Below are 144,179 nucleotides of genomic sequence, written 5' to 3'. Positions count from 1 at the left end.
GTGTGGGGAAGGTTACTGAAAATAGCGAGCTATCGGGCTTTTTAGGCGTTTGTAACCGCCTCGACGGAAGCAAGTGGCTGTGGCCTCCAGATGGGCTGCCGACTTTGGTCCGGCCCATCTGGCGGCCCAATACTCACACAAATACCAATCAACCAACAAAATCACTATCATCTTGATGCTAATTAACATCAAATCAAATCAAAACAACAGGAACTGCAGACGGGACACATCAAAATTAGGGATCGTGAAGTACCAGCACAAGTGGATGGACCAGAGCTCTTCGACAGGCTCGAATTCCGGGGAGATCGAAAAGGGGGAGAGTCCAACCCCGGTTGGGGGATCCAGGGCACAAACTTTTGAGAGGCGTGGCGCTGCGGGATCTGATGGGGAGAAGGTAGAAGAGATAGCAGAAGGGAATGAGGAAGTGGCGGCGTCGAGATACGAGGAGTTTCAACCCGCTATATATAATACATACAGAGAGAGAAGGGAGGGGGCGTACCGCGAGAGCTGGTGGCGTTTTCCGCCGGCGAGTGGAGGTGGAGGATGAGCACCAGGAGGAACACGGGATACGAACGACCGTACGCGTTATAAATAACAGCTGGGTTGGGCTAGAATGTAGCCTGTGGGTGGGCCGACTTTGCCCAGATTAAAATTTGGATCCAAATCAGGTTGTCTGATAAACTTTAATTGGGCCGTCAAAATGGTGCTGGGCCAAGATTGAGAGGTCTACCTACTAATAAAGAGGATATAATGTTGGATTAGTGGGAAGCACACTCATGAGTGGATTTTGGATTCTATTTAGCATTTAAGGGAAGATTTGGGCAGGATGGATGCAACGCAAGGGAATGACGCAGATGGAAGAGTGACGACGAATCGAATGGTTGTAGATGTGGTGAGGACTTGCCGGAGAAGAAGAAGAACAGAGTGGAGAAAGAGTCCTTCAGATGATTTGGTGTTGTGGTTTGTTTCCTGCAATTGGTGGCCACATTAACTGGGATGATGAAAATAGGAAGAGTAAGATATAGGGCCGCATGCAGTTCGGGTTGGATCGAGGATTGGTGCATTTGAAATCCAATGAATAAAAATCGAATCTAGACTGAATTGATTACCATTTGGATTTGATTAGATCGAGTTCAGGATTTATTTTAAGTTATTGGACCTTTCAAGTCAATTTGGGTCGGAAACATGTATGAACTTATCAATTAATTATATCGTAAACATATTATACAGCAATATTACAACTGAGCAGCGTACGGACATTGTTAATGGCCCATTTAACATGAGGTTTGATTGTCAAAGCAAGCAGTGATAACTTTTGATGATTAATCACATAAATATTTTTGACGAAAGCTTTTGTAGAGTTTTAAATTTAGGGATGTTTTTAAAATTTTTCAGAAGACTATGTTGCTCGTGTAATGGCCCTTAATATCCCCAAATATCAAGGTGAAGATTGTTTCATGGCTCAAAAATCAGGAGGCAATAAGCTGAAGATCAAAGATGTCGATGCAGAAATCGCCAAAATTTAAGTTGGATTTGGCGTCTCAAGGCTGCTCCTAGAGTTAAGGTGTCCTGGTGGAAGGTGTGTCTGGGGTCGTCTTCCACGCAAAGCCTTTCTTCACTCAAGAGGCATGACCATCGCCTTAATATCAAAGACATTGACATCGCCTTTAGAAGTGGGGAACTGAAGTAGCAACAGGCCACTACTTATAAGCTACGACAACTTAATATCGAAGACATTGACCATTGCCTTTAGAAGTGTGGAACTTAATGAAAGGGATATATCCATATATAGATTCTTCCATTCAGTTGTTTACAGGAGCTTATTGATATTTCCTCCAATCAGGTGGTCATTGATCATTGAACTTCTCTTCATCCACTGTTGGCTAATATTGTTCATTGCCCATCAACCTTAGAATGCTTCATTCTCTCTCTCTCTCTCTCTCACACACACACACACACCATAGTGTGTGTGTGTGTGTATATTAGTATATATACGTGCTTTATTTCCAAGTTAGCTGATCTGGTCCAAATTTGTCACCTGGAACTTTCAGCCAGAAGAAGACCCCGGTCGATCGGCTTACATGCAACAAAAAATTAGCTGCAGGGACGCAAATATATGAATTAGAATTACATTGAAGCCAAACTTCTGATTCCGTTCATCTTATCAAGCAGCATCTCCTGTGTCGTGAGATCACAGGTCTCTTTGAATATTACTATATAATTCTTACATCAAATACCATACTGAAAAAATCACTGGAAAAATTACTGCCCTCCGACATGAACCACTGAACCTTCTGGCGAACATATCTCGAAAAAATTTGACCTTGACAGAGACTGACAACAAGATGGAATTGCCAGGTACCAGCCTTTGCTTATCATCCTAGGCCCATGGAAGAAGCCTCCATGCCATGTAACTTTCAATGCCTCGTATAACTACTCTCTTCCAGTTATTTTTTATCTCCTGGAGCCATCTTTTTCTAACGAGAGACAAGACTTGCGTGAGAGAGGTGAACTGCATGCTGCTTGGTGGTGCGTTAAAAGGGACCACCTTCTTGGAGTGAGAATGAGGGAACTAACTACCAGCTGGCAACCGAGGTGCATGGGTTCCACCCAAGCTTCCAATCCACCAGCCAGCATTAAATAACCCTAACAGCTTCCCTCCAACCCCACTGGACCCTCTTTATGGCTAAAGAAAGCACAAAGAGGCATGGGAAATCTCCATGAAAAGGAGGTTAGCCCTCCCCATCACCACAACCATCCATCAACTCAACTAAACTTGCCTCATCCCTCACTGTGAAAGATGGCTTCCTCCACCAAGTTCTCCTACCAAAGGCTAAGAAAACTCCCCTCAGGGCTAGAAGAAGATGAAGCAGAAGAAGGGGTGGTGGTGGTAAGGAGGAGGGGGAGGAGGAGCTGGCTGAGGCTTGGCACCGGGGCAAGGCGGTGGCGGAGGCCGAGGGTCCGAGTGGCGGGGCTGAGGAGGCTGTTAAGGAGGAAAGCCAAGGTGGTGGGGGCTGCGGTGAGGAAGGTGCTGAAAAGATTGAAGGAAGGGAGGCCTTACGTTGGGGAGCTGTTTGCAGGGAACTATATGTTCATGCAAGTGAGCCCTTCACCAACTGTGGCCTATCTGGAGAAGCCTTACTCGGCTAGCCGCCACCACCATGCCATCATCCCACCACACTCCACCAGATTCAATATTCCAAGGGTTGTTTCCTAATTATCATGTACTCATCTCTCTTTGGCATTTAGAATCTTCTTCTTGTTCTTGTTGTTGTTCTGCTTGTGTGTTCAGATCTGGTACCAAAGATTGTGCTTAGAAGTTAGATCTAGCACCAAAAACTTAAGAAAAGAAGCAGCAGCAGCAGCAGCAAGAAGAGGAAAAGAGGGAGAATAATTGATGTGCAAAATGTGGGGTTTAGTCATCTGTATTACTGTTATGAGATGACTACATAGTTAACTGTCATTACTCCATGTTCAAAGCTCTTCCTCTCAATGAAATTATTCTAGTTTTTTTCGTTTTCTGTCTTTATAGCATTTTCCTCTGATTATTGTTTAAAGGACAAAGATAAAAGCTCAACTACTGTATTTTTTCCCCTTTCTCTATATCGAGCTTATATCATTGGCAAAATGAGTAGATCACTAATATGCTAAACATGAGATTTAATTTACATTATCGGTCATGTTTTCGAAAATATCTTGTGTTCAATTTAATCCTTGGTTCATATTTAAAGTTCTGCAACTCATAGTTCCCCTTTAATCGTTCTTTGGCGGAGGTATTTTGCGATTCTTTCCCTTTAAGGTCATGAGATCCTCCCTCCTACTTTTTAAGACTGGTGGATGCCAATTTCCTCATGAAAATATTCAAGAAGTATTGGTAGTTAGTGATGTGAGAGCTAACGTACAAACTTTGCAATTACTGGTATTGGTGCATTACATGTGATGTGCCATGAAGAATAGGGCACCACTAACATAATTTATCATGCCATGAATTCTAGTCCTAGTAAGGTGCTTCAGGATTTTTGAGTTAAATAAAAATGCAGTTTATGAACAAAAATATACTTCAATCTTGTTCTAATGCACCTCAAATTTGAATTATGAATAGATGATCCAAATTAATCATGATGTTTATGATTTTCAAACTATCATCCTATTGGATTTCTGATGCATATTGTTGCCGTAGTAGATATAATTATTTTTTGATCCACGCTCGCATACCGAAAGATATGAATAATCATATCCAACAAAGGAGCAGTAGGTTGTGTGAAGACTCCGATTACAGACTGCTGTCTGCCTTTGTCCTGGAAAATATGTTTTGCCACAGCACCACCATTAAACTTTATGCAAGAAAACTCCCACGTCTCAGGATGCCCTTTCAGGTCCATGGAGTTTACCCATGGGAGAGCATTGCTTGACCCGGAGCTTGCAGGGAAGGCAATTCAAACCATTCATAAACAAACTATCGTGCTTTTAAGGTTAACTTGTTTATAAATCGGACCATGAGTTCACAAATGAAAAGCTCATAGCCTTCATCAACAGTCTTCAAAAAACCTACCAATATCCTTTGATATTAACCAACCTTCAAAATTGAAACAATTCTTTCAAACATTCTTAGAGCAGGAAATGCGTCCAAGAAAAAATGAGCAACACCGGACAAAATCCGGAGGACACAAGTATCCAAAGTTCTGTTATAACTTCGAAACTTAGCCCCAATTGCGTAATGTTACATTAGATCACCCTTGACCATAGGTTGCATTGGAATTAAAAGCCAAAAAAAAAAAGCACACAAGAAAAGAAAATGGCCATCAGGTTTTCCAAAATGTTCACAAGAAATCTTCGTTCCAGGCATATGCTTCAACGTATCCTTCATTTTCTTACCTGAGATTTCCTGACGAATATAAGATGTCTAGCCATCAATAAGGTACAACATACTCTTTATCCGATGGTAAGTTTTTTGCTATAATCTTGCACCCAGTAAAATCCCTTGGTGATTGGTTTTAGACGCCTCTGTGAGCAAAATGCTGGGCAGAACATGGTGAAACTCATCATATTCAGAATTTACCAGTATCTTGGGGAAAGTCAGGTTCCTCAGTGTGCCATCCGACCGGCCTCAAGAGATGATGCTTAACTACAAGAGAACATTGCAACATAAACTAGTTCTAGCAAAACCAAGTGATTAAAGATTGGCTCCTACAATCCCGTAACTTCCAGCCACTTCCAATGCCTGGTAGATGTTGAATGCATGACCAGGGAAATGATTAAAATGATGAGATGTGTGCTAAATACCACAAAGTTTAAATTGGAAAATGGATATAACGTCTATGTGTGTTTTATAGTCCATCTATTTCAAGTGCACCACTTCACATAGCATGAAATAATGTAAAGAAACTATACTCAAACATATTTTACATAGGAATCTGCAAAGATGTGGCATTCTTCAAAGCATATGGCTAGCTCTCTACGGAGTTTCATATGCACAGATGTCTTAGGACTTTAAAATGCCAAAGGACAGGCGTAATCCAGATTTCACCTTTGCCAAATCAAAAGGAACTGATAAAAACTTTAAATTTGAGAACTTGAGTCTATAGTTTTCAAGATCTTGGACATGAAGAATCTTTTACAATTAAGAATTCAGTCTGGCCAGTCAAGCAGTCTAAGTTCAATCATCAATTAATACCTAACCTAAAAGTGTGAGCCTTCATCCACATCCATTCTTTAGATGCAGCATGCTGCTAATTTTAAAATTATTTCTTAAATGGAGTATATGGGAAGGAGATTGCTAGCTTTAAAATCATTGTACTGCCTAAACTGTTTTATCCGGTCATCAATCATGCAACTTCCTAAGACCTCCCGGCAACAAGCCAAGCTTTACCTACTCTATTGAAGTCTTTTAGTCCTTTATTGGTCCTCAAGAGGCCTGAGTCCATGAGCAAACCAAGAAAATTGCAATACTCATTACTTCTTTGAAAGAGCAATTGGGCTTCATTTAGGTTTTCCGGTTATCGGTTTTGCTGGCTCATTTAGCTTTTCTCAAGTCTTGAAAGACATGTTGCTTTTAAGTTTAAAAAAAAAAATAAACAAATTTTCTCTCCTGACATGTGTTGCACCTCATACTATCTGTACATGGTTTCATCTTATCTTCAACACCTTCTAGAATTCCTCTTATTTGTTCTCCCATCCTGAATGTTCCTCTATATGTCCCCTTTTAAATGCATGCACCCTCATAATTAACCCGTGCACAACCCCTCCACATGCAATACCTGTATGCACCCACTTAATTGGCCATTGATGAATTAATAACCTAAATTAGACGGCACAGCAAACCATGAAGATGCTTACATAGTTTCTTCAAATTATGTTGGTATACCAATAAGATCTGCATTTTAAAAATTCCTCATGTCAGTTTCATCGAAAGTCTGCAAATATTTCTTTTGTGTAGTGGATAAAGGATGAACACCCATCACTTAAGGCACCATGACCAATTAATTTTAAACGCAACCACATTTCCATGTAACCCTCTGAATGTATTATGGTATATTGTGCTTTGATTCCATGAGCTTCCAAACATGGACTAAGTACCATATGACCAGATTACGTCCACAAATAAACTAGATGTCCACGGTCAGCAGGCAGTCATGAGCAAGCATTACACTGAGGATTGTCGGTGATAAGGTTAAGCCAAGCACTAAATCGATGAATTAAGGAGTTGATAAACCAAGCATATAAACAGAAAGAAAATGATATTAAATAGCAGAAAACCAATAGGTAAAATATTTGCTCTTTAGACAAAAAATAACGGAGAGCAACGAAGCCATAAAAGGATTAAGCAAGAGCAAGAAATAGACCAAAGTTCCCAAAATAATGAACAACAGAAGTCAATAATTAAAGGATTCTCACGAAGAAGGCAGAAATGAAGACCCAAAAATCTAATTGAATCCTAAGGACCCAAATTTCATCAAACATAAATAATGATATGATAGTGAAAGAGAATAAACTAATGGAAAAAAAACACATAAGAAAATTATGACCAAAGTCAGATAAAGTGAATCAACAAATCTCAAAGGACAAAAATTTGATGATCTTGTAAAATATGTATAGATAGGGTTTAAAAAATGGATTTGGGATTCTACAGAAGGTTGGATCACCCAGCTGGTTGCAAGGGGGAAGGCCAGTTATCTCAAGCTACCAGAAATGAAGTTCACAACCTCCTGTAGAAACAATGGAATATCCAAAGAAAGATTCTAAAAGTACTGAGAGATTTTAGGAAAGGTGATTCTTGGAAGATTGTCATGTGGAAAAGTAAAACTTATCTGGTTACATTCTGTTGTGTAATTACCACGTGGAAGATTGCCACCTCACCATATGTTGGAATGATAGCTGTCCTGGATCTATATCCACAATATTCAACATGACCCCAATCATCATTCTATACACATCATTTTATCTCTACCCCAATTGGCACTATGCTTTGAAACTATATATTCCTAATTTGAATTGCAAAGAACATAATGAACAATTTTAAATTTCCAATAACAAGATCGCATTAATAACAATTTTCACTGCATCCTTAACATCTCCATTATCCCCATCCATATTTCCTAAGCCGCATCCAATATCATAAAAATGTGTTTCAGATTAAAACATCAAGATGGTCCTCCTATCATCCTCCAAGTACGGGAGTAAGACTAAAAGTTAACAAACCACTAAAGCCAACTGCTTGCATCATCTATGAAGCCACATCATGGCGGTCAGCCACTATGAGATCAAATTAACGCACAAAAGGGGGATAAGGAGTAACCAACGAACATTTGGCTAAAATGGACTGTAAAAGAGTAGATAGAACAAAAGAGTGAACATGTATATTAAGTGCCCCATGAAAGAGCAAAAGATAAACTCCAGATCCCAAAATACTCAAAAAAGGTGAAGCAGAAGAACAATGTTAAAAAATGTCCCAGAAACAACCTTCAAGGACCAAATTTAAGGAAATTCACACTAGCAAACAAAATCTCAAAAATACAACAGGAAATAACCAAGAAAAAGATTTTCTAATGTATACTCAAAAACCTAGAATAAGGTAAAAGAAAGTGAATAGTACCCCAAAAAAATCTAATTCAAACGTGGATAAGGTCTTGGCAAAAATAATAATACATAAAAGAAGCACCAAAACTTGATATAAGCAAAATTAGAAGATGAATGGATCAAGGCAAACATATCAAGTGTCCTTTGACATAACAATTGGACATCAATTTAATAGAAGAAACAATATTAGTTCAGCTTTAAAATGTCTGAGTTCAGACTTCTAGTGTGGAGGTGACCCATAGCTTGATGATCGCAATAAAATCTCAAAGGCCGAACGTCTTTCAAGTGTTCATAGGCTCAATGAATATTTTTCTCTCTTTTTTATGGCACAGGGGGTTGGGGGGAGGCGGGGGAGAAGTGTAGAAAATTTGATTTTAAGGTGTTATTCACCAAATATAAAGGGGAAGGTTCAAAGTTCAAACTAAGTCATCTAGTGTTGCATCAAAATTTGCCAATGAAGTCACAATCCCCATATTTACTTAGAATAAAATTGTAAGTTATGAATAGAGACCAATTAACTTTCCCAATAATAGCCATTGAGAATTACCAAAAACATTGATCTTTCGACAAAGCTGCCAAAAAAATTGGTGCAAAAGAGAAATCCTTCTTGGAGTGACCCACTGAAGCTATAGCTGAAAAAACCTAGGTTGGGCTCCAAAATCTGTCCCTAGGGACGGGCTTGGACTTCAAAGGTTGCTGATCAATGATTTTACCCTAGTCTACAGCTTGGGATTTTAAGGAAATTTAACTAGGGCTTAACAGGGTAAGTTTGGATCAGTTTCAGTCTGGTCCCAATCCAAGCTGTTTCAACTTTCAACCCGCTTGGTAAGAACTCAATCTGGTCTTCAGCAAATCTCAGCCTAAACCATGCCAACTGGGGCACTGACACCCCTATAGGCGATTCTTTAATATATATTACTTTGTAACTTTAAGTGCCTTCTGAATACTTAATTTATAAACTAATCTCTGAAGTTTTTTTTTATAAAAGAAAATATACATATATTTTCTGATGAAACTGAATAACAACTAAAACACAGACCAAGATCTGATTGGACCAGAGTTTCAGAACATGATCACTTTCAGTACGAGCAATTTGTGAGCAATAAGCCAGTTAGCATAACCTGAACTTTAATGGGACCAAAGATTCCAACCAATCCAAACATTTCAATTACTTATATGTAAATCACATACACCATTATTGCATATATATAAAAACAAGGTATGCCATCTCGGTACTGGCCCCATACTAGTGCGATCCTATCACTATGTCGGTACACCCGGTATGGGGCTGGTTCGGCATATCGAGCACCAAACCAGCATGGTATGGTATGCTCCATACCATCCGGTTCGGTATGGTATGGGATACCATGTATAAAAATATGCATATGTTGGTATATATTTACGTATTATATCAACTTTGCTATATATAACATACTTGCTCTTGGCATTATTATTACTTTAGAATAATCACAAACTATCTAAATGTAATCTTCAATCGTTCAACTTTTGTAGCCTAATGATTTTTTATAACATAATCTTTGAGCATTAGTCTCCACATGCATGACATGTACAATTTACTATTCATTGGTCATTCTAAATTGTGGCTCAGAATGCTGCAGATGACAATGCTTTAGTGACAGAAGAATGTCCAAATAGTCATGAAATCTTTAGGCACAAAGACATATTTATCATGATAAACCAATCACCAAAAATTTGTGCAGATTACCTGGAAGACCTCCATATGTAGTGATGTGTGAGATCATTGGAAATTAGAAGGCACCTTTGACTCTAAACAGCTGAACCCTGTGCTGAATAACCACTAAAAAGAAGGCATCTTAGAGATTTCTGCAGAGCAAAGATGTTGACGTCAGAACACGTACAACAATATACAAACTTCTATGGTCATGCTGAGGTCTAGAGGTGACTAACAAATACAGAAATTGCATATAAAAATCTCATAAAAGATGACAGCAACACTTATAGAAATTGCAAAATACCTGAATGGTCACTGCACATTGAAATATGCTCTCAACAGAAATAATACAATGGACAAAAGTACTTCACAAAATGTTTTGACTTTCAAAATTGCTGGTTAAGGACACTGCTTGAATAGGGACGCTGGACACCCATGGGTGTGGCAAGTGGCAACTCAACATCTTGTACTACTTTCACAGAGAAATAGCAACGGAAAGTGGGAAAAGAAACATGTATGAAAGAAAAAATTTGAAAACTACACCATGAGCTAACACAGCCTGAATGCTTTAAACATGGATACCACAAGGAACATTGCACGGTACAGAGATGTTTATCACAGGCATTTCCACAGTACTGGCCAGTAAACTGCACAAAGTAGAATATAAATTGTAATGGTTTTAATGAAAATTCCAGGCATGATTTTGACCATTCCATGACTTGCCCAAAATCATGCACACAACCAACCACTTTTGAGAGAATCAAATGAATTTAATTGCTGATGTCTAATAAAAAGTTCATGATACATAAATTACAAATATGCTGCAATAGAATACATCAATTGTAACAATTGTCAAGAATTTGAATTCTAGTAAAGAAGCCACCAGTTCCCACCTTCAGACAAGATGGGATGGAGCAAAGAGTAAAATGACCAATTTTCTTCCATCCATCTTGTACTGAATTCCTGATTTGCAGTCATAAAACTCTGAAACTGCAAGCAGCCAGATAATGTAGGAAATTTTGTTTCCTCGCAGGTAGCTTCCAGCATCAGTAAGGTTTGCGCTGCTTATTGTCTCTCTTAAGTTGTACTTTAAGCTTTTTACCACCTAACTGAGAACCATTCATTGCATTGATGGCAGCCTGAGCAGCTACAGGTGAGTCATAACTTACAAAACCTGCATATCAAAGCCAATTACTGAAATGTTCAAAAACAACTCAGACAGCATAAAGAGAAAAGCATATGTTGTTTACCGAAGCATTTACTAACACCAGTTTCCTTGTCAACAAAAACTTTAGCACTCAAAACCCTTCCAAATCCCTGAAAGGCATTTGAAAGCTCCTGGTCGCCAAATTCTTGGGGGATATGATATATAAATAAATTAGCTCCGGGAGGACCTGATCAGTAACAATTGAATAATCAGCTAGCAGGACAACAAACATAAGGAGTCCAACTTAAAGGACTAATAAGAATGCAGGGGCAAAAGGAAGTCCATTACCTTCTACCTGACCCCCCGAACTTGTACTGGCACTTGAAGATGATGCTGGATTACTATTCATGTTTACCTGTTGGACTGGGGCATGGGAATTGCCAAAAGGCCTGTGGCTCATCATACCACTTGGATAGGGTAGAGGGTATTGAACACCTGGCATGGCAGGATATGCCGACCCCATATAGCCGGCAGATTGCATTGTGGCAAAATTCCTGGGCACCGTGCCTGGGGAAAGATCTGGACTGATTCCACGTACCGTATTTCCTTGATTAGCAGGAGGAACCATGTTATTGAAGGCAGCTTGATTTTGCATTGACGCTAAAGGGTATTGCATGAATCCATAAGTTCCAGTTGGCTGCACCAGCAAGAGGGTAAAAAGGAAAGAAAAAGGGGGCATAAGCAGTCCAGCATTGCCATGATGTGAGAAGAAACTTATGTCGGAAAACAAAAGAGAGCATGCAATCAAATAGAAATTATAGAGATTCCAGATATCATTTCAGAGGTGGAAGTCAATAGATGTACCATAAAATAGTGGATATGTTTTTTGATGCTTCAATGACACTGTTTCAGAACCAAAAAGAACGACATAGCACTAAAGATAACTAAACCACATAATCGCAATACTCCAAGGAGTGCTGATCAAGTTGATATTTCACAACAATATAATAATTTATTTTGTGAAGCATAGTATGTTTAACCTCAAAATTTAGAAACTGTTTGATAAGAAACAAAGCAAGTGTCATGAACAAAAAATGTGTCATACTCTGTACCCACACATGTTGGTTTTAATGTTTCCTGAGGCAGTTAAGGTCAAATGCCAAAACCACATGGTGGTCGAAGTGAGCCTTTTCCCCCCATTACTGAAAACTAAAAAAGCCTACTCAGAAAATGAAGACTCCATCTAAAGGACTCATTAGAATAAAATTCATCTAAGAAGACCCTATTGATCATTGCATCATAAGTTATTAATCATAATTGTTAATAAGCTCATCCTCTACATAATATATATCATTGGATGTTTCTACTACAGCACAAAATGTTTCTAAAGATCATTTAAGTGTTTCTAAAGATCATTTAAGTTTTTGAAGTAAAATTTCGAGTGGATAATCCTAGAACACCTAAGCATGGAGTGCCTTGCTACTGTAGCATCAGTAGAGGTCTATGTGATGCCTAGGCATGTAAAATCTGAATCATCTCATTAACATATATTTATCTCTCTTGTGATGCCATCAGCATGGTTTCTTATCAGCCAGGGCCGGCCCGAGCCCTAGGCGACTGAGGCGGTCGCCTAAGGCCCCGGGCCAATGGAAGGCCTCCGGGAGCAGAAGCTGGCTACGAGTCTTCCCCCTTGATGGAAGGGAGGTGGAGGGTTTCCTGGCCTGCAGAGGGCAATCGGGGAAGTTGGGGACAGTAGTTTTGTTTTGGGTGGAGAGAGAGAGAGAGAGAGAGAGAGGAGGGATTTGGTTGGCTTCATACACACCTGAAGCCACTCTTATCTTTCATCCCTTCTCTTTTTTGGTTTTGGTCTTGGTTTTCCTTCCCTCACATTACTCCTGATCCAGCTGGGCCATCAGGAAGAAAGATAGGGGGATTGGAGATGGACTTCTTGGAGGGTGGAGATTCTTTTAATTTTCTCCTCTCGGTTTCTTCTCCCCTCTTGGGTGGTAGAGAGAGAAAAGGAGGGAGGGGGTTGAATGGCTGCTGTGCCGTGATGTTGCAGTTGCAGCTTCGGTGCTCACTTGAAGGAGAGATGGTCTTTAGCAAAAGAAAAGGAGGGTAGAGAAAGAGAAGGAGGGAGGGGGGGTTGAATGGCTGCTGTTCCGTGATGTTGCAGGGGCTGCTTGGGTACTCACTTGAAGGGAAGATGGTGGGATGGGACTTTTATTAATTAGATGGAGTGAATTTCCCATAATGACCCTACTTTCTCTTGGACAAATTTTTTGACCGTGAAGCGCCATGGGATGGCCTTTTTCCTATTCTGCTCTCGCTTCACATGGTAAACAGTATTGCCAAGAACAGTACCATGGCCCTTTTTTTTTAAGTATTTTTTTTTAATATTTTCATTCAAGAATTATATTAAACTGAAGAGGCTTTTTGTCGACCTTTATTAGATTCATGCATCTTTGTTGAAATAGTGTACTTGACAGCAATCTATTTCCATAACATTTTTTTAAGTATTTTATATTTATTAAAAAAAATTATTATTTAAAAAAAAGAGGCCCCATTTACTGAATTCGTCTTGGGCCCCCAGATGTATTGGGCCACCCCTGTTATCAGCCCAACAAGTCAGATGCTGAACCAGCCCAAGATCCTCTTCAAATCTCCAAGGGCTCACAATGCTTGAAGTCCCCATTACTATTGCAAAACACTCTGTGAAATCATTTAAATTTCTGTAAGTACAATATGAAATTAAGTAGCTAGGGAAACATATATATGCTTAAATCATTTGTGGCATCTTTGTCAATATTTATTGAATGGAGATACCATAGTAGGTAAGTAGTGTACTGGAATGGGAAATACTATTTCTAGTGTAGGTCTGCTGGTTCTGCATTGTGGCCAAACACCATTTGAGTTCACTCATTATTCCTATATGTGCTACTTTGCATGGGTTCAAATCCCCATGGGGCGTCCCTTGGGACATTGGGATGGGCTACCGTCCCAAGCATTGGGACAGGCTACCGTCCCAAGCATTGGGACAAGACTGTCTCACCATCATCCCAGTGTCCCATTTGGCACATCCCGGGACATGCCCGATCCCAAGTGTCAAGATAGGGTGGGAAAAAGGCATGTCCAGTTCCACAGAAAAATCAGAACAGCCTTATCTCACGGGATTTAAAGCCATGCCACCTTTCACCTCTCTCTTCTTCAATTTCCTATGATTCTTGAACTGAAAGATTGGTTTTATCAAATAAATTATTTTCTAATAAAATGAAGTATATATAAGCAAACCATCTAAGCTGTCTACAGGAATCTAAACTTTACTTAACACATCAAGCTCGACTAGTGGTAGTTCATAAATAAATAGGCCCATGACCTGAAAAATGTGCTGGAATCCAAAGACTAATATAGACCAGATGAATCTCAAAGGGTTCAAATGGGTTTTCCAGCAAATGTTGTTTAGATTTTTAACTGTCACCCCAATAGATCCATCTCTATAAAATAAACACAAAAAAGCAGTTACAAGAAGAAAAAAAAAAGAAAAACACACATAAAGCAGAAGCAAGACATAGATTACAAGAAATATTATCATGTGAAGCAAAAATATAAGCAACAATTGAATGAATCTCACCTGATAGCAAAAATCTAATTTATCAAAAGATACACTTTCAGAACTACTTTTTTGGAAATATCCATTCAAGAGATATCTTTTCAACTAATTGAATGAATCTCACCTGATAGCCAAATCCATTATATGGAGGAATGTATCCCATTGGTAAAGCTCCATATAATGAAGGGTGCTGTATTGAATTGGTATTTGGATGATTTGAGGCCTGAGATTGAGCTTTTTGTGCCCTCCGAGCTTGCCTTTCCTTCTCTGTATCAGCCCATTTAACAACCAAAGGCACGCTTGAACCCTGAATATATGTAGAATAGCTTTTGTAAGATATCGAAGAATTCATTTACAGTCATAATTGTGCAAGCATAAAGAATAAAATTGTTAACCAAACCCTAAGTGGAAAGTAATAAAACAAACAATTACTCCAAAAAACGAAGCAAAATGGTATAACAGGGATGCTGGACCTTGTGGCCAATTAACCTTAGCTGAAGCATCATAACCTGAAACACATTATCAAAGACTCCAGTAACCCAACTGTACCAGTTCATTGCATCTACTTTAAGAAACAATGGCTTACTCGACATCATCCAGATTTATCTTCCTCTCACAAATGCTCATTTTTCCAAAGCATATTCCTCAACAGATTGAGGATAGATTGTTTAAGTCCCCTTAGACCAAATCATCTCACAGTTATTAACCATCACAAACTACAATTTCTCGTACATAGTGATGTGCAAAGTCAATATTTGGATCATAGGTGGCTTGCTTGTTGAACAGTCATCCATTTCTTTTGCTGAAAAAAACAGAGAGATGGAACTTGGTTTTTCCTCCTTGCCAAGAGACACTACCTCTCTGCAATAGGATACGCTTAAATTCTTGTGTTTGCTAATATAAGCCTTTCGTAATAGAGTAACAAACTTGATAAAGGACCCAATCCTACCAGAAGTTATTCACACACTAGCAGGATATGTAATTACAAAATAAACATGATCCCTGCTTGACATCAGAAAATAAACAATCAAGTCAACACATCCCATATCTCATCGTATAATTTGTCTTTTAATTCCTTGGAAAACCGGACATGTTTCAAGTAAGTCATAAAATATGGTACCAAAGTGATCTTAATGGCATTGTACAAAAATCAAAAAAAAAAGGATACAATAGGAGGGACAGAAGCAGAGGCCCATCTTCTTTTATTGGGTGAAAGGTGGGAATTGAACCCAGGTCTCTTGTATTATCACCTAGAGACATCACCAACTTTGTCATTGGCACCTCCTAAACCTATCTAATATCTCAGCCACACTATTCCTCCAATTCTTTACAAAAACTCAACTTATTCACGTAAAGTTACTTTCTGAATATTTTTTTGTTGCAACTGAACCAAAAATCTAACTATTAATCATGAAATTCGCAGATAATTCATGAACTGATCATAAATTATACATTAATACTTCATAATTAATTCATGGTACTCAAATACAGACTTGAACATACTTTTTCAGATGAAGTTTCATATAGTAAAGAATTATTATATACATTTATGACACATACAGATTTATGTTCCTTTGAAGTGAGGAAGCTTTTATATGCATTTTCCTGACCCAGTTCTTTATCTCTTCCAAATGCCAAACTTGTGACTAAGCTTTTATTACATTCTATATTTAAGAATTTATGTCAGAAAGTTTTGGTTCTCTATTATTTTAATAAAAGCTATAGTAGTAAGTCGCTTCTTTATATGTTTTCTCCTATAGAGACATAGCACTATAGTATATTGCAGGACACTAGGACTAGTATTGGGCACACCAAACTGAGATTCTTTTTTGCATTATTTATTTAACCTGATACACACTCAACCTTATGCCTGGTATATTCCCTTACTGAAAGAAATTTAAAAATAAAACAAGGGCATGCTTATTGAAGATGTGCCTTGCTATAAATTGAGAGAGATGTGAAGAATGGAGAGAAGGGGCAGGGGACAGGCATCTCTAGTGTCATAAATATCTAGAAATGATAATGCTTTATTGCTTTGTTTCCCTAAAAGCTCCATGAAATAGCTGCAACCAACGGTTCCTTAGGAACTGGAAAGTGAAAAGTTGGCATTTTGGCCTCGCCCGGATATTGATCAAAAACCGCATTTACACCCTTCGAGGGCATGTTAATGGAAAAAATATAGCAACATTCATCTAGAAAAAATAGGCATGTCAGAGAAAATTCTTCATCTTCCTTGAATCCTTTACCATTTAAATTCAAACAAGGGATAAGAGCCATCTACATGGTTTCTTTTTTTGACAAACAAACTAAAATAAGAAGGAGAAGAAGTTATGTCCCTAGTCTCTCTTTTCTTGTTAAAATAAGAAAGAGAACAAATCGCCTCCACAAGAGAGGCATTAGATCTGCTGTCTCTTTTCCTGCTACAACATGAAAACCTTACAGTTGGGCCCCACAGGAAAGTCTTCTCATCCAACTTTGCATGGCTGGACATCGAGGCTTTGGCATAATGATGCTTGTATATTAATTGAATATTCATTTATATTGATATACCTCTATTACATAAGATGGGTTATGACCTTTGTTTATAGGATGTCTTGGGTTAAGGACCTACATTGTGGATGATTGCATACCAGCAACTTTCCAGCACTTGAAAATTCAAGCTACCTGGTCCTGGTGCTAACATTTCGGACCAAGCATTAGGTTCACTCGGTTGACTACAAGAATGCATCATGGAGTTGAAGTTCCAATTGAAACCACTCTATTTCAACTTCTGGATTAAGTTAAGCTGAAACTAGTCCAAATCCAGCCATTGTTTTATGGTTTTGGTAACTAGTCATTCTTTTTTTATCAGTTTCAAATTCAATAATTTCACTTAATTTTCTATTGGAATAAGGTGAGGCATTTTGGCACATAATGAGGCAAAGCATAAGCATAAAAGGCACAAAATATATGTCTCATGAATTTCCTTGAAGGAAAATAATGCCAAAAAAGCAAGGTAAAGGAAACGAGCACTGTTATAGACTTTGTTACAAGCAAGGGCAAATTCACAATCGCAATGCAAAATTTGCACGTAGAGATCAGTGCTTATTAACCCACCTTACCATACTAATTTGACCCTATATGCAGCAATATCATTTTTATGAAAATATATACAATAATGTCCTAAAGGAATTCAAAAGGTCGCTTCATTACGAACACAAACAAAACCTTATGCATATGCCTCATGTATAAGGCATAACCTGAGTTGCAAGGTGTGCACTTCAAATGAGCATCTCCATGCGAAGCATATACCTCACCATATATAGACTCTCTCATGAAGTTCATGGCATTTTAAGAGTCTCGCCTCAAGGCAACAATTGAAAAGCCCCCATGAGAAATATTTCTATTCTTTCTTGTTTCGATTAAAATTTATTTTCTTGTTAGAAATTTCATGAAGAATAAGAGGTTTTACACAAATGAAAGTCTCAGTTTTTTATTTGGAAATGGAAACAATGGATAAGTTTCAAACTCTGGCTGTCCTATTTATTTAATAGTTTTTTTTTTGAAAAAAAGATAATCTGAAAGCTCTTATCTTTTCTACTCCAAGATGTGCTCCTCCTAGGAGTTCTTCATTGATGCTCCCTCAAAAGAACTATTCATTGCATGTCCCATTTCATCTAGTTGCTGGTATTACTGCTAGCCATGATGTTCGTAAAAGCAGAATCTAGGAGCTCTAGTACTCCCTTAAATGAATTCTTCATTGCGTGTCGTGTTCTCAATTGTTAAGGTTGTCTTCCTACAAAATCATGCTCTATCCAGTAAATTCCTCTCCTTTCTTACAAACACCTGAGGTTATCATGACATATAAGCCTTAGATACGTCATAATTTGGTTCAACAACATGAGTAACAAACCACCATTGAGTAGAGGCTTTTGACCAAGGATTGAAGTATAAATGCAAAGTCCGTATCGGCCTTACCATATAATACCAATACCAGTTGTTTTGAGCAAAGTTCGCCATGTCGATTGGTACCGGTGTGTATCAACCATACCAGTACCAAACTGGTACACAGTACAGAAGGCGAACCAACACTCGGTACGCCAAACCGGGTACCATACTAAGCATACCGACACTATAATAGGATGGTATTGATACAGGATTTTGTACCGAGATAGAAAATCTTGATATTAAGCAAGATCTGTCGAACCGGTACCGCCCTGAACCGGTACCGGATCAGCGTGGAATCCGGTACTGGGAGCTTATCGTTGGACCGGTACGAGATCGATACAGGCCAGTGCGGGCCAGTATGGGACTGGTACGGGACCGGTATGCGGAACCCCAAAACTCGGCCATTCAATGGGACATGTACAGGCCGGTACAGAGCCAATATGGACCGGTACCGTATCGGTCCGGGCTGCCACCGGTACACCGACCGGTACTGGTACGGTGGACCTTGTATTAAATATCGATTTTGGTATTTGTACTAGTGCCCACCTAGTACACCGACACCAAGTGTCCGTATACTACATCCCTTCATACTCGCATGATATGGGGAGCATATCAAGTGTCAATTACTTACTAGTTGATACAATATGCCCAATACAAAACAAATGCAATCCAATATGTAGATCCTTGCTGCTACTTATACCCATTGATATCTATCCGTACCATTTGTTAGTTTGAAACTATACCAATTAAGGTACCAATATGGGCAGCAATCTAGTACTTCAAGCCTTACTTTCAAGTCTATAAATGGGGCATACTTAGGAGTTGTTCATCTTCTTATGATCCCATGACACTGATAAACTCAAGGTTCAAGTATTAGTCCATGTCATGCCTATTTAGGCACCTGTTTAGTCCATGTCATGCCTATTTAGGCACCTAGAATTAGGTTAATACTTAATAGTGCTTGGTACTGAGCCAAAAAGGTTAAAACATATTTTTGTTTTCACTATTTCATTGCCTTGAGAAGGAAGGGGGAGGACATTGCAGTAAGTAGACAATGACCCATCAGGCAGACAACAAAAAACAAATCTTATTTACATGAATATCCTTAAGCAAACAAAAATTGTATTACTTAAGATATCATATGTAAATGAGAAAACATTCCCATTCGAGTTCAATAAGTATAATAAAAAAAAATAAGTTCCATCAAAATAAGGTCAACTTTCCACCTCACCATAGTTTGGGAATGGATCGAAATAGAAACCCTTAAATGCTACTGAATTTCTCAAATCTTACGCTTTTTTTTCTCATCCAAGATTTTCTGAATGACTACTATATATTTTTGTTAAGGATGTCATTATGTCAATATAAAGGCATTATTATAAACTCAATATTAGCTTTAAAAGACACATTATGCAATGTATTGCAGCATACAAAAACCAATTTTTTAATGTTTGATACTAGTAGGAATTCTAAATATCCTTTAGTGCACGAAACGGTTATTATACAGACTGAAAGAATTTTAAAGCATCAAAATTAAAACAAACAAGGTATAAAACCCCATTCCCTTGAAAAATGTGTTCTAGTGCCATCCGTATCGTGTCCAAGGTATGCCAAGTTTTAGCTCAACATAACACAAGGCATGTTCCATGTAGCCATTAATCAACACACCCCATGCCACTTCACTTAAATCCTTGTCCAAAGCGGCAATTAGTATGAATGTTAAGCAATATCATGGCCTTATGCTTAGATGTCAACTATATTTGTCCATCCCTCGATTGTCATTATAGCAGACCATGCCTGGTCTCTAGTAAATAGCTACGAAGAATAATTTTTTCCATCAAGACCATAATGAGGTTGATGTACAACCCTGCCTTCTACTTACATGCTAGCGCATGTTGGCTCAATTACATTACGTATGAGCTAAAGATGGGCTTTGCAATATTAAATAAACCTAACTTAATTATGTCCCCTCCAAAGGCAACAGCATTCTGCTCAACGCCATTCATGGTAATGATGCTTCCATTATTAACTCATTGTTATAACATCTTCAACATTGGAGGCTTGGTAAGGGGTTGTTTTCTTATCTTCGTCCAACAACTCGGCAACAAACAAAACAAGAAAAAAAGTAAATTAAGTAAGAAAACAAACAAATTGAGATTTTTTTTTATAATTAATAATTGTTTCCGATTCACCAATTCTTAGCTGGAAACTCCACTGCAGAAATGAGGGGCCAGAGGGCGTTAAGATCCGGGGAATTATGATTAGGACGGTGCCATTTCCCTTCCCGAATAAGTACGCTGACGTTGCAGTTACCTCTCCAAAAAGAAAATCCAATCGAAGGCAGACGAGCTGATTAATAATTCCATGAGGGAACTTACTTATGTTTGTACTTTCATCTCGCTTGTCTAATTCCAACTCTCTCTAAGGAACTCGGCAAAATAGCCCCCGCCTACAGGGCTTATAAGGGCGGATCACGGTACGGAAACAGCCCGATTGCCTAATGAATTCGTTGACTGCAGCTATGGTGGGTACCACCCCTCCCCCTCAATGTCCGGGATTCCTGTGCATGCTCCCGAGGCAGGAGGGGCAATCAATAGGTCTGGGTCGTTCCCAAACCTCTAAGGGTGCATTGGTTGGCTCCTAAGCATACTTTTTCGGATCCAAACTTCTTTGTTCAATCAGACGCGAGCCCCTCCTCGGGCGGATTCCTCCTTGAATTTTCATTCATTCCCATAGGTGCCCATCATTGTAGAAAAGAATATAGCTGATTTAATCAATTTTGCCAATTTGATTATATGTGCAAGTTTAATCTTTAACAAAATAACTTATAAAATGATGGACTTCTATTTAGAGAAATGCAACATATTTGTCAATTTTTGAGTGACCTCAACTAAGTTATCATCAATTGGCTTGAAATTGCTCACGTAATAATTTCCCGACTACTATTAGTTTCTATGCAATTAGGCTGAGCAAGCAATCTTAATTAACTCTAGAGGGCATCTCATGCCCTATTCCTCTCATTTCCACCTTCAGGCTAGACTTTAAAACCTTGATTAATTCAATAAAACTCAGTCCACCTAGTCTACCCGCTCATGCTAACTTGGTTGAACCATTGCTTGCTAGGCATTGAGAGTCAGATTGATGCAAACAACATTTTTATGTGAAACCAATTCAAAATATTTTTAAATCATTGACCCAAGTGGTTTGACCATTCAAACCACTTATAATAAAATGTTCAAACATGCTTGCTTCAGTGGATAAGATGTCATATAAAAAGGCATTTCATAAATGTCTTCTAAAGCCCCAATATTATCATATTCTTAAGCCTAATGATCACTTTCCATCTTTCTCGACCAATTTTTTGGTCCCTCTCCTTTTCTCCCTTAACTTTTGACCAATGCCATCATGGGCTATGGTTGGCTCCAAGAGGCAGCAAATTACCTCCCTCTTCTATTCCTCAACCGTTATTCTTTATCCCCTTTTTCTTTGCTGCTGATAGGAATCCATTGACATTAAGCAAAGCGCCAAGAATTGGACATTCTTCCTTTCTATAATTAAAAGAGGAATTGGAGATTAGGTCTCAACAGCCGATGTCAAGAAAGAACATAGCCAACTGTTGCAGTTGCCAAGAATTGGAGCTTGATGATTTCTTACTTTCCCAATTCTCAGAGTCACAAAGTAGATTTTCTTTCTCTTTGGAAAAAGGCAGTAGGTTTTTGTGGATGAACTTTGTCATCACTGAACAATGGTCAACCTGCATGAAGCTGCTAATCCTTGACTCGGATGCCAAAATAGACTAGTGTCCAGGCTAGTCAGTGATTCTACCATTGGCAAACTACTACTTGTAAGTCTTCGAATGAGAATTTTTCATCTCCTTGGAAAACCAATAGCATAATATTCCCCACCTCAATGCCAAAGTTGAAAACATGTCGTGGCTATTAAAGCAAAAGTTATTCAATGACTATTTCTCCAACATGGTTTTTGGATATCTTATCAAATAATTGGCGATTTGGGTTTCCAAGAGCAAGTACATTAAGACCAATAGCCATATGAATTGTGCTCGTATATGTATGTAACACATAGCCTATCACAATAGCATGTACAAGGATATTAGCGCCATCAATGGATTGTACTGCATTTGAGCAACAAAGCCAACACTCTTATAGCTTCAAGAATAATATAACTGTCCAATGAGAAGAAACCTTGGTTTTCTAGAAATGCTGCTCTGTGTATCATATGCAGCAACTCATCCAATAAATAATACACCACTTATCCCAAAACATTGTCTGGTTGCCATACCTGCAAATACTAATCCAAGAATATGCACTATGACATGCTTCAAGAACGATATTGCTTTGTATTATCTCTCAGTCTAGTGCGAGAAAAGTAGTGTCTAGCATTAAACCATATGCAACTTGGGAAGATAGAACATATGAATGTCATTTAGTTGTCTTCTTCGCATCATTTCAAACAAAAGAGCATAAAGAGCTAAACAAAATAAATGGAAATCTGCAGGAGTCTCTTAGTTGAATAAACACAAACCTCCATTCTGTATTTCCCATTTAAGGCCTCGAGTGCCGCGAGAGCTTGATCTTTAGTTTCATACTTCAAAAAGGCACAGCCTGCTATTGTAAGTAAAAGAAAGATATAAGTGACTTTGCTCGAAGAAGAAAACCAAGGAAGCATGGACACATACAGGATGTGGATATGATATGGATACGCCCAAGGTTTGCCATCTCGGTACCGAATCCCATACCAGTGCCACAGTAGCACAATGTCAGTACAGTATGGCATGAAGTTTTTTTGGTTACCAAGTGTCGGTACGCCGCCGGTACCGGATACCGGTACCGAATCGGTACAATACGGTATGCCTCGTACCGTCCGGCTCGAGCCAGTACGGCGAACCATGGATACGCCAATACAATAAATCTTGAAAAAAAGAGAACACTACAGCGAGGATATGCCAACATGTATATGTACGTATGCATGTATGTACATTTTACATATATATGGAATAATGCACCCCCTCAATAACGTAATGCATACTTTATATATAAGAATCACCTCCATCAATTCATCATCTAGTTCATCATCCAAACCCATAGACAACAATTCACACTCCATACTTTAATAGCAACATTGCAAAACTAAAATTAACCATTTATCATTAAAGAGATAATTTTCATAGAGAAAAGAAAGAAACATCTTGGAGGTATCCTAGAAGTATCTTAAGTGTATCCAGAAAATATCGAAGCATTTTTGAAATATCGGATACATATGCTAGGAGTTTCCAACAAATATTTGTATCCAATACATATCTCATATGGAAACAGCATGTGATTTAAAGCATCCATGCTTTCTAGAAGAAAGAAAAGTAAGATACTTAAATACTGCAAATTTTAATCCAGAACTACAATCTGCTGAATAGAGAGGGAGTCATGTTAACTAATTAAAAATATGTCATGGAACAAATTGTACCTTTGCTGTTTGTTGGGGACCTCTTAATATTTGTAGGTCTGTTAATATTAACCATACTTTGAAACAAAGCAGAAACTCAGGCTTCAGATACGTTCTCGGAAGGCATACTGATGAATAGTTTGTGTTCTGGACATGTCAATAACAAGCAATATCAACACAATATCATATTTTCTAGGAAATGGTAAAATGGAAGGTTTTTGGTTTTGTACAATATGACGCACCTAGTTTTTAGTTCACGATCTGGCCATACTTCACTTGCAACGGAATAGAAGCCTGAATCAGAAGAGTAGAGCAACCATCAATACAGACTAGAGAAACAGCCTCTATAAAACCTGAGCTAGAGATATACACGTCTTCTGTTATTAAGCTCGAAGAAGAAACCACAAAAAATGATTAATTCAACATTTCAAGTTCATAGAGGAGGTCAAAAAATAATAGGACATTGATTACTGGATTTTTACTCGACACATTAAAATTCAGTATGGCCAACCAATATCTCCCAGAGAAATTACAATAGAAAGAAAAGTGTGGTATGAAAAGAATGACGTTAATTAACAGGAAGACGATTAGGTTGGGTGATGACATTTTGGTTAGAAAATTTTCTACATTCTATTACCCAAGTGTTCAACGAGAAGAAAAATTTTCTACATTTTGGGCCGGTACGGTGTACCATGATATCATATATCTGGCTCCATATTTACACCTGAGTATAGTATCAACATACTTAACCATTGTCTTTCTGTACTTAAGTTGCATGCATGGTCATTTTGAGCACTTGAGTGAACGTTTTCCTAATTTGGAGCAACTTAAACTTATTATATGTCAAATGACAATGCTTTGCACTTCGTAGCAAATTGATGTGGTTTCAAAAGCCCCTTGATGAAAATTGATCTCCAATCCAACTTCAGCACAAGTTAAACAGTAATTACCAATTAAAAGCAGACTTGGCCACAACTACAAAATGCAAATAGGTCCAAAAAAAAAATCAGACCTTTTTACGAATGACATGTGACTAAGCAAATTCAGATCAACTGAAGGAGCATTTATGTATGAGCTAATTGATTGCAACTTTTTATTTTCTCGGTTGAGAAGTAGTTCCTTTTTTCCCATTCCATGGCTACGAAAATCAACAAATGTCAGTTGTGAAATATACTTCCTGATCATGGAAAGAAAGTGTGGAATAATTTCAAAACTACGAGTTCATAATCAGAAAGAGCTATTGCCAAAAATTTACTACATGTGTTAACAACACATCTCAAATCAATTGGTAATGAAACTGGTCAGCTTGAACATGACATATGGCATCAACCAAACCCATAGAAAAAAGCAAACTAAATGGAGCAGTTGGATGAAATTTAGCCAAAGACAGAGCAATACATATCTCTATTTTTTCTTTTGCAATATTTACGTACCAATTAATAATATATTTCGACCACAGATCCCTCTGATTTAATGCTACATTATGCCACTTTGTGAAGATGTGATTCAATGCTGCATTATGTGAAAGATCTCATTTGACAAGTGTTTATCTGCAAATCTTCATATCAAGTTATGTTGTTTAGCTAGATGAAATGACTTGATTTTATAACACAAAGATTTGAAGTCTTTTGCAAATGTAAAACATGTTGTCAAGCTAATTCAAAGATGTTTTTGGCATTTTATGCCTTAGCGACATTGAACTAATGGATGACTTCTATTTGATAGGTACTTGACTTGGCCTAATAAATGGCCCAAAATTAGTGATAAAATAACTCTCAATTTTCCTATCCTAATTTCACATTCAATCTGTGTAAAAAATTATATGGTAAGTCTACCTTATTATATCAGTATAAGAAAAAAAACAGAATCGGTTGCTGAACAGAACCCAACTCTAAAAATCAGCACAACTGACATCAACTTTACATTTCCTTCTTACAGCATAAGAGAATCCAATCTATTGGAATTCAAATCTATCTCTGCCTCATGGTCTATCAACATGGCCATCACTGCCACTCAATTGAATCAAATTACACGTGAGAATGTCCAGATCATGCCTCAATTGCATTAACACACTAATCCTGATGGTTTTAATTATAGTTCTGTTGAACTGATAAATTACTTTTTACTGGTAAGGCCTTAATTGCATGCCAACTTTTTTAACCATCATGTTTTTTATCTTTCTTGGTGCAAACATGTAATTGGTTGTGACAGAGTGAAAGAAGTTCAGCCATTTCCAGGCTCAAACCCAGCTACAACACCTTTCCTTTGCAAACTTTGTGCTTGTTCAAATTTGCAGCTAAGCTAAAAATTCACACAACTAACATCAGCTTTCCATCAAATACTTTGAGCTTTTTCGATTGTCTTATTCGGTACACTCAATCATTCCTGCCGTTATGTTTAAAAACCACGCTCTGCCACCTATGCCATCAATGCTGCCACTGATACCCCTGCACCCGCATCAGATTCCCTGAGGATGCCCAGTAATTCGTCGGATCACATCACAACTGACACAATTCCAACAAAAGATCTGAAATAAAAAATTGAATTTTTGAAACACGGAGATCGCGATAACAACGCGGCGAAATCCAAAAATTGAATTTGCGAAATCTATGCCGACGAAACAAACCACTAAATGCAGATCAAATCCAATTCATTCCATAAAAAAATTCAAAACAGATCAAGAAAGCAAAGACAAGATCGGAAGAATTACATACGCCGGGGAGTGTGCGCTTGTTGTGGCAGACGCTGACCGCCTTGTCGGCCTCCTGCTCGACGGGCAGATCAAGAAGCAGCACCTGCGACCCAAAAGAAAAGCCCTCTTCGCCATCAACCCCCGACAAAACCAATCCCCACCGGCATTCCAAGATCCAACCGCATCAAAAGGAACAAGAGCTAAAGAGATCGAAGCACCAACCTCGGGAGGCCTTGCTTGCCTTGTCCTTGATAACGTTGACCTCGTCGACGAGCGCGACCTCCCTGAACATCTCCAGGAGCTGCGCCTCCGTCATGTGCTTCGGCACCTGCCCACGAAAAGCTCCACGCTTATTCTCACCTTGCCCCCTGCTCTCCCCTCCCCTCCCTCGCTCTTCTCCTGCCTTCCCGCCATTACTCTCTCCTCTCTCTCTCTCTCTTCGTCTCTCCTCGGTTCTCTTCGAGATTTCCTCTTTTCCTTTCTCGTTCTTGTTGGGATGATGGTGGAGTTTGATAATGAAAATTAATAATTATTAGGAGGGGACGAGGACAAATGGGTTGGATTTGTATTTTTATACGAAAAAACCCGTTTAATTATAATTATAAGATGAATAATTAATTAGTGAGCGGGCGGGGGGTAATTTAACGGAGTTACCGAAACTGCCCCACGCGAGCTTTATATGGGGCACGGAGCGGGGGGGCCTCCGATTCCGCCACGTCGGAAGGTTCCGGGAGGCGGTTTCTATTCCACGGTCGGGAAGTGGTGGGCGGCGGAATAAGTTGGTGAATACTGCGGGGGCGCCCGGGATAAGTTTCAAGTTTGTTCCGCGCGGGGATAAGTGGGACAGGTGGCGGTGATCGGGACCGTGGAATGGTGTGTGGAGGTTGGTTTAAACGGTTGGTGGGATATCGAGGATGGAAAGCCAACGGTTTTGGGTATTGGGAGTCGGCTGGGATTCCGCGGGGTAAGACAAGAGGAGGGCAGGGGCGTAATTATCTGCGCGTGTTTGGGCAGAGTGGTAGGGATGCCAGGCTGGACATTACGGATGCAGCGCTGGATGGTGGCACGTGAGATGAGGCGGAGAGTTGGGGGGGTGTGGTTTCACCTCATTCTTTTCCTTATTTCGGCGCCCGTCAAACTTCTTCGCCGGCAGTTTAAAGACCTTAAACCCTCCACTCACGTGATACGTACGGAACTGCAACTGGAGGGAGGGAAACTTCTCTTTACTTTTTTGAGCTTCCGCAAATCAATCCAACTCCATGGATTTCAAATTCTGAGGGAATCCTGACAGCGAAAACGTACCGTTGCGAATTCCTCAGCACCTCCGTTTCTCCAAACGGGAACGAGACACGGCGGGATCCAAAGGCAATGATGACACGAGCTTCCACAGATCAAGTGGCCCTCGCAAAAAGAACTACCCCGTTCGGGAAGCTGACAAGAATCTCCACGCTCTTTTTTACCGTTATTCATGGAGGCCAAAATGCTTCCCATCGAGGTAGGCCAAGCTGAGGTGCGGCGGAAGCATTCGAAAGTAATACTTTCACAATTACAGTTTTTATAAAAAATATTTACTATTTAGTACTATATTTTTAAAATAATATACTATTTTAACATATATTTAGTAAACAAACTAAAGAGTACTTTATATGACAAAATTACTATAAAGGACATTACATAGTATATACAATAGAGCATTATAAATATAGCATATATTAATACATAAATATATGATAATATAATGTAACATAATATTATTATAATATATATATAATATTGTATACTAAGCATAATAATTTAATATAATATAAATATAATATTAAATTATTTAACATAACATATCAATGTATTATGATATAATGTAATATAATATTATATTTATAGTAGAATACAATAAAAAGATACAAAATATTATAATTATTAGCGTACATTAATTTTTAATAATATAATATAATATTAAATTATTTAACATAACATATTAATGTATAATAATATAATGTAATATAATATTATAATTATAGTATAATATAATAATAGGAAACAGAATATATTTTTTTGCACAGAAGAGTCTCTGATTCACGACTAGGGTTCTTTGTTAGGGCTCCAGCGGGTTTTTAGGTTTATAAAGGGATAAAGTATGTAATTGTTATATTTTATTATTAATATTTTGGTCAAAAATAGCTTTTCGACAAAGCTCAAAACAGTTTTTTTGTGGAGCTTTTTCCAAAAAGCTGTTTTTAGCTTTCTAAGAAAGTTAAAACAGATTTTTGAATTTTACCAAACACCCTTTTTTATCCAAAAGTGCTTTTGGAGGGTCAGAAAGTACTTTTTCACCCTCCAAAAGCTCCTCCAAATAGGGCCTAATTCATGATGATCTATATTTAGTTTTATTTCGGTCCGATAAATTTTAAATATTTATATAGAGTTAATAAATTTAAATAATACCATAAAATATTAAATTATTATAAATAATATTAGAATGGATCTGACCTATGACCTATTTAGATTAGAGAATACTACAACACGGATTCATGAAAGCTGATTATGGAACTATTATGGTGCTTATAATTAGATTTAAATAGATTTAGATTCTTAGCGGACGAAACGTCAAAACTTAAATAAATAAAGTGTGAGAACCCATGTGGGCATTAGTTTAATCAACACCGACTATATATTAGGCAGATCTTAGATATTTATATAAACTAAATAAACTCAAATAATATTTTTCGGCTAGTTTTTTCTAAATAAAGCCTTAGGTTGTTAGAGAATACAACTTTTGAGACAATACAATCTTCTTAAAAAAAACAAATGATAATATTGAAATTTGAAGCACTAGTAACTTATTAGAGAAATAGTATAGATGATGTTATTTATGTTATAGGGGATCAAATATGATATTAAATAATGTATAGGAGTTGCTTTCTTTTTTTTGGGACAACCAAAGCTGCTTTCTTTCACATTGTTATATACAATTACATAATAAAGGTAGCCCTAGCACAAATATAATAGTTGTTATCCTTGTTGTAATGGCCTTGTTTTAGTTCTTGGGGCAAGGCTACGTTCCTAACTTGCATTCATCCTATAAATTCTTCAAGATTTTTGAAAAACAAATAGATAAAATTTATTGAAATCATTAAATTGGATGAAGTTGGTATGTTTCTCTTTTATTTTTCTCATATAATAAGAAAGGTCTTCTTGTTCCCATCCTTTTCATTTATTTAAGATAAGAAGGAGCTAATCCCAACTTTTGTTGTTCTATACCTACCTCACTTGATGAAATGACTACAACCAGAGTTGAACCTCTGCCATCCGAGAAAGTGCTTGATAGTTCCCATCAAATTTGTTAAAATAATAAAACTTAAAATAGGGAAGTTGGGACTTAAACCCTAGTTGTTGTTATGCAGGTGCCAATGACTTGATCAACCATGCTGAATCGCTGATTGGCAGCTACTAGAAAGATCGAACTTTGACTCTAGCCTCTTATATCAACACCCTGCAGCCTCCGAAGCGACGATGCCCCAAGATTTGTTATCAACTCAAAATTTTCAGGCAAGTACACTATATGATAGAGTTTCGATATAGAAATTGTGGATGATGAACGGTAGTTGTATAAAAGTTCGGGCGTACATGTATGATGTATCTGAATCAAGCCTAGTAATAGCTAGGTTCATGCATGGTTGAGATTGATCAATCAACTCTAGAAAACAAATCCAAGCACTCAACCTACATATGACTGGTCTAACATAGTTAAAGCATTCATGAAATCTTTAATTACCTCTTGACCATACAGATTAGGTCCTGCTCATACATACCTAATTCACTTTAGTTGCAAAGAAGGGCTTAACAAATTGACCTTGAATGTTGGTCAAATTAATGAAGTGGGAGACCCAGATATGGCTAAGGTTTTCTTAGGTCAATCCACTAATTTCTTTCAAACTGCAAGGTCTCAATTTTTTTGTGCATTCAGCCAAACCACTCCGCCGTGTTTGACCCGTAGTCACTTGACTCGTTCAACTATTGAATGGTGTAGTCAAAGAGTGCATCTATCTTGAGATGGTTAATTGCTACAAGCATGGATCCTATGCAATCTAACGTACAGGATTATAGAGCATTGTGCAACTTATAAATGGCTGCTATCAAAAGATGAACGACCATCAAACAAAATAGTTCACGAGCGTGTGGTGTCATACACAGTGCGCATTATTTGATGGTCGTTCATCTTTGATCGCAGCCATCAAAAGATGCATAGTACTCTACGATACACAGGTTCACTATAGAGGATCTCCGTTGAATTCCTATTAAGTAGTCACCCTCAATTCGGTCACGTCCTTGGGCCATGCTTTTGGTCTAACATTCCCAAAAGTCATACAATTTACATCCAAAATTTGCAAACTAATGCTCAAGTTTAAAGAAAAAAAATCTATAGAATTAAGTAATGATTAAATTTTTTTCTAGTTTTCAACAAGTTGAACAATTGATTTTTAAAATTAAAACAATCTTCGTTGTAGAAATGTAGTGGCGCACAAGTTGTAAAGTGTCAAGATGAGGTTCAAGAAACTTTCACTGCCAAGTCACAAGCAGTAAAACCGATCTACTTTCAATACCTCTTCCCATGTAAATATATCCCATACTTCATGAGCATTGCGTCAAATATTTTAAGTTCCGTTTTGTTTTCCTTTTCTAAGAAAAAGGAGAAAAGAGCTACCCTATGAGTCACACATCAAATAGTTTAACTTTTCTATCGAGTGCTTCCACTTCCCTAAATTACTATATCAAAAGGCTACCAATTCAAAACATACTGTGAAGGAAAACGCAACATCTCTGACTCATGCAAATCTTTTCCCCTCATCTTTTCTGAATCATCAAAACCTGCTAGAAATTTACTTTTTCCCCACTAATACAAATGCACCAGTGCACAAAAGACTCTTTTTTTTTTCTGTAAAGCATTGCATTTTTTTTATAAAGTATTGTTAACTTTTACCACAATGGCATCGCCATCAGCCTGCAACTTGAATATGTTTTTGTTTAATAAACCACTCAACCAAGTCCAGTAAACCAAGTAATTGGCAAACTTGAAGCAGTTAATCGTTCCATACTCTTCAATCCAAAATGGATGAAGTTGCGTAATCGAGTTGGTTAGCATCTCCAAGACCAATAAGATTGTAGCTGTATCAACTTAGGCCTTGGGCCCCTCAGATCCAACAAGTCACTAAGAAACCTTAATCTTAGACTCCTGGAACAATAGCAGCAGTATGGTGGACCATTAGCTGGTCAATTCTTGGCTCAACTTATTAGGAAGCTTGTAGAATCTATACTCGAAGATTAAAATATGCTCGAAGAAATACAGGTTTATAACCTAATCATGTTTTCTTCCACACTTTATTTTCTTCTTATTCCCTCCCACTTTATTTTGACCTATAGGTCTCTCTTGACTTCAATTTTGTTCACTTTTTTGAAGTTCTCAGCTTAAAGAATGAAGTTCAGATAGTGGTGGTTGGCTGTAGGTTTGTGTAAAATAAACTGACCTAAGTTTGATCAGATCTGACCCATTGCGATCCCTCAAATTGAAGACATTTCAAGGTTGCTGTCAAAATGTTAAAAAGGCTGTTAGGGTATGACATTCTCAAGTACATGGAAGCTAGTTTTAGCTCACTCAGAGTCTCAGCCCATGTAGGCTTGTACATGTGAGCACGTGTGTATATACTCAAACACATGTATGTACATGGGCATAGGCACAGGAACATGCATCCAAGAGCATGCACATGCACATACTCTCAAATGCAACAAATAAAATAATAAAAAAATCTCTGTAGTTTTGCATGGCTCCAAAGACTGCATTGCACAAGGTTGGAATCCTCCGAACTTCACAAAAATGAAGTTAGAACAAAGTCTATGCTAAGGGCTGTTAGAACAGCTAAGCAACCAATTGCTTGTCAATCAGTAGTGAAAGGAATCTTGTTATTTATTTATTTATTTTTCCCAAGGACTCTTCAATCGCTGGACAAATCCCAAGGAGCCCACCCACTTGATTTGATGGTTATCCCTTTCAACTTCCAGATAATAAAATTCTGGTGTTTGGATGGATATCCCAATCAAAGTCAAGAATTATTTTTAGCTTTGCAGTTAACTACAAGAAAAATGGGATACGTTGACTCTAACCTGCAGATGCCAAAAAAAATATCGATAATTTAGCTACCGTACTAAAATTTGCTGGAACTTTTTATTAGTATCTGAAGATTACGATGCTTTAAAAATGTTCATAATAAAGTACAAAATTTTTTCGACATTTTTTTGTAATTATTGTTGGAAGCCAAGAATACGCCGATGCACAAAAGCGTCGACAGTATTAAACGATGTGATTAAGCATGATCGAAATTCAAGAATAAAATGATGATTATAAGCGTCATTGGAAGCCCTCCAAAACCCAGCAACTCTAGTGAGCGGAGCCCCAAATTGACTAACAAGCCCTCCTCCTCCTCCTCCTCCTCCGGCCTCCTCCTCCAGAGATCCCTCCATCGGAGCATATCCGCATCCTTTTCCTCCTCCTCCCTGCTTGTAGGCACCGCCATTCCGTGGTCTTCTTCGAAACTCTGGCCGACCGTTCTCCTCTATCAACAAGAAAGAAAACCGGCCCATGGATCTCACGTAACCTACTCCAGTATAAATTAATCACGGCCACGTTTATGTCAATGCATGATTTTTCTCTCTAATGCCGGATTAATAATTTTTGTTTACCAAAATTGATTTTTGTTAATCATCCCCCACGGAACTTGATTTAATCTTGTCTTCTATTGACCCAAATTCCCCTCTAATGCTGGACATCAATGACATTATTTTTCTTGAAGAGAGTAACAAAAATTCAATAACCCTCTAAAAAAATAGAAAACCTGATTAATAATTTTGTTTACCAAGATTGAATGAATATGCCATTTAAGAAGAAGAATAAGATAATCTGGAGAAGAGACCTTTCTCAGATATATTATTGGAGAGTGTTGCTGGAAATTGGACCCGGGGGCCGCCGCGAAGCCGGGGAAGGAAGAGCTCCGCTGCGGGGAGGGCGGACGGCGGTGCGCCGGCCGGCGGCGTCCTCCTGGAGGCTGTGGAGAGTGGGGTGAGCGACGAAGAGGGTGTCCTGTCCTGTCCTGCAAAAAGAAGCCGGTGGCCGGGCTCCCCGGCGCCGGCCCTCCGATGCTTAAGTCAGAGGAGGCCAATATGTGGAGAGAGCAAGCAAGAGATATGTGGAGAAGATGAAGAGAATATTAAGCTCAATTGTGTCTGTGCTGTTTACTTGTGTTCCGGTCCTCATCCCGGCCCTTTCTTTCCTCCCAGGCTCCCTTTTATAGAGGGATTTTATGTTGCCCGGGAGGTGACAGGGAGTTTGTCCTCTTTTGTAATAATTGGACACGATTTGGCCCATTAATGGCGTAGTGGAATATGAGGCCGAATCAGACCGGAACCAGGGAGTTGTCACGGTCGATCGGACCTGTTGGAGTGGTTGAACCGCCGGCCGTGGTAGGCCCGGGGTCCATGGATGGTAAGTGCATTTATTACCGAGTGAACCGGCGGTCAGGGAGAGCCATACGCTTTGATGGTTCAGTGATCCGGAGATCGTCTTGAGCCGTGTTCATTAAATGACTGAGTGCATCGGAGACTTGAGGGGGTCTCATGCATTAATGGCAGGTCGTGCCAAATACCTGCGGAGATCTTATGCCTTGACGGCTTAGAGATAGCAGCAGGTTGTAGTGGAGTTGTCAAGTCCCTCAGGAGGTTAAGCAGGGGTTGAACATCTGGTCAAGGCAATCGGCTCGGCAGGGGTGCCGAGCCGAGCTGGTTCGCCCAATGGGGCGCCCTGTGGCGGGGTCGCTTCTAATGCTTCTGGTCGCGCCCTTTGGTCGAGCGCCTTCTAGCCGAGCGCCTTTATTTCGCGCTCTTTTCTCTCTGGTCAGCGCCCTCTAATCGAGCGCTTTTCTGGTCGGCGTCCTCTGGTCGGCTCTTTCTAGCCGAGCACCCCTCTGGTTGGTGCTCTCTGGTCGGCACCCCTTTGGCCGAGCGCCTTTCCGGCCGGCGGCTTTTGGTCGCGCGCCTCCGTGGCGGGTATGACTTAGGGTTTTTCCCCCAACACTACCCCCGACTTCCGAGTTCCAGTTGGCTACCAGCTGGAGCGCGGGAAGTAGCTTCAGTTGGGTCGTTACGAATTTCCGAAAATTTTAATTTATTGCGCATTTTGGATTATCGGACGCTTCGAGATGCCTTTAATAGGCGGCGTCTTTCTTTCCCGAAAAGCTTATTATTGGGACACCTTTTGCGAGGCGTCCTCGCGCCGTGGGCTCATGATGGGGCCGCACGATCCGATGGGGTGCTTCGGCGTTCGAAGCGTTAGCCCTAATTAAATGCGTCGTTCTGTCTTTTGGACCGACACGTGTGGTCATCTCAACGGGGTGCGGCTTTTCTTTTTGCCGATCGGGGCCGTTGGGAGGTTTATATAAACTCTCCCCTGGCCTTCTGTCCCATTCTTATCGCCTTCTTCCAGCTTTTCTTCCTTCAGCCTTTCACGGTCCGAAGTTCTATTCTCCGGCGTCTTCCCCAGGTCGTCCTTTTTTCTTAATCCCTTTCTTCCCTTACAATGGGTTCTCTCCCCAGTGAGGTCGAGTCTACCATGAGCGTCCTGGAGGTCGAAATGACCGAAGAGTGGTTTTTCCCTCTTCACCGGGTTCCGCTTGGAACCCGCCAGGCGTGGGGATCGGGTAACCGATCCTCCGGTAGGCCGGATTGGAGTGTACCTAGAGTCACTCTGGGCCGGTCTCCGATTTCCTCTTCACGGCTTCGTGAATGAGTTGCTGATGGTATGCCGGCCGGTTCCGGTGCAACTCGCTCCGAATGCCTGGAGGACAGTGATCGGTTTCCTGTCACTATGCTTACTGCACGGGATTCCGACCTCTGTCAACGTTTTCTGGCGGCTTTTTATTTTTAAGTTGAATCCGGGAGACGGTGAGTGGCTGTATATCGCCCTTCGGGCGGGTCGGCCACTTTTTCATGGTGCCCCCTCATCCATTCATGGCTGGAAGGAGAAATTCTTCTTCCTTGGTTCTGCACAGTCCTGGGGGTTTGACCCCAGGTGGGGATCGGCTCAGCTCAAGTCCATCAACAAACCCCCCAGACTTTCTCCACGTGAACAGGGGATCCTCGACGCCATCCGCAGCCTCGGGGACGGCATCTTACTGAACGGCCTCATATGTGAGGATGCTTTGGTGAACGTGGGCTTGAGCTCGGCACGTCCCCACGGTAGGGATAGTTACAGTGTCTCTTTTTATTTTCTTACTGTTCTAATGTTCTAATCCTGTTCGCCTTTGCAGATATCGCAAAGATGGTGACTAAAAGCGAAGTCCTCTATGCTCGCTTCCAGAAGAGGGCCGCCAAGCTCTCGGGCGAGCCCACCGAGCCGAGAAAGAAATAGAAGGTCTCGGCGACCCCAGTGACCCCGGCGACAGCAGTGGCCGAGGCGGGTCCTTCTCGCCCTGCGCACTCCGAGGTGGGGCCTTCTCGCCCCGCGCACCCCGATGCTGGTCAGAGGGAGGGTGCGGATTCCAGGGGCTCGGGCTCCCGGGGAGCTTCGGTGGTGCTCCCATGCCCGGTGCCCTTGGCACAAATCCCTGGTCGGCAGGATGCTTCAGTTGCCGACCAGGGGAGGAGTTCCGCGGGTCCCGCGCTTACGCGCCCCGCCTCAGTCGTGCGGCAGTCAGATCGGCCGCTTGTCCGACCCCAGCCCCCTAGCTCCGAGCCGGGGAGCAGTCACGGAGCCTCGGGGTCGGCTCTGCCTAGGCCAGCCGATGCTGGCCTTCCGGGCCCATCAGGCTCGGGGGAGCGAGCGCCTCTTGCACTCACCTGGTCGGTATTCGAGGGTGATTCAGCCAAAATTAGAAGCGACCCCGCCACAGGGCGCCCCATTGGGCGACCAGCTCGGCTCGGCACCCCTGCCGAGCCGATTGCCTTGACCAGATGTTCAACCCCTGCTTAACCTCCTGAGGGACTTGACAACTCCACTACAATCTGCCGCTATCTCCAAGCCGTCAAGGCATAAGATCTCCGCAGGTATTTGGCACGACCTGCCATTAATGCATGAGACCCCCTCAAGTCTCCGATGCACTCAGTCATTTAATGAACACGGCTCAAGACGATCTCCGGATCACTGAACCATCAAAGCGTATGGCTCTCCCTGACCGCCGGTTCACTCGGTAATAAATGCACTTACCATCCATGGACCCCGGGCCTACCATGGCCGGCGGTTCAACCACTCCAACAGGTCCGATCGACCGTGACAACTCCCTGGTTCCGGTCTGATTCGGCCTCATATTCCGCTACGCTATTAATAGGCCAAATCGTGCCCAATTATTACAAAAGAGGACAAACTTCCTGTCACCTCCCGAGCAACATAAAATCCCTCTATAAAAGGGAGCCTGGGAGGAAAGAAAGGGCCGGGACGAGGACCGGAACACAAGTAAACAGCACAGACACAATTGAGCTTAATATTCTCTTCATCTTCTCCACATATCTCTTGCTTGCTCTCTCCACATATTGGCCCCCTCTGACTTAAGCATCGGAGGGCCGGCGCCGGGGAGCCCGGCCACCGGCTTCTTTTTGCAGGACAGGACAGGACACCCTCTTCGTCGCTCACCCCACTCTCCACAGCCTCCAGGAGGACGCCGCCGGCCGGCGCACCGCCGTCCGCCCTCCCCGCAGCGGAGCTCCTCCTTCTCCGGCTTCGCGGCGGCCCCCAGGTCCAATTTCCAGCAACAGTTGGCGCTAGAGGAAGGGTCCGAGTTCGCTGCCATGAAGCTAAGAAGCAAAGGGGCTTCTAACGCCTCTCGACGTCCTCCATCCAGCCCTGAGCAGTCCGTCCGAAACTCACCACCTCCGGCTAAGTCAGTTCATCAAGTTCGGCCGGAGCAGTTTGATGCCCTGGTGCAACAGGTGCAGGCCCTGGCTACCGCTGTCCAAAGCCTGCCGCCCAGGGGCATCCCAACGGCACCGCCTCCAGTTCAACCGGAGCCCCCTACAAGCGGACTTCTCCTTCGAGGTCAGGACACCCAAGTCCAGGCCTCCCTCTGGAGAGAGCACCCAGCCAGGGGCCACGGAGGCTGGCCACAGCCTTCAGAAGCTGAGTCGGTTCCAGGGCAACCTGCGCTCGAACGAACCGCTGCAGCGATCTTCCAGAATGGCGAACTCGACAAGAAGGTCGAGAAGCTGGAGCGCCAAATCCAGGCACTCCACGGGAGGAAATCAGGACGTGACGGCGACTTCGAGTTCAGTACGAAGTCGCCCTTCTCCCCGGAGATTGAAGATGAACCGGTTCCACTACGGTTCAAGATGCCCCAGGTGGAGCCTTACAACGGCAAAGCTGATCCCCTTAACCACCTGGAGAGTTACCGGGTCTTAATGGCCCTACAAGGAGCCTCGGAGGCCATGATGTGCAAAGCTTTTCCGGCGACACTCCGAGGACCAGCCCGGCTGTGGTTTACCGGGCTGAAGCCGAGTACTGTCTCCTCCTTTGAGCAGCTCGGCAGACAGTTTGCCGGCAACTTTGCCGCCAGCCAGCCCCAGCGACGGACGTCCGACTCCCTCCTGGACATTAAGCAAAAGGAGGGAGAGTCCTTCAGGGAGTATTTGGACCGGTTTACCGCCGCAACATGGGAGGTCCGGGAGCTTGACCAGTCAATCGCCATGTCAGCGCTAAAGACTGGATCCCGGTCTTACAGGTTCCTCTTCTCAATCGAGAAGAGTTTCCCCTCGGACCTCACCGAAATGTTCGCTCGGGCGCGGAAGTACGCCAAGGCGGAAGAGGCCGTGGCAGTTAGGCGGGGCGGGACCGAGCAGAACCCCAAGAAGAGACGCCGCGAGGAGCGCGGCCAGCCCAGAAGCCCGTCTCCGCGACAAGCTAAGAATCCGCCCCGCCCGAAGAGTCCACCCCGACTGAGGGGACCGCCACAGCAGAGGTCACCACTCCACCTAAGGTTCCCACTACGGGCCCGTGCACCCGAGGAGAGGTATGAAAAATACACTCCCCTCAATGCTCCTCGGGCTGAAATCCTCATGGAGATTGAGAGTCGGAATTGCATCTGGCTCCCATCTCCGAAGCCAGACACCAGAATCCGGCGTGATCTCCGGAAGTATTGCCGTTTCCACCGGGATCACGGCCATGATACCGAGGAGTGTTACCAGCTCCGAAATGAGATCGAAGCACTCATCCGCCGAGGGGTGCTCAATCGGTTTGTGCAAGGCCGGCGTGAAGGGAAGAAGCCCGCTGAAGGAGCAGCACAGCCTGAAGGTTCAAATGCCAACAGGCCCATCGGCGGCGTCATCAACACTATCCGAGGCGGGACCTCGGCTGGGGAGGCCTCAGGGGAAGAAGCCTCCTCGAAGCGCCCGCGCACCTCTGAAGCCGTCTCCTTCTCAGATGATGATCTAGAGGGAGTCGAAACTCCCCATGATGATGCCGTGGTCATCTCCATGATCATAAATAAATTTGATGTAAAACGCATCCTGGTTGATAATGGAAGCTCGGCGAATGTTTTGTATTTTAGTGCTTATTGTAAAATGGGGATGACAAAAGAGCAACTACGGAGGATGAATGCCCCGTTAGTTGGATTCACTGGGAATTCAGTCCCAGTAGAGGGCGAGATCGACCTTCTGGTCACAGCCGGGCTCGCCCCTCGTGAAAGTACCGTGGGTATGAGCTTCTTTGTAATACGCCTGCCCTCGGTTTACAACGCCATCCTCGGAAGGCCAGGACTCAACGCCCTCCGAGCAGTGGTCTCGACTCACCACCTGCTGATGCGATTCCCCACCAGCCAGGGAATCGGTGAAGTTCGAGGGGACCAAATGGTGGCAAGGCGATGCTACCTAGCGACCCACGAGGCAAGACGACCAGCCGAGGTACCTGCCCTAACAACTGACCAGCCCTCAACTGAAGTTATGGAGGCACGGGTCAACCCCCAGAAAGAGCGGGTAGAGCCTGGTGAGTTGTTAATTCAAGTTCCCTTACGAGAGAACTTTCCCGAGCTAACCGTGCAGGTCGGCTCTGGCCCTGGCGAACACGAGAGGAGTCGCCTTGTCAACTTCCTACGGGACAATATGGATGTCTTCGCATGGTCGCCTGCAGACATGCCGGAGATAGATCCGGAGGTCATGGTCCACCGGCTTCAGGTGAAGTCGACCTGCAAGCCCGTGCGACAAAAGAAGCGAGGCGCCGCCCCTGAACGACAACGAGCAGCAGCCGAGGAGGTCGGCAAGCTCCTTGAAGCCGGCTTCATCCGGGAGATATCCTACCCGGAATGGCTCGCCAACGTGGTCCTCGTCAAGAAAGCCAGCGGAAAGTGGCGTATGTGCGTGGACTACACCGACCTGAATAAAGCCTGCCCGAAGGACAGCTTTCCACTCCCCAGCATCGACCAGCTCATGGACTCCACCTCGGGTCACGAGCTGCTGGCATTCATGGACGCCTTTTTCGGATACAACCAGATCCGCATGGCGCCAGAAGATGAGGAAAAGACAGCCTTCATCACCGACGGGGGAACCTACTGCTACAAAGTGATGCCGTTCGGTTTAAAAAATGCCGGGGTAACTTATCAAAGGCTGGTCAGCCGGATCTTCAAAGACCAAATAGGCCGAAACATGGAGGTCTACGTGGATGACATGCTGGTGAAAAGCAAGGTGGCGCAAGACCACATAGCCGACCTCAATGAAGCATTCTCCACACTCCGAAAGTACCAGATGAAGCTCAATCCAGCTAAATGTGCATTCGAGGTTACCTCCGGCAAATTCCTCGGCTTCATCATTACACAACGAGGAATTGAGGCCAATCCAGAGAAGATCCGAGCCCTCCAAGAGATGGTGCCTCCCAAGACGGTCAAGGAGGTACAACGGCTCACAGGCCGAGTCGCAGCCCTCGGGAGATTCATCTCCCGCTCGGCCGAGCGCTGCCTTCCATTCTTTGCAGCCCTCAAGAAGCCGAAGAACTTTTTGTGGTCGGACGAGTGCCAGCAATCTTTTGAGGAGCTCAAGCATCTACTGGCTTCCCCTCCCCTGCTCACAAAGCCTCAACAGGGAGAGCTTCTTTATCTATATCTAGCTGTCTCCCCTGTAGCAGTAAGCTCGGTCTTGGTCCGAGAGGAGGGTAAACTCCAAAAGCCAGTATATTACACCAGCCGGGTCTTGAGGGACGCCGAGACCCGATACTCCAAGCTGGAGAAGACTGTCTATGCTCTGGTCATCTCAGCTCGAAGGCTCCGACCCTACTTCCAAGCCCACACAGTGACCGTACTGACCGATCAGCCGGTCAAGCAGATCTTGCAGAGATCAGACCGTGCGGGCCGAATCACTAAATGGGCCATCGAGCTCGGGGAATTCGACCTCGAGTACCGATCCAGACCGGCGATCAAAGCACAAACGCTCGCAGACTTTATAGTCGAGTGCATCATACCGGACGAGGCCGAGCCCGAGCTTGAGCCACCAACGGAGCCGACTCCGAGTTTGACATGGACTCTGCATGTCGATGGCTCTTCAAACTCGGGGGTAGTGGAGCGGGACTTATCCTCACCAGCCCGGAGGGGGTGGTCGCCGAGCAAGCCTTGCGCCTCGAGTTTCCCGCTTCCAATAATATGGCGGAGTACGAAGCGCTTGTCGCCGGGCTCAAGCTAACCAAGGAGCTAGGAGTGAAGGACTTGAAGGCCTTCAGTGATTCTCAGCTCGTCGTCAACCAAATTGTGGGCGACTTTGAAGCCAGAGACCCGACCATGCAGAAGTATCTTCAGAAGGTACGGAATCTCGCCTCGATCCTGGATTCTTTTCACATTCAACATGTTACCAGGTCGGAGAATCTCAGGGCCGACCAGCTATCAAAGCTGGCGTCCTCTCGCATGAGCGAGCTTCCCAAAACGGTAGTACTGGAGTATCTCCAAAAGCCCAGTACAGACGAGCCTGAGCAGACCCTCTGCACTGAGTTCGAGCCAAGCTGGATGGATGAACTCACCAGCTACCTGCAAGACGAAGTCCTCCCCACCGATGAACGAGAGGCTCGCCGAATCAAGCGCTCCGCCACCCGATACATGTTATATGAGGGAAGGCTGTATCGGAGATCTTTCACATCTCCCCTCCTCAGATGCCTCCGCCCAACGGAGGCTAATTACGCCATGCGCGAAGTCCATGAAGGAATTTGTGAAAATCATCTGGGAGGGCGAGCATTGGCCCACAAAATTCTACGCCAAGGATACTATTGGCCGACACTCCAGAAGGATGCTATGGACTTCGTCCAAAGATGTGACCGGTGCCAAAGGAACGCCAATGTTCAGCGCCGGCCCTCGGCTCCTTTGACTTCTATCAGCTCCCCTTGGCCTTTTGCCCAGTGGGGAATTGACATCCTCGGGCCATTTCCACTGGCCACCGGGCAAAGGAAGTTCCTGGTCGTCTCCATCGACTACTTCACAAAGTGGGTAGAAGCCGAGCCCCTCGCCCGGGTCACCGAGCAGAAGATGCGGGATTTCGTCTGGAAGTCCATTATCTGCAGATTCGGGCTTCCCCGCATCCTTATCTCTGACAACGGTCGCCAGTTCGACAACATCCACTTCAGGGAGTTCTGCTCCGAGCTTGGCATTGACCATCGCTTTACCTCGGTCGCGCACCCTCAGACGAACGGAGAAACCGAGGTAACAAATCGTACTATTTTGCAGAGTCTCAAAGCCAGGCTCGACAAATCCAAAGGATAATGGGTCGAAGACCTATACAATATCCTGTGGGCTTACCGGACCACATTCCGCGTCCCCACCAGCGAGACTCCCTTCAACCTAACATATGGGACGGAGGCCGTCATTCCACTAGAGATTGGGCTTCCCTCTCCAAGAGTCGAGCACCACGACGCCAGCTCCAACTCTTCGCGGCTCAGAAGCAACCTCGACCTGATCGAGGAAACAAGGGAGGCCGCCCGAGTTCGTATGGCGAGGTACCAGCAAAGGACAGCTCAGTACTACAACGCCAGGGTCAAGGTCAAATCTTTCAGACCGGGGGACCTTGTCCTCAGAAGGGCTGAAGCCTCCCGACCAACTGAGCAAGGGAAGCTGGCCCCGAATTGGGAAGGACCATACCGAGTCACGCGCATCCGCCGACCCGGAACTTATCAATTGGAGTCTCTAGATGGGACTCCCATTCCGCGGAGCTGGAACTCTGAAAATCTCCGCGTGTACCATCAATAAAACCCCAAGGGGTCCCCCATTGTTCAACTATGAATTTCATTCTGTGAATTTCATTTTATGATGGTCTGCGTACTTATTTTGAGCTCACTGACACTCCTGATTATCTTATGGTGTCAGGTTTATTTCTCCTCCCCTGACCACGGTTGGGATGCCCCAATGCCTCGGGATGATGGAGTACCTGCGTGGACTCCTTGAAGATGTTCGTGAGTTCGTGGTGCGCTCTCCATCGACCAACGAGCTCGGCTCGTTCTCCTACCCTGACCACGGTCAGGATGCCCCGCCACAACGGGATGCCCCGATCCGTCGGGATGGCCTGCGGACGGCGGTGCGCCGGCCGGCTGCGTCCTCCTGTGCCCTCCTGGGGGGTGTGAGAGAGCGGAGAGGAGAGTGCGTTCTATCCTGTCCCGTCCTGCAAAAAAGCCGGTGGCCGGGCTCCCCGGCGCCGGCCCTCCGATGCTTAAGTCAGAGGGGGCAAATATGTGGAGAGAGCAAGCCAGAGAGTGAAGAAGATGAAGAGGATTTTGTGCTCAATTGTGTCTGTGCTGTTTACTTGTGTTCCCGTCCTAGTCCGGCCCTTTCTTTCCTCCCAAGCTCCCTTTTATAGAGGGATTTTATGTTGCCCGGGAGGTGACAGGGAGTTTGTCCTCTTTTGTAATAATTGGGCACGATTTGGCCCATTAATGGCGTAGTGGAATATGAGGCCGAATCAGACCGGAACCAGGGAGTTGTCACGGTCGATCGAACCTGTTGGAGTGGTTGAACCGCCGGCCGTGGTAGGCCCGGGGTCCATGGATGGTAAGTGCATTTATTACCGAGTGAACCGGCGGTCAGGGAGAGCCATACGCTTTGATGGTTCAGTGATCCGGAGATCGTCTTGAGCCGTGTTCATTAAATGACTGAGTGCATCGGAGACTTGAGGGGGTCTCATGCATTAATGGCAGGTCGTGCCAAATACCTGCGGAGATCTTATGCCTTGACGGCTTAGAGATAGCAGCAGGTTGTAGTGGAGTTGTCAAGTCCCTCAGGGGGTTAAGCAGGGGTTGAACATCTGGTCAAGGCAATCGGCTCGGCAGGGGTGCCGAGCCGAGCTGGTCGCCCAATGGGGCGCCCTGTGGCGGGGTCGCTTCTAATGCTTCTGGTCGGCGCCCTTTGATCGAGCGCCTTCTAGCCGAGCGCCTTTATTTCGCGCTCTTTCCTCTCTGGTCAGCGCCCTCTAATCGAGCGCTTTTCTGGTCGGCGTCCTCTGGTCGGCTCTTTCTAGCCGAGCACCCCTCTGGTTGGTGCTCTCTGGTCGGCACCCTTTGGCCGCGCGCCTCCGTGGCGGTATGACTTGGAATTTTTCCCCCAACAGAGAGGAATAAACCTGATTATCTCTGAAGTATTCTCAGCATGATTCCAAGTAGGCTGAGCTAAGGGTGAAACTTTTTGAGATGTTGAGTCCTTCACCTTCTCCCTTGGGCAATCACACCATAGATCCACCATTGAACAAGTCTTAGTCATGTATTGTAGGATCTGGTAATGCTTTTGCTGCCTTCATGTCTTACAAGACCAGTTGTTCATTTGGCACCATGTTTGTACTCTGTTACTCCACGCTCAGGAGTTGTTATATATATTGAATGCCACTGATGTAGATTATTGTCGGATCCATCACACGCGCATGCACTGGTTGTTAGCAAGCAGGGTCCAGCATAACATAACAAATGCCTTTGACGTGTGTATTTCTTAGCATGCATGCATGACAAAGTCTCTCACAAGTAAGTACACTGTTGGGAAGCAAATCAAATGGGCAGACTATCTATCTATCTCTCTAAAAATTACGATGGAATGGCATAATTGGGGATGCCAATAAACCAACCGGCAAACCCATAGTTATTGAAAGTATAAATCTATACTTAGGTAGTTATCAAGATGTTATTTTATGGTGTTAAATTTTCCACATGCTTACTGTAATTAAGTACTTCGGAGCAAACATACTGCAATCAAAGTTTATAAAGTGCATGTCAGTTGCTAAGTTCTTTTCCTTATAAATTTTATGAGATGTATATTAAATATTTAATTTTATTTATCTTTTGTAGATAAGTTGTAATTCAATCAGTATTCTAATAGAATGGACAAAAATTGGATAAATAAGTCGAGATCCAATAAAGAATATTTGGATGGAGTTCTGAATTTTATTAAATTTGCTTTTGAGAAATCTAATATGAACAAGAAGATTTTATGTCCATGTCGAAAATATGTAAATTGTTCTTTTCTCGCTCTAAAAACTATTAAAGAATATTTAGTTTGGAATGATTTTCTAAAAGATTATACTGAATGGGTATTTCATAGAGAGTCCATATTGTTATCTCCATATAACTAATCCTCTTATATAGAACACACATCTAGTTTTGGATCCAATAACATGGAAAAAAATCATGTAGGAAAAGATGATATAAGGGGCTTACTCAGAGATATACCCAAGATGCTAGACATACTAGTAGCACTGTAGAGGTTTGTAATCTGAAGGCAGCAATGGAGGAGATGAGACAGAGCCATCAGACAGAGATGGAGGGATGAGGCAACGCCATTAAACAGAGATACAATCTTTGAGGGCTCAGCTTGACAAGATTGTATCTTTGTTGCATAAGTTTGTCCCTCAGATAAATAACTACATCTATTTGAATATTTTATATAATTATCATATATTTTTGTATGAGCTTAATAATTTATAATATTTTGTGATTTTTGTATTTTGAACTTCTAAAGTTTCTATCTTTTTCTTATAGGTTTCTGATACTTCCAATACTCGTAGAGATGATGATGATGATGCCATCAACCCTTGATAGCTCTTAGACTATTTTTTAGGAGTTTTATATGCATATTTTTTATGTTTTTCGAAGCACATTGTAAATGTAAATAGACAATGTAAATATAATTATATTTGACAATATGAATATTTTCTATTTCTATTGATATTACATGTTATTACATGACTTCTGTTGTATATGTGTTTGGTGTCTATATTTGTATACAGAGGTTTAAAATTTTTTAAATAATTTTTTTTAAAAAATAACTCTTACGACTCTTTAAAGCGTCGTTGAATATATACATTGCAATGCTTATTTGTGTCGTTAATTAGAGATGCAAATAAGCGTCGGTAATATAAAACGCTTCATCACTGACGCTTTTAAAAAGCGTCGGCAATCAGCGACGCTTATAAGCGCCGACGTTTATTATAACTCACGATGCGAACTAAAAGCATCATCAAATTGGTGTTCGACGGTAGCATAATCCACGCTTTTGCGATGCTTTAAAAAACATCGAAAATAAAATTACCAATGTTTTTTTGTGTCGGTATATATATTAAAAAGCATCGGTGTCCGATTTTTCTATAGTGGTCAGACATCCACGAGCACATACCTTTATATGAGGGAAATGTTATGGGGCGCAACCGTCGCACCAGATATTTTAATAACCTGAAGTCAACATGCACCCCTCCTGCATGCTATGCTCTCCTAGTCTCATTTCTATCAATTATATGCAGTGACTTGCCACCATTTTGTATATATATATATATATATATATATATATATATATAGTTATAGGTGTATATGTGTGTATGTCTACGTGTGTTTGTATATGCCTGTCCTGAAATCACATAGCTGAACAAGGACTGTTTTAATTCCCTGCTGCACAACAACTGTATAATCCCTTTCCAATTGATATCACAGTCATCCATTCAAAACACCCAGTATCAAGGCCATCAATCCACAAGGTGAACTTTACATTACCAGGTTTGCATAGGCTATTAATTGCCATACGTAAAAACAAATATCATCACTCATCAAAAATTACCAAACCCTATAATTTGTACAATGTATCGACAGGGAAAATGTAGACTGTAAGTAGTTAGAGAAGCTTTGCAAGAACTATGGTACTGGTCACTGTTAGCTCAGAGTCCAATTCTGGCTCATTTGGAGTCAGTTTGGTTGGCATGCAGAAGTTGCAGCAGGGTGAGCAAATATTGGTTTGATATCCCTGCACCGCATGTATGTCAGGAATTGCCCAGGCAGCTCTTCCAAGAGTGATTGAACGATGGAGGTCTGTCTTCCTGTCACCAACAAACAGATTATCTCAGCAGGAGAACAGGAGATACCACATAGACGTAGGAAAAAATAAAAATAAAAGAGCTCTTTTTCGATTCCACTCTGTTTCTATTTTCTGCTTCAAAACACAGAAAAACAGTATCAGTATCAATAAAATGTCTGACCGCTGAATTTCGTCTGTTTCTAGAAACAGTTTCCAAAAAAAAAAGGTTTAGAAATTCTAGGTAATTGCACTTGTTTACTTTTCATAAAAGTGAAAAAGAGATAACAAAAGAAGGGTCACAAGATTTATTTCATGTTTCCAAAAATCACAACCGCTGTTATATCAAATATAAAAGATCTCGAAACGAAACAAAAATCTGGTAATATGATTTTACATAGAGAAAATAGAGGACAAAAAAATGGAAAAAATGCAATTAAAGGGGTCCTTATTTTTTGTCAATAGCACTCCAATAATAGCAATTTTAAACCTTGCATTTACTTTTATTTCCTTCAGAGGCAGAGCCACATGGGGCTGAGAAGGGGAAGTGCCCCCTTGCATAATGAAAGTGTACAAGTACATATATGTTGTTAAAATCTACAAGGCTGGCCTCCCCTAGATCTCGCATAATTATTTTTCCCACCTCCTCCCCCTGTCCCTCCTTCAAAGTATATGATCTTCCTATTATTGCCGAGCTCCTGAAAAGCTGTTAGTCTTTCATTATTCACATGCCTTCTTATCTCCTAATAAGTAGCTTTTATATCTTTGTTTAAAAAGAAACATGTAGAAATCCCATTAAAACATAACTACTATGCACATTTAAAAACCCATAAACATAGATTTCTTTTCATACTTATATATATATATTGCCCTTCTAAGAATTTTATGGAAATACAGGACCATAGAACAAGTTAGAAAGAGAGATTTGAAATATGTACAAAAGATAATTCCTTTAGAATATCGCTTTTTTCCCTTTTCCTTCCAACTCTCCAGATTATATGCTTAGTGCCTTTTTCCCTTTTCCTTTCAATTCTCCAGATTATACGCTCAGTATTTATATAAATATTTAGTAATTGTGACATTGCTTTTAGTTTACCCCAAAAAGAGTATCTCTCTATTCCTGTTGGACCTTACCATCAGAGCAAAATAGGTGAACTTGTGCTCTGAGGTCCCATAACTGAAGAAGAAAAGAAGACATGGTTACTCACCCTGCATCTCCCGCATGGGAACAAATTGTACAATATCGCGTGTAGCTATCCGTCCGGTGGAGCTCTCCAATCGTTTTCCATTATCAGCATCAAGAATCTATATACACAAAAGGTCAAGAGTGGATATTGATTACTTTTCAGACCGTTGGTCAGTTGAATAAATAAAACTGAAAGAAAACCACAGAATTTTAGCCACCACTAAATGCCAGATGGAAAGGGAGCTCGAACTTTCCTTTCAGAAGGGCCTTAGATAACAATATTTAAACTTCGCTACCACTATTGTTAAGCAAAAGGCAACACTTTTGGCATCAAGTTATTAGAGAATGATTGTTCATACCTCCATTTGTTTGAAATCTGCACCTCCGACTCCAACAATAAGAATTGATAAGGGTAGATCTGATGCCTTAACAATAGCATCTTTGGTTTCAACAGCATCAGTTATTACTCCATCCTGAAAAGAAAGCAGAACACTAATCAAGAAAAACAGACAAGAGAAAACAAGAATAAAATATTGCAATTCACCATTTACCGTGATTATAAGCAAGACGAAGTATTTGTTGTGGCTATGAGATAGAGACTTGCTAGCAATTGCTGCAGCTTTGTTGATGACAGGCCCAAATAAAGTTGGCCCAGCAAGCATGACATTATGCAACGCCATTGCATATGATGACATGATACCCTCTACTCCAACAACCTGTAGAAAGAAAAGAAGCAAATTGCCGATAAAACACAATTCCTGGTTGTCCAAACTAAACTAAAGCGGAGGGAGCCCATGTGGATATTGCATTTTTTGGGTGGCTAGGCCAATTGTAAGTTTATAACACCACTTGTCCTGGTAAAGCAGGATATCGTGATTTCCTTTTTTCCCTTCATTTTTGTGTAACAGCGGAGTGCCACCAAGCATTTCATCGAGATAGTGGAAGCCATGTCAAACATCTAGGTAAATTTCCTGGAATTTCAAAAATGGAGCATCCTCCTAGCAAGAGAGGTGCAACAACTAGGCCATAGCCCTGCTTACCAGGATCGTGTAATTTCACAAGTTCAAATACCTGGAAACTATACGTCTAGTTTCTGCAGACAGCCTGCATGAATTTGGCTCTAAGACCAGTTTCGGTATGAATTCAACTATTAAGTCAACAGAAAGCTGAATGAGTTGATAGGATACACCATAATATAACAAATCATGACAAGAAGACATCAATTGAATGGCACAATGATACTTTTACCCCTTTACCCAGACGCATCCCTGATGCAAGTCTACAAAGCAGGTTGCAAACCTTTTTACACTACCAGAAACTGTGATATTTGCTGGCATAGAACTTTTGATCATGATTAGTTGTAAGTTTACAAGGGGCGAAGTCGTGATATTGTCATATCTTTTATGTAAATACATTTAAAATCTATACTTTATTAAAAAGTTATCAGTATTGGGCAGTCATATGTTGCACATTAACTATACAATATTAGTAGATTACTGCAAAGTTGCAATCTAGACTCCATCTAAAAAATGTAATTTTCTTTTATGCCTTCTGCATTGACATAAGTATTTATTCAAACGTCACTTTAATTACCTTTTACCATGCTTATATTATTTTCTGCATTTGCTAAGTACTTTTGCATTATTACATCAATCTTTGCTTTGCATTCAATCTTTGGAGCTTCTCTAGGCAAGATGATATGTTTTTTATTCTAGTTATGCTGTGAAAAATCACCATTTATTAGGCTCATATTTTGTTGTAGGCCTATATACATTCTGATGAGAATGGTGGTTGGTAGATTTCTGAAATTATTATATCAGATGGCAAACTTTTGTGGTTGATACATGCACCCTCTCCCACTCTTCTTCTTCAATTCTTACTAGATTTCTTGTTTTTCTCTATCAGAATGCTGATTTTCTATCCTTTGGTATGGTATTCATGCTTTTATTTGTGTTCAGTGCCACATTATTTGTAAACTTTCAACTAGTTATATTAGTTAATTTAATTTAATGCCCTAATAAGAATAGCGTAGTCATTTCCATGTTTTGTTCTTGACATTCACAAGCACTTTTAACTAAAATGACAGGGTGCTGCCTGAATAATATCATTAAGTTGTCATCAAATTCCAACAACCTTTCCTTCATTAGCAGTCTAATCATGGGCTTTTAGTGCTTACATTGTCGACTAAGACACACAGATATTCAACTGGCATGTCATGTATTTTGCAGTATGTATCAGATTTGGAAACATGTTGGATAAGGCTAGGATACATGTTGCATATTTAAGTAGTTTCTTGTGTATTCTTTCAATGAAAAAGAGGCTCCTAATATGCCTTGGATACATTCACCGATACCCCCAGGGATGATGGTTAGGGCTTTCTTCTTTTTCTTTCATGGATGCTGACCTTTTAATGATGTAAACAATGGATGGGCAATTTTAGAGTTTATGATGTTGATGTCATTGAATGGAGCATAGTCTGTGGTTTATGGATTTAAATGATCACTAAATGAAGTTCTAAATGTTGATGTTCTTATATGGAGTATAGGCTATGTTATTGTGATTAACCATTATGTTTTATGGATAAGGGTCATAGCATATCATATTATCCATGTTTTGTCATGTACATGTTTTTACAGAAGTTGTCATATCAGCACATCTGTATCATATTGTATCCTATATCATGTCCAGTCCATGCTTCATAGCTGTTAGATCTAGATACTAAAAGCATAGAAACATACCACGCATTTTAGCAATGCAATCCTAAGGACGAGCATATCTCCCATGCTGCAGGTTTCCAAAGAGTTTTTATGATCTCAAGCCTTGACCTAGGCTTTAATAATCATGAAATGCAAGAAGCATAGAAAGAAATGCATTATTTTCACTATTGATATGAATTAAGTAATTCAGTCACTAGAAATCAGAGACAATCAACAAGAAAAACACAAAGCACGCCAATCATTAACAAATATTTAAAAGGAAAAATGAATATGTAAAACAACAACAATCTAGTTACCACTATATGATCTATTTTTCTAAAAGGTGAAGCATTACATCAATAAAAGACAAAATATCAGAAGAACAGAAAGGGGTGTTACGATAAGCACAAGTTGGAGAAAACTGAATTCAACTTACCTCACACTCATCAAGACTTCCATTCAAGTTAAAACAATGAGATACAGACCCATCACTCATCCTTCCTCCAAAACCCCATGCAGGAAAGCACTTATCAGTGTCATAGAATTGTAAAACTTCTCCAACCCCTACTATAGCCTGTTCAAAAATAAAAAAAAACTAGTTGAATTAGATTCAAACCTTAATAGAGGATGCCTTAAAGATAACTCATTAGAAATGCAAAATGATTTTTTTTCTTAACCTGTTGATATGAGTTCAATCGACCAGAAGGATCAATATAATGCAAGGAATCAGGTGATCGAGGATTTCCATTTGAAGCTGAACAAACAAAAATCTCAGCAGCAAGCAAAGAATGCTACCTTCATAAAGTATGTGTTACCGAATACAATTATGCAAGTAATAGTACAGCACCTGTAAAATCTACAGCAACCATGAAATTAAGCTCAAATCCATTGGAAATATAATCCAAGAAACTATATTGAATTTTTTCACAGAAGTTATCCACAAACAGCTGTCCCTTCAGCATCTGAAACAGAATAGATTAAATGAATGCTAGTTAACAAGCATGTAAATCTAGAACCACCAAAATTTTTGTAAAGCGGATGTAGATACTAATCACCTTTTTGTGACCCTGACGGACAGAAGATGGAACATAAAAGTGTGCTCCAATCTTTTCCCTGCTAAGTTTTTCAAGTTCTGCCATGCTTCCTTGAAGTTCTCTGTTGGAAGACTTGATAAGTAAATAACTTGCAAATCTCAAATCAGGATCAGAGTGAAAATGTGAAAAACTGCCTGTCATTTATCACAAGCCATACCCTAAAAGTTCATGTTTGCCATTGGCATTGAAATCAAAACACTCGATAATCAATGGATTCTCCTGCAAGCAACCAAAAATTAGTAACCAAAGCCATAATAATGCCCATGATAAATAGATGTTATTTTACACAACATTGATACTCCAATAGATGCGCCAAGCTTGCCTTGCTTCCAAATTGCTGCATAGTCAGTGTTACAGGCTTCCACACTGGGTTCAAATTGTTATTAATCACCTCTGTTTTGCATATAGGAATCGAAATTCCACTCTCCACAATTCTGGATATTCTTAAGAAAGGATCCTAGATAATAAAGAACTAATCAAAATGAATATTCCAAATATAACTTAAACTAGCATGAAGAAAGGAGCCTTATGATACATACACTTTTGGAGAACACATCCTTATTTTCTAGGCGAGAGCAGCGTAGTATCATCTCCACAGCTGCCCTTGAAGCAACTGTTTCTTCTGCATGGACAGTTATTGTCCCTAAATGAGCATCAGCTGGGCGATTCTGGTATTTTAGTTTAAGTGTCAAACTTCGATCACGTTTGGTCACTATCTGTCAAAAGGAAAAGAAAGATCATAGACACTAAGTATACACATTCCACGAGATATTACAGAAATGAAGTATCTTACTAAGTTACTATATGGAACATAGGTACAACTTCAGTAACATAAGGACAAACTGTATATTTCATATTTTATAGTTTGTTCAAAACATAAAATTTACATCAATAATGTCATGATTTAGCTACTATCCATATAGTATTGAAACAAATGAATCTGAGCATTGAAATGAATGTCTTAGCAGAAGTTAGGTTCCATATGCCTATGGGATGTTTCATCAATAGCTTCTGAACCTACTGCCCATGTTCAAAAAATAGAATCAAAAACAGTTCCTTTGAGAGAGATTGTACAACCTCTGACAGAGTACAAGAAGCTTCTCCAAGATAGTCTTGCTCATTCAACTTCAGCATCTGTAGAAGATCACAGCTAGTGAATTTCTGAATGCAAGTGAACAATAAATAAATTTATTTAATGTAAAAAAAATATAATTCATAATTGTACTTTGTGATATAAAATTTACTCATGAAAATTAAGGCATGGGCAACATTAGCAGGCTTTCAAAGTCAAACTAAAAATGGTCATCTTAGAGCTCTTCAACTAGGAGCCATAAACTAGTTAGGCATAGAAAAATGTAGTCAAATAGCCAATTATTTTTGTTTGTTGGATGAACTAATAGTCATATCCTGCCAAATAACAATTACAAGGTGCTCTCGCTTCTACCTGATAAGTTCTAGCACACTACTAAATGATCAGTTGTTATTAGGCCGATTATTTCACTAAGTATAACCCTCATATGAATGGGGAAAAGACTAATCAGTTGATACCGTTGCTGGGGAAGTCCAGATCAGATTGTCCTTGTCCAGCACACTACTAAGTGATCAAAATCTGAAATTTCTCCAACAGATTTAAGCAACCAATAGCATTGTCAGAAAAAAAAAGAAAAAAGAATCCAAGTATGGATGAAAGCTATTAGGGCAAATATTTAGTTAAAAGAAGAACTTGGAGAAGAATTCTAGAGAAGCATGTCATAATTAATTTGCATTATTCCATGAACTTACTAAATTGAAGTCCTCATATTAAATCTTTATAATCAAGAAGACATCAGATTACAATTATTTTGGATCTCAATTCTTTTGAAGATTCAGAAAATCATGTCTGAATCACAATAATATTGATCATGGACATTATAAGCTCTATGGAAAGCATGGATCAACTACTAAAACTAGTCCTCATCAATCAGTTAATTAACTAATGCTCTGTCAAATCCAATTGAAGACTTCCTAGCTCAAATTACCAGAAAAATCTATACCATGAGTCTACTGGAAACCCAGCAGAATGGAACAGCACGAAATGTTTTCAAAGATCAAAAACACACAAAACCAGTGGGACCTTACATTTCTATAAATGCATGATAATAAGGGCTAAGGATTATTCTCACACATTTCAGCAAGAAGAAATACAAAAGATAGAAGCAAAAGAAAACTTCAAACAGGATAGTCCCTCATAGCATGTTACAAAAACCAGGAGTGCCATCTAATCACCTCAGGAGGGAGAAAAAGAAAGTCAAATACCTTAACAGATGTGTTATGATACTTGGTATCAATGTCATAAACTCGAAACCTGATATATGAAATAATATATCAGTATAAGACTATGCAACATCTGCAACAATGTATAGGATTTTGAGAAGCTTACACCAATGGCTGGACAATCTCAAAATGATAGTTGATAGTAAATTTTGTGATCCAAACAGGATTTAATGTATTCATTATTACTTCTGTGCGTCCAAGTTCTTCCAGCATTCCATCTAGTTTCTTTGCATAGATTACTGCCATGGGATCACTCTACAAAAAAGCCAAAGATAAAATATAAATGGAAATAGGAACACCAAGAAGAAAAATTACAAAATTGTCAATCAACTAAAAAAATATCTAGAAAAAGTTTGAAGTAATATTTAAAAATAAACAAATCAAGTTAGACTTATTTTTAATTTTTTTAAAATTAATATTCAGGATGGTATAGACTGATTGGTTAGTTGCTTTTTCCCACAAAGTTACAAGGATAACTATGATATAAACAACAAAAGCAGGGGTGTCATCTGCCACACAGTTATGGCTCTCTAGCCTCTATGACAAGTTCGCATAACTAAGATAACAAAGAAGCAATAAAACTTTCTTGCAACACAAAATCGAGATAAAGAACAAGCAAAAATTAAATTGAATTGTAATCCATTATTTGATAGGTTTTGTATAAAAATTCGAGCACTAAATCACTGAATGTGTGTGTGTGTTAATTTTATTAAAAATTCACTTTTTCTTAAACTAGTTTATCTCCATTCACAATGTTTGGATAAAATATCAGACAGCAATTACTTCTAGACAAAAATTCTAAACATTGTTGGTGCGCATTCTTGGACATAAGCATCCTAGACCACAACATGACATGGATACGCATGTCTCAGACGCTACACCATGGACAAATGCAACCCCCATATCATTGGGGATCACGATGCTCTCCAGTCCCAATCTGGACTGGAGAGGGTCTCTCTTCCAATCACGTCTGTCCACAATTGGCGCAAAGGCCATGACTGGATGGGGCCCACTATATTTGATGGGATATGCCGCCCCATGTGCTAGCGTGGGCTCCATATAATCTCGCCATCTCGCCAATTATCGACGGTTGCGATTGGAAGGCATGCCCTCGCCAGTCCAAGTCGAGGCTGGGGAGGATCTGAATCCAATCATTAGTGCATGAAGTTGTACTTTAAAAGGCATGTAATGAAAACCACATTATCAGCTAAGCACATCATCCACTAATAAAGCCACCTAGAAAGAATATGAATGGTCCTCACTATTAATGTGGAATCATTGCAAAACGAAGAAATCTTTAAATGTAGGAATTGTCTTTAACAAACATTCGTTTGACTTGAAATATGACCAGTAACACATATTTGAAGAATTGATACTCCAGCTTGAACTAAAGTAATTGTTGTATAATCTCCATGCAACTCCATTGACTTAACAACTTCAGTTACTAGCAGCCAGAGAGGCCCTAGATGAAGCAAACAAAAACAAATCAAAGCTCACTAACCTGCAAGTTGTCAAAAGACTATCTGGAATTAAAATATGACAAAATTGTCCATGAATAACTATGAGGAAGAGTGACAGAACAATACATATTAAACAAGAAGCATGGTTTAGTAACTAATATTTACTATAAATACAAGATGTTCTTGTAGTGCAATATATGCAATGATAACATTTGAGAAGCATACCTTTGAAAGTACATCGAGATTGCGCAACTTTGAGGCAGATAGCGATAACTAGAAAACAAATAAGAAAGAAGACAAATGATGCAAGGAGCAGTCATTAAGGGCAAATACCAAATCAAATTCAGCAGTGGTACTAACAAAAAATTTATGATTTGATCATATAAAAAAACTCTAGGTAACAAAAAAATTTGGTTGGGAATTTACTACAAAGATAAATGATGATTAATGTTCTATTAGCTGTCACATTGCCCTAATGATTTGCAAAGATTTGGCAAAAATAATGCTAAAGGTAGCTTTGCACCACAGGTCCAATGTAATGGTTGTATACTTAATTGCTTTAAATTAATCTATCGATCAAAGTTCCTGACAGCTTTTTCACAAAGAGTTAGAGGATCATGATTAATTGTGTAGGAAATTAATATCATTCATCCTGGTTGGGCGATGATTTATCTTGTTCATATGTGATACGTAATCTCATCAAATATGAAGACTTGATGTTAGAAAGATGCCAAATGATAAGCAAACTGAAGCTACAAAATGAATCACAAACAACGATGTGCAGAGTTTATATAGAAAAGATAGGATGATGCTAGCTGTTTACTCGACGACACAAAGAACAGGTGCATCTGAACAATTGCCAATCATATGTATCTTTTATCCATAAAAATATTTGATTGTCATCACTTAGGGAGAATTGTACTATGAATTTCAATCACCCCTGATAAATGTTTCAATAGGTAACCGCCTTCAGCTAAGCACACATTTTTTTATTGCTCCTGAGGATCTCTCGAGGAAATTTAGAAATAAGAAGCCCTTAGGAAGATTATTGCTACTGAGGAGCCTCCATCTAAGCGCATATTTTTTTTATTATCATTATTTTCTTTTCATTTTTTTATGGAGTCTTGACTGTAGAAATGCCAGGGATGCACCAAGGGGTATCTCATTCAATGCAAAATTGGAATTATGAAGAAAAACTTCCAGCAAAAGTTCTCAAATGAGTCAAAGCAAGACAAACTATGTAAAAGCAAATTTTGACAATTGAAAATAAGATATATTTTCATGATCACTTCTTCACTTGTCAAGCATCTTCCTTGTTTTCAAAACATTACTTCAAATTTTGTAAAGAAAATTAAACATATTATCCCATGTTCTCCACGCATCCATTAAGATGTCAATGAGACAATACAGTCACAACCCATTGCATACTTCTCAAGAATTCACTAACCTCAATTTTGCCAATATTTCAAACTTCTCCCTAGGCCCCTTGCAACTTACCAAAATTATTTACCATCTTCACACTTTACCATGTTGTTTACTTCTAATTTAAGAAATTATTTTTTAAATCAACCTTCTTGACTAAAATAAAAGGTGCTTATTCTAAATAGAGTTTCTTCCACTCCTTAAAAATCAGATCAAAATTGATGGCGTGTCGGAGGGAGGCTTAGCAAAATTTAAGGCCCTGAACAACCCAATTCACCAATCTCCAACCAAGGACATCAAACAATAACCCTTATTCACATGTAAACAGTGGCCTCCATAAGCATACTGCACCTCCCTGGCTGCACGCAGATTTTGCGGATTCTATGCAGCATGCTCACAACAAGCATGAAGTAAAAGCTTAAATTTTTAAATTTTGTCCTTTTTAAATATAATAATGGTTTATGCACACTTACAGAATAATCACTGCACTTACCATAAGAGAAACCTCACAGCAACTAGCATAAGGGATGCTATCCACAAAAAACTAGTTATAATGACATGGTGAAACCTCGGCATGTATTTGATAAACTAACAGTTGAACCAATTCAAGTTTCGTAACCTATGTCAAGCCTCTAATGGCCCAAAAGCTTATATTTTGTATAATTTACATGGTGGGATTTCGACATGCATCTGGTATAGGAAGAAGCAATCAGATTCCAGCTTCATATCCTTCATCGAGCCTCTAACAGCCCAAAAGGTCCTTTCTTTCACTAAACCAGCAACAATAACAAAGGCAGCAATCTCTAGTTCTGTACTTCAACATCCATCCACGCGGACACCCCTTGCGAACGACGTGGAGAACCCTCGAACCACAAACATCAGATAAGATTCAATTCACCTTTCGGTGTCTCAAACACCATGTGGTTCCAGGCACGCCTTCATGTCCTACAGATTGACCAACAATTACCAAAGATTCTACCAGCCAACAACATCCTAATCAACAGTCGGTCACATACACAAACATGTGGCCCCACAGAGATAATATCCCATCAAGAATTGACTTTGGCTCATAAAGATCGATACGCTGGGTAGAATCTAGAAAATCTTTTAAAAGCTAGGGTTTTTTTGGCTGCTTGCCTCGAGGGGGATGTAGAGGTCGCGGAGGCCGCGGGTATGGAGGAAGTGGTCTACGGCGTCGTTCCGCTCCTGCTGCGCCGTCTCCGGCGGTGGTCCGGCGAGGCCGCCACGGGAACCGACGCCGACCCCCGCCTGGCCGCCGCTCACGTCCGAGAAGCACCCGCCCATGCCGTCCTCTCGCGCTCGTCGACTTCGCTGTTTGATCTTTCCGGGGTTGTCCGTTTTCTTATATACTTCGGAATTCGGAAATACTCCTTGAATACGTTGGATTTGCGAGGCGAGAGCAACGAAAAGACGATGAAAGATGCATCTCTGAGTGATGGAATCAGAACGACGCGGTGGAGAAGATTCTGCGCTTATTTTTTCCTCTTGGGGAGAAAGGGGTGGCAGCCCGGCAGGCAAGGAAATCTCCGAGTTGGTATATGACTGGGCTTTGAGTCGTTCAGGGAACAGCGTAAACGATCAGCCAGGGAGGGTTTGGTGTATTACAGGCGAGTTTGGTGGGAACTTTTGGGGGGAGGAGGGGAAGGCGAACGCACTCTTTCATGGGAAGCATGTAGGACCAAGAAGGTCAATTTATTAACTCCTTTTTCTATCCAACCGTATTTGACCGGTGACTGAAATAAAAATAGTAAAGTTTACATATTCAGTCTATAGCTTACGTGGACCAAAAGCTAATGAAGCACATACTTCTTTTTTTTTTTTTTTTTTAGAGCAGGTCAATCTTAAAGTTTGTGATTGAATTTGAATTAGTATTTGTATGGGTACACGTTTAGTTTCGGACTAGAGTTGATCATGTGCGGAGCTTGGATAGAGAAAATATAAAATTTTAAATAGGTTTGCCCTGAAGACTAAAAAATAAATATAGTTTAGACCCAAGGCTAAGTCCATAACTTTCCTACCAATATTCAAATTTCATTCCGATAAATTTATTTTTTATTTTATAAAATATTTTATTATTTAATTAGAGTCTAGTTCATTGACCGGCTCGTACTTGCTTTGGGCCTGTGGGTCGGCCTGAAGAGGCTAGGCTTATGGCCACCGTGCCCTATGGCACGAAACAGCAAAGAAGGTCTTCCTCTTCCAAAGCTAGTGAAAAATCGAGGACTCCTAAGGCAATCGAGTTTATCTAGAAGTTGGAGACTTTGCCTATTTAACTTCTCTCCTCCTCATTAGATTTCTTCCACCGGAAATGCCAAAAATCGCTACTGATTCCAACAATCTTTTCGGGTTTTCTTCCTCATTCCCTCGTTGAAAAAAGCTGTCGCAGGCTTCGCGAACCAAAGTAAATGTTCCTCGCCGTGCTTCCCTTGTTTTTCTAGCGATTAGCAGTTTTGTTTGGGTTTCAGTTGACAAATCTCCGAGACTGGATCCTAAATAGGGTACCCTATTTCGGTTCCCTTCTTTCGAGCATGCCGCTGCTACTGGCTACCTTCCGCCTCTTGTCTCCACCTTCGACCGCCTCCTTGCTAGACCCCACGATCACAGCCACTAGTCGTCCTCTTTCTCTTCTATTTTGCAGAGGAAGAAGAAAGAAAAAAAAAGAAGGGAAAGAAAGAAAGAAAGAAAAGGAGAGAGAGAACCATCCCTCTCTTTCTCTCTCTTATTTTCTCTCTCTTCTGTCTACTCTTCTCTCTAAATTTTCTCTCCTCTCTCTACTTTCTCTCTCCTCTATCCACTTTCTCTCTCTAGAATGTCGAAGGAACTCAGTATCATCTCCTGTTGACCTCTGTAAAGGGCCCTAGTTTCACCCTAGTGCCTGAGCTGCCTACTAGATCGATTATCCTGGCCCTATTGAATATTCTTGAAATCTTCATTGATAAACCATATTGATTAACCTTGGTCCCGATCAATTCCATACCCTATGATTTATTGATCGAATTGCTCAGGCCTGACCCATCCGGAATTGCCGAACACTGTCACCCGACCAACTATCCCTTTCTTATTTATTTTAATTCAAATATAAATTAATCTCGCTTTTAATATTTTAATAAAATTAACTGAGTTGCCTAGCAAAGTCTGATGATCTAATACGAAAAAGGTAAATAAGCCTTATGCTCCTTACAGGTTTTCAAACTTGTAAGTAAATCATATACTCTTTACAAATTTTCGAACTTGTAAGTAGATCTTGCACTCCATATTATCTTTTAGATGATTACGTTTTCCTACATAAAATCTGTTTGTGGAAATATCTTGCTTTTTTTAAAATTATGAATCAACATATATGTTATAAAAATCGTACTTTATTGGATGAAAATAACTTTGTTATGAAGTATGAATCTGATTACACTATTTAGTATTTTTTATATATCTATATGTATGTTTTACGAAAAAGATATAAGCTTTCTAAATGCTCTCAGATAGCTATGTATGATCTTTTGAATTGAAAAGATCGATATCCGAAGCTAGCATCCATATGAACTGTTGGCGGAGGCCTGAGGGGCCGAGTCAACGTTGGCGGAGGCCTGGAGGGCCGAGTCAGTCCTGCCGCCTGCCAACGTGGATGCGCTGGAGGAGTAGGGTGGGTTATACCACTAGGGGGTCCCTGAACCCACTGGCGAGGCCCTGTCGGAGTCCGGAGTTGGGCGAGGCTTGGTCGGAGTCGACTCGTGGCGCTATGGGCCCCTGCGCTAGTTTAAGGAAATAAAGTTGCGCCTTCACTAACACCTGCGGGTTTTGGTGTAATGGTAGCGCTTGATCCTGACATGAACATTGGCCGCCCGGCCAAAGGGTATAAAGTTGGCAAACGAACATGAATCTATGTCGATTACGAACACTGCTGGCCCTGTCACAGGTATAAAGTGACCATAGCACGAATATTTGTGAGCAATATTTTGAACTATGATATGGCAAAATGGCTGAAAGACAATTTATATATTTATTAACAAAATGAACTTGGAGCTATGTTTATGAAATATAAGTGATTTATGCATGCATGATTTGCTTTATAACTTATTTTATTATACTGTATTATTAAATGCTTATTTTGGAATATTTATTATTTTTCTTAAATGATGCATTGGCGTAGAAAAACTTATGCTTGATCATGTAAAGTAGTGAATGATTTATTTACTGAGTTGTATCATTCATATACCTTTATTTTTTTCTCTCTCCATACGAATAGGGCCGATAGGAGCAAAAGATGGTCTGGGCTTGGAGTTCGTGCTAGCAAACTTGACGATTTTGTAGAAGAATTTTAGTATTTTAAATTGACTATGAATTTGCAGCCAATGATTTTTTGAATATTGAGGATTATGAGTTTGGTATTTATGTTCAGATGTAGACGCCGAACTAATATTAGTTTTATTTAATAAATGATGAAATTAGACTTTTATTTACCCTATTTTGTTTGAGATAGATGTAAAAGTTAAATATAATGTTGGTTTTGTGTTATCATGGGTTGTACCCTTCGGTAGTACGATCATGTCATGTTTTGGATCTGGGGCGCAACAAATCATGTTTCGTATCTGGGCGTGACATTTCTTTTTAATAATTTAGTACCTCATCCAAAAAAGACCAGTTGGAAGGTATTAATTAAATTTTTTAATCCTATATAAGTACTCAAAATCTATCGAATGCGCAACCGATTAAATGTACTCAACTGTATAGTTGCATTAGATTTTGTAAATCATATCTAATATTATGTATTTTCAAATTTGTTGTTGCATCATTGGTTTCGTATCAATAGGTTTAAGCCTTTAGTCATTCTATTAAAATTTTTATGCGAGTCTTTGTATATGAAAGTTTGGGCCAGAGAGCTAGCGTCTTCCATGAGTAGGTAGTGGAGTTGCTTTTTATATCTATCGTATGCATCGAAATGCGAGCTAAGGTCCGGTCGAGATAAACTTCCGCGCTACCAAAGATGCCTCGTGCGAGTGTGAGAGTTTTCCGCACCATTCGTCGACCTTTACGACCGCCTATCACGCAGGTCATATTTCTGTGGATCACATTCAGTCTAACTTGAATTTGCCACCATTAAATCAACATGATGCAATTTTACTTAGCAGCTTACATGACTGACACCTTGTAGGTCTTTGCAGGAGAATGATATGACATTAATTCCTGGTCCATCTCTCTCTCTCTCTCTCATCTAAAGGACATGCAATGAAGTGAGATTGATTACATTCCTGAACAGAGATTGCAAAATACTGTCTTCCTTGAATATTTCAATCTGGATTTCTGAATCCACTGCATACCATTCATTCTTGTCTTATCAGGTGCATGTGTTATCATGTATAAGTTTTTTTTTTTTTTTTTTGGGCTGAAATGGGCATTTCATACAACATGGGTACGAATACACCTAGTAGAATCTACAAACAAAAGGTTCCGAAGTGCACCAGGCAAGTCATCCTCCTCAACCCATATGGTGCCTCCTGAGTGGCCCGCGACATATGCCGCCACCTAGTCCGCCACTCCGTTAGCCTCACGATATACGCGTATAGCCTGAAAAGTAATCTCCTCCCTCACCATCAACCATATATCACGGAGCAAAGGATGATCTTCTCCATCGCTATGAGGGTCCTTCTGGACTCAGCTGATCATCGTGGCCGAATCACACTCCAAGAGAATGGAGCTCGCCTGAAGTACACGCCGTGCATATTGCAGTCCCATCCAAGCCGCCTGCTGCTCTGCCTCTGTAACAGAGGTGTCGAAGATCTGACAACCCCCTGCTCCCAGATGAAGAACACCATATGAGTAGCTGCCAAAGCTCCAAGTGTCCCGAGCTGTCAAAGATCTGGGATCCAAACTTGCATGAAGAATCTCTGCTGCTTATGCCCGAGCCTGCTCTATCACGAACCGTGGAAACGGACTAAGCTCACCAAAAATCCGAGCATTCCTGGCATAAGTTCTTCATCATCCCCTTTTTCTTGACATTGTGTTGTTAATTAATTAGTTTTTTCCTGTATCATAGGTTCATGATATGAGATCTCATGCAATTATTATTGATGCACCATTTTCCTTAACCTTGGGCCTCCTGGATCGTTGTCTTCAGTTTGTCTTAGGTAATCAATTTTTTCAGATAAATTGCAATGATTAGTTGCCTGGAATACTTAGGCCACAACATTTTTTTTTCTTTTAATTTTCTTCCAAATGCAGCATGCAGAGAGTATGTTCGGGCATATTCAGCATTTCAATTCTCATCTGTGGTCATATTTTTTATCATCTATTTTATTCTGTGGCGAGTAGCTTGGTAACGTCACATTTGTGATAAATTCGAAAACTTGATTTTCTAACTATCCTTCCCCACTTCATAGTAGAGAAGATTAGTTATACTTCAGCTAAAAACTATATTAATTGAGAAGGATATTGCTGCTTCAACTATGGCTCTCAATATTTCCACTTCTCTTGGTTGTGACCAATTTTAGATGGTTATTCTGCATACATTCTGAAAACTCAGACTGATCTTTCTTGTCCAACAAGTGCTTGCATTTCTCCATACCCTCAATGACACTGCTAATGCCCTTAAACCGACTCGACTATAAATACTAGCGATGATCAGATGTACGCAAATCATTATTTACAAGCTTCCAATGATGGTTTTTTTTTGCAAACTATACACACACACACATGCATTCTATGTTGTTTATAAGTGACACGTCATGGATATATTAATTGGGATGAATAAGTACATCCATATATGAAAAACCCGAGTATTATATACCCATAAAGAAAAATGATTATATTCTGAGTCAAAAAAATTGTAAAGATGCAGACTTAAAAGAAATGAAGGGCACAACATAATTGTGATACCGGCACTAAATGGGTAGATATGAACCAGATATATAATAGGCTAAAATAGATCGAGTTCGGAGTCCAAAATAGTTTGAGTTGTTACTCTACTTGTGTATGGTATGTTTTTTGCAATAATGTATCATATTCGTCCTTAGAATAGAATTGCTTGGATTGTTTTTTTAGTTTTTCTATTCCCTAATTATGAATGAATATGCCTTAATAATTGCACATCAATGTTTATTGTTGAATAATTTGGAGATGTGAAAATGTCTTTGAAAGCTTTCACAAATGTACGATGCAACAATTTTCTAGAGCAGTATCCATATCCATCTGTTGTGATGAGTGAATCAGGAGTTTTGCATTGATTTATATATTCTTTGCCTGCAGAACTCGTGCTATGCGAGCATGGATGAATGCTGACCAGCTTAACAAGAGTGACTTTGTGACATAAAATTGCTATCTTTGATCGTGTGTACAGAATGCATCAATAGTGTTTTGCTCTAGACCATACTTGAACTTCAAAATGTATGCCAAATTTTGCTTCTTCCATTAAGCATCAATGGATGTTTGGAGCATAGACTTCGATATTAGTGCACAAAGATTTCTTCTACATTCATAAACTGTTTCACTTTGTAGTTGGTTTGAACTATTAATTGGTTCTTGATCTGGATGCGCGCTATCTGATGCAGGTAATGTACTTGTATGAACTCAAGATTAACTATTTCACTCCCATCTGTCAGTTCTTTCTTTGGATTTTTTAGCAAAAATTATGAAAAGAAGAGTTTAGGCACTTCCTGCTAACAAGCACTGCACTGCATTACAAGGGTAAGACTCATGGTGACAGATTTGGTGTACAGCACCTGAATCATCACAGCTTACTTGTGTTATCCCATGGAACTAAGTTGATGAGACAAATAGAATAGCTAAAGCCAGGGGGATCATCAAGCCGATAGGTCTGTAACCGTAAGATTCTGAGTACATGAATGATCAACTCTTTAAAAGGATATGGTATCCATGTAATCTTAACATAGGGGAGCAATGGCCTCCTCTATTCCCTACCTCTACACAGCCCCTGATTTTGTGGGGGATATCTCATGGATAGGACATTTAGGCATCCAGACACACCGAAAAATGTTATAACCAATGTAAACATCTCAAGGAGAAAAACCTTTTACTGGAAGGCCAATTTATTGGAAGAAATATTCAAGATAGGGATAGCCCAGAATAATTCACACCATCCATAGTGTCTGTCAAGGACAGTCAGTGACAAGATGAAATGGTTCACACTTGCAAGCCTGATCTATTTATCACAGTATTTAGTCGCAGACTGCTAGTTTGGAGATGATTTGTTGATCAAGGCATCAGTTTCTGCTATGGTCCGGAGCAATTTTGCAGTGCCACAGTAGGCCAATTAGGGGGGTGCCAATGGTACCGATCAAAAAAAAATTCGTTAACCACCATTTAGCAAACCAATCATAGATGACCTTTCCCTGATCTGCATCTTGGTTGAAGGGATTTATTTAGATTTGGAAATGAGCTGCCCTTGTAACTTCTAACCAACTGTAATGAGAACCACCCGGCACCTGATGGAATTACATACCAGATTGATGCTAATATAATAAACCTATGGGGGAGAGGGGAGATAGTAACTTAATCACCACATGACATCATCAGGGAGTAGAGGAAACCAAGAGATAACTACTCATTTGCGTAAACACATCTGCAGATCATGTCTATTGGCAATCGAAAGGTATGGAGAAATTCGAAGGGCATTACAAAAGCTACATGCATTTCATTGCAGGAAGAAAGTGAGGATGTGATTATCTCATCTTGTTTTTTTCTTGGTAACAATCTCATCTTGCTTTTTAACCATACTGTTAATAAGGTTCACTTAGCATGATCCAGAAAAAGGCGATGTCTGCAGATGATGAAATGGAAAGGTCACAAACACAGTCCACATGATCAGACATATCTAAAATAGAACTCTTGGAATACCACCATACCTTTCAAACTCCAATTTCTGAATAACAATACCACTCAGTAGAAGTTCTGAACTGAAAACATCTCCTCCTGCATGTCAAATTTCGTACGCACGTTAACAGCTGGCTTTCTGGGGTTCAAATGTTCCCATTGCAGTATGAATGCTAGTCGCAGAAACAAGAGCTTTACCTTTTTCAAGGAAGGGAATGCAAATTTCATAATCTTCTTCGCATGAAATAATAATAAGGTCATCTGGTACTTTGTTCTCCTTCATTTCATGACTTCCAATTTGTTCCAATGGCTGAACAAATTTTAAAAAGGTCAATATGCTATTGATGCATCCGATATTCAAAATCATGAACACAATTGCCAAGTAAAATCTATCAACGAACTCAATCAAAGAACATGACTCAAGTTTCTTTCTGATTCAACAATCTATGTCTTACTTCACTTCACATTGTAGCCTATGCAAATTGCCAATATGGAGCATGAAGATAACAGATTCGTGCTATCCATTGTGGGTCCAGCACAAGGGAAAACGAAAAAAAAGGAAAGGAGAAAGAAATATCATTCAGAATTCCTGTTAACTTACATTTCTTTAGCTTAAGAAGGCCAGAAAATTCAGATGTAAGTCTGGACATGTGAAGAAAGATTTCCATGTATAAAAGTTATAAAGTTGCAATTAGTGACTGTAATTTAGTTTCATTGATGTGTCAAATAGTGACTGCATTTTAGTTTCTTGACATACAATGAAAAGATCCCATATAAGTTGGTTATAGAAGCCTGGAGAGCAGAAGTCAGTGAAGTGATATGAGTGCTGAAAAGTTCCATGCGGACAGAGGTATGCTTGAACATATGCAAATAAGTGCAGTTAATAATACAAACCGACCAGAAGTAAAGATAAGAAGATGAGTAGTACAAATTACAGTTTCCATAGCATACAAACAATGTATCTTACCTGACCATGTGCTGCCTTGACCAAACTAGCTATTAGCGCTCGATCAGGTTTTACCTTTGGCGTGATTAACACACCCATACCCTACAAATAGCTCACAAAGAATAATAACTAATGGTAACATGTGTGAGTCTATGCCAGGTGATCAATTAACAGAAGATAAGCATATACCTGCAACAGCGGACAGTGGCGTGCACGATTCAATGAAACAGGCATGCTGAAGCCAATCTCCTTTTCCTTCTTTAGATCCCTCAGTATGTAATTTTTTTCATCAATATAGCAGCTAGCCTGTCCACAGCTTTCAAGCCATGCATTTGTCACTATCGGTTTACCCATAGCCATTGCTTCTAACATATTCCTTGTTCGTGCAAACTTATCTGTGACAAAGTGTGTTGCATCTGAAATTGATGATGCAACTGGAATTCTAAAGCGCATCATGATCTATAACCCCCCAAAAAAAGGAAAAGAAAGAAACAGTTAACACCTGTCATGTAACAGCTAGTATGATCATTATTTCACATTGTTCAAATGTAAAAGAAATGGAGCATGTAAGTTACTTTTTTTTGCTGCTTGATTATATCTTCATCCAAATTTTGGCTGAACAGAACATGAACACTGGCCATGTCCTTTCTTTTTCGTGAATCTTTCAATATCCAGGTGGATGCTGGTTCAGTAGCTTCTAGCCTGATGAGCTCTCTAGCACTAGATGATTTTGAAATGCTGTTCTTGCATGGTCTTCTCAGAGCGTCATAAGCCATGCAGAAAGGCACCCCTGTATTTATTTCTTTTAATGGTGCATTACATGCTACATCAGAGTGTTGAATGTTAAGAGATCTCCCTTCAATATCCTTGAAATTAGATACAGATTCTGGGTTCAACTTGGGTACTGCCACTTCTTTAAGAGGTACTCTGTGCTTCATCACAACAGTGGAACAATTATTGGTCGAACATTTCTTGGAATCCTTTCCTAAATCAGGTCTACATGCAGCAAAATTTACTGATGCCCCTTTTTGCAGAGAAGACATTGGTGACAACTTTGGAGGATTAGATGGGATTTGACCACTTCGGGAAGGTAACCGTGTAAAAACTGTTCTTTTTCCCCTCTTTGCTGCATCTAGGATTTCGGGAAGACTTCTTACGATATCTTTGATCCTTCCTTGCTTTGTGCGTTGCAAATTAGCTGTTGTCTTAACATCATTTGAGAGCAATCGGTTGCTCAAGTTGCCATTATTATCTGAATTGCCTGAAGTAATTGGATGCATTGTCCTCCATCTTCGGTGGCTCAAAGCTTCTCTTTTCCATGCACTGATTATAAGCTCTTCCTTATTTTTCCCTTTTTTATCCAGCACATCAGGATGACTTGCAAACTTCCTTTCAAGTGTAGTATTTCTGCCTGAAACTTTAGTACGATTGTTCTTGGTGGGCATCAGCAGTCCAGATGCATCTACAAAATGGATATTTTCTTTCATTTGAGCCTCAGGAAAGCTTACATCATTGGTAGCCTTAGTTTCCCTCCGCTTAGTTTGATGCAAAACAGGCATATGGCTTAAGGAGTGCTTCCCTATAATGCTGTCTGAAAGCTTTCCTGTAGATGTCCATGACTTGCAATATTTGTCAACCTCTTTGACGAAGGTTCCATTCACTATTTCTGATGCCTTCTGTTGCTTGAATGATTCTGAATATTCATTCGGATTGGCAGAGGCTACAGCATGTGAGCGTTCTTTCAGATCCCTGTTTTCCTTATCCACTTCTGTTTTTTCTGCTGTGCGCTCTAATTTCCTCTTCATTGTTGATTTACTAGAGCATTTCCTAGAACTTAAGTTTACCCTGTTAGATATAGTCTTGCGTGCCTTTCTTCCTTTATATTGCATTTGAATGCCTTCTGACTTAAGACTAGAGGAAACGATCTTTTGGAGTGAAATATTCATTGCTGAAGCCTTCTCCACTATCACACCTCTTCTGGAATCTGTAGTCAAAATTCCACCTACAGGACTTGCATCTTCCAAACCATGATTAACGGGAGCACCACAAAATAAGGCCTCCATAGCTTCAGCAGCCATTTGAGTATTAGGGCCCACATCATACACATCTTCTACGCATTCAACTACATCAACTGCCTCCGATTGCAGCACTAGAGATTTTGAGTTAGACCATTCATCTGCATCCTTGAAAAGATTCTTTGTTTTTGTCATAGATTCATGTAATTTTTTGCTTCTTACTGGATTTTCTGGTACTAAGCATCGATCTGGACACGTTAAACTGGTTCTGTTTGAATGCATTTTGCAGTTTCCACATTCCCTCTGCCCACTCATATCATGTGCACCTCCAATAATTTTGGAGTTGAGATATATAGGCTTTAAGGATACACTAGGGGATTCACACACATTCGCTCGATTTGAACAGAAGCAATCATTTCTATTACTAAGGAAACCATCTTGTCTTTCATCTTCAAGACTGTCATCCCAGTCAAAAATTCCAGCCCTTCTAACTGACCAACTATGATCAGCCCTTTTAGCCAAGCATTGGGCTCCACTTGCAACTAAGATGTGAAATGAGCTTGCCCCTTGGGTTCTCCCAGTGTCAATATGTTGAGATGATCCGACATTATAGGCTGAAAGTAACTTATCCACAACATCCATAGCATTGGCTTGGGACAACTCACCTGGTTCTTGAGACCCAATATAGGCCAATCCTGCAGCAGCACGATTGTTGATGAGTGAATGAGAAAGGTTCAGTTCTCCGAAAATGCTTTGGGTTGTATTCATGCTTTGCTCCTTTCCAGCCAGTGCCAATGCATTCATTTCTTCATTCACTCTTGGATGATTTAGTTTGTCAATGGGTTCAGAACTACAGTAACCCTGTAAATGATTATGCAAGTCATCCTTGTGATCCAGGACAAATTTACCTACTTTGGTGGCAGCAGGAGACGTATCTCTTATAGTATTTGGATTCATATCCATCCTGATCACCTCAGCAACAGGCTTTGCAATTGCATTTTTTTGATGCTTGTTGGAATCACCATTGCACAGAGAAAATTTTGGATTAGTGTCACATTCCTCTGGCATCATACTATGTTTAGGAACAAGACCGGTAGACTGTATTGATTCTACATGAACATAAGTAAGGCCTTTTCTTCTTATAGATCCTAAAAAGATAGAAAAACAGCTTATTAGAGCAAAAGATATATTTCCTACAAGTAGCACATCTGCAGATAATTCAAGAAAGGATATGTTCTCTGTGTGGAACAAATTAAATTAAGCATCCATATCAGGGTTTTTGCAAGAATCACAACTGGGAAGTGATGCAGAAGGAACCTAGTCGCCTATAAAAGAGCTGAATTCTGTATGAGAATAATGGACAATAAAACGAGAAGAATAAGATGCATTTAGGGGTTCAATGAGTTGGAATAATAAGCATGTTGTGCTCAGTGGAGATGAAGATAGAGTGATTTGAAGGTGGAACAATTCTGATGTTTTCAGTTTTAAGGGGTTCTATGAGTTCTTTAACTCTGGTGGCACCCTTTCCTCCTCCTTTTCTTCAATCTGGAAATATACTGAAGGGAGGGTTTTTCAGTTGGTTGCTTATTAAGAATAGACTGCTAACCATGGAAAACTTTAAGGAATCTGAGATGCCTTTCAGTGTGTGTGTTCAGTGGGCAACAGGAGGAAAATGTTAACCATCTGTTCCTTCTTTGAAGAATGGTGAAGAGTATTTGGGGTCATTTTCGATTTCAACTGAGGTTGCCCGGTAGAACTTCTGAAGCTACTGACTTATGGTGCAGTTGGAAATTGAAAGCCATCAAGAAATGCTGGAGAAAAGGATGGACATGTTGATAGCTGCTGGATGCCGGCTCATTTGGTCGGAAAGGAATAGGAGAATCTTTAGAAACTTCTATGTCGAGACTATGGAGCTGATTAGATCTATCAAGAAAACCTTGACTTTGTGGAAGAAGATGGTCCAAGAGAAGAACTTGGATGCTCTCACTTGTTTTTTCAGATTAGTTAATGTGAAGTATTAGCAGCAAAACTTTTGCTGCTTTCCTTTGTTCCTTCTTTGTTATTTTGTTTTGACTTTTCCCTTTGTTTTTCTTTGTAATCCTTAGTTTCAACAAAATTCCTTAGACACTGTACCTATTGATTCCTCAAAAACGATGCATTTAGCCCACAAAACCAGGAAAACTTCAGCTTTAGAAGCTGAAGATACATGTACATGGACTTGTTTAAAGTTCTAGAATATAGATTCATAAGATTTTACTTGGTATAACATAAGGAAATTTAGGTTTGGCATTACTGGAAACAAGATGCCATTACATTCTCATAAGAATGACACTACAGACATCCATTCATTGCATAAAGTATTGCAATTTTTCATGAAATGGAGGAATGCAGTTAATTTAACTACTACCTTTTTACCATAAGGCATGTGGAAAGAACTGAGATACACTGAGCCAATTTCATCTCAGCATCCTGAAGGTCTAGACAGCACACAAAAGGAGATTGAAAAAAAGACTCATACAGTTTGCTCTGAAAGTTGTGATCAAAAGTCAAAACTTCATTTCACCAATTGTATTACTTGTTAAATTCTCGACATTCATATAAGCTAAAGCAGCAGCAAGTGGATATCAAAGACAAATGAATGAAAAAGTTGTGCATTTTCTCACTTATATGTATACAAACCTGCGCCATCCTCTTCATCAGATGAGGCTTCCGAGTCCGTGACGTAAACCTTGTTCCCCTGATCACTCGAGCACCAAATAGAGCAACACTTTCCCTCCTTTCTTTCCCCTCGACAAGCATCGACAACACTCGCCGCCTCAGTTCTCTGCATTCCCTCATCTCGATCATGGCCATCAGAACCAAAGGCTTGATTCCTGGACCGGGTATCGATTACCCGATGAACATTTTCAAGGACGCAACCTGGAGCTTCCAACACTTGAGCGTCGTTTGAAATCATCGTTAAGCACATCAAAATCGAACTAGATTAGTTGAAGATGTAGTCGTCGGTTATGTATGCATTTGATTGAGACAGATTCAAGAAAGATTAAACGATGGCATCTTTTTTTTTGGTGATCGGAGAGGGTGTGGTTGAATGGGAAATGATACCTGGTGAAGGGGAATTCAGGTCCAAGATTTGGGTTTCTTCTTCTTCTTCTTTACTGGTAACGGAAGCCATGTGGATGGGGTTATGGATGGGAATGGGAATCCAAGAGAATGGAGGAGGTGTTTGATTCTTTGCGAGAGAGAGAGAAAGAGGGAGAGAGAGATGGGCGTCAAGTAGGGGAAAGAAGCAAAGAGAGAGATTGAGGTGGGAGTTTTGGAGGGGAAGCATTGGAGCTTCTTTTCCCCCGTTTTTTAAAGTATACTCGACAGATAAATATATTAGAACATTTGGCTTGGGGTGTACGTAGGGGTGGCAAAATATGATCCAATCCGACCCGTGTTCGACCCGCCATAAATAGATTTGGGTTAGGCCTAAATATATTCGGATCGTAAACACGTCGATCTGTTTAAACTGTTTATTAATTGGGTCGGATACGGATTTTAGATATCTAATCCGTTTAAACCATTTAATCTGTTTAACTATTGGGCAGGTTAAACGGGTTAAACAGATTAAACAGGTCAAAATAGATTAAATGGGTCTAAACAAGTTAAACAGGTCTAAACAGGTTAAACGGGTCTAAATAAGTCTAAAACAGGTCGGGTTGAGCAGGTTAAACAGGTCTAAATAGGTTAAACGGGTTGGATTGGGTAAACATGTTAAACAGGTCGGGTTGGATTGGGCAAACAAGTTACTTGTTTATTAAACAGGTTAAACGAGTCGGATCGGGTTACCTGTTTATTAAATATGACAGATTCAAGTTGTAATTTCGGACCTGTTTAATAAACAGGTCGGGTTCAGGTTTATGATTTTCTGACCCGACCTACATGTGACCTGATCCGTTTATGACCCGATCCGACCCGATTGCCACCCCTAGGTGTATGATTGATGCTATGGAGTCGCTGTGTTAGGTACCAAATTTTGTACTGTTACTCTACCAGCATTGTGTTAATACGATATAGTACAAAATTTTTTTAGTATAATATATATCGGAACAACCTTCTGTATCATATATCAGTATCGAATCAATATGGTACGATATGCTTTATAATGCTTGGTTCAGAGTTCAAACCGGTACAACAAAATATATTTTGAAAAAAAATATTGTCCAACTATAGTGCTTTGGATGTAATTTTTTTAAAAATTAACTATATTTTGAAAAAAATTAACTCATCTTCCATATCTTAACTCATATGATATAAATTTTTCTAGGAGTTGTTGATTTTGAGGAGGGGCAAGTTTTTTAGATAATTAAGCAAAGATACGTTCTTCGCATCTGGAGGCATAAGCTCTGGAAGAAACCCCAAAATATTGCACTGGACATTGTGGACCTTATTTGCACATAATCTGGTGAAGGTGAGCATAAAATGAAAGTTTGAAATGAAATGAATGGATCCTATATATGTATCCTATATATATATATATATATATATATATATATATATATATATATATATATATATATATATATATATATATATATATATTTATGAGTTTACAAATGAGTCGGAATGTTACACTACGAGATTGGTTGTACATCATGTATGTTAATGTTTCTATGGAGTTATCTGTCAATTTACCCTATAATTGATTGCTAACTTGAAATGATAGAAGACAAACGTTAAAAGAAAATATTTAGTACCCAATTTCTTTCAAATAAAGTGCTTTTCCATATCCCTATCGATTTCATGGCCCTATAACCCTCACCTCATTAATTTGATAAATACTATTAGATCTGTAGTTGAATGTTTTCTTTTTAGAAGAAAGATATCTACTTGAATATCAGCTTAAGCCATTTCATCTTCTTAAAATCATTATTTTTTTAGCATACTATATCTGCCATGAAGTGTAGGTTGGTCCTCGGCCCATTCCAAGAACTCAAGTTTGCACCCATGTCGCGCAACATTGGATTTTAAGCATATCTATCTCGAACTTAATACATTCTAATTTAAGGATATATGTCATTTATGAGAGACAACACATTTGGAAATTAATGCAATTACTTTAAGCATGTAAACATATTGCAAATTTAGTATGGAGAACGTAGATGGTATTGCACCCACAGTATCTCTAAACCTCACCTCCAAACAAAACATGGGGCCCTATCTAAACACGCAAACAAACAAATCAAACTCAGTTTTCGAATTACCGTGAGCTGTTATACCACTAAGTCAATGGGGGCACTTCCATCTCCATGAAGAATCTAGAAGTGCAACTGTGCAACCATGCCCTGCTAGAAAGTCATCAAGTTCTGAAAGACTTAAGAGCTCTCAAATACACCACCACCTTTTCGAGTTCCTTCCTTCCTTCCCCACTCTTATCTTACTCCATTCGGTGTTGGAGATGGACCTCGGTGCAGCCAAATATTGAAAAAATATTATGTAATTTTTTGAAAGATGAAGAATCATAGATTAGTCTCCAACGTATCTGGAAGCTGAAGAATCAAGTGGAAGAACCTAGAAGATGATAGTTTAGTTTCCAATATATTCTGGATTAAGTGCCTATAGTGATCAATAATTAATTTTTTATGCACTTAGAACTTAAGAAACTAAGAGTCCTGTGGAGATTAAAGAGTCACCTTTGTGGTAGTCTAAAAGTTTAGTCTAGAAAATTCTTTACAGGCCTATGAATATGAGAAGCTGAAGTCATGTTGCATAAGACAAAAATTTTTTATCAAAAATATACTTTTCATCAAGTTTTCTTTCAACCTTACAAATCTACTATATTTTCTATCTATTTTAAACCTCATCGAGATCCTGGCCTTGCTGCCAGCCAAGTCCTTTGTCCGATTTAAATGCGTCTCCAAGCTATTGCTCGCCCTCACCTCGGACCCCTCCTACCATGGCAAGTTCCCACATACTGCATCTCTCCCCTCTTCACTGACTCGGAGAACTTCTACGTCAGCCTATCATCAGCATCGTCGTCGTCGTCGTCGTCCCCGTCAGCTGATACGTGTCATCAGGGGCGGCTCAACCCTTAGGCAACTGAGGCAGTCGCCTAAGGCCCCAGCCCAAAGAAGGCCCACCGTAGAAAATGCCTCAAAGATAAAATGAAAAAAAAGGCCCCTTGTGAATTCGCCTTAGGCAGGCCCACTGTAGATAAGGCCTCAAAGACAAAATGGCCTTAGGCCCCCAAATACATTGGGCCGCTCCTGCGTGTCATGAATAACGATGTGTCATCAATTGCTGCCATGGGCTACTCCTCGTATCCGTCTGCGATGATGTATAACCCAGGAGGGAAGGCCATATGTGTACCTCTACTGCTACTATATCTGCAATCCTGCCACTAGGGAGTGGGTTGCTGTTCCCATGTTTAGAGAAAGAGTTAATTTGTGGCTTCTAGCACTGACCTTCAATCCTCATGTCTCTCACCACTATCATCTTCTTGGCCGCCAGGATGATGGTAGGTTAATGGTTTTTTCATCGAAGACACGGGAGTGGGCTACTGTGGATTTTCCCGGTCCCATTGATGATCATAGTTTTAGATACGCTGGTATTTTCTTTCGTGGAGTTTTGCATGTAAGATATAATGAGAGGCAAACTATCGTTGGAGTCTGTTAGGGGAAAAAATGGACCACCCCACAAATACAATTAAAGCATCCAAATTCGACAGCAGGCCGATCTCATGCAGGCCGAGCCGAGCTCATGCAGGCCGAGCCTAGAAGACCGAGCTCCGCAGGCCGAGCTCGTCGTCCACATGCTGCGGCCACGCGCTGCAGCAGCCTTACCACACCATGCTTTGCTTACCGGCCACGGCACGACATATCAACCAGGGATCATACCCTGCTACGACTGTCAACAATTAAATGCGCATGATCTCCACGGACCTCCAGCCAGCCCAAAATCTCGAGCCATCCACGGTAACTCACTGACTCACGCAACTACGTCCGGTCATCCACAACAACTCACTGGCTCATTCAACCTAGTCCAGCCCTCCACGGCAACGTATTAATTCACACGATCACGCCCAATCATGACGATAACTCATTAATTTGCCCAGTCACATCACAGGTAACCCTGTATCCCTCCTATAAAAGAGAAACTTCTTCCTCTTGGAAGGGACTTCTTCTGACTCTGATTTTCTGGCTTGGACTGATACATACGAACTGTCTCTCTTTCTCCACAAAAGCCTCATCTGACTTAAACATCGGAGGGTCGGCGCCGGAAACTCCAGCCACCGGCTTCTTTCAGGTTCCCCCGGAGGACGCAGCCCGCCGACGCGCTACCTGCCGGAGCTTCTCCTTCTCAGCTAGTGGTTGCTCCCGGGTCCAGTTTCCGGCAACAGAGTCAATCTCGAGGAGGGAAGAGTTTGCCGAATGATTAAGCTGCCAAAATCTAATATGCGTGGACGTTTTATGGATCGGGAGGGTCGCTGTTATTGGGAAGATGAAATTTTCATAGGCATCCGGCAGTATCCTTATAATCTGGCAAGTCCTCCAACGTGTGGCCTTGGGTTCTCTGGAGGTTATTTTCATTACGCTCTGGAAGATGAGGATGACATAAATGTTTGGATTCTTAGAGACTATGATAAAGGTAGTGGTTCTCTGGAGGTTATTTTCATTACTCTCTGGAAGATGAGGATGACATAAATGTTGATTCTTAGAGACTATGACAGGGGTAGTGGTTCTCTGGAGGTTACTTTCGTTACCCTCTGGAAGATGAGGATGACATAAATGTTGGTTCTTAGAGACTACGACGAGGGTAGTGAGTGGGTATTGAAGTATAGCATCGATATCAAAAAGATGCTGGAGAGACGGGCTTGAGAATATGTACCTTATGCTGCTCGTCCTTTGTTTTACATTTAAATTTTGGCCTTTCATTTTGAAGGCATTCGCATTGTAACAATCCAAGACTTCATTCAAAAAAGCTAGCCGAAAGGTATTATTTAGATTTTTTGATCCTGTATAAGTACCTAAGATCTATCCAGCGAATAATCGATGTGGAATTAAACAACACAAGTCCTCACATATGTTGTTTTTCTTCTTGTGGAGTCTAGAAAGATCCTTGCTTACCGCAAAGATAGTGGAAGATTTGAAGAGATTTACAGCTTGCCTGAAGATAGATCTATGCAAGGATTTTCTGTTTATTTGCCTTGTTTATCGAATGGATTGTTAGGTAGTGAGAAAGCTTAACGGAATGGCAAGTTGTGAAATATGCAAATTCTTGTTCATTTGCTAAGGATTTTGGTAGAATTGTAAAAGAGCCTTTCCCTCTCTCATGTCTTATGTTTTCAAAGTCCAATATCTCTGATTTGATTGTTAAGAAGTTTCAAATTTATGAAGCATAGTTATATGTTACAATTAAAATTAGAAGGATTCTGGATTTGCTGTGCTGTTGCATCATATTTGCACTTGTTTCTAATCAATATTTTTTGCTGGCACTGGAATTGGATTGGCTGGATAAATAGTACTCAATCTCCCAAAGGGCATAAGCAGCTATTCACTTCAGACTTTGCTTAACAGAAATATAGATTGATTGATTGATTGATTGATTGATTGGATGGATAAATAACGGCCTGCAGCTATATTTACTTGGTATCCAATCACCAAGTCTGCCTTTTCAATACTAACTGATTCCAAATTAATATAGATTACCTGTACTCAAAAACAAATGATCTAAGACCTCTTCTTGATTAATTGCAGCATTCCATGTTGAGAAAGAAATTTGTAGCCGAAAGCTTGATTTTTAGGTGTAATGATATGCTTATATACACTTCATATGGGATCAGTATCCCCACATCAAAGGAATGATATGATCCATGTAAAGAAAAACTCTACAAATATGTACATAGTTAGCAAAATCAAGGTATAATTTCCATCATATGGAATTATATAGCCAGTCATATCTGCCAAATCCGGTTGCTGAGAAAATCAAGAAATAATTTCCATCACATAGGATTGTATAGCTGCCCATATTTGCCTAATCTGGTGCCGAGAGAATCAAGATATGATTTCTATTAAATCAATTAATGATTTCCATCACATGCAATAAGTTTATATCTAATGTAGGCTTGAACTTTAATGGCATCACTTTGGTTTTGGATTGTCTTGCACAAAAAAATTGTTGAATCTACTCGTTGCTCCAAGAATTTCATCCAACCCGCCCACATATCCTCCACCTTTGCATTTACCATCTTAAGTTCTACGAGAAAGTCATAAACCTAGCTTTTGCGGTTACCTTTTGACCTTAATGGTAATTCCAAATAACATCTCTTCTTTATTTCATTTAGGTGTTATGTAGGATTTCTTTTCTGCATCTCTGGTGGAAGTATCCTGAAATCTTATCAAACCTCTTGGATGAAAATCTCTTATTAAATTTCGGCATATGGTAATAAAGACAACCAGGGTTCTATTTCGTACTTTGGAAATTTCAGCTTTGTCTGCACCATGTTTCACTTTTGCAACAAGCTCCACTAATGAGGGTGTGTGTAAAGACTTAGGCTTTGTTTGGGGGAGCTTTTGGAGGGCTAAAAAGCACTTTCTGGCCCTCCATTTAAATCACACTTTCCCCCCCCAAAGCTCTCTTCCTGCCTCTTCCTCTCTCACCCATTCTCTCCCTCTCCCTCTCTATCTTCTTCTTCCTCTCAACGCCGCCGCCTCTGTTCCTTCTTCCTCTTCTTTTTTTTTTCTTTTTTTTTTTTTGTTTTCGGAGCTCGTGGCTGCCCACGGTGGCAGCCACCATACTGGCCACCACCCATAGCTGGTGACCCCTCTATATTTAAATAAAATAAAATAATAAATAAATAAATAAAATAAAAAAAAATAATAATGAGTGAGTGACAAATAATCTGATCTAAATAAATAAATAAATAAAAATATTAGTAATTATTTAACCAATTTTATTATCTAGCTAGAAAATTTGTTAGAGAGATAATGGTCATTAGAAGGATGAAAAATTAATTTACACTAATAATTATAATATTTTATATATTTATTATTATATTATACTATAAATATAATATTATATTACATTATATCATAATACATTGATATGTTATGTTAAATAATTTAATATTATATTAAATTATTATTCTATAATACATAATGTTATAGTACTATATTATAATAATATTATATTACATTACATTAATATTATACTATATTATATATTATGTATTAATACATATTATATTTTATTATGCTCTGTTGTATAATACTGGTAATGTCCTTTATGGTCATTTTGTCATACAAAAGTACTTTCTCAGTTTGTTTACCAAACACATGTTAAAGTGTCACAGCACTTTAGAAATGTAGTTACCAAACAGCAGATAGCTTTTTATAAACGCTCTGTTTCAAACAGCTTTACTTCCAACAGCTCTACTTGCAAAAGCTCTATTACTAACAGCTCCCCCAAACAGGACCTTAGTAGTCAGCTGGGATACCATCTGGCCTCCTTAATCTCCTTCTTTCTAACCTCTCTTGAGATCCCATTTTTTTTCTCAACCATGGACTATGGTCCACCAAAATGATATGGGAAAGAGGAACAACATAATACCTGCTTGTTTTGTTTTGTTGGTAGTATTCTCAACAGTGGACCTAATTTCTCTATATTAAGTCCTTCGATCCTTTTGTCATAGTTGATGCATGGAAAAATTGATCCCATGTTTTTATCTTCATCCTGCAGCCAGTGAAGCATCCTTTTTGGCATAAGCATCTCAAGTTAGCGAAGAGGCCAACTAAAGGTGAGAGCCAAAGTTAACATGATATGAATAGTATTATATTTCACCATAGGATTGAAAGTTAATGGAACCTATTCCTGGTTGTTGATGAAAGCCTTTTGCAACAAGATGTACCTTGTACTTATTGATGGAACTATTAGGATTTTGCTTGAGATGATACACCCACTTACAGCCTACAACATTCAGGTTGGATTGAAAATGGGACAAGAGACCACGTACCAGTGCATAGGAAAGCGGTGAATTCAGTGTCCATAGCACATACCACTTAAAAACTTTAGATGCTTGTGTATATATAGCACGATAGCTAAGACGGATGAGCGGCGAATAATACAGTAAGAATAGGGTGTTTGGTGCTAAAGAAGATCTTCTTTTTAACTATTCCATGTTGGGATCTTGTCACCATTGAATTAGTGTAGCCTGGGTCTAAGGTTGGTTGAGATAGGACAGATGGCGATAAGCTAGATGTTGGATTCGGTTGCAGAGTTGAGTTGTTTTAGGACTGTTCTGGATGAGTTGAATAGAGTGGCTAGGAAGGTTGGTCGATGGTGATTTGCGGTTGGGCATGTGGATCATTGTGGGCCGGTAGCTGATTGTGCTGTTGTTGTAGTATAGGCGGGGTTGAATAGGAGCCCAACAGGGCATGAGATGGACATCTAGCCTTTGGTAAAATGCTTAAAATAGGTTAAAGATTTGAGGTAGAGCTTGGACGTCGTGCAACATTTTGGTGTGGCGCCACTGGTTGAGGCGTTTGGGAACTGAATGTAACCCACCACATTTGCGAAACTGAAAGTGATGGGTTGAGGTGGAAGGAAGAGAGGTGATATTGAGATATAGGAAGAAAGACTCATCAAAGATGACATGTCTTGATACAAAAACATGACCTGATTTGTTGTTAAGGCATTGATACCCCTTTTGATTGGTACTGTAGCCAAGGAAAATACAAAAAGAGAACTTCAATTCCAATTTATGAGATCGGTAAGGGAGAAGATAGGGATGGCTTATGCATCCAAAGGCTTTAAGATGGGTGTAGTTTGGTGATTTTTGAAATAAAAAGTTCATAGGGTGACATATGAGGTGTAAGGGAAATGGGTAGCCTGTTAATAAGATATGTAGTAGTTAAAAAGGCTTCAAGCCAATACTTTAAGGATAAATTAAAGTGGGCCAATAATTTTAGAGCAGTTTCAACAATATGCCAATGTTTTCATTCGAAAACACTATTTTGTTTGGGCGCGTATGGATAGGTTAAATGATTAACAATACCATGAGATTTAAGAAAATTAATGAAAACATGTCCTATGAATTCGCCCCACCATCCAAATGTAAAATTTTGTTTTTTGTTTTAAAAAGATTTTCAACTTGTTGTTTAAAGTTAACAAATATGATGAACGCATCAAATTTGCATTTAAATGAAAATAACCATGTATAACAATTATAATGATCAACAAAAATAAGATAATACTTGAAATTTGAAATTGAAGCAATAGGAGCAAGGCCCTATACATCATAATATATTAGTTCCATAAGTTTAGAAGATAAGGAATTCAAAGGAGAAAAAGAAAATTTGTGACTCTTTCCAAGTTGATAGGATGAGAAAATGCTCTTGGAAAACTTTATTGAAGGAGAAACTTTAGATAGGACTAAATATTGTAGAGAAAAATAGGGGTTCCCCGGTTGATGGTTTCATGCCTCATCTGAGATCCGATGTCCGATAAATGATATTGGAGATATCTCCTTATTTGATGGTTGGAGTGAGTGAAAGGCGTAGAGTTTATTCTCAAGTAACCTGCAGTGGTGCGTCCTCCCTGTAGCTTTGTCCCATATTACAAAACTATTAGCATCAAATGTGAATGAGCAATTGTTATCATGAGCAAATTTTTTGACTGAAAGTAAATTAGCTAATGCATTTGGATAATGGAGGATATCATTTAATATAAATGATTGGGATGAAGTGGTGACATGAGAGGATCCAATAGTTTGATAACCGAGCCATCACCGTTTCCAACTTGTAGATTATCTGAGGCTTGGTATTGAGAAGTTGATGGTCAAATTTTCAAGACTGGCAGCAATGTGGCAAGTAGCTAGAGTCATTCATGGGATGTGAAGTGGTCATCATTGAAGCTAGTCGTTGAGGAGGAAGTCGACCTTGGAAAGCAAGATCAAGATAATGATGGTAATCTAAAACTGTATGCCCAGATTTGTTACATATTTGATAGATAGGCCATATAGAGTCTTGCTAGATTGGTGCTGCATGATTGTTTGCCTGATTGTTAGGCTCTCTACGATGTTGTTGAGATCAATTTTGAGTGCCGAATGCATCCTATTGCTGTTGATAGTTGTTGGAACATTACTGTTGCTTATTGTTGAATGGACGATGACCATTATTTTGTCTATTGAACCCATTGTGATTTGCAGCAAATGCAATAGCATTAAGTTGTATGGGATTGGATGGCTCGCTGAGACTTTTAACTCTTCTGCCAAAAGAAGGCTATGGAGTTCTTCTACAGTAACTGATGCATATTTTGCACATATTCTAATTACAGTTTGGAATGGTCTATAATATTCTAGAAGATCTTTTAGGATGTATATAAGGATATCCATGTCACTTACAGATTCCCTACTAGCTACTAGTTGGTTCTTGATTTGTTTAATTTTATGTAAATACCCTTGCATTAAGAGTGGACCTTTCTTGATTTCATCCAACTGTTACTTCAGATGAATGATGTGGGACTGGATAATGGTCCCAAAGCATCTCTCAAGTGCTTCCTATGTTCTTAGTAGATTTGACACTCATAGTGTATAGGATAGCGGTTTTTGAAAGGGTAACATTAATCCAAGATAGAATTATTTAACCTTTTCCATACCACTTATCAAAGACAATATTCACTATTCTTCTATCACCTTCTAAGATGATTTCTAGAGGAGCAGGAGTGCTTATCCATGATACCCATTAATTTATGACTTAGGATTGGGAGAAAAAGAACTTCATATAAGACAATTATTGGAATTAAGCTTAATAGAAATTATACTGGTAATGTTAGCAATTACAAGAGAAGCTGATGATGTTTTTAATGTAATGGCTAAAGATGATAATGCTTCTATGACCTTCGGACGTTTGATCCCAAGCATAGGTGGCGATAAGTCCTATACTACTCTAATACCATGAAAGACAAAAAGATTTTGGAGAAACAATGGAAAATTTTTGAGAATGAGAATAGTGGTCGCATTTGCCACTGTTGTATTGTATTGTATTTATAGACACATGCCTACATAAGAATACAAATGAAAAGTTTGACCTAATTGATTTGGATTTAAACTATAAATGTTAAATTCAAATTTAAAATACAATAGAAATGGTAATTTTCCATAACCCAAAATTGAGGGAAGAAGATTGCATGGCTAATGTTTGAAATTTAAATTCAAAATTGGAATGCACCAGAAATGGAAATCATGTTGGTATCTCATGATTTCATGAATCAAGTCTGCTATCAATGGCTGATGTTTGTAATTGAAATTCAATTTTGAAATGCACTAGCAATAGTAATTATGTTGGCATATCTTGTGATTGTGGCTAGTATGAATTAAGTTTGCTAGCAGTAAGAATATGAGCATGGACCAAGATTTTCATCTTAGTCAAGACATCAATTTGTAAAACACTCATTGATATGATGTACATAAAATTTGAATCTCTTGCCATTTGAGCCCATGCATCCCTATAGGTTTATTTATAAGTCATCTATATATTTTAATAATCTATTATTTATTATATAATTAAAGTAGATATTCGGCTTATGCAGAATTCTCCGTTCATCATGTGGATACTAGTATTAGCAATAGGACTTTATCGGTTGCTCAAATTGGCTAACAAAAGGAAGCTCGGCTTATACAATATTCTCTGTTTGCCATGTGGCATTGGTGCATTATTGATGAGAAATTATCAATTATTCTAACAGGTCGGTGAATTTGGAATTATGGATTATTTTGATTGGTTGGCTTGGAATTTGAGGAGTTATGCCTTTCATTATCCGAGTCTTGGTTCACTGCATCAAATTCAATTGATGTTGATTTGTTTTGTTAAAGATATTGTATTTAATTTTTGCTACAAATTGGCATGTCATTAATATGTTTCTTTTATTATGCTAGATTTATGTTTGAATTATTATTATTTCTTTTTGGACTAGCTTATGTTTCTATTTTTTTTCTCCATTTTATAGGTTCTTTTCCTCTGTGGTTAGTTTGGCAATAAAATTTGACCTTTTCATATTTTTCTTCTTTATAGATAATTGATGAGTTTGGTGAGAATTTTCTTTTTAAAATTCTTTGTCAGTCAGTATACAATGTCCAACAGAAATTTGATTAGCAAAACTTTCTATTTTCTGCAATTTATTATATTACTATTTTGCTTTTCAAAAATACTTTAAAAAAAAAAAAAAACAATGCGCATTGCACGTGTTAATTGGAAACCTGGCTGAAATCCGGACAAATCGAGCAAAAGCAGCTTTGCCACCTCATCCATTTGGCAGGGTTCTTTCTGTAATTTCCTCCTCCCCCCCCCCCCCCAACAAAAAAAAACAAAAAAAAAAAGGGCAAAGCTTGACCCAGAGAAGCAGGAAAAGAGGGAAGAAGGAGATACCCTCCCACTGCCTTTGATTTCTTGCCCTCTCAAAGAATAAGAAGCAATGCTGCGAATGGCGTTCAGGTCTGTGCCTTTCCGAGCTCTCTCTTTCAAAAGTCAATACTACGTCCAATGTCAATAATGTCAGGATATTCAGAAAAGAAGGTGATGCTTCTTGTTTTTGTCCAAAAGACTGAAGAGTAGCACGGTGGTCAATGGCGTCCGGGAGGCCCCACGCACTATGAGCCAGCGGCGGCAGCAGCAGCACTTCTCCACCAATCCTGGGAGGTCTTCTCTTTCTCCTCTCTCTATCGACATAGCACATACGGCGTTGTGGTTTGAGAGGAAAGGAACCGGTCATCTTTTTGATTAATTGTTTCTAAGACAGGGCCACCATCCCATTTAACAAGGACTAGACCCATGGACACCGAGCTTAAATCTGTTTACAGTCTTAGACTGACCTGGGCTGGGCTGGCTTTGCATGTACTCCCTAGGGCTCATTTGGTTCGCGGGAAGCATTTTTCCTTCTAAAAATATGATTCATGGAAAGCAGATTCCTAAGAAGATGATATTTAGGAAAGTACTTTTAAAATGTTTGGTTGGCAATGAAAAAGTGACAGATTTCTAGAATGCTTATATTTGGTTGACCATCTACTTTAATAGAAAAGTTATATGTAATTCTTATTATACCTTTAATAAAAATTAGGTTTTTAATGCCTTTTTAAAGAACTTTTTTGGAAAAAAAATAAAAATGAAGTGATTTTTAGCTCACAGAAAAGTAATTTTCCCATATTTCATATGGAAAAGACTTTTTTATGAAATATAGGAATCATATTTCTATGGGAATACTACTTTTCCATCTCTCTCATTTGAAAACTTCAACCAAACAAGAGTCATCTTATTACTTTTCCGTTGACCACACTTTTTCTCCTTTTCTCGCGAACCAAACGAGCCCTTAGTTACTATGGATTGAGTAATTGCATTTTTGTGCGCAATTAATATTCCCCTATCCAACCACGTCAACATCAGAGGCATCGAATCAAACTCCGATAGTTATGCCGATCCTCTCTTCACTTGTGGTAGAATGAACTTTTCAAACTTTTCCATTTTGTTTTGTGCCCAAAAGAAACTCTTCCTACCGCTTAACATGAGGAAATCAATAGAACTTGCGTGAATTAGTGCAATACATGGTAGGCACTTAATATCGAGGTTCAGTTGTATCTTTCATCACAACCTGCATGAATCTCAGAGCAATGCGACCTATCCGTTCATCCGCCTATACGAATCTTGCATTAGCCATTGTACTATCCAATTGTGGATTCGCCTGAAGGAAGGTGAATCCTTCTTTCGTGCGCGAAAGATACAATCCTTGTCCTTAATTAATATGGAATGCTAACAACCGCCCGAGAGCATGATACAAACTTGTGCAAGTTCATCTAAGAAGGCTGATAAGCTCCGTAATTAGTTGAAAACTGGCATGAGATCTTCTGATTCATGGGAATCAGGTTTCTGTTTATATGGCCAGATTCTCATGTTACCCTACTGTGAAGGTAGGAAGCATATTATACTAATCTTTTATTTCATCTGGATGAGCATCCAATTGATACCTGAAACCATTACTCTGGTGCTGCAGGCTTGCCGGCAAGGTTGCCATGATAACTGGTGCTGCGAGCGGCATAGGAAAGGCTACTGCGACCGAATTCATTAACCATGGCGCCAAAGTCATCATTGCAGACATCCAGCAGCAGCTCGGCGAGGCCGCCGCCGAGGAGCTGGGCCCAGATGCCACTTTCATCACCTGCGATGTCACTGAAGAATCCCAAGTTGCCGCTGCCGTCGATCTCGCTGTCACCGAGCATGGCCACCTCGACATCATGTACAACAATGCCGGCATTGCCGGCTCCCTCACTCCCTCCATCACCAGTCTCGACCTCACTAACTTTGACCGGATCATGGCGGTCAACGTCCGGTCGGTCGTTGCTGGAATCAAGCATGCTGCCCGTGTGATGATGCCACGCCGAGCTGGATGCATCTTGTGCACTGCAAGTGTTACTGCAATCATGGGTGGGCTTGCCCCGCATGGCTACTCGATCTCGAAAGCGGCGGTGCTGGGGGCGGTGAAGTCTGCAGCAGCGGAGCTCAGCAAGTATGGGATCAGGGTGAACTGCATTTCGCCTCATGCCATTCCGACGCCTTTTGGAATCAATTCGATGCTGGAGCTGTTCCCGGGAGCTGATGCCGAGAGACTGGCGGAGATGGTCTATAGCACCGGGGAGCTGGAGGGGGCGAGGTGCGAGGCGGTGGATGTGGCGAGGGCCGCCGTCTATTTGGCTTCAGATGATGCTAAGTATGTAAGTGGCCACAATCTGGTGGTGGATGGAGGTTTCACAGCATTCAAAAGGATGGATTTGCCGCCACCTTGATCAGGTTATGGATGTCAGCAAGTTAATTTGATTTTATTTATCATTCGAAGTCTTGTCCACAGAATAATATAAAGAATAGGATGTAAGATGGATGCAGTTGATCCAAGAGGAATGTTTGATGGATACCTGTGATATGCATTGGCTAATGAATTATGTGAGATCAGACAATTAGATTTTTGTCATGAGAATTTTTTTTTCACCCTGCAATGTATGTGTGATTCCAGAATAAGTCATAAGCATTTGACATTTGAGAATGATTTTCCATCTGGTCATCGAACTTCTTCATTTTGTTAATGTTCAACAATGTCTGTTGCATGACTGATTCAAGATGAATAATAATTTATTTGACAAATGGCTGTGATCCAATCAATCATAGAAATGCTTTGATGTTTTTCTTTTTGCCATTTTTTCGATGTGAGATGGTAAAATACTTCCATTTTGTGTCTCTCGCTCTCTTTTTAATACATACTCCAAAATAATAAGCAAGAGGGGTGTGCCTACCATATAGTGGAGTGTGCCAATGAAGGAGTTAGGACAATTTTCCCCTTCATTATTCTTTTGCATAATTTGGCCTTGGCCTAGAACGTCTTATTAAAGTAGAATCTATAAACTAGACAGTACATGTTAGTATAATAATAGTCATTTGCTTCATACTTTCTGTTTATCAGGATTGTGCACCAGTGAGGATTTCTGATATTCTCCAAAATGGTTTATTTTTCCCCAAGAATATGCTCATAAACAAGCCAGCTCGGTCAAAGCCTTGTTCGCTTTCGAATGGCTAATTGTCTGTTTTACATGGTAAACAACTGCAATATAGACAAAAGACTATAAATATCCAAATATGACAATTGACAAAAATATCAGAAATTTAAATATCACAACTCCAACTGTAGATTTTAGTGCATTAGAGAACTTATAAACTTAATGTCCAATTTGACAGTGATGGTAGTCAAAAGACAGAAGAATAACCATTAATTTTTACCTCAGCTATTTGAGGTCAGCATAAAAAATCTTTCTTCAGCAATCATTCTTTTGCGTTGCAGTCCAGTCACATGATATTTTGTTTGTAAATGGAGAAAGAATAAATTTTCAATATTGGATCCCGTTACATTACTATTTTTTCAAAATGAGTAGCAGAAGATAGGCATACTTTTGGAGTAATGTTTGTGTCTGGGATCAATTAAATAGCCTTAAATGTAAAGCCCTGTTTAGATGATTATTAGTTGTCAAAACCATGAACTGAATAGGACTGAATACAGTGTATGAATAGGGGGAAAAGCTTATTATAAGATGATATTTCATACGCCAGAATATACAAGATGACTTGATAAAGTGGATAAAGAATGTAAGCATTCAGAGTAGTATTATTGCAACTAAATGAGATTTATGCTAAGTGATATATGGAGCATGACAAATATTTTCTTTACTGAGGATATACAATGGAACCCAAAATGAAAATCAACAAGCATGTGATTTCTTAGTAGTACTCACAATTGCTCAATTTAGAGGCTCCAATCATAAGAGGATAAAATTTTTCTTGACTGACGAGACCTGTATAACAGAATATTCATGTCAGAGTTGCATATAACTATGAGCTTCGCCTGAAATATGCGAAATAAATTGCAAATGAGTTCTTTACCTAATTTTTCATTTCAATAATTTACTTCACTCACCAATTCAGTGCTCAGCAGCAACTCTATTATTTTCTTCATCCTGAAATATAGTAGAGAATCAAAGGTTTGAAACATATAGCTCATGAAGCTTTATATTGAATGGTTGTACCGAATAACCAATGCTTTTGATAATTGCTTTCTAGTAAATCCCAGCAATAGAATCACTCAGTATCCTATGTACCTAATAAAATGTATACTCTCTCGCAACATCTATAAGTAGCAGTCCTTTCTTTATCAACTTGATCTTCAGTATTCTGTCAATCTTGAACAATATATACATTTCACAGTGTAAGCCTATGTAGCCAGACCCTTGATTCCAAAGCAAGACTTGCTTTTCTAATTGCTATTTCATCAGAAACTCATCTCTTGGTGGAAGAATGAGGAATTCCAATATCGGTTTCCCTGGAGAGAAATTTAGGTCTCGATAGGTAAAGCAGCCATGACCCAAAAAGCCACCCTGCACAGGTAAGTGAAGTGTGCATTTCCAATTGAGTTGCCATCTCTTGGCTCTTACCATTTACTGCTCACTCTCTTAAAAGGAATCAAAAAGAAGGATGTTTGTGTTTCATTTTAGATATGTGTATAGAATCCAAATAAGGATGGAAATTCTTCACCCACTCAGAACATTAATGGCACTGCAACCTGGAGGCTTCACCAGACCTCTATCTCTAATCATGCTCCTAATGTTTACAGCATCACTCCACAAACCATAATATGCATATAAGTTTGAAACTGTAACATAATAACCTGCATTTTCAGGTTCAGAGGCAAATAAATGCTCTCCAATAGATTTTCCCAGTTTAAGATCAGCAGGATCATTGCAAGCACTTAAAAGAGCTCCCCAAACTCCTGGTTCTGGTTTGACAGGCATTTTCATAACAAATTCATAAGCTTCTCCAAGCCTTCTGGCACGACCGAGCATATCAACCATGCAAACATGGTGCTCGACAGTAGGTTTAATCCCAAATTTCTCTGACATGAGGTTGTAAAACTTCCATCCTTCATCAACCAGTCCAGAGTGGCTGCATGCTGATAATAGAGCAATGAAGGTGCTCTCGGTAGCTTTGACACCCAATTCACACATCTTCAAAAAAAGCTCAATGGCTATTCTTCCGTGCCCATGAAATCCATATGCTGATATCATGGAGTTCCAGCAGGAAATAGATTTCTCAGCAGAAGTTTCAAATACTCGAAAAGCAGTGTTTAGTCTTCCACATTTGCTGTACATATCCAACAGCGCTGAGGATATAAAAGCATTAGTCTGTAGCTCAAAACGAAACACATGGCCATTAATTTCCTTACCAAGCCTAAGATTTCCTAGTTGAGTACAAGCACATAGAATGCCAACAATGGAGATCTCATTAGGTACAAAATCTTCCATATGACGAAAGATTTCTAAAGCTCTTCCACCCTCCTTGTTCTGCACATAACCAGAGATCATACAAGTCCATGAGCACAAATTTCGATCACCATCCATTTGAAACACCGATTCAGCACTCATAATATCCTGACATCGGAAATACATGGTTATCAATGCATTTCTCACCCGAACATCACAGTCCATAGAACTCTTCAATGCAAAAGCATGGATAAAACAGCCATGCAACAGTAATTCAAGATGTCCGCATGCTGACAGAGCACTAACCAATGTGATCGAGTCAGGATTTAGAAGCAAAGAGCAGCACATGAACTCAAAGGCTTCAAGTGCTTCCTTGTAACAGCCATTTTGCACATAGCCTACTATGATTGTATTCCATGAGATGACATCCGATACAGACAGAATGCTTTTCAACAGCATGGAAGAAGCTGTTAGCTCCCCACAATTGATATACATAAGCATAAGGGCGTTGACAGCTAAAACACAGTTTGCAAATCCAAACTTAAGCATCCAACAGTGAACTGCTTTCCCAAAGCTAAGGTCATTGGGGCAAGTGCAAGCAGGAAGAATAGCTAGCAGAGTAGTCAAGCTACATTTCAGATCTGTCTGAAGCAATTCAGAGAACAAAACTCTAGCCTCTCTTTTTAGTGAGATAATTCGTGCATACCCGGAGATCATCGTGTTCCATGAGATCAAGTCTCTGTTAGGCATGGTTCTGAAGAGAAGGTTTGCAGTTGCTACATCATCACACTTGAGATACATATCAAGCAAGCTGTTTTCTATTGAGCAATCCATGGGATCAAGTTCCCTCCGGATGGTAAACCCATGAATTGATTTCCCTTGACGAAGCAGGTTGAACTCACCACAGACTGGAATGATGGTTACCACTGTTACACCGTCGGTTTGCATTGCTGATGTCTTCTGCATCTCCCAGAAAAAGTCAAGAGCCCGATCAAATCTTCCATTCTCCACCAATCCACTTATCATTGAATTCCATGAAACCACGTTCCTATCAACAAGTCTTTTGAATATCAACTCTGCAGTTTCCACATCCCCATGTCGAGAATAGAAGGAAATAAGAGAATTGGACACAGAAGAAAGAGGGATCCCCTGGTACCCCAATTTGATCACCCAACCATGCACTGATTCCCCAAAAGCAAACAACTCTTCCAAATAAGAGCATGCAGAGATCACACCTGATAGACTAACTTCATCCTCTCTAACAAACGAGCGACTCATTTCCCTGAAACAGAAAACAGATTTTACCGGAAGACTATTATAGAGGCTTCCATTTATCATAGAATTCCACGAAGCAGCATCCTTGGCTTCCATCACTCCAAAGACAAGCTCTGAGGAGTTCCAATCGCCGCACTTGGCATACATATCGATCAAAGCATTACAGAGATAAACATCAAAGTCAAAACATCTCTTAATGATCATACCATGGAGAGCTGTTCCATGCCTCAAGTTATGCGTACGAGAAAAAGCCGACATCATGATAACCAGCGTTGTCGAATCGTATTTCCCAAAACACTTTGTCATTTCTTGGAAAAGAACAATCGAAGTTTGGAAGTGGCAATTGAGGACGAATGCATTGATGATGGCATTCCAAATGATCACATCTCGGGCGACAGCTTCATCAAAGAGAGCCATAGACGAATCCAGATCATGGGCTCTCGCATATGCAGTGAGGAGGGACGTGCGAGCTGAGAGGTCAGAGATAGCATCACTTTTAACAGATAAGCCATGAATTGAAGCGATGAGGCTGGTGTCCAGCGACGTACGTTTAAGGAGTTTCAGGATGTGGAAGACAAAGGCAGCTCTCTGAGGCATTTCGTCGGACAGGTGGTGGTCCAAGGAGGAGTAAGTGAGGAGAGGATGGGATAGGGATCTCTCGATGAAGCCTTGGGGAGAAAAATGGACATGGCGAGGTGTTGCGAGTGGTATTATGCTTTTGGAAACGAGAAGGGATTTGAAACCAAAGCCCCTTAGATTTCTTGCCATCCAACTCTTTCTTTGTTTGCTTGCTATCCGTTGGCTCCCGCCAGATTTGATATTGCGTGAGGTTTGCGTTCTCTACTCTCAACACCATAAAATTAGTGAAGCTGGGCGTCGAACGCAAATTATTGATATAAATTGGGGAAATCAAGAAGATTTAGCAAAAATAGGATTTACGACCTTCATGAAATCTTAAAGACAGGCAGATCCATGAACATAAGATTGCTTCCTATCTATCATACCAAATTATTGATATAAAATAGAAGAAACATATGCATATCCAATTTATAAATCTCATGGCATAAAAAAAAATTCTACATTCATCAAGAAAATAGATTATGGAAAGTAATGAAACCTAATTTGAATTTCAGGAGATATGCACCACAAATTTCCTGAATACATGACTTGGTAGGACACAAAAAAGGCTATCAGCGTAATGAAAGCCTAGTTTAGCAATGTCGTTATGCCAATATGTTCTCAGTCTTCATGAAGAAGTGTGAATTCGTTTGGTTAAAAGGACGGCAAAGTTTGGTCAATTTAGGATTAACTCAGTATAATTCACAAAATAAAATCTAACCCATTCACGAACCAGGTTGGTCATATTTTTCCTAACTATAATCACACGCCATGCTACTATGGTACTGAATTCAATAACTTTGATGGTGGTATCCGATTACAGAGTATACCTATATTTATATTTATTTTATTTGACAAATATAGATGCAGAGATGAATATTAGTTGGATATAAAAATTTATATCAATATTTGTTGAAAATAAATATAGATTTAAATCGAATACTCGAAATATGGGTATAAATATGAATATAAGTCGGATAATTAAACTTTATAAATATAGAACCAAAGATATAACTAAATGGATGGTAAATCAAGTTAATAGCATATTAATATAGTCATATAGTATCCTTAAAAATTTTCGAGTGCTATATAAAATAAAATAGAATTGCAAATAAAATCGAACATTTGGATATGGATCTAACAGTTGTCTCTTTATATTTATGTTCATTTTTCTTTGACGAATATAGAGACAGATACATATATTAGTCGGATGCTTCAATTTCTATCCATATCTGAATAAATTTAAATATGAAAATAGATTTGAACAGATATTGTGCGATCCACTTTTATCTCTATTCTGGTGTGATGAAACTAATTCATATTAAAGAAACAAAAGGCAACTTAGATTCAAAAAGACAAGTATTTTGGTAGAAAGGAGAAATCATAACACCAAACTATAGATATGAAGAATGAGAATTTATATTCGAGAAAGCATACTTAGCCTGGACTGAAGATGACATATAGTGCACTAATAGGATTGAAACCTTAAAGGTGATCCGATCTCGAAGGACGACATTATGAAATTTTTCAAAAAGATGATTTTTGATTAATTAGAAATTTTAAAATAGTCAAGAATTCTTAACAACAAAGATCTTTCAGGAGCCAAAATTGATACAAAAAAAAAAGAGAACACACGATCAGATTTAAACACCAGAGGAAAAGTAAATCATCAAAAGAGATAATAATAAAAGAGATCGATCAAAACCCTAAGGAAAGCTAACAATCCAATCAATACCTTGTGTTTCGCAAGAAACTAACATGCCGGGACCAAGAGAGGAGCCCTAGTCAAAATTCTTATTCTCCTAAAACTTTATGGCGCCGGATTGAAAGGTTGGTTGCTTTTGGTTTCTTTAGGTGAATACAGATAACCAGAAGAAAATAATCAAAATATAAAAATCCTAAAGAATGCCAACAATCCAATTAAAATTTCATGCTCCACAAGCAAAACTTGTACAGCGAAACCAACATCTAATCTAATTCCAAATTCTCCTAAAAAATTATCAAATCTTGGTTTCTTTTGACAGATACGAATGACCACAGGAAATCAGCAATGAAGATACTAAAAAAACCCTAAAAATCCAATCCAATCCAATCCCATAAAATGCTGACCTTTTGGAATTCTTCAAGAAAAGGGAAAGAGAAATTAAAGAGGAATATCCTAGAAGGTTCTGAATCACTTCAGAACAGTTTCCTTTAAATGCTTGAAAATGTTCATGGATGACTTAATCACAAAACATTATTAACATTTATTTAAAAAAAGTGAGGGATGATACAATATGTAGATTGTATTATAAGTAGATCAATGAGCCCAGATTGGGTACAAGACATTCAGTTAATGTCCTCTCATATTATCATACATTTTCTGGATGTATTTGGATTGGCCGAATTATTATATTTGTGGATAAAAAAATAAAATAAAAAAGTTTGATGCTACACAGCTCCACACTATTTCCTACTTTATTTTGCGTAGAAGATAACCATGATATGGTGAATGAAAAATAAAACAACAACTCTCCAACCCTCATCACATAGGTGAATTATAATTCTCAAAATATTTGTAAGTTAATAATTTTATTAATATATTTTCTTCCTTGTAAGTTAAACTAGAAGAGGAATGTATGCATTTTTTTAAAAAAAATCAAATTTGTCTGCAATGTAATTCATTGGCAAGCGATCAAGGAGTAGAGACCTTTTTTCAAGAATATTGTGATACCTTGATAATGGTCCCCCAAAATCAGCATTGTCTAGTGTTATAGTGCAAATAATTTTGTTACTTGCCCGATTCGATAGAATAAGGCGGTCATTGAGTAGTAATCATCTTTATTGCTCAGTATGGAGACAAAAATAAATAACAACATAAAATTCATAAAAATCACTATTTTGAGAAGATAATATGTTTACCAGAATATGTTTAACTAATATTAATAATATGTAAACAATAATTAGATCTATTGATTGTCAGGACTGGGAGAAAGTAATAATCATAACAATCATAATGAGTATATAATTGCCATCATGTTTTTTGGACCTCATATAGGATATATTGTGACAAAGGTGCTTCAAAATATTCATAAACCATTATGATGCTATGAAAACTATTATTTAAAACGATGCATTGCAGAACGATGTACTTATAGCGTACAAACAACCTCCTTTCATAAGCTGCTTGACTAAACTCCTCCATATTCCTCCATATTATTTTGTCCACGAATAACAAATAGATAAGTTATTTTATTCTTCTATGCTCCTCCATATTCGACTTTATCTTATCTTTATGAGTATATTTATAATTCTGTCTGGTTACATACTCTGAATAAACTGGAATAGCTTTGATGTTGTTTGATTGGATAAGTTAGAATAAATGAATAAATGCTTGCCTTCCATAATTGGAGATGAATTAAAGCTATCTCAAACAATAAAGTTATAAGACCCCTTACCTGAATAGATTTCTGCGAGCTAACGTAGTTATGGACCCTTTCAACAAAATAAATTTATGCTGGTCAGAGGTGAATAAAAAACTGGTGCTTAAATGAATAAACCCTCTGTTCAGCACTTGCTAGGATTGAACCAAACATAGCCTAAATGTGAACCACTGGTTATCCCAGTGGTAACACCCCTTTGTTTAGCAACTAAAATTTCTAGCTTTCAAGTCCCATGTCATGCATCCTCAAGAATTTGGCTTGGATAATTGCAATACCTTGGGAACCTTTTATCTCAAAAAGTGTAACTACATAAATAGTACAATTCTAACAATTATATAGGTTAGCAAGTTCAGCAGAATATGACAGAACAAGGGGCACAACCACAGACCATGCTACATAAACTGCTCAACTTTATAGTAGCTTATGTCAGTAGAATCAAATTCTCTGGGGTAGTACCAGTCCAAAGATTGGCATTATATTAGTACAAAGTAGAGATAACAATATTAGCCAAAGAAGATACCATCATGCTAAAAATGATCCCTTTCTAAGATCCTTGCTCTTTGGTTTGTATCCCCTCCGACAAATGATCAAAACGAAAACAGAAAACCAAATTTTAATAAGCATGAGTATCTTAACAATTGATACCTACAATTACAATAAACATATGATAGCCTGTGTGAAAGCAATCCTGTGTTATCACATTTAAAAATTATCCCACCTAAGAGATATGCATGTATGGACTTATTTCTCCAGAAGCAAGAAAGTGCAGACAAAGGATTGACCAGCAACATTGTATGAAATAGTGGCTCAAGAAAACAGCCTGTCCCTTCTCTGAGTTCTTTCTTAGACTTCGATTCATTCATGTTCAGCCCTGTGCAGATGATTCAAGACTGCGTCCCTGGAAACTTCAGAGACCATTAAAGATTTCAGGACATATACTCTAATGTAAGGACAAAGGATTAATTCTGCATGATAAGGTGAAGCCTCACATTTCAACAAATCAGAATCCAACTTAAGTATTAAAGCAATATATTGGGCAATGGCACCCATCATAGCATTTTATTTTTCTCTCCACCTTACACACTGAAGATTATTCAGATATCATGCGCTAATACTGTAAACTGGAAACTATTTGGCAATGTTCTCTTCCCAGCAAGGTTGACATTCACCACGTGGTCCGCATTATTCACATCCAAGTTTCTTTTGGTAGGATTATCTCATCCAGAGTTCACAAAACAACAACAAATACAAAGATAGCAACTATTTAGCCAACAGAAGCACTGAAACAAGCTCATTAACTCAATGCAAGAATATAGTGTTAATAATATACCAATAATGTTGCTAGTCTTAGTACAATAAAATGAATGTTCCAAGAATTGCAATGAGAATCAGAAGAATCTTTTTTCACCTTTGTCATTTCTGATAACATTATGCTTCATCCTTTCAGCAATTGTAATTGAACCTAAAGCAGAAGTATGGGGTTGTATGTTGAAACAAGCAAAAAGCCAAAAAGGATTCAGTTTTTAACTCGGAAATTTGACTGCATAGCTACCAGCTATTAAAAGCTTTTGGAACTGTCTAATTAAAACATAAGACTGAAGAAATTAACTACTGCAGAAGATGTTGACATATCATAAGAGGATAGCTAGATCTGATGGATTGATAAGGCAGTCCTGCCATTAAGAGCTGTAATATTGCCATCAGAATCAACATCCATAATAGCTGAATCACCCTCTTTGATTTCTCCAGCAAGCATTTTCTCAGCCAAGCTGTCCTCAAGAAGCCGCATTATGGCCCTTCTTAGCGGCCTTGCTCCATAGCTAGGATTGTAACCTTCCTCCACTATCCTGTCCTTAAACCTCTCCGTAACTTGAAGCTCAATCTCCTTTCCTTTCATCCTCTCAAAGACCTCCTTCAACATAATGTCTGCAATCTCCTTCACCTCCAGCTTCGTCAGCTGCCGGAACACGATCATCTCATCCAGTCTATTCAAGAATTCTGGTCTAAAGTATTGCTTCAGCTCCTCTGTAACAAGGCTCTTGATTCGGCTATAGCTGCTATCTTTCTCATCGTAGTCCAGATCAAAACCAATTCTCCGACCTCCTTTCTCAATGACACTGCTCCCCACATTGGATGTCATGATCAAGAGGGTGTTTTTAAAATCCACAGTCCGCCCTTTACTGTCTGTCAACCTTCCATCTTCCAATATTTGGAGCATCATGTTGAAGACATCAGGGTGGGCCTTCTCTATCTCATCAAAAAGGACAACAGTGTATGGCCGACGACGAATTGCTTCAGTCAGTTGACCACCCTCAGTATAGCCAACATATCCAGGTGGTGAGCCAATGAGCTTTGAAACAGTGTGTCTCTCCATGAATTCACTCATGTCAAGTCTAATCATAGCTTCCTCAGAGCCAAAATAGTAGGCAGCTAATGTCTTTGCCAGTTCTGATTTCCCAACACCAGTGGGGCCTGAAAAAATGAAGCTGGCAATTGGGCGGTTGGGATTTTTTAGACCAACACGAGCTCGCCGAATAGCACGGCTAATGGCTTTGACCGCCTCATCCTGGCCAATAACACGTTTGTGAAGAGTCTCTTCCATTTTAAGGAGGCGATCAGATTCATCAGTTGAGACTTTCTCCACAGGGATCCCAGTCCACGAAGCAACAATTTGTTGAATGTCTGCTTCTGTGACAACTGGGCCTCCATCTCCTGCCTCACTTTCTGCCTTATTTCTCTCCTTTGTTTTCTCAATCAGAGCTGAGATTTGGGTCTTCAGTTCCAATTCCCTGTCTCGTAGCTCCCCAGCCTGTCAAGAATACTGCAGTTTAAGAACAGAGGAGGATATGGTAGTAGCTTTAATATGCAGAGCATCTAACTTCCAGATGCAAAAATATGTTTGGACAAAATGGCATTATTATGTTCTAGTAGCTAGCTTCAGAAGTAGCAGAAGTTCTGGTAGGGATCATTTGAAACAAAACAAAAATCATTATACAACTAGTTGTTAAGTTCAAAACTTCAGCAGCAACATTAATGTGCTTTGACACTACTTTATGTACATACACCTCATATGATTTATCCATTGCTGGACTAGTTTACTTATTATTTTGATGAAGGTTTTGTGCATTCAAATCAAGTATAGATAAATCTCATCAAAAGCATATAGAAAAATACCTTCTCAAATTCTTGACTACGAACAGCATCATTTTTCTCTTTTACAATTTGCTTAAGCTCCTTGTCAAGTACTTTTGCATCATCGGGCAGCTGAAAGCAGCAAGTCAGCATGCTTAAACTACAATAATTATAAAACAATGATAAACAAGGAACAAGAAATCATACCTGTGCATGATGAAGCCTAACACGTGAACCAGCTTCATCGATCAAGTCAATTGCTTTGTCAGGGAGGAAGCGGTCACTGAAGCAGAAAATGTCTTTAAGAAGGATACATAAAGAATGCCAAAGGCAAACTGAATTTTTTTAGAAAAAAGAAAAAAAAAAGAATGAGCACATGCAGAAAGGTCCCAAAATACATAAGTTGTTTGGTCAATATCACTTAAGCAGAGGTATTCAGGGGATTTCCAAATGTCTTCAAAGTTCTGCCCCCAAAGCCCAATATTAAGGTAAACATTGACTACCAAAATCATACATGATGAGCAATTCAACAAACTAAAAGATTTGAGAGAGAATTTTGAGGATAAAGCTCATCCTTATGAACATCTTGAGAGAGCCTTCTTTGTGAAAGAGGGCTACATCTTAGGAAGGATAACTATATCTCAACCCGCAAGCTTTTCCAATTAATACAAATTTTAGCTTCTTTGTACAATCCTTCAAACTTAGAGAATTTCATGATGGAACAGCAATGCTGCAAATCCTTTGCCAAGGCAACTTTACACAAGACTTAGGCTTGCTGTTAAAGACAGAAGGCCAATTTGCAGGTAAAGAGACTGCCTTATTGCATATGCAAATTTTAAATTCGTCAAACTGAATCTACATTTCATTCAGAGTTAAGAAGTATTGCACCCATGGTCTGCCGAACCGGTCTGGAACCGGTACCCGGACAGCGTGGATACCGGGTCCAGCTGTCCGGATACCGGTTCTAGCTATTTTCGGGCTGATACCAAACAATATGCATGCGTACCGGTCTCGTACCGGTGCGAATCGGCTTGGTAACTTTTTTTTTTACCTACAGCACGCGATGTGGATTTTAAACCACAGAGCACGGGCTGTGGCGTGGGAACGCATGTTTCGGGCCACGCGCTCCCTCGGAACAGAGCGCCCCATGCGGTCCCCCCCCCCCCGCATTTCCGCGCGCGAGTGGAATCGCTCCGCATGCGATTCCCGCAGGCCAACTCATCCGCGTGGGGCACGCGTGAGTGCGCTGCCCTGCGCGCGCCATAAATGCCACTCTGTGGCCAGCCCTAGCGCGTCCACGCGGGTGCGGACGGAAAAAACTTTTTCCACGCGCGTCCGTGAACCAAAAAAAAAAATAAATAAATGACTGGTTCGTACCAGAACCGGTCCGGTACGAACCAGTCTTGAACCGGTCCAGTAGGCGACCGATACACCTACCGGTACCAGTTCAACGTACCTTGATTGCACCCCTTAATTTCAGCATAGGGTTTTTTAAAGATCTAGTTCTGCCATATCCTAGAACCTCATAAGCAACAGATTCGATGGATTAGATTTCTAAAGAATATTCCTCCATAGCAAGCACTAGTTGGAGAATTCAAATAACAATAGTTAGCCGAGATTGCTAGGCAACAATCATGACATAAAAGGTTAGCCTAAATCGACCAATCTACTTCTTTAAAATAAAAGCAACATCTCTCCTTTTATCTCTTTGTGGATTGTTTCATGATCTATGATATCGCTTAAACATAACAAGCATCAAGTCAACATTAACTCCAATAAAATCTTTGAAATAAATCATATCTCACTTGGTGGTCTTCTTAAAAAAGGGATATAAATAGTCCCAGTAAGCTATCAGAAAGTAGTATCAGTGATTGACTAAGCAAGAACTTTAATGAACACCAAAGTACAAAGAGCTGTTTGCTTGCAAATTAATTATAGCAAACAACTGAGAAGAAGAAAAAGGAAACACATACATCAATGAACATCTAAATGGTGACTTTAGATAAAGGACACAAACCTGATGTACTGATGTGACAATTGTGCAGCAGCAACTATAGCATCATCTGTGTAACTAAGTTTGTGGTGGATCTCATATCTTTCACGTAATCCTTTCAGAATTTGTATTGACTCATCAACTGTTGGCTCTGGAACCTTTACTGGCTGGAATCTTCTTTCTAAAGCTGGGTCCTTCTCTACATGCTTCCTGTATTCGTCAAGTGTTGTGGCTCCAATACACTGAACAAAACAAGAAGCCAGGAGTGAGTGATAAAACATATTTCCTTTCTAACAACTTCCATATGACAAGATAATTGGCACAGAAAGTTATTGCATTGTACGGTAATTAGGAAACTGATAACACAAAAGGAGGACAAGAAAACCTATCTGCATGAGTGAAATTACCTGAAGTTCACCCCTTGCAAGAGCTGGTTTTAAAATGTTTGCAGCATCAATTGCACCCTCCGCTGCTCCTGCACCTATCAATGTGTGGACCTCATCGATGAAGAGTATTATATCATCATTTTTTTTTATTTCTTCCATCAGTCTCTTTAGTCTCTCTTCAAACTCTCCGCGATACTTTGTGCCAGCAACAAGAAGACCCATATCAAGGGTAATCACCTGGATTATAGCAGTGGTACCATGTTTAGTATTATTTAAAAAGTGAAAAAAAAAAAAACATCCTAGCTTTGATTTCTGTCAAGTGAAAATCATAACTTTTGACTTTTTTTAAGTTAATCTTAGCCAAAAAATAGTCTCCAATTTAACATAAATTCTAAATCTCCCAATTTTAAACCTCACAAGTGTCCAAAAAAAAATTGATGATTTTGAGAAGGAATGCTGATCTAGATTCAGATCTTAATAAATCTGACCAGAACTCGCTAGATCGCTTCTGTTGGGATCATTTTCTCAATGAGAAACTCTTAGTTCCAATCAGAAAATATTGGGTGAGGAACACTTCAAACCGGGTGATCCAACACAAGAAATGTATAATTTAACTAAGATACTCATATTCTTAAAATCATCACATGATCCATAGCTTCAATATCTCTTTTAGTAGAAACAACCAAGCTGTGGATCTCTCACGTAATAATTTTGGGTAGTTTGGATACGTGGGTTTGGTCCTCTCTATATCTTTCTTCCCTTCTTTGTTTGCTTCTCTTTCTTTTCTTCTCTCCCTCTAGGAAACAAAAACCAAACCATTTATCTTCTTAACACATTACCTCATCTTTTCCTTCTCTAGCAAACCAAACCTAACTATCTTTTCTTCTTTTTGTACATTAAAGAAAAGAACCAAATTTAGAAATGCTTTGTACAGATCTTCTTCCAAAGTAATTTTTCCCCTCATTTTTATATTTAATTATTAATTTTTTAGAACACTAATTGGGTATTAGCTGCTGAGTTATTCAAGAATCATAGTTGCCATTGGTAATGATTTAAAATTTTGTATTTATTATATTAATGATACAAAAAAAAATTACATTTTATAATCTACCTATAGATTTATTAGTCTATAAACCTAATTTTTATCTATATACAATTTAATTTTTGGGAATTTTTTATTTGCATATTTTTTAATTTGTTTAATTTTCATATTTTTAAAAAATGTTAACATTTCAAATTTTCTCATCTACATTACTAATGCATTCTAATTAGTATGAAATCTAAGTGAACAATGTTAGACTTTTAAAAAACCATTCCTAATTTGCATTCTTTCAGGAATCGATCATCTTTCATATATTCTTCTATTTTTTCCATTTTTCTTCCATTCAATTGCTGAATCCCTCTCCTTGGCCAACAGGACCTTGTCCTTGGGTCCTAGAACCATCTAAAATTGCGAATCCACCTTTGGACCTCAATGGAAACAATTATAAGTACACCATCCTATGCCTCTCCCATCGCAAGATGATGGCAGTAGTGAGAAAAGTTCTAGATGTACTGGGACTTCATCACCAAACTAATCAAGATGACCCATTGATCTCATGTAAGTTTTTTATTTACGGCATTCTAATGAAAATAGTTAGAAACAAATACAAAAATAAAGGGTAATGCTCAAGCGGGTCAAGCCCAATCATTGATATAAAAGATTTTAGGAGAACAAACATCAATTATTAATCTCTGTCTAAAATATTCTTATTATTCTTCAACCCTTCTTAAAATGTCTTCACACATGCCATCTCTAACCAATATGATTGGTTTGAGATTCTTAACCATCCAGCTAACAGGTACTTTGTCTCTTGATCTGAACTCCATAGACCCCACAACCCTTACTAGCTATTTTGTGGAAGCAAAAAAAGATTTGAAGAAAGGAAACATATTATGGAGTATGGAAGTTAAAACAACGATAACATGCATATTGTTAGGCAAGGTCCGCCGTACCGGTACCGGTCGGCGTACCGGTGGCGGCCCGGACCGGTCCGAACCGGTCCCGGACCGGCCCTTCAACAATAAACTACCGGTACCGAATTCCATGCTGATCCAGTACCGGTCTCAGGCCAGGCCGGTATGTACCGGCCGGTACGGACCGGTACGGCAGACCATGTTGTTAGGTTTCTTAGAAATTATACCAAAGACATGTAATCCACATGTAACTTAGAGGTTTAGTTATAAATTATCCCTTAGATTTAAATTATATTTAGTTTTTAAAATTTCTATTCCTTCATATTTGTTTTCTATTTTTGTGTTTTTTAATGCAAATCCTATTCTTCATTTCATTTTTAAAGTTATTGTGATACTTTAAAAAAAAAGAAAGGTATTACCATTTGAAGTTAAATATATCTAAACACTTCATAGTCCTATCTAATGCCATGTAGATATTATAAGGGTCTCTGTTTTTCAGATTACTGCTGCAGCATGTCTATGTCAAGAAACTTACTGATATCATTTTAACAGGTTTCTATAATTAAGTCAACATAATTAAAATCTTGATTATCCTTTACTTTCTACATGTGCATTTGCATGTACACTTATACTAGTTTCCATCAAAAGGAAGAATCTTAAAAGGATCAGAATACTAAAAGAATAGAGACAACAAACTCAATGACATCCATGCAACCTTCTTAGAAGTTTTGAAATGAATTACACACCAAAATGAGTTAACCAACCTTCTTTCCTTCAATTGTTTCTGGAACATCACCATTTGCAATACGTTGAGCGAGTCCCTCAGCAATTGCTGTTTTTCCAACACCAGGCTCTCCAATAAGACAAGGATTATTCTTGGTCCGCCTGCCTAGGATCTGTGTAACGCGCTCTATCTGTTGCTGCCTCCCAACAACAGGATCTAGTCTACCCTGAAAAGTAAAAGCATGGCCATAGCAACGTCTCAGAAACAATCCATTGAACATAAGAAACAAAATCACAACAGCAAGCAGGGAAAGGATACCTCCTGTGCCAACTTTGTCAGATTAGTGCCATACTCCTCAAGCGTAGGCATCTTACTGCCACTGCTTGCTCCTCCAACCCCTGCACCAACAGCTTCTGTGCTTTCACCAACCATACGAATGACCTGCTTATAAAATAAAATTGCACCTTCTTCATATCTTTAATGCTGAGTTTGGACTTTCACATTGGCCACAGCATGCAAAGAACAAGAGCATGCAGTAACTCACCTGTGTACGAATATTGCTTGGGTCAGCACCAAAACTCTCAAGTACACGAGCAGCTACACCTTCACCCTCACGAAGCAAACCCAGAAGTAAGTGCTCAGTTCCTATGTAATTGTGACCTGAAACATCGCATAGTATGAGTCTTAACTTTCCATCATTACTCTGTATTTATGATTTCATTTTTCTCTTTTAGAAATCATGCTCTGTCAGGAATTGCATACAGTACTTTATTTAATAAATATGGCAAAATTGATACAGCAGGCCTGTCATGTAAACAGCAGAAAGATGTGATGAAATAGATGTAAGATACAATTACAAGTCAAGGTGCAAAATGTTTACCTGAAAAAGGTCTTAGAAAACTTTAAAATTTCATTGTAATTGCTCCACATGTATTATTATTTGTATCATGTTTCCAGATATAATTTGCATATTTTTCATCTGTTTTTTTCCAAGCTATGACTTGTGTATATTCAAACTAATGAACCAAAGTATGATTTGTTGAAGTTTACCCACTTGCTGCCTAACTTATGTCAACCAAAAAATAGAACTGCAAGTGGCCCATCAAACAGGTAGGTTAACTGGTAGAGAATATAGAGTGGCAAAATCAGAATAAAGTTTAGATGTTTCACTAAACATTAAAACCTAGCTGTTGCATAAAAACCATTTAAGTAGCAATACATACATACATACATACATACATATATATATATATATATATATATATATATATATATATATATTTGCAACAATAAGATTAGGGTATGTTGCAAAAACATCAAGCTGCCATATTCATATGATTAAAACCCAGTTGTTGCAAAGAAAAATTTTAAAATTGCATCTCAAGACAGAAACGCTACATGGCACAAACCAAGGTGTCTGCACCTGTACATAAGTAGCAAGGACATTATTAATAAGCTATTTATCTGTTGATGCAAAACCCACAAGTAAAAGGCATTTCAGCACCTTACATGAACAGTAGACTGATACTTTTTTATGCACAAGCTCTCTAGAAGCTAACACCTACTTCAAAATCTTCCACAGCATAATGCCTTCATGGCCTACTAATAACTACAAAATTTCCAGAAACAAAAAAACTTGCTCGCCATATCATATCAGGTAATTCTCTTCTCCTATTTATGTGTCTGTTTCTGTTCTAGCAGTAATAAGGTCATATGTTTATGCATTTAAATAACCATTAGTTCTACAATGTTTGAGAGAAAACAAACTCAAGTAATAACATGGACAAGAAAAATAATAACTCGAGCTAAATTTGAAGAATCATGGATATGTCTATAAACTTCAATTCATAATGTTTTTTTGCAAAATAGCAATTTGAAGCAGAGAAGCAGCAGCGATAGCTACAGGCAGTAAACAGTCAGAAGACATAACCGGCGACTTGAAAATACGATCAAGCTCATTATGATGCTAATTAAACTAAAGCATAACAATCTGAATGAGGCATGACACATGATAAAAGTGTTAATCAACAGGATCTGGCAAACAGAAGGGTCTAGAAGAAATTACCAAGTTGCCGGGCTTCCTCTAGCGAAAGTTCCAAGACACGCTTGGCACGCGGTGTAAAAGGTATCTCAACAGCAACAAAGCCACTGCCTCTTCCAATAATCTTCTCCACTTCAATGCGGGCATCCTTAAGACTGATTCCCAAGGATTTCAAAACTTTTGCAGCTATACCAGTTCCTTCACCAATAAGACCCAACAAAATCTGCTCTGTACCAACAAAATTGTGGCCTAAACGTCTAGCTTCTTCCTGTGCAAGCATGATCACTTTAATAGCCTTCTCTGTGAATCGCTCAAACATAGCTTTAGGAACTACTCGTTTGGCCCTCCCTCGAGAGGCAGGATTTAAAGCTGATATCAAAGAATGAAAGTCTTTTCCAGATTTGTATGGAAAATCCAAGGCATTTAATTGTCGCAGTCCTGTAAACCCATGCATTCTTAGAGGAGATACTCTCACATTACACATCATTAGGGATAACCTGCTTGGCCTCCTAGAGCCTTGGATCTGGATGTGGGCTCTACTCGTAACAGCAGGGAAAGTAGCCGACTTTACTAGAGTTCCAGCCATGACTCCCAGCAAAGAGAAATAAGTTTAGATGTATATAGGTCACACCCTACAAACCATGCAGGAACACAGTCAACATGATGGGTTGTGCAGTTGATTTATACATGATTGTATTAAATTGATAGCAGATGATACAATAAGAGAAGTTGTAAACAAATTGATCGCATAATCGCTAAACAACCATATGAACCCCATGCTTTGCCATGTGAAGAAAAACAATGGAGACAAACAACCACAGTTTTCAAGGATATTAGCTGTAAAACCCAGCAAACTGGCCCGGTCTACTTGACTGGCCTAGTCATTTTGGCCTAACAAAAAAAGAAAAAGAAAAAAAAAATCAGCACGTACCACGCATGTGCCTGGAGAGAAGAGGACTCCCGATGGGAGTCTTCTTCCTCTCCGAGATGGTCGGACGGAATCTGACTTCAGGTTGGATTCCAGTCGCGGCCGAGCTCTATTTAGAGTTCCTCCCCAATCTCTCTTCCACCTCACCAAAGAACCAGCCCCAATTAGATCTCTTCGTCGGAGATCTCTTCGATTTTTTCTCCGAAGCTTGGTCCTCATCGCGCCGCTGCCGCGTCCAAATGCCGTCGAAAACCAGATAAAAACCTAGCCCCCTCGAGCCACCCTCTCTCTTTTCTTTTGGGTTCTTTGGAGCCTCGATCCCGGCTAGTGATTGCTGGTTTTGGACAAAAAGGGGATGCTCTGCTTCTCCTGTTTTCGAAAACTGACCCTATTTTCTTTCGATTTTGTCTGCCTCCATCGCCGACGCTTGTCACCAAAGGCCTTCCTCCAGTTCCTTGTAGTGGCTAGAAGTCATGGCCAGAACTCTGGCCACCAAGATGCTGTGGATTCCACTGTTTAAGGGGTCAGAACCCCTGCTTTTGTTGCTTTTGGTGCTGTCGGTCGCCAGTCGCCGCCGATCGTCGGTCTCTGACCCCGGGCACCACCTGCAGCCACCCCCTCCCCTTCCTCTTTCTTGGTTAGAGAGAGAGAAGCTTGTTCTCTCTCTTCCTCTCTTTTTTTCTCTCTTCTCCATCTTTTCTCTCTTGATTCTCTCTCTACGGGACTTTCTCTCTCTACTGGACTTTTTCTCTCTACTTTCTCTAGAGATGACTAAGTCTAGCATGACAACTTTCCCTGTGATTCTAGATCCACCCTAGTGAACGGCCCTGATCCATGATCGACGGGTGGCACGTCTCCATCTTGGCCCTTTTTAGATACTATTGGATTTGGTTACCTCCAATCTCTATTGAACCATCTGTAACCTGTTTCGAATATAATCAAATGAGTTTTGTCTTGATTGACCAACCAGGGTGTCGAGCATTTCCGCTTGGTCAGCTCTATGAAAGTATTGGCATTAGAATTTCTATTTTTGGAATGAACATGATGAATTCTGATGGAAATATAATTTTTAAATTTTAGGATCTTAGAAAAAAATTTGAAATTGATTGGACTGATACTTTAGATTCGCTCGCAGAGTAAGTAATGCATCACTTTTTCTAAATTTATCAGTAATCATTAAACTATTATATTCATGACTTTTGAGTAGTATTATTCATGATGCATGGATTTGATGGCTAGTATATTATTATAAAAAATATTATTTTGAAATATTATGACGATATATGATCTTATTATGGATCTAATTGATTGATTTTGACACCATTTGATTTTAGAACTAAAATGTGAAACCTAAAACTATTTGAATCTCGATCTGGCTACATTGAGGACCCTGCCAATGGGGGTTAATACGTTGATACATGATTTTTCCTAAAGGTTGTGTCCAAGATGGTTAGCAACATACCGTCAATAGACTAGTAGTTCTGAAGACCTTTGCTGCAAAATAATGTGCATCTCACCACAAGAAAATTAGTCAATGTTATAACTTTGCTACAGGATGATATAGTCATAGCTCAGTATCGATCAGATGAACTGAATATTTGAAAGAATCTGAATCCATGAATAAAATTTAATATTGTAAGAAAGATTAGATTCGTATATTAGTACTGCATATATGCTTACTTATTTTCTGCAAATTAATATCTATTTGACTGCCTAATTTTGTTTAGTTAAAGTGATCATTGCTTATTGAGTTGTCTAACTTATTATACGATTTCTTATTTTTTAACAGATTCGGAGAACTAGCCTAATCGGAGTTTTTAATATGAAAAAGCGACTAGCAGAACTTTGGTACAGATTATATTAGATTAGAGTTCATTTAAATTAATGTATTACTTTAGAATAATACTAGAATTGTGAGGCATTTAAATGTTGAGTTAGTTATTGAAATAAAAAATTGCATATTATCATTTAAGGTTGTTCCGCTGCATGTCTATGATATCATATTGAGATGTTCTGCATTCTTGTGAAGAGGGTTTCTATGAGTATGCAGCACCCAGTTCGTGAACTTGGGTTGGGGGCATGACATTAGCATTAATAATATCCAAATAACAACTCTAGAACAGTTAAAAATAACTTTCAAATAATCCAAAGTAGCAACTTAAACCCACATTGAAAAAAAAAATCGCAACAATGAATCTATAGCTATACAAGACTTCAGGTTTATATATTTGTTGAATGGTTTTAACTTCAGAACTAGTTTAATCATCCGTACAGGAGAAAAATAATAATACCAACTTCCGAAAAAATAACGCTAAATAAATCAACTTTTCTCCTCTCCTCGCTAACATCATCATAAAGAATCGTCGCAAAAACATTAGAAACCGAAATCATTAAGGACAATCAAAAGAACAAATCATCCTACGAATCAGAACACGTATAAGGATACCAAACAAACGATCAATGCAGAGAACAAACACAAACCTCAACTAGTAAATCAAATCGAACCATGGGAACAGAAAGACGGAGGAGAGAGAAGGTAGATCTCGTACCTGGGAAATGGGGCAAAGGCCAAGACAAAACCCTAATACCAAAGATTCGGATCGGGAGAAGAGAGACAAGCGGGCAATGTATGAGAAGGGGTAGGCTATTCTTACTTTATATAAAGCGGAGGAGGGGGAAGGGGGGTTGGAATAAAAAAAGAGAGAGGCGAGAAGTACAACGCCAGTCCGAGCCGCCGCCTTCCCCTCCATCACGAGGTGCATTTTTTAAGTATAGCAATCGGGTCGGATCGGACTAGACACAGAACGGATCCGATACGAAAGAATCAAAAATCTGTTAATCTAAATTTAATTTATTTAATAAATAAAATAAAAATTTAAATTCGAATTTGATCATTTTATGAGATGGATATTTCAATCAAACGAACCAAATTAAACGTGTTAAATAGGTTACTGCCACTGCATGCGATGGTTTGGTTTTTTTTTTCTTTCTAATATAGATACAGTGAACCACAGCAAAGTTGAAAAATTTTATTTCAGCCAACTTCTTGTATTCGTATTGACTTCTGCTGGTACATGTAATATATCTCCGTTATTATAACATGTTATATCGGCTCATATAATATCAAAATATTATCAGAGATTTCTTAATTTAGATTTTAATATATTAAATTTATATTTTAGTTACTAAATTGCTAATTATAATAACTATGGGTTATCAAAAAAATTTATTTGTATAATATCACTAATGTTGTGGCCTATGGCTAGACCCAACCCATTTAGACTTGACCCAACTTGTTCTAAAAAACACCTAGGGCTACGTCAGGTTTAAATATTAGACCCGTTCCATATTCCTAGTTAGATTTGGATTTTATAAACTTTGATCCGACTCGATTCATATACGGTGTGGGCCTAGTTTTGGTTTTCCTATTAGTTACCCAATTACGAGGTGCATTTAAGGATGGCAATCCGGTCGGATCAGACTAAACATAGAGCAGGTCAGGAAGGTCACAAATTTAATCTATTTATTAAATAAGATAAAAATTTAAATTCAAATCTGATCATTTTACAAGATGGATGCTTCAATCAAATGAATCAAATTAAACATGTTAAATGGGTTACTGCCACTGCTTGCCATGGTTTGGTTTTTTTCCCTTTCTAACATAGATGCGGTGAACCACAACAAAGTTGACGAGTTTTTATTTCAGCCAACTTTTTATATCCGTATTGACTACTGCTAGTATATGTAACATATCTCGGTCATTATAAGATGTGTATATCGGCTGATATAATATCAAAATATCATCAGAGGTTTCTTAATTTAGATTTTAAGATATTAAACTGATATTTTAGTTACTAAATTGCTAATTATAATAATTGTGGGTTATCGAAAATTTTTATTAATATATTATCACTAATGCTGTGATCCGTGGCTAGATCCGACCCATTTAGACTTGACCCAACCTGCTCTAGAAAACACCTAGGGCTAAGCCAGGTTCAAATATTAGACATGTTCTATATTTCTAGTCAGATTTGGATTTTATAAACTTTGATCTGACTCGATTCATATACGATATGGGCATATTGTTGGTTTTCCTTTTAGTTACCCCATCTGGCACGATCCAACTTAGCCCGAAAAAAATATTCGCCATTTCTTCTTTTTCTCTATTAAGAGAAAAGCGCTCAAACTAAACTTACACTATTAAGAAAGGCTAGATGTTGAGGTTTTTAACTTCTTTAAGTAGATTGTAATTCTAGATAAACATTAATTTATAAATTTTTGATTGTGTTAGCAAATAATTTTGTGACAATCAAAATTCAGTTTGATTTAGAAGTAAGAACCAAATTTTCTTCAAAAAATCTTGTTAGTAAATAAGACCTGAATATTTTTGGTTGGGACTGGGTAATGCATGACCCAGACCTAATCCAAACAAGATCCAGACCTAATCCAAACAATCGGTTGGGTCTAAAATATTTTTCTGTGGGCCCGACTCTTCTGATTATCTACTAGATTGGATTTAGGTCCAATATCAAAACCCACACATTAAATCGGGTTGAGTCGAAGTCAAGTAGGCTCCATCGACCCAACCCCATCTGCAGCCCCAAATATTACCTAGGATGTTAGAAATCTAGGCACTTTGTGTTTGTGCAAGCATTTTATGTCACTCAAGATAAATTAAGATTTTGGTTCATTTTAGCATTATGCACCCTAAAAGAGATGGCGAGATCTCCATGACTGACTCTTGATCAACCAGGGCCTTATTCTAGATGGCATCTATTCTTGAAATAATTAGATCTCATTTGACTATAGAATAGTGGTATTCCAAGATGAAGATTTTAAAAAGCACATTATATCATTATAATTAACCTCTACTCAAACTATTTTTGACTATTATAAAAATTTTAACAACCACTAATTGACTCAAAAAGCAACATTTCTAACGTTTAATATTCAAGAATAACTATTACAACTGCTATTATGATCTTATTATAATAAAATGAAGAGCAATGACGATAAATTATGGTATTCTCTTTCCATTCATTTTTTATTGAATAAAATATATTTTTAACTTTACATCCACTTTTAAAGAAAACTTCAGTGCAAAAAAAAATTAACACATTGGTATTCTATTTAAAACGAGTACAAATAAAAATAATAACCATTATTTATAATATAACGATGAATGATGTATCATAATGACTGTTTTTTTCCAATGCGATATCATAATGCTATTTGGTTATAACACTATTATTTAAACCCTTATCCAGGATAAAGTCAAATTGAGAAATAAAATAAGATATGAAAACACATTTATATGACATTTGCATGCACTTATACTACTTTTTGCATGCAGTTATACCATCCATGGATACAATTATAACGTCCCTGTACACAATTATATATGTGCACATACAATGGGTTATAAGTATGTAAACAAACTTTGAAACTTGGGATAGGTGTCAAAACTCAGATCAACAGGGAGTAGAAGTTACAGTCCGGTCAATGGAGAGACCGGCTATCAATCTACACTTTATTCTACCATCTTGAAGGGATGAGTGGGTGAATAGTAGATGAAAAGGGATATCTCCAACGGACCTTCATTAGCGCTTAATTAATTACGCAGCAGCCCCTTAATTATTAGATAAACTATATCTTACAGCTTTTCTAGATTGTTGGTGTTGCAGTAGTGTTGCTTTCTTCTAGCTTTTGGGTTGTAAGCAGGAAGAGATAGCAGATGAACACCATGAGAAGACAAGATCAAAGTATCATTTGAGAGTATGGGTTAATGTTATACTAATTCGGCAATGTAATGTGCATGGCAGCAATTAAGGGTAATGATGAAATACTTTACATAAACCTCAGGACTCAAAATCATAATGGTCTCTTTTTTGAATTGTCTATATTCATCCTCTTCATGATCTAAACATAGATCACACTAAATATTTTCTTGATGTGGCAGTCCTCTTCTAGCTCAGACCTACTTTTCTTACATGTCTTTATGCTACTACTATGTGGGATCAGACTCTTTCTGCAGTTCATGCCACTAGATCAATGCTTTCTACAGATGGAAGGAAATTATCTCCTCCAATATGCCTGAAGATGCTCATTGTGCTCTATAGAAGTGTGCAAAAAATCTATCGAATCGCTAACTCATCTAAACTGATTTCTTCGGTTCGGTTTATATCATTTTTTTAAATTTCATTTAGTGCCTGTTTAAGAAAGTCTTAAATTAGAAAAATTCAGTGCGATTTCAACTTAATTTTTGTGAAAACTAATTCAAACCGACCTAATCCAACCCATATATGTGTGTATAAATATTTCAATTTTTAAATTTTAAAATATTTTCTCTTATATATATAATAGAATTTTTATATTTAAACTTAATCTAGTCCATTTAGTCGAGTCTGTTGAATATCAATTCTATATAAAATGTAATTTTTATGTTTAGACTTAGACCAGCCCATTTAGCCCAACTTATTAAACATCAACTCGATAAAATAAATTGAATCAAACCTAATTTTTCGTGTTGGTTTCAAGTGTTTTTGTAGATGGTTAGTTCGGTTTCAATTTTGAACGTCTTCCCCGATCTCTGCTGGTGTGTAATGCCAGTCCAGAAAAAGAGGTGGTTTTGCGGTATATCAAATCGAATCGATTCGTGGGAAAAGGAAAGGGTTTAAGCTATATAAAAGCCTCTAACTTAGATAAAGACAATAATGTCTTCTAGTTGCGTCTGCTTATAGGATAGCGCCCGCAGGGAGTTCCTATTACAGAAGGGGATGGGACTAGGAGGCTTTGCATACAGACTAGTAACATCTCTTAGATGGCTGCCTTCTACTTACATTTACATAAGGACTCACCCTAGGAAAGGATTTGATTCATACCCAGACTAGTCCTACCTCTGCTTCTAACTTAAGGAAGTAGCTAGCCGCTGTTGCTATGCCGTGTTTGACGATTGTTGCTAGAATGAATAGCCAAATCAAGGGAATGAATAAAAGTTTTTTCCGGGTATAAAAGAGTTTTCAGTTCTGATTTATACTACGTACGAGGCATAGGATGGATAGGCACCAAAGACCAACTGCAAAAGAATAACCTAATTCTCTTAGTCAAGGTAGGGGTTCAGATCTCATCATGCCTTTTTGCATCATTTCACCAACCCTACTCACCTTCCTCCTTCTGCTCTTGCTTGCCACTCCACTACTTAATTATCATCAAGCGTAATTCGACGGAAGCTATTCGAAAACTATTGAACTCGCTCCGAAGTTTATGATTTGGCTTTTGTGTGTCACTGATTACGGTTTACGATTGGATTGCTATCTTAGAAAATGCTATAGCCATTGAGGCTAGAAAAATCCATTATAAAAGGAAGGGAAGATTACAATTTGTTTTAGAAAGAGGTACCCTTCATCAAGAAAGCTTGCATAAGAGATCCTTCTTACTGCTCTATCTAGAATGAAAATAGAAAGAGAAAAGAAAATGTTAGGCTGTGGGGCCACTAGTTGGCCAATCATCTCTTGGAGATTATATAGAGGGGTGTGCCTTGCGAGACATGAGCATTTTGTAGACCTGGAGGAAGGCTTCGCGATGAGATTTCGAGGTCTGCAAAAGACAGATCAAAAATAGAGATTATAGATTTTGGCCGGGATCCTTTTCAAATGCTGGGCCACATCATAGGTTTCTTGGATATCTCCCCTTCTTGCTTGGCGCGGGTGCATGCGCTTCTGGCATGGCTGGCGCAGCTCCTCTCAACTGAGCAGGTTGGTATATTCGACCGGATCTAGTTACATCGTTGATGGAAACAGAGGTCGAATACAGGTCTAGTCTATTGGCGAAAGGAAGGAACCCGACACCGCTGCTTCTGCCTGATTGTCTGAAGTGAAGTAGCCTTCCCGCTTAGCTTTCATTTGACACTGAACCGCTGTTGCTGACTACCGGGATGTAACCGCTGCCCTCGGTCCTAACAGCTTATTTACCCCTTAGATGAAAAAGGTCGGACCTTACGCTATTCCTTTCTCACGTCAGAAATTGCGGTCCGGGTAAAGCTCTACCCTTAATACACCTTCGGAAGACTACGGGGGTAGACTGATAGAGAAAAAGAGTGAAAAGATCTTATTGTATTGATTCCCGAAGTGAACTTACCGTGATTGCTTTAGGAGTTAGCCCTCAGAATGTCGAGATGGATTACCTTTCTTCTTTCTCTGATTGCGCAGGAGCAGTGTCCGGGTTTCCAACAGCCGAAGCCCCTGCCGCTTTCCCTGAGACTGGTGCCTACTCCCATGAGAAGGAGGACACACAAGAGAAGTGGTTTTTCTACGATCCGCTTGCTTGAACGGCTTGATTGAGTACCTTACTGGAAAACAAACCGCCTGGAACTGAGTACCGAACCTTGCCTACCGTCCCAACACAAGGCAAACCTGTCATTCATCGGGCTAAACTTTGATTCATGAAGGCAAGTCGGGAAGTCGAGCAAGGAAGAGATAGCTAGCTTTGGGCTTCCCCTAAGAGAAAGAAGAGACTTTTAAGTTCAGAAGCCAAAGAAACCCTCTTTACCTAACTTTGGCTGGTATACGAGTGGGAACAGGCTCAGTTCAAAAACCATATCTGTCTGTAGATTCACAAAATCTATCTCTGTTGGGAACTGTTGATTAACCCATATTTCTGTCTTTCCTCGATACCGACATTCTAAGATGTCGAGGTGACTTCCTCATGCAGAGGATTCAACTGCTTATTAAGGCCGAGACAGGGCCAAGCTCAATTCCATTGTTACGGGGTGCCACGCTATGCGCTTTCTTTGCTTCATCTTTCTCTGTCACCGTGGATTCCCTTTTGTCTTTATTTGAAGTAGATTAGATTATTTAACTATGAAAATGGAACTGATCCCGCACTATAACCTTATGAGTCTTTCAGTCCCTCTGACTTTTCATGTCGAGATGAAAATAGAGGGGGCTCAAAAAACTGACCGAACGCGTTCGAGTTATTAGCTCGTCCGACCCGGCTGCATTCATGAGTCGCTCGTTCAACTGTCCCTCGGAGACACGGTCGAGAAGTGCCATGCATGGTCGCCCCCCGTCCTTTCTTTCTCTCGGTCCCACCCGGGCCCCTCGTCAATTGGTTTTTTCTTACCGTCACTGTTGTATCTGGGAAAATGGAAACTTAGGTAAGTGTTTTATCAACATATGTAACAAATGAACATATCTAATTTAGCTCCCCTCTTCCCTTAGTATAGTAAGCTGGCGGGCTTCTTCCTTCACTGAAGAAGGTGGCTCCGCTTTATAACCTATTGCTTGGCAGTAGTCAACTTATCGGGCTCTCCTTATTCATTCTATAGGGCACTGCTAACCCCCAAGAAAGATCTTAATGCTGATCACTTCTTTGACGGCATCACCCTTCACTTGTAGTCCTCCTTTGAGTGTAGGTTCAATTGGATTGGATGAATCTGTCAAGTCAAGGTCAACGTACGAAGCAGCAAGTATGGTGCATCGCCTCTTTCTCGTTCTCGCTCGGAAGCCAAAACGAACACGCCTGCTACCCACTGTACTGGACCTTCGACCAGGCATTCTACCCGTTGTCGAATCGGAACCAACCACCACTCCTTTCTTGTCTGGCTCTCGAAGAGTTGAGCGGGCGCTGGCCAGCAACTTCCGTGCCTGAGAATGGAAGAGGGCATAGATTCATTCTTCGTACCTGGTCCAGCCTCACAACCCTTCGCGGGTTGGTCAGACGGAATTGGACAAAGAAAAGAGAGTGCTCGACCGGAACAACGTCAAACCATAGAACACAGCTCCTTTCGGTCGAACCCGCCGGAAAGAAAGACGACCTTACCTTTTTCGTAGATAGTCTCAGTAAGAGCTACTGTAGTCTCCCCCGTTGACCTTCTTTTGTAGATAGAATCTTCAATGAGTGGAAAGGACTCCCAGACTTGCTCCGCAGTACGAGCCTCATACAGAGCCGCGCCCTTGTGATATGATAAGAAGAAAAGGGGCCAGGCCGCCCTCTTTTCTTTTCCGCACCAACCCTGATTGTCAAATCGGGTGTATAGCTCAGTTGGTAGAGCATTGGGCTTTTAACCTAATGGTCGCAGGTTCAAGTCCTGCTATACCCAAAAAAAACCACTCTTGTATTCGTAAGGATGCATAGTAGCGTTCAAAGAGCACTCTTTGGCCTTGAGACTCGCCCCTTTCTCATCAACATCTCGACTTCGCTCGTTGTGTGAGGTAAGTATAAAGGAGATCAGACTGGCTCGGTCATCGATAGGCCGGCCTTCTCCTTATTCATTGGATAGGGCGCGGGGGAGAGTCAAGTCAAGCACTAGTTAGTTGGGGTGGGACGCACCAAAGCAGCGTTCGTTGTACTAGCGCCTTCTTTTGAAGCTAAACAGAGGCTCGAAAGACGGAGTACGTCCGAAGTCGTTGGCTGCCTTTTTGTAGTGCGCAAGTCAGAGTGAACTTCTTCTTCTGTTCTGCGAATCTACAAGCCATAGTTGTCGAGCAGCCAGCTAAAAGAGAGAAACGTGATGACTCGATGTCCCTGGCGAAAATAGTGGCTACTACTTTTTTGCTTTTTCAAAAAAAAAGGGTTGGGCTAGACCAAATGACTCGGCCAACAAGAGCTGTTGAAGACTTTTGCTTATCAAAATTTGAGAAAAAAATGAGCAGTAGATGACTTTCAAAGAGAACAAAGAAGCCATATCATCGAATCTCACCGCCAAGAGAGGAAGAAAGAAGAGGTGCTTTCAAGCCAGGGCGCGGAGCCCGCTACGCTCAGTCAAGTAAACTCCGAAGTCACTTTCTTTGTCCCCAGGTAGCGCTTGCTTCCAAAAGCAGACGAAATCACTATAGAACCGGACCTCCTCGCTGCCGCTCAATTCATTACTTTTAAGAGGCAAATTTGAAGGAGCAGCAACCGAACCTGGGGAATGAATGCACTCCAAGTCCTTGGACTCTTGAACAGATTCATTGCCTTGCTACGCACCTATATTAAGATGTAGGGTAACATCTACCTACACAAGCTCGATCAAGAGATAGGGAGGATCCGACAGAAGCACGAAATTCTAGAAAACTAGTTTAAATCAGTTTGATAAGGGTATATCACCAAACCGACCCAATCTGATCCTTGCACACTCCTAGACTGCTTTGTTATGCACAAGCTGGCTAATCTAAAATGCCCAGAATAACATAATCTTCCAAGAAAAAAGCCTGCCAACCCACTCAACTGTCCAGTAGAGCTCTGGGTATGGCTTTGGAATACAAGAAGGCTGCTGAAGAATGAAGATGTCACTCCTGCCTACCCAAGTCAATGGGCAACCTCTCCCATTGGAGCAGTCAGGGTGAACCTCAACGCCTCAGTGACTCCAACCAATGCAGGTCTAAGATTTCTGGTGTGAGAAATATTATCACCATTTCCTTGGCCAAATTACAAGCTGTTTGGAAGGCCTGCAGTTTATTGTTTGAACTATGCTTCGTGATCACATTATTCTGGAAGGAGACTCTATGATGACTCTTTCTTGGATCAATCGAACATGATCACCACTTATCCAGTTCTATATGATATTTGGGCCATCATGGATTTTCTCAGCTGTTCTCAAGTTCTTCACTCTTTTAGAGAAGAAACTTGTTGGCAGTAAGGGGAACAGTGAGCCAATCTCATATTTACGTGGCCTTTCATTGACTACTTACCTTTCATGCATTGCAAATGCTAATTCTTATGGCTGTATTTTTGTTAGAGTAATATAGCTAAGGCTCGCCCTCCCATCTAGCAAACCAAAAAAAAAAATCCTGAAAACATTCTTTAAAAAAAAAAGTTCATTTAAATAATTTAAATAGATAGAATAAATGGATTTTGCTTTGGTAAATTTGCATGAGGACTATCCCTTTTTTTTTTTCTTGTGAGGATCTAGAAATGACCCTTTGAAATGAGCAATTGAAGTATATTAACTTAGTTTACCCCCAAAAAAATAGTGCTTGTATATACGAAGATCTGAGTCCTTGAGGAGGCTTATACCATGTGGGATAAATGGATTTACATGGTATAAATCTATTCGACATAGTAGACTTAAATCACGGAATAGGATGGTCCTATTATCTTCAATTGTTATTTGTCCTTATCCACTACATTCAAAAAGTGAAAGGGCAATTAGAACTTTCCAATAAAATCCGGTTATCAAGTTTAATGTATGTTAAATTCTCCTTGTTCCCTGCGCTTATCCATCAGTCAAATGCAAAAAAGAAAAACAAAAAAGAAATCCTATTTCATGGAGTAAGTCTATTGCCTTTAAAGTACAAGGATATCGCTCCAGAAATCTTTTCTACACCTAAACATCCCCTAGGTCTAGGCAATCAATACCAAACTAATTAACAAGTAAAAAGTGTACCATATCTTTTCAGCCAAAAAGAAAAGAAAAGAAAAGAAAAGAAAAGAAAGATAGACGAGCTAAATGATTCTGTATGTAGATTCGCTCGTTATTTTGAGCATTTATTAGAGCTGCAATAAAAGTGTACCATATCTTTTATTCGAATAGGATTTTTATAGAGCTATGTAAGGAGAGTTGCATGCAGATTAAAGCTATGTTTGGCATATTTATAGATAGTAAAGCTTTTTTATCGTAGAGCTTTGGATAATAAAGTTTTTGCCAGTTGCATTTTTAGTAAAAAGCAGTCTGCTATTTAGTAATTATATTTTATAAATACTTTGGATTTTAACATCTATTAGGTAACTAAACTAAAAAGTTCTTTGGTATCAGAAAATGATAATAAAGGATATTATAAACTTTAACATCCATAGGGTAACCAACTTAAATAACACTTTTAGTATCAGAAAATGATAACAAAGGATGCTATATAGCGCTTTCAATTATTTAACTATTTATAGTATCAAATATTGCTATTATAAAGTATTCTTAATTTAAATTATTTATTTTGATATTTAACCTAAGTAATATAATATATAACAAATTTTTAGACCTACCGTAAAATATAGTAATATATTTGTAATATTATTATAGTGTAATAATATTATATTAATAAAATATAATTATTTAATATAATAATGTTATTTAATCCTATAATATAATTTTGTAATAGTATTATATTATTTATTTTGTTGTTATATTGTACGATCAAAATTGTTATTATAAAGTATTATGAACTTAGAAATTATTTTTTAAATTTTTTTTTGTCTTGACTTGAACTCTGATCTTTCGTATAAAGGAAATAACTTTTAGATGCATAAGTTACAGTTACAAGCCAGCTTACTTATTTGAATGTCTGCAACTCAATTTATATAGTAAGTTGAGTTGCTCGTCGGACTACAACTCAAGGTTATCTTGCAACACATTGACCTAAAATAGCTATACAACAAGTTGTAGCCTTTTGAATACATATTTTAATTAAAAAAACTTTTCCTCTCTACCCTATCTTGATCAAAACTTGACACTGCGCCCTGCACCATCATCTCCTTTTTCTCTGATGCTCCATCCTAACCTCACCTCCTTGCTAAATCTCCTTGGTCAGGACCCTCACCAATGCCTCATCGAATCTCCGTTGTTTAGGTCTAGCCAAACCTCACCACAACCTCTATGGACCGTGCCTTATCAAATTTCCCCAGCCATGCTTCATTGAAACTCTCCCTGCCCTCTTTTTGCCTATGGACCGTGCCTTTTTTCTGCCGATAGTTGTGGCAGCTCTGCATTCAATGCACGGTCCGTGCGCCACCCACGCAAAATGATACCCATGCCGTAAACATACGACTGGTCGTTGCCTGACAACTGGTGCACGTTACATCAACCAAGATAAATGACAAAATAGATGCCTATATTAAAGGATAGTCCAGGGGATCTCAGATAAACAACTTCGTTCACAGAGAACTCAACTCTGCCGAAATCTCTTCTTTCCGTATTGTTACTTTTCTATTCTAACTTAGGCATCGAAGGGTTCCACTGAAAACTCTCCGGCAAGCAGACTTCTTGTAGACCATCCTCGAAAGAGATCAACTTCCCCACACCTCGGCCAGCCAATTCAGCTCGGTTCCTGCCGACCTCAAGGTTATCCAAACTGTACACCGACATTGGTCCAGAATTCAGTAGCTACATGCCTTGTAGATGAAGCTGCAAGGCTAGGGAGAGCCGGGTGGGTCGGTGCATCAATCTTCGTGCAACTAGTGGTGCATCACTTCAAACACTTGGACGCTATGGAGGATGGCTTCTCGTGGTACAACTGAATCGGGAAAGACGAAGACGGAGGCGGCGGGCTAGGGTGACAAGCCGACGCAGTCGCAATCGAAGGTGGCCGAGACAGGTCGAATGCGGGCGGAGGTGGCACAGGGATCGTCGAGGACTTCAACCTGGACCAACCATCAAATCTCGGACGCGGAGTTGGAAGTCTTGAAGCGGCGGTTCACGGACGTGGTGGAGATCTCGCTAGAGAAAGGAGAGTTGGCTAGAGCAGCATGGCGAGACACCGTGGTCATAGTGCACAGCTTGGGCCGATGAGTTCCAGTGGAGTAGGTTAGCCATGATCTGTGGGTGGGCGTGAAGCTAGATTATGACGTCGAGGAGTTCCTGATGGTGGATGAGACATTTGCCTTCCGATTTCGAACTGAGAGGGATCGGGAAGCGGCCATGGAGGCCGGATCGTGGCTGGCTAGCTCCTCGCCATTGAGCGGTGGCGGCCGAATTTCGTCCCAGGGGCCAGTCAACTCTGCCGGGTAATCGTATGGCTCAGGCTACCTTGTTTGCTAATGGAGTATTGGACGAAAGAGATGATATGGGACATTGCGGCGAAGGCCGGCCGACCCTTGGCGCTGGACAAGGTCACAGATCAAGGCCGGAGGCTAGGCTTCGCTCGAGTCAAAGTTGAGTTGGATGCCCGATTGCCGATCCGAGCTGGGACCTTCATCAGCTTGGATCTGATCTACACTGACAATCCTTTTGCTATTAAAACCTCCCTGGTTACTGCTACAACTGTGCCCGCCTTGGTCATGGAGAAGGGGTCTACCCCTATCCTCCACCAGATTCGGTGACGGCAGTAGATCTGGGAGTTTATCGTGCCCAGCCGGCTGGGACAGAGGAGTGGACCAAGGAACCGACACTGAAGCTGACCGGGGGGGGGGGGGGATGAGTAGGTGGGTTGATTTTCCTACGGTCCATGGTTGACAACAACCAAGATCCGGCAGCCGAATCGGAACAAGCCTATGAAGAAGATGACCGAGTCAAGGGCCGACTCAACACAAGTGCAGGTGTCCCCCGAGTCGGGGCTGAGTTCCCCCCATGCGGTGTCAATCTTCCCTGAGTCACCCGTGGACACTGACAGATGGCAAAAGCCAACTAAGTTGGCTAGATGGAGGTCGCCAGAGAAGGGAGTGGTGGGTGACTTGGCGGCGAAGGATTTTGAGGTAACCCAACTCGGTGTGAGGGCCGGGTTGGACTCGGAACCAGCAGTGAAGGTGGGCCGGGTCAATCCATTGGGTAAGCAGGCCCAGGCTCAGTTCAAGCAGGCCGTACTGGCTATGCCGGGCTAGGCGGACTCGGACTGAAATGCTTCAGTCGGGCCAGCCCAGGGCCAGGGCCCAAGCCCAATGAAGCGGGCTAGGAGCCCGGTCAAGCCCACTAGGGCATTGGGGGTGGGACCACGTGCGAGTCGGTTGGCTCAACAGCTCCCCAGATCGGCTTCTTCTTCCTCTTTCGAGGGCTTGGAGCCTCGCCGGAGGGGGGGAAGGGCGGAGGCACTTCCGAAGTGCCTCCCTACCTTCGGCGAGGGCCCCTAATCGACCGACACCGGGCGGTGCAGCGGTCGGTGGGCGGCATCTTCATCAACCGAAGGAGGAAACCCCATGTCAAGCAGGATTTTGGTGGTGAAGGAGGCTCCACCGTCGCAAGCGGTAGCAGCTAGAGGTGGCGGGAAGGCTTCGGCAAAGGGGCAGAGGCAGGAGGGTGGTGTGACGGCAGACACATGCATGCAGAGGGAGACGACCTCAGTGGGATCTTCTGCAGCGTCTTCGGCAGGGTGTTTGCACAAAGTGGTGATCTCCTCCTCCATGCCAAAATTTGCAAAGAAGGGGATGCCTGAGAAGTAGAAATTGGAAGCGCCTCCAGTGGCAGTGCTATAATCGAAGTTGCCCTTGGCATCAAGGGCGGTGGTAATGAGAAGTATGTCAGGGGGCTTGGGATTCAGATCTACTTCACCAATTTTGGATCATAGAAAAGGTGGTTGATCTGCTGAGGGCTGCGATCCTGGGAGGTGAGTTGGCGGCAGGGGAAGGTGTGTCCACTGCACCAAGAGTGATCAGCCCAAGGAGAGAGGGCCAACCTTCATCTCACAGTGTAGAATGAAGGTATTGGCTTGGAATTGCAGGGGGGCGGCCAAGCTGTCCTTTTCGTCATCATTTAAGAGGTTCGTTCAGCTTCATTGCCCTGAGATATGCTTTCTATGTGAAATACGGGTGTCTGGAGAGGGGCTGCATCGTGTACAGCGGCACTTAGTAGTTGATTAGGAATCCTTTGCAGTGGAGTCTCAGAGCTTGTTTGGAGGTATTCTGATGTTGTGGAAGCGGGGGACGGCTTCTGTAGATGTGTTTTGCAATTATTCTCAGCACGTTGTGATGGTCATTTCGGAACCAAATGAAGCACCGTGGGTACCATGTAGAGTTTATGCCAGCATTGACTACCGATTGAGGAGATTCTTTTAGGGTGAGTTGACTAGCATGTTGACACAGGGCATACCGACTATTGTGGTAGGTGATTTTAATTGTATCTTAAGCCCCAATGAGAAAAGAGGAGGTACGGTCTACTCTGACTTTGTGAATAGGAGGTAGTTCGTGAGTTTTTGGCGGAAAATGGATTGGTGGACCTCGGCTATTCGAGACCGCGATTTACTTGGTGCAACAATCAATCCGGACAGGCTAGGATGTGGGAGCGGATTGACAGGGTCATCGCATCTCCGGACTGGATGTAGCGGTTTCCATCTTATCAAGTTAGTCATCTAGCTCGGATTGCCTCTGATCATTGCCCTCTTTTGATCTCTACAAAGTCGAGCACTGCACACCATAGCCCTTTCCGGTTTGAGAAGCTGTGGTTGTCATATATCCCCAGCCTTGGGATGTAGTCAGGGAGGCTTGGGGTATGCCAGTACGAGGTGATGCCATACAGAGGGTCTCATGCAGGCTGGAGCTCACCAAACGTAGTCTTCGTAGGTGGAACCGGAAGGTCGTTGGCAATGTCTTCCGGAGATTAGAGGAGGTGGAGGCTTTGATTGTGGACTTTCACGGGCGGGAGGATCAGGGAGAGGAGCTTACGGAGGCTGATATGGCGGATCTGCGCCACTCACTAGCTTCACACCACTCATTATTACACCAGTAGGAGATTTTTTGGAGACAGAAATCCAGGATATAGTGGGTCAAGGATGGAGATCGGAATACCAGCTTCTTTCACCGATCGACAGTTGTTAGGAGGCAGAGGAATATGATCCGCTCATTGAGAGTTGTGGTGGGCCGGTGGGTGGAGGAGGACTCGACAGTGAGACAGATAATAGTGGAGTTCTTCAAGTCCAAGTGGAAGGAGGATGGCGGGACACATGAGATTGGTCAGCTCCCTAAGCCAGGGGCCAGAATTGCAGAGATTGAAAATGCAGCCTTGATTCGGCCAGTGTCAGAGATGGAGGTGCAGGAGGCAGTATGAGGCCTTGCTGAGGACAAGGCCCTCGGATCAGACGGGTTCCCACCCTTTTTTCTTTCGGAGGTATTGGTGCATTATTCGAAGGGCAGTGATGGAGGCAGTACAGCTTTACTTCAGCCGAGCAGTGATGGCAGATGATTGGAAGGCCATTTACATTATATTGATACCGAAGCGTCAGGATGCTTCAGAGCCAAGTCATTAGAGACCCATTAGTTTATGCACTACCTTGTACAAGGTGGTGGCAAGGATTATGGTAGGGAGGATGAAGAACCTACTGCCTAGAGTAATCAGCCAGGAGTAGGGAGCCTTTGTGGGGGGAAGGAGCATTTCAGATAATATTTTGCTAGCCCAAGAGATGATGGTGGATTTACAGCGAGCCTCGAGGAGACGATGTTTGATGGCTGTGAAGCTGGATATAGAGTGCGCTTATGATCAGATCCGATGGGATTTTCTTTGGCGAGCGCTTGAGGGCTTCAGATTTCATCAGCTTTGGATTGATTGGGTTCTAGGATTCGTGCAGAGGCCTAGCTTCTCCATTTTGGTCAACGTCACGTCGTCGTCCTTCTTTCGAGCTACTATGGGGCTTTGCCAGGGATGTCCTCTGTCCATGTATTTATTTATCATTTGCTCTGATGTATTTTTCCGTGCTTTGCATGCAGCTTGTGGGAACCGGGAGTTGGTAGGCTATTTTCTAGCCCCCGGCGCCCGACCCATTTCTCACTTGCTTTTCGTAGACGATTGTTTCCTACTTGCTAGGGCGAGGGCAATGGATGCGAGAGCCCTACTGGGAGTGTTGACAGAGTATTGCGTGATGTCCGGACGGAGAGTCAACCTCCTTAAGTCAGCCATATACTTCAGTCCGAGCACAGAGTGGAGGGTGCGATGGGAGGTCAGGGTGATTCTGGGGATACAGGAGCTGGTGGGGCCCGGTTTATCTTGGGGTTCCCCTCACAGGGAGGAGGTTGCCGGTGGCGGAGTGCTCTACCCTGATGGAGAGAGTGCAGAGCAAGCTAGAGGGATAGAGAGCATCATCACTTTCCATGATGGGCATATTGACGTTGATTAGGTCAATTCTGTGCTCCATGCCCATCTATCTGATGGCACACAATGTTGTGCCGAAGATGGTGTTGCTAGAGATTGAGCAGCTTATGCAGAGCTTCCTTTGGGGCTCCTTGAGGGGCACGGGGTACATTTGGTGGCCTGGGAGCATGTTTGACAGCCACTGCACGAAGGTGGTTTGGGGGTGCAATCACTAATGGAGAGGCGCGAGGTACTCCTGGCACAGTTCGTATTGGAGTCGCATGGATTTTGGAGTCAGGTCATGATGGCTAGATATGGCCGGGTAGGGTCTAGTGGGCAGGCAACGGGGTGGCCGAAGGTCTTTTATGTGGCGAGAGATTGGGGATACTTACCTCTGGCCCTGACACACTCGAGGTGGCTGATCGACGACGGATAGAGCATTGATGTGATAGAGGACCCGTGGGTGGATGCACTTCCATTGAGATTGTGGCTGATGATGGTCAACGGTGAGGGGGAGACGGGGCTCTGGGTGTGTGACCTTCTCAGGCCAGGGGTGGTGAAGTGGGATGGCGATAGACTGGGCCAATTGTTTGGAAAGCACTTGGTAGAGCGGGTTTGGGCGCTCCTTGTTTCCGGATCTGCTGATCCATATGTCTTTGGAGCACTACTTGTAGAGCCAGAGTCGGGATCGACGATGTTTCTCGGGTTCTTCAGTGGGAGTCAGAGCCGGGCTTAGACTGTTACTAGGTGTGGGGGTTTGGGCTACATCAGAGGATTGCTCTTTTTCTCTACAAGGTGGCCTGGGAGTGCCTGCCGACTTGCTCAGAGTTGAGCAGACGAGGAAAGAGCATCTCTCCCCTGTGTCTGAATTGTGAGGTGGACGAGTCGGTGAATCATGTGTCATTCCAGTGTGTGTGGGCAAGGGGTGCTTGGAGCTTGTCAGGGATTCCGGAGGATGCTTGGAGTTGGAGGGATTGTTTTCTCGAGGAGGTTCGGCGATGGTCTGGTATCCCCCAGATGCATCCCATGGCTATTAGGGCGACTTGTATAGCTTATCAGATATGGCTGGTCAGGAACACTCGGATATTTGGTGAGTCCAGTCCGTCCCCATAGTTCGTCATGGAGCGGGCTCATGCACAAACAACATAGATCATCCATGTTGATCTAGACCATAGACTATTGATAGCTCGGGACATCTGAGGGCCCCACGTTGCTTCAGCAGTTCCTCATAGGATATTCTTTACCTGGGAGCCCATACCCTCGAGTTTTCTCAAGGTTAATTTTGATGACTCAATTTCGGATGGAAGTTGGAGGGGAGGGGCTAGCTTCGTCATCAGGAGCCCGAGCTCCAGAGTGGTGGCAGCGAGAGGCTGTCAAATTTTTGATACCTCAATTCCTGGCGCAGAGCTACGGGCGGCCTAGATGGGTATATGTTACATACGACGGGTGCTTCAAGCGACTTCAGTACTGCTGGAGGTTGACTTGGCTACGATGATCAGCTGGGTTCGACATGGTCCAAGCAGTGACGGAGGAGTTCATTCCCTACTCCGCGATATTTGGACGATGGTGAGAGAGAATGTTACATTTCAAGCTATGCATGTACATCGTGAAGCAAATGGGGCGGTCGACTGGGTAGCTACATATGTAGCGAGCCACTCAGAAGACACTCTATAGACTGGGGCAAGCAACTCAAGTGGCATCGCATCTTGAACTGTGATGCAGCTCCATCTGTAAAACTCCAAAACATCCTCCAAGGGCTAAATACATCTAGAACAAGGTTAGCAACTCAGGCCAGTTTCTAAGAGCTTTTTTTCTCTTTTTTTTTTCAGGGTAGGTAGGGCATCAGGCAATTTTTATAAGCTTCACCAACACTAGCCTACCTTTATTATTAACCCAGAAGCAAAACGGCTAATGCGTATAATCAATACACATGCCAAAATATTACATTTTGGCTACTGATCAAATATGGGATGATAAAATACATCTACCAGAAAAATAGCTGCCTGCATGAAAAAGTGATAGAGAATATAGAAAGTAGAGATCTGGTTGATCAAGGCTGAGGAATAATCAACATTTTGGACATGTGCTACTCTTCATGCATCATGGTGATCATCCAATCCAAAACAGCAGCTGAGAGGCCTGGAATCTCATCATATGGAATTATGGGAGGGCACACCAACCCTTCGCAGTGATCCAAATGAGAAGCTACAATTCGGATGCCTTCTTAAGAGCCTCAGGTAGCTAGCCATTGTGTTCATCTCTTTTCGGATAGGCATGTAGAAAACTATTTAACTACAAATGCAATCTGCATTAATTTCTGAAACATCGAGAAGATTTTTATACCATCAGCAGCAGGAAAAGGAGTAGGAGAGGAAGAAGCAAGAATACGCATCACGACAATAAAAAAGTTTATGGTAGCAATTGCTGAAAGCAAGCCAACACAATTTTTTCAAATAAGGTTTCTTATTCAAAATATCTTCCTAGCAATTGGGAAAGAAAACTTCAGCTAGTGCTTCAAGTACATGATAAGACCTTTCCTCAAACAGACAATGGAAATCCAGAACAAGAAATTTACGCCTGCAGTCCAATAATGCCTGTCAATATAAGTTTTGAAGGAACACCATTAGGCACCAGATCACAGGACCTTTTTATTAATCAGAAGAACAGAATATATTCAAGAGAACATATAAAAAACTACAACATACATTAAAAAAAAGGAGAAATAAAGCATGACAGAAGTAAATGCACAGATGTACAAGAAACCAAAGGACCCACCACAAGCAACTCTTCCACCAGCATTTCCAGTGCTCTTGCTAAGCTCGTGTCCACCTAAAACAAAACAAGAGCTTGTTTAAGATATTTCTTACCATATAGCATGGGAGGAATGGAAACAAAACAACTACAAACCCTCCATGATTCATCATGTAAACCCAACACTAGCCAGTACTTTAACATTTATCCAAAAAAGTACGAGGTTCCATTAGACAATATAAACCATTTGAGAAGAAATACAAAAAGCAATGGAAAAGGCTATCATCTCAAGTCGCAGTATGAAGCGGGTGAACCCTGCAGATTTACATGCAAGACCTAAGATGCAGATCCACTTTCAATGTAACAGAAATTCGAGCAAAAATTTTGCATTTGAATGTCCATAGAATCCAAATCACAGGTCCAAGAATTGTGAAAATAGTGGTTAAATTACTGTCTTAAGTTGCATACTCTTTTCAACGGTTCAGCCCCTGCAGATTTTGTTTTGTAATTTTTGCTAGTTTTATCACAGCTCAGAACGGTTTGTGAAAGAAGAACCAAAGTCTGATTATCAGATTAGTGAAGTTCAGATGAATTACAATAAATTCTACTATTTCTATTTTGAACTTATCATCCTAGATGGGTTATTTAAATCTGAAGGCTAAGTGTCAATTCCTTGTTGATACAATTGCAAGGCAAATGGATCTAAAAAGGAAGAACAGAGGTCTGAATTCTTGGGTCATGAACAATCAATTAAGTCAGGATATGTTTCAGAGAAATTATATGTAGAGGGAACTGGACTCAGATAACTGACATTGGTTCTACGACAGTTATGTTTAAAAAAATCTGTTATTTTCGCCCTGCCATTCTTTTTGAACTTGAAATGTTCCAAACTAGAATACAACTCTCTCAATCATGAACTTCACCCTAATCCAACTTTAAAATATTTTAATTTATTCTTAGAATAAGCTTTCCCTGAGTTTGATTAAAAAAACTCAGATCCATAGCACTTTTTGGTCCAGTAACAGATCCACATTCAGAAAAATAAACAAAACAGGTAATGCAATAATCTAATTTTATAAACATAAAAATGTAACTGCATTATGCAGTCTCACAAGAATATACGCCCTAAAGTACACTATATATAATGCAACCACATGGTGTGCCTAAACATCTGCATGTAAGGCATCAGACTCTCAACTCTTTGAATACGATCTTCTTTTGATACCCCTCTCAAGAAAAAAAGAAAAATGAATGGGGTGAGCAGGGGCAACAAACCTCTTAACTGCGAGTCTTTCAAACCTGGATGAAAAGTCTCAAGGTAAAATATCCTAATGGAATTACAGTCTCCAATACTCTTGTACTCACACCACATCTTAAGAGCCGAGGAACACCGTACACGTAGCGGCTCTGCAATAGAATCAGATGGAGCTCCTAAACTTTGAGCCAAGACATAAAGCTATATGGTCGCCCAAATAGCCAATAAAATGAATAGACCGAAGTGAACGAATATTGTGTAAGAAGAGCTGACTGAGTCAGTCTTAAATACTTCCAAGAGCAAAAAAACCGTTCTATAAGCCAATTACAGAGAGATGACCAACACAAGCCATATCGAAATAGCCCAAATGGAGGTTACTAACAAGTCAAGGCCTATAAAATATGATTATTGGTCTGACAGTTGGTGCAGCGCGACCGTCTTGACAAACATGCGTAGTAGGAGAACAACTAGTGTCAATTTCTGGAACCGCCAGACATGGATCATTATTGAAAGTGGTCAGTTATTATGTTTTCTAGTATAAATAAGTGGAATTGTACCCTATAAAGAACCTTTCAATTTCCAACTTATCAGTCAATTCTATTTTATCTTTAATTATCTTTGCATTAGCTTTACTACACTTTATTTACCAATAGGACTCTATCTTAAGAGTAGTGTTAACTTAAATCTCTCTTACCATAGCTTAAGCTACACCATATTCCTATCTAAATCTATCTTCTTCGAATGGCAATGTAACGATGGCGAAAGTTCTTGAAGATCAAGGCACTTGGATCTACACTACTCTTGTATCCTCTCTTCAATCATCCTCTTTCTGGACTCTAACGAAGGTGTCACACCCCTGCACCTATCTACCCCTTGCTGTTAGACTTTTTCTATAACTTCTCTAGCAAGCTAGCTAGGAAACAAGTTTCTTGACCTGCCCAAAGAGCTCCCGCACCAACATCTTGCCTCATGAACTCACACACTTAGCATCTGATGAGTATTAGCGCCTCATGTATCTAACAAAAGGCTGTCAAATATATCTATATCCCAAAAGTATTCATAGAGACTCAAGTTAATACATGCATGGACTTGAATTTTGTTTAACATGTGAAAGAGAAAATGTCAAATAAAACAGGACGACAATTGTGAGCCTCATGAGAAATCAATTATGACGAAAATGAGTATGAAGATGGAATTAAGGATATGAAGTTGCAAGCAAGGACTGCCGAACCAGTATCGGAACCCGTACCGATCGGCGATCGGTATGGTTCGGTACCGAACCGGAACCGGTATGGCTAACGCGTGCATCTTTTTGATGTTGGTAATCACTCTTTGTGATGTTCGGCAGACCTTAGGCATGATTGCGGCCACTGTGGCATTATTGCCACAATGCCACAGTCCACCTGATGCCTTTAAAAGGCACTAAGGGCGTTGGAAAGGTCCAAGAAGGCCTTCCCAACGAAATTTGACATAGGCTCCGTCGCTCTCCTTTACAAAAAACCCACAAACAATACCGATTCAGGTTATTGGAAGGAAGAGCCAAGGCTAAATAAGATTTTCTTCCTCTCCCCTGTCTCCTTCCTTCCTTTTTCTTTTTGGAGGGGGGGGGGGGAGGCTTAAAAAAAGGCATGAGTAAATGGAATCCAAGAAGTTTGCACATGGCAATGGAAAAAAAGGGTTGCTTCTCAAAGATATCACATTAAGCATGGAATGTTTGTCTTAAAAATAAATATGAATTTAGTGGTCCTTGGAGAAGAGGCATGAGTAAATGAATTTGGAATGAATCACTACAATCATGAACCTATTATTTGGTTGAATTATTCTTATAACAGAAAACAGCATTACAAGAGATATTCCTACTGTTTTATGTACTTTTAGTGGCATATATACTCAAAAACATCCCCCCTTGGATGCTTTTCAGACTTGCAGCTCTCTGCAGCAAAGCTTAAGCCAATCAGATAAGCAGTGACAAATGCCAAGGCATTTTTAGTGGCAAAATCATGATATAACAGAATGAGTTGCCAACATGTGTCATGTCATTTTATGCTAAGCATTCTGCTGATTTGTGCCCGCCAAAGCATCCATTGCATGCCAATTTCGTATTTGGCTTCGCATCATAGCACCTCTCCTGGTGTAACCATGAAATTGTAAGACAAAACCTGAAGCTGTCTCCCTCCAGCCATTCCCAAATACCCCCAAAGTCAATAATTGAAAACATTCTCAAGCAATGAAGAGTATATGCAGCATGTATGGTTAATGCAGGACTTATGATAGTGCATAGATTAAAACCATTTATCAAAAACAAAAAAGAAAAGAATAATGTGTGCTAAATGTTCATGAAGTTATAAGAAGCTCAAAAACCAACAGTTAATGATAAGCCAAAAGCAATGCAGATTTTTGCTATTTTTGAACTCATGCACACTTCTATCAGTGTCGATGATTAGCCAAAAAATAAAGTTGTACTTAAAAGTTTGTTCAGGTAAATAGCAATATAGCATTAATGTGAGAAATGCAAGCCTACTAAAAGCATACCCTTTCCAAGATCATCAGGGTCAGCATGGACTACTACAGCCCTTCCAATGATTGAATTTGGTCCAGAGAGTGGAATCTGAAAGATGGAAACAGTTCAGAATCTCCAAAAGCATTTAGTGAACAAAAAATAGCTGTAGAATTAAATCACCTGGTTGTCAGTAATGGTGAAACTAACAGTACCTGAAACAAGAAAAAGAAACTAGCATAAATATGTTAAGGATAAAATTATTCAATAGATAGAAGATAGGCTAGCAAGACCAATCAATGAGTCAAATGATAAAAATCTCGTTCATGTATGTGGCATGATTGTGGACAGTGTCCAATCATAATGTTGTGAAGAATGATAACCAGCGCTAAGCAAAAAAAGACAGCAGAAGACATAAATGGTACCATCATCACCGACAGTCACATTTCCAAGATCACCAGCATGGCGGCTCTCATCTTCAGGTGCCCCGTGTTCTTTTCCAGCAGGATTGAAATGTGGTCCTGAATTAAGTAAAATAAAATAAAATAAATACAATGACCAACAAAATGATTATTTTTACCAATGTCCTTAATTTAAGTTCTATTAGAAGCATTCCCTAAATAAAAATAAGTACCAGTGGACATGCAGCCATTAGTAGTGTCACCGAGGGCATGAACATGGAAGCCATGAAGCCCAGGTTCGAGGCCAGAGAGGCTTCCAGTTACCGCAGTTGGACCTAAAACAGTGAACAAAATAGCATTAGCATGTCTGATCAGTGCGATGACCTATGATGTTGTTTCAGTTTTTACATATATTTTGAGACAATTCCAGCATATATGAGATTATTAATACTAAGTGTACCATCTCCTTCTTGGATGAAGTAAACAGTGCCTTTGACACCCCCACTGCCACCAAGCACAGCAACACCCTTCACCATTTTTCAATGTGATCTAGGCATAAAAAGACCAGAAATGAAAGGATGTTCATCTAAGATAAAATTGTGAAAATGATGAGCATAAGGGAGAAAATTTGATGAACAAAATCAGGGGAAAAAATAAAGATAAATATGCTTCCTATTTCTGGGAGCCAAAGATACGGAAACATATATTAATGCTCACACATAAAATTATACAAGTATTTGAACACACAACATCAATCTTGCAGCAAAATCAATATCACAAGCTAATTCATTGCCCACAAAGTTGAGCTCAGTGTTGAACGAGCAACTGCGACTTCAGATTGAACACCAGTGCAATTATCTCTTAAGTGCAAATTTAAATTCTAATTGATATACAGCAAAGTTGATAACAACCACACTTTGCACTCAAGATGGAGACACAAAATACACCATTTTCACATCAATTTCCTCACATAAGATGTCAGGAAGATCTCTGGACTAAATACAGTTTGCAGCAGCATGCAATTAAGTTCTGACTAACTAGAGCGCAAAGCGGCACGCATTAAGTCTAAACTAATCACAGTACAAAGTAGCACGCAAGAAGTTTGGACTGAACATTGTAAAAAAAGAACTTATTTTTTACGATGCAAAACTGCCATAAAAACATGATGAACTTGAATATTTGGTTGTTTATGAGGAAAAAAAGGAATTGTTGGGCCGGGGGGTGGGGGGTCGGAATTCATTCATGTATTCCAAAAATCACATACGAACAAAAGGGTATTGAACTAATCCACTATTTTTTTGGTCCCTAGAATTTGATTAGCTAATGAATTTACCAATCTAAAACAAAGAAATTTGCAAGATTTAACGCTAAATTTAACGAGAAGAAAAAAGAAACTAATAAAAAACCAAAATTAACAGCACCTTTGCTTTTCCACAAAAAAAGAGAAAAATCTAGGGGTCAGATCCGAGATCCCATGTGCATCAAGTAAAAAGAAAACGACTTGGAAACCAATTCATATTGGACGGGGCAGCTATAATCTGAACAAATCAAATCGGTAGCGATGAGTGATCAAGAAGCATCAGAGCCCAAACTAGAGCCAATATCGTAGATAAAAAAAGCAGCACATCAAACTAAAGATCTATACACTATAAAATCAAAATCCGAACAAACGAGAAGGATAAAGCATCTGCGTCCCTGTTCCCGAACAACCCATCGTGGGATTAAAACCCTAATCTCGAGTACTTCGACCTTAAACTCGAGATCGACGAGCTTACCTCAGGCGACCCCTTGGTGCCGAAGAGAACCAGAATGGAAGGGACGACGGAGATCACTAGTGCTTCACCTGTTCTGTCGGGGAGGGGGGTATCCGAGGCCAACTACCCAAGCATATGGTGGCAGATGAGATGACTTCGGGTTATTGTCACCTCCGGTGAGAGAACAGTTCACTGCACGCCTAGCATCATTTCCAAAATTAATACCTACTTGATTTTTTTTTATTTTTATTTTTATTATTATTATTATTATTTTACAACAGCACCCATACAAAGGAAGCATGGGTAGAGCCAATAAAATTAAAAAATAACTAAAAAAAACAAATGCATGGCTCCTCTAAAAAAAAATTTTGAAATAATAAATTCAAAAAAATGACTTAGCTAGCAACATTATTTGTCTTTCGATAAATATAAATAGCCCGAAAAAATAAATCTTCTCGATAATTTGTATATATTGCAGGGCAGAAATTATTTACTAATATTATTGTACCAGTTTTGAACCTACTAAATCATCGTAATCGAATCCCACTTAACATTTTTTTTAATGTTTTTCTCTAACCCCGGATTTTAATTTGATTTTACGAAAGTCTAGATTTCATTCCCAAAGCTTTCGGTTAAGCATAGGCTAGTGTGCATGAGGAATGCATACGAGAAAAGTGAACGGACGACCGTCAATGTTCTTTAATGATTCCGTTTCATTTTTCAGGACAAGAATAATTTTTCTATTTATCTAGAAAAGGGTTAATCACTGCACTGGCTTTCTCACTTACACCCATTCCTTTTTTTTTTCCAATCAAATGTGACCCTTCAGACAAAATTCCAAATCTTTCTCTATTCCAACTCTAACATATTGGATTATCATTTGGTTTTTCCTTTTTATTCTCTCAAATATTCATAGGATATGTTTGGTTGCTAGAATATGTATAAACGCTTACGGTAAAGCAAGTATGAGCACGGGCATAGATAAAAAGAATAATCTGTAATAATTCTCACCATGCATCATAATTAAAGTATAAATGGTAGCTATCTTTTGTTTAATAGATACATTTTTACCTTTTTATCTAATTATTTTTAATTTCTCTATATGTGTATATTAAAATAATTATTTTATAGTTTTTTGATGTATTCTCCCCTAAATTTTATTTGTGATTTTATGTTTTGGATTTTTGTCCAAATTACCAGTTTCCTTTTATCAAAAATTAATTAAGATAAAAATTCAACCAATCACATGTAGAATTGGATACTTTTCTGCTGCATTGCATGTAGAATTTTTCAAGTGCAACAAATATGCCATAGCACCACTCTATTTTATATTAAAAAGTTAAGACTTGCAAAAAAAATAAAAAGCAGGGCCAGCTTGACTCTTAGGCGACTGAGACGGTCACCTAAGGCCCTGGCCTCCAAATACATTTATTATAGTGAGTTACAAAGCGAGCGTCCAAATGCATTGAGGTTTCAATACATTTAGGAGCCTCAAATGCTACATATTTTTACAGCTATAAATGCATTGAGGCTTTAGATGCATTTATTTTTGGACGTATTTTTTATCTAAAGAAATTTATTATCTCTTTTCTTATTTATACATTGAGATCCCAAATATATTTATGTTGAGGTCTTTAAGTTTACTTTAGATTCCCAAATGTATTGAGCGGCTCCCGATAAAAAGTTGAAAAAGACATATGTCTCCATCTCCCATTTGGTTGGCATGACAGCTTGACCATTCCACTCCGCTTTATATTAGAAATTTGAAGCTTGCAAAAGAAACAATCCCCCATTTAGTTGGTATGAGAACTCATCATGAGCGGGACCTAAACTATATTCATTTTAAGGAGGCATTCAAGCGGGCCCTAGGTGGCATTCTTTTTGTTAAGAACTATTTATTTTTCTTCCAATAATCCATTCAGATTGTCATCTTGTTACCACCGAAATTAGATCAATCATTGTTTTGACTCTCAGGCTCTCAGCAAATTAGAAACCTTCCTACTTTATGAAGCTGTCCACATTTGAACGCACCTTTTAGTATGAGGAACTACTCTACTGTATTGCGAGGTAAGTTTCCTTGGAAAGAGGTTACTAGATCTCTCAATATTGGGATGAGAAATATTTCACCGCACCCCTTCCCACAGTCCAATCCCAAGCATCTGGATGGTACATGGGCCCGCCTGTCATCAATGCTATGCGACCCTCGGGTAAATCCTTGACTTATTTGGAGGCTAGTGTGGTTGGTGGGGAATAGAGTCGTGCTCAAAAGAAACAACCATGATTCGCTTATTTTATAAAAGGTAATCCCTCAAAAGGAACAACCGTTAGGAGCCCTGTGCAGATGTGGGTGTTGTGAAGTAGCTCATCTAAGCCATTAGAATTTGACATCAGTGAGTAGATGCATAAAAATCATCTTTATTTTATATTTTTTTGATGGGGGAAATACTATCGTATTGCCTTTGACTTTTATATAAAGGTTAATCAATTAGTGATGGAAGGGTTGTATTGCTGCTCAAATCTTGTCCGCCATTCTGACCATTATCTCGTGATCTGGCGGCGTGGAGAGTGTCGATCAATCTGCTCGGTCCATAATAATAGAAGGTAGAGCACCAATTTGCCGTAGAGAGTCGTGAATTTGTATACAAAAAGAAAATAAAGGCCCAACCGGACCTCCTCCGAAGCCTAAATTAGGTAGGACTTTAGAATAACAATAAGAAATAGCAAGGGAATATGTTGCCCAGAGATGGTCACCCAAGAGGGGGGTGAATTGGGTGTTTTAAAACTTTTTGTCCAATTAAAAATAAAACACTCAAATGTATGAGCTAAAGTAAAAATAGAGGTATGAAAACAGACAATCGCAAACACAAGGTTTTATAGTGGTTCGGAGCTTCCACTGCTCCTACATCCACTCCCCAAAGCACCTTTGGGAATTTCCACTATAATCCAAGATTACAGTCCGGTAGTTTTGCGAGTGCACTACCCAACTCGTTGTTTTACACCGGGCTAACAACGAACCCTACAACCCCCAATTTCACCTAGGCTTGGGACGCCTTTTCCTTGTTCCAAGTTCCTTGACTGGAACAAGCACAATAATGAAAAGTTTTACAAGGATTCAAAAGCTCTTAAGAAGCAAATAAAACAGTGAGAAATAATAAAACCCGGAAGAACCCTTTTAGCCGTTGGAAGCGTGGGAAGTGGTGGTTCTTCCGATGTGGATTGCGTTGGCTTGAATGTGAGCTTTGAATGCCGAGCGGGTGAGAGTAGTTGAGCACGAAATCAGTTGGGAAGCTTGAAGACACTTGGTTTCTTCACTTGAATGCACTAACTCCCTTGAACCTCTTTTTCTTTCTTCTCTCTTGAATGATCTTATGTTAGGTTGGTGAGAAGTTGTTGGAAGGCACTTAAGAGCTCCCTTTTATAGCCCAAAAAGCAAATATAGCCGTTAGACACAAAGAAAGAAACGTTTGAAATTCAAACAAACCTGCAAAAAGGTGTCAGTCGCGTCCCAGACGCTCCGGAGATGTCTCCGCTTCAACGCGAGACGTCTCGGCTGTAAGATTTTTCTTTTGACATTGTTTGGGGTCGACTCGGCGCTTTACGGGGACGACTCTGATGATGAACCGTTTGAATGCTTGTTTTTCTGTTTTTCTGAGAGGGTCGCCTCGGCACTTTACGGGGACGTCTCGGGATGTTTGCACTTTTTGCATGGGGACGACTCCGCTGCCTCGAGGACGACTCCGCTGTTTTATCTTCGAAAAACAAGTCCTCTGGAATTCTCTGAGAGAGTCGACTCCGCTTTTTCAGGGGACGTCTCCGCTGCCTTATCATCGAAAAAGACATCCTCTGGAATACCCTGAGAGAGTCGACTCCGCTACCTCGGGGACGACTCCAGAAGTCTGCTTTTTACTCGCGGGGACGACTCCGCGTCCTGTGGAGACGACTCGCGCGCATCCCTTGAAATCGGCCTTTCTGCCGCCTCTGAGAGAGTCGACTCCGCCTCTGAGAGAGTCGACTCCAACCCTGCGAGACACCTCGCCAGGTGCCGGGGACGTCTCCAGACGTGCCAGTTCTTCCTGTTTGTGCCAGAGACGTCTCTGAGACAACCCGGAGACGTCTCGGCTGTCCCTGATCTATTTTCTTCAACTAAAAAATTCTTCAATAAATCCTTAAAAATTATGGAAACTTGCCTAGACATTTCTTAACAATATTATTAATTAATCACCTGAAATTCTCAAATAAATTGTTAAGATAAATAGAATTATACTCTAGTGTTTTGTATTCATCAAAATCCATTAGAGGGTCAACAGAATATATTATAGGGTTTTTTGCATAGATATCCTTCTAAATATTGAGTTTTGCATGAATATCCTTTCAAAATTAATATTTGTATGGATATCTTCATAAAACTCTGTTATTATACAAATACCCCTGATATAACGGTTGTTCTAAGGGTGTTAAAAAAATCATATTTATATTAATTAAAAATAAAATAAAATTTTGAAATTATGCTAATGTCCCTGTCATCTTCTCCTGCTATCGGGATCGCGATCTATTTTCATGTCTACCCATTAAGAGTATTTTAGTCATTTTAATTTAAAACCATTAATTTTTTAATGTCGTTAGATAACATAGGTACATATGCAAAAACAAAAATAAAAAAGGGTAGAATAGCAAAACAAGTGTTTTACGAGAGTATACATGCAAATATCAATTTTGGAAGGGTATTCATACAAAATCTGATATTTAGGAGGGTATTCATGCAAAAAAACCGTATACAATAAAAAAGGATCAGAGTAGAGTAATCTTCTTAGATTGTTAGGCTTTGATTGCCTAGCCTATAGTGCTCGGCTTAGAGTGCTCATCCTAGAACACTCGATTTGGGAGCTCGGCCTAGAGTGTTCAGCCTAGGAGTTCGGCCTGGGAGGCGGCCATAAGAGCTTGAGAACCTCTCCATGGGAGCCTCTTGCTTTGATAGCTTGTCTCCATGAGAACTTGAGAGCCTCTCTTTCAGAGCCTCTTGCCATGAGAGCTTGAAAGCCTTTCCTTGGGAGCCTCTCACTATCTATTCTTGCAAGCCTCTGGCAAAGAGTGCCCTTGCCTTTGGGGTCTCTTAGCCCTGTTTATATAGAGGAGGGGGCATGGATTTGCTACGATTTGGAGGCAGAAATCAAAGGATCTCCATAACCTCCTTCTTTATCCAGATCTCGCCAAGAATTCTAATTTGTCATTGAACCTTCTTGAGGATGATAGTGTTATTTTGATGATTAACAAGCAATTATCTAGAGCTTGCTATAAGTTAAATTGATACTTCATTTATAAGTTCATTACTCTCAGTATATTTGTTTAATTGAAAATATATATATGGTCTTGTTCATTTGGATGGATCTAATCTTGAGAATGCAGCAAAGTGTGAATTGAGTCGACCCATAGGTTGATTGGGTCGACCCCGGGACTTAAAGGAATCATCTGGCACACTCCTGCAAAAACAGCACAAATGAACAGTGAGTTGGGTCGACCCAAGGTAGGCATGAGTCGACCCAACCTCCAAAGAACCTCAAAATGCAAAGGAAAAATGCTCTCTGGATTTACTGAGAGGGTCGACCCACACAGTGGTTGAGTCGACCCAAGCTTGAGTCGACCCAAACCCTAAGAGGGTCGACCCAAAGGCAAGACAGAAAGACAGACAGAAAATGGTTCTCTGAAATTACTGAGAGGGTCGACCCAAGAAGAAGTTGAGTCGACCCAAGTGAACTTTGAGTCGACCCAAACCCTGAGAGGGTCGACCCAAATGGAAGACAGAAAGACAGACAGAAAATGGCTCTCTGGAATTACTGAGAGGGTCGACCCAAGAAGAAGTTGAGTCGACCCAAGTGAACTTTGAGTCGACCCAAAGAATGGTTGGGTCGACCCAAGTGAAGGAAGTTTGAAATTCATGTTTCTGTGTTCTCTGAGAGGGTCGACCCAAGGAATGTTTGAGTCGACCCAAGGCCAAGTTGGGTCGACCCAAGGACAGGTTGAGCCGACCCAAACACGGGCTGAACAGTAACGGCTAGTTCTGCAGATGTACTTTTTGTCCTTCCCAAGACAAGTAACGGCTAGTTTTTCAAATCTGACCAATGGGGCTTGTCCAAGGAAGGTTGAAAACTATTTAAAGGGGCACTATTCATGAGAATAAATAACTTTTGAGTGGAAAATCAAAGTATACACAAGAAAACCAAAGAGCCCTAATCTTCTTCATCAAGAGCTTCATTCAAAAATCAAAGAAAGGGATTGAGCAGATTCAAAGAGGCATCAAGAGCTCCTTCCCCCATTAAAGAGTGAAGCTTCCTTGACAAAGAAGAGCCAAGCGACTTCAAAGCGATAATTTCTTTCTAACTCTTCTTCATTGCTCATATTGTTCTATATGCTCATTTAGGAGTTTAAATCTTTTCTTTTCATTTGTTTGAAAACTTTGTAAAGGTTCGTTGGTGAGCCCGCAAAACCAACAAAGGTTTTTGGTAAACCCGGAAAACCAAAGTTGTAAAGGTTCGTTGGTAAGCCCGCAAAACCAACAAGGTTTTTGGTGAACCCGGAAAACCAAAGTTGTATAGGTTCGTTGGTGATCCCGTAAAACCAACAAGGTTTTTGGATTGTGAGCCCGGAAAACAATCCAACTGTAATCCGCGAGATTATAGTGAATTCCCAAGGGTACGCTTGGGGAGTGGACGTAGGTGCTAAGGAGAGCACCGAACCACTATATATTGTTGTGTTTGGATTGTGTTTGTGCTTTCATTCTCTCTTGCTTTACTTTCTATTCTTGCATTAGTTTAACTCACTCTAATAACCTAAGTAAGCATCCATCGCAGTTAACTAAGAAAGTTTTAAAAGCACTAAAGAAAAGAAGAAACCAATTCACCCCCCCCTCTTGGCTTGTCACCTTGGGCAACAAGTGGTATCAGAGCAAGGTGCTCTAATAGTACTCATTGATCTAACAATCAAGAGTTAAAGATCATGACAACCCAAGTGGGATGTGCAATGAGTGAGGGACAATCCACAAATAGACCTCCTCTATTTAATGGCACAAACTACACATATTGGAAAGCCAGAATGAGGATATTCATTCAAGCTTCAGATTATGAACTATGGCAAATCATCACTAGAGGACCTCACACACCCACACTTAACATAGAGGGCACTATCATACCCAAACCAGAAATGGATTGGAATGAAAATGATAGAAGATTAGCACAGTTAAATGCAAAAGCTGTAAATATACTTTACTGCTCTTTAGATGTAAATGAATTTAATAGAATATCCACTTGCACCACCGCCAAAGAAATTTGGGATAGACTTGAGGTCACACATGAAGGGACCAATCAAGTTAAGGAGTCTAAGATAAACATATTAGTACACAAGTATGAACTGTTTAAAATGGAATCTACTGAGTCCATAACTGATATGTTTACTCGTTTTACTGATATTATAAATGGGCTTAAGAGTTTAGGAAAGTCTTATTCTAACTCTGATTTGGTGCGTAAAATTCTCAGGTCTCTACCAAGGAATTGGGAGGCCAAGGTAACCGCTATTCAAGAAGCAAAGGACCTCAACACACTGCAGTTAGAGGAGCTTCTAGGATCACTCATGACCTATGAGTTGACAATGAGGCAAAATTCAGAAGATGAGGTCAAGAGGAGAAAGCCTATTGCCCTAAAGACTACCACCCCTAGACAACAAACTGAATCGGAAGATTCAAATGATGATGAAGATATTGATGAAGAAGGGATGGCAGTGCTTGGGAGAAAATTCAGAAAATTCATGAGAGGTAAGAATAGATTCCATAAAAAGAAGCCCTTCATTAAAGGTAACTCAAGCAAAGAAAAGGGTAAGGACAAAGAAAAGGAGAAAGAAACTCCCATTTGCTATGAGTGTAACAAACCCGGGCATTATAAGATAGATTGCCCAGATTTGAAGTGGATGGCAAGAAAATTGAAAAAGAAGAATTTTATGGCCGATTGGAGTGAGAGTGAGGAATCAAGTTCGAAGGACGAAGATCATCAAGACACGGCCCAAATATGTCATATGGCCAATGACGATGAGGTAGATTCTGAACTTGACTGCGATTTTACTGTTGATGAATTACATGATGCATTTTTAGAACTCATGGAAGAACATAAAAAGGTAATTAATAAAAACAAAGCTCTAAAAGAAGAAAATCAATCTCTCATTAAAGATAAGATAAAACTGTCTCATAACTACGAAACATTAAGTAGGAAACTTGAAAATGAAACCAAGAACTTAATTGCTGAAAATATTAAGTTAAAAGAAGATGCTGAAAAATATAAAACTTTGGTAGATAAATTTACTCTTAGTTCTACCAAATTAAATTTGATTCTTGATAGCCAAAAAGCTGTATATGATAAGGCCGGTTTAGGATATAAAACAAATAGGAAACAAAAATTATTAAAGAATATTTTTGTAAAAGCTAAAAATGAAAATATTACTTGTTATTATTGCAATAAGTTAGGACATAGAGCATATGAATGTAACTTTAGAAAGTCTAGTCAAAACAAATCAAGTAATAATCAAAAGATAAAATTCAAAAAAGTTTGGGTTCCAAAAGGAATATGGAGTACTAACCCTAAAGGACCCAACTTAGTTTGGGTACCTAAAGTTTCTTCTTGATTTTGATTGCAGGTGTGTCTTGCAGCTGACAAAGTTGAAAAACGTTGGTATCTAGATAGCGGGTGTTCAAGACACATGACTGGTGACGAAGATCAATTTGTCACCTTGGAACCAAAGAATGGTGGAGTAGTAACCTATGGAGACAATGGTAAAGGGTATATCATTGGAAAGGGTAAAATTTTCATTGCTCCATCTGTTTTTATAGAAAATGTCTTATTAGTTAAAGGTTTGAAACATAATCTTCTTAGCATAAGTCAGTTTTGTGATAAAGGATTTAAAGTTACATTTGAAGCATCTGTATGTATAATCACAAATCCTAAAGATAATAGTATTGTACTTGTAGGACAAAGGCAAAGGAATATTTATTTAGTAGATCTTCAAGAATTAGGCAAGAAAAATGGTTTATGCTTAATTACTAATGAAGAAAAGAAAAATGAAACTAGTTGGCTTTGGCATCGAAGACTAGGACATGCTAGTATGGAATTAATATCAAAACTAGTTAAGAAGGAGTTAATAAAAGATGTGCCAAAATTGACTTTTGAAAAAGACAAAATATGTGGACCATGTTCATTGGGAAAACAAACTAAGTCATCCTTCAAATCGAAAAATGTAGTCTCAACAACTAGACCATTTGAACTCATACATATGGATTTATTTGGACCTACTAGAACTACAAGTCTAGGAGGGAAGAAGTATGGACTAGTTATTGTAGATGATTTTTCAAGGTACACATGGGTTTTATTTTTGGCACATAAGAATGAAGCATTTTCAGAATTTTTGAAACTATACAATAAAATCATAAATGAAAAGAAACTCACATTGGTAGCAATTCGAAGTGATCATGGCACGGAATTTGAAAATCAACACTTCGAGGAATTCTGCACTAAAAATGGAATATCACATCAATTTTCAGCACCTAGAACGCCTCAACAAAATGGGGTTGTTGAAAGGAAAAATAGGACATTGGCAGAAATGGCACGCACAATGTTGTGCGAGTCAAATCTTCCAAAGTACTTTTGGGCTGAAGCTATAAACACTTCTTGCCATATTCTAAATCGAGTCTTAATACGACCTATAACTAAGAAAACTCCTTATGAACTTTGGAACAATAGGAAACCAACTGCAAAATATTTTAAAGTATTTGGATGTAGATGTTTTATCTTAAATAATGGCAAGGAGGACTTAAGTAAATTTGATGCCAAGTCAGATGAAGGTATCTTCTTAGGATACTCCACATCTAGCAAGGCATACAGAGTATTCAACAAAAGAACCTTAGTAGTGGAAGAGTCGGTCAATATTATATTTGATGAGTCTGATAGTGAGTCTGCTAGGAAAGAAAGTATTGTTGATGATGATACAGGAATTATAGACTTTGAAAAGTTGAATATAGATGACGTGCCAAATCAAGATAAGGGAGAAGATTGCCTGCCACCACAACCCCAAGACGTGCCAAAAGAATGGAGGTATGCACATGGACATCCCAAAGACTTAATTATTGGTGATCCATCTCAAGGGGTAAGAACTCGATCTTCTCTTAGGAATTTAAATGATTATCTTGCTTTTGTTTCACAATTAGAACCTAAAACTTATGAAGAAGCTGAAAAAGATACTAACTGGATAAATGCCATGCAAGAGGAATTAAATCAATTTAAAAGAAGTAATGTATGGACATTAACTGAAAGACCAAAGCATAATTCAGTAATTGGAACAAAATGGGTATTTAGAAATAAATTAGATGAAAATGGAGTAGTTATAAGAAATAAGGCTAGACTTGTAGCTAAAGGATACAATCAGGAAGAAGGAATAGATTATGATGAGACGTTTGCTCCTGTAGCTAGATTAGAAGCTATAAGATTACTTCTAGCATTTGCATGCTTTATGGACTTTAAATTATATCAAATGGATGTGAAGAGTGCATTTTTAAATGGTATTATTGAAGAGGAAGTATATGTAGAACAACCTCCAGGATTTGAAAATCATGAATTACCAAATCATGTGTTT

General features: G+C 39.8%; 8 protein-coding genes, 1 long non-coding RNA gene and 1 other non-coding gene across 25 annotated transcripts in view; 3 read left to right on the top strand and 7 right to left on the bottom strand.

Annotated features, from left to right (window-relative positions):
* The window catches only part of LOC103722801, a 2,166-nt gene extending 933 nt beyond the window's left edge, over positions 1-1,233 (top strand). The window contains exon 2 of the long non-coding RNA XR_005511018.1: positions 211-1,233. This is a non-coding gene — a long non-coding RNA (uncharacterized LOC103722801). The remainder of the gene's footprint in view (positions 1-210) is intronic.
* Positions 1-1,359, bottom strand: part of LOC103722800 (pre-rRNA-processing protein ESF2) — a 14,471-nt gene extending 13,112 nt beyond the window's left edge. For 2 of the 5 annotated variants that reach the window (XM_008813489.4, XM_008813485.4), the window contains exon 1: positions 1-118. This exon is cut by the window's left edge and continues 91 nt beyond it. The gene's annotated coding sequence lies outside the window, so the exon portion shown is untranslated. Of the gene's footprint in view, positions 119-253 lie in introns of those variants that run through there. The other 3 variants (XM_008813491.4, XM_008813488.4, XM_008813486.4) reach the window with 3 other exon arrangements.
* A 1,850-nt stretch (positions 1,360-3,209) lies between these two features.
* On the bottom strand, positions 3,210-23,154 carry LOC103722798 (RNA-binding protein BRN1-like). 2 transcript variants are annotated; one of them, XR_005511017.1, is made up of 6 exons: positions 22,996-23,154; positions 14,651-14,833; positions 11,265-11,613; positions 11,020-11,163; positions 10,663-10,943; positions 3,210-9,921 (listed from the first exon to the last, which is right to left on the bottom strand). XR_005511017.1 is itself a non-coding variant. In XM_039124638.1 (5 exons), the coding sequence occupies exons 1-5, from the start codon at positions 23,137-23,139 to the stop codon at positions 10,816-10,818; spliced, it is 948 nt and encodes a 315-aa protein (XP_038980566.1). In that variant the 5' UTR covers positions 23,140-23,154; the 3' UTR covers positions 10,519-10,815. The 2 variants fall into 2 exon arrangements, 1 of the variants encoding a protein (XP_038980566.1); XM_039124638.1 differs by lacking the exon at positions 3,210-9,921 and having other exon boundaries at positions 10,519-10,943.
* Positions 23,155-46,509: 23,355 nt separating this feature from the next.
* On the bottom strand, positions 46,510-58,873 carry LOC103722797 (protein BONZAI 3-like). 2 transcript variants are annotated; one of them, XM_008813481.4, is made up of 16 exons: positions 58,214-58,873; positions 55,880-55,927; positions 54,301-54,449; positions 54,177-54,225; positions 52,959-53,015; positions 52,421-52,597; positions 52,204-52,338; positions 52,039-52,100; positions 51,843-51,942; positions 51,635-51,749; positions 51,465-51,541; positions 51,224-51,361; positions 48,643-48,807; positions 48,451-48,564; positions 48,114-48,210; positions 46,510-46,930 (listed from the first exon to the last, which is right to left on the bottom strand). In XM_008813481.4, exons 1-16 carry the CDS (start codon positions 58,379-58,381, stop codon positions 46,800-46,802), a joined length of 1,782 nt encoding a protein of 593 aa, XP_008811703.2. In that variant the 5' UTR covers positions 58,382-58,873; the 3' UTR covers positions 46,510-46,799. The 2 variants fall into 2 exon arrangements, with proteins under 2 accessions (XP_008811703.2, XP_008811704.2); XM_008813482.4 differs by lacking the exon at positions 58,214-58,873 and adding an exon at positions 57,745-58,192.
* Positions 58,874-65,358: 6,485 nt separating this feature from the next.
* On the bottom strand, positions 65,359-72,204 carry LOC103722803. The gene is made up of 8 exons (XM_026799845.2): positions 71,984-72,204; positions 71,558-71,812; positions 67,439-70,026; positions 67,053-67,322; positions 66,885-66,965; positions 66,116-66,227; positions 65,950-66,016; positions 65,359-65,864 (listed from the first exon to the last, which is right to left on the bottom strand). Exons 1-8 carry the CDS (start codon positions 72,051-72,053, stop codon positions 65,834-65,836), a joined length of 3,474 nt encoding a protein of 1,157 aa, XP_026655646.2. The 5' UTR covers positions 72,054-72,204; the 3' UTR covers positions 65,359-65,833.
* Positions 72,205-84,234: 12,030 nt separating this feature from the next.
* LOC103722796 (momilactone A synthase-like) lies at positions 84,235-87,036 on the top strand. The gene is made up of 3 exons (XM_008813480.3): positions 84,235-84,351; positions 84,460-84,555; positions 85,901-87,036. Exons 1-3 carry the CDS (start codon positions 84,332-84,334, stop codon positions 86,688-86,690), a joined length of 906 nt encoding a protein of 301 aa, XP_008811702.2. The 5' UTR covers positions 84,235-84,331; the 3' UTR covers positions 86,691-87,036.
* Positions 86,551-92,359, bottom strand: LOC103722795 (pentatricopeptide repeat-containing protein At4g19220, mitochondrial). Of its 10 annotated transcripts, none has more exons than XM_039124632.1 (4): positions 88,330-92,358; positions 88,182-88,241; positions 86,817-86,891; positions 86,672-86,685 (listed from the first exon to the last, which is right to left on the bottom strand). In XM_039124632.1, the coding sequence occupies exon 1, from the start codon at positions 91,743-91,745 to the stop codon at positions 88,974-88,976; it is 2,772 nt and encodes a 923-aa protein (XP_038980560.1). In that variant the 5' UTR covers positions 91,746-92,358; the 3' UTR covers positions 86,672-86,685; positions 86,817-86,891; positions 88,182-88,241; positions 88,330-88,973. The 10 variants fall into 10 exon arrangements, with proteins under 10 accessions (XP_038980561.1, XP_038980563.1, XP_038980560.1 ...); XM_039124634.1 differs by having other exon boundaries at positions 88,364-92,358; XM_039124630.1 differs by lacking the exon at positions 86,672-86,685 and adding an exon at positions 87,345-87,496.
* A 3,925-nt stretch (positions 92,360-96,284) lies between these two features.
* Positions 96,285-108,902, bottom strand: LOC103722794 (ATP-dependent Clp protease ATP-binding subunit ClpA homolog CD4A, chloroplastic-like). The gene is made up of 10 exons (XM_008813475.4): positions 108,727-108,902; positions 105,274-105,881; positions 103,753-103,868; positions 103,527-103,649; positions 103,249-103,434; positions 100,550-100,765; positions 100,167-100,384; positions 98,357-98,432; positions 98,192-98,281; positions 96,285-97,826 (listed from the first exon to the last, which is right to left on the bottom strand). The coding sequence occupies exons 2-10, from the start codon at positions 105,833-105,835 to the stop codon at positions 96,663-96,665; spliced, it is 2,751 nt and encodes a 916-aa protein (XP_008811697.2). The 5' UTR covers positions 105,836-105,881; positions 108,727-108,902; the 3' UTR covers positions 96,285-96,662.
* A 7,301-nt stretch (positions 108,903-116,203) lies between these two features.
* Positions 116,204-116,276, top strand: TRNAK-UUU. Its single transcript has one exon. It is a non-coding gene; the product is annotated as a tRNA-Lys (tRNA).
* A 10,947-nt stretch (positions 116,277-127,223) lies between these two features.
* On the bottom strand, positions 127,224-133,689 carry LOC103722793 (superoxide dismutase [Cu-Zn]-like). The gene is made up of 8 exons (XM_008813474.4): positions 133,539-133,689; positions 132,224-132,312; positions 131,997-132,098; positions 131,788-131,883; positions 131,546-131,577; positions 131,398-131,473; positions 127,635-127,688; positions 127,224-127,453 (listed from the first exon to the last, which is right to left on the bottom strand). The coding sequence occupies exons 2-8, from the start codon at positions 132,297-132,299 to the stop codon at positions 127,431-127,433; spliced, it is 459 nt and encodes a 152-aa protein (XP_008811696.1). The 5' UTR covers positions 132,300-132,312; positions 133,539-133,689; the 3' UTR covers positions 127,224-127,430.
* Positions 133,690-144,179: the final 10,490 nt, after the last annotated feature.

The sequence above is a fragment of the Phoenix dactylifera genome, chromosome 3 (assembly GCF_009389715.1).
Source record: "Phoenix dactylifera cultivar Barhee BC4 chromosome 3, palm_55x_up_171113_PBpolish2nd_filt_p, whole genome shotgun sequence".
Taxonomy (NCBI): Eukaryota; Viridiplantae; Streptophyta; class Magnoliopsida; order Arecales; family Arecaceae; genus Phoenix; species Phoenix dactylifera.
This window is presented reverse-complemented; position numbering and strand designations above follow the sequence as displayed.

What these genes read in the sequence shown, in the direction of transcription:
- LOC103722798 (XM_039124638.1), bottom strand. Translation starts at nt 23,139, where the DNA reads ATGCTTCCTTGGTTTTCTTCTTCGAGCAAAGTCACTTATATCTTTCTT. An exon ending in ATAATGGATTTGGCTATCAG is followed by an intron (nt 11,614 to 14,650) that starts GTGAGATTCATT and finishes TTGCTGGTGCAG; the next exon opens with CCAACTGGAACTTATGGATT. An exon ending in TTCGGGGGGTCAGGTAGAAG is followed by an intron (nt 11,164 to 11,264) that starts GTAATGGACTTC and finishes GTTACTGATCAG; the next exon opens with GTCCTCCCGGAGCTAATTTA.
- LOC103722797 (XM_008813481.4), bottom strand. Translation starts at nt 58,381, where the DNA reads ATGGGCGGGTGCTTCTCGGACGTGAGCGGCGGCCAGGCGGGGGTCGGC. An exon ending in GAGATTGTCCAGCCATTGGT is followed by an intron (nt 54,226 to 54,300) that starts GTAAGCTTCTCA and finishes TTCATATATCAG; the next exon opens with GTTTCGAGTTTATGACATTG. An exon ending in GGCAAACATGAACTTTTAGG is followed by an intron (nt 51,943 to 52,038) that starts GTATGGCTTGTG and finishes GTCTTCCAACAG; the next exon opens with AGAACTTCAAGGAAGCATGG.
- LOC103722803 (XM_026799845.2), bottom strand. Translation starts at nt 72,053, where the DNA reads ATGGCTTCCGTTACCAGTAAAGAAGAAGAAGAAGAAACCCAAATCTTG. An exon ending in GCCACTGTCCGCTGTTGCAG is followed by an intron (nt 66,966 to 67,052) that starts GTATATGCTTAT and finishes AGCTATTTGTAG; the next exon opens with GGTATGGGTGTGTTAATCAC. An exon ending in CAGAAATTGGAGTTTGAAAG is followed by an intron (nt 65,865 to 65,949) that starts GTATGGTGGTAT and finishes CATCATCTGCAG; the next exon opens with ACATCGCCTTTTTCTGGATC.
- LOC103722796 (XM_008813480.3), top strand. Translation starts at nt 84,332, where the DNA reads ATGCTGCGAATGGCGTTCAG. An exon ending in ATGCTGCGAATGGCGTTCAG is followed by an intron (nt 84,352 to 84,459) that starts GTCTGTGCCTTT and finishes TTTGTCCAAAAG; the next exon opens with ACTGAAGAGTAGCACGGTGG. An exon ending in TTCTCCACCAATCCTGGGAG is followed by an intron (nt 84,556 to 85,900) that starts GTCTTCTCTTTC and finishes CTGGTGCTGCAG; the next exon opens with GCTTGCCGGCAAGGTTGCCA.
- LOC103722795 (XM_039124633.1), bottom strand. Translation starts at nt 91,745, where the DNA reads ATGGCAAGAAATCTAAGGGGCTTTGGTTTCAAATCCCTTCTCGTTTCC.
- LOC103722794 (XM_008813475.4), bottom strand. Translation starts at nt 105,835, where the DNA reads ATGGCTGGAACTCTAGTAAAGTCGGCTACTTTCCCTGCTGTTACGAGT. An exon ending in CAAGCAATATTCGTACACAG is followed by an intron (nt 103,650 to 103,752) that starts GTGAGTTACTGC and finishes TTTTATAAGCAG; the next exon opens with GTCATTCGTATGGTTGGTGA. An exon ending in GTAGTCAAGAATTTGAGAAG is followed by an intron (nt 97,827 to 98,191) that starts GTATTTTTCTAT and finishes TATTCTTGACAG; the next exon opens with GCTGGGGAGCTACGAGACAG.
- LOC103722793 (XM_008813474.4), bottom strand. Translation starts at nt 132,299, where the DNA reads ATGGTGAAGGGTGTTGCTGTGCTTGGTGGCAGTGGGGGTGTCAAAGGC. An exon ending in TGTGACTGTCGGTGATGATG is followed by an intron (nt 131,578 to 131,787) that starts GTACCATTTATG and finishes TTCTTGTTTCAG; the next exon opens with GTACTGTTAGTTTCACCATT. An exon ending in TCACCATTACTGACAACCAG is followed by an intron (nt 131,474 to 131,545) that starts GTGATTTAATTC and finishes TCCATCTTTCAG; the next exon opens with ATTCCACTCTCTGGACCAAA.